At 51.4% G+C, this 140139-nt stretch overlaps 6 protein-coding genes across 7 annotated transcripts; 2 read left to right on the plus strand and 4 right to left on the minus strand.

The window, feature by feature from the left end:
* Nucleotides 1-3334: 3334 nt before the first annotated feature.
* Nucleotides 3335-8720, plus strand: GPATCH3 (G-patch domain containing 3). Its single transcript, XM_074162164.1, has 7 exons — nt 3335-3708; nt 4532-4950; nt 6294-6468; nt 6836-6895; nt 7169-7290; nt 7480-7607; nt 8199-8720. Exons 1-7 carry the CDS (start codon nt 3354-3356, stop codon nt 8416-8418), a joined length of 1479 nt encoding a protein of 492 aa, XP_074018265.1. The 5' UTR covers nt 3335-3353; the 3' UTR covers nt 8419-8720.
* A 1833-nt stretch (nt 8721-10553) lies between these two features.
* Nucleotides 10554-15002, plus strand: GPN2 (GPN-loop GTPase 2). The gene is made up of 5 exons (XM_074162182.1): nt 10554-10992; nt 12503-12659; nt 12828-12988; nt 13656-13786; nt 14293-15002. The coding sequence occupies exons 1-5, from the start codon at nt 10576-10578 to the stop codon at nt 14363-14365; spliced, it is 939 nt and encodes a 312-aa protein (XP_074018283.1). The 5' UTR covers nt 10554-10575; the 3' UTR covers nt 14366-15002.
* A 5659-nt stretch (nt 15003-20661) lies between these two features.
* On the minus strand, nt 20662-21402 carry SFN (stratifin). Its single transcript, XM_074162186.1, has one exon. The coding sequence runs from the start codon at nt 21400-21402 to the stop codon at nt 20662-20664; it is 741 nt and encodes a 246-aa protein (XP_074018287.1).
* A 5864-nt stretch (nt 21403-27266) lies between these two features.
* ZDHHC18 (zDHHC palmitoyltransferase 18) lies at nt 27267-41689 on the minus strand. The gene is made up of 8 exons (XM_074162177.1): nt 41409-41689; nt 38305-38465; nt 35846-35995; nt 34303-34440; nt 33771-33819; nt 33184-33286; nt 31558-31667; nt 27267-29345 (listed from the first exon to the last, which is right to left on the minus strand). The coding sequence occupies exons 1-8, from the start codon at nt 41663-41665 to the stop codon at nt 29228-29230; spliced, it is 1086 nt and encodes a 361-aa protein (XP_074018278.1). The 5' UTR covers nt 41666-41689; the 3' UTR covers nt 27267-29227.
* Nucleotides 41690-42572: 883 nt separating this feature from the next.
* Nucleotides 42573-47058, minus strand: PIGV (phosphatidylinositol glycan anchor biosynthesis class V). Its single transcript, XM_074162180.1, has 3 exons — nt 46912-47058; nt 43770-44927; nt 42573-43026 (listed from the first exon to the last, which is right to left on the minus strand). The coding sequence occupies exons 1-3, from the start codon at nt 46996-46998 to the stop codon at nt 42718-42720; spliced, it is 1554 nt and encodes a 517-aa protein (XP_074018281.1). The 5' UTR covers nt 46999-47058; the 3' UTR covers nt 42573-42717.
* A 6865-nt stretch (nt 47059-53923) lies between these two features.
* On the minus strand, nt 53924-118053 carry ARID1A (AT-rich interaction domain 1A). Of its 2 annotated transcripts, none has more exons than XM_074162145.1 (20): nt 116896-118053; nt 93914-94126; nt 92747-93208; nt 91194-91307; nt 74214-74454; nt 73747-73836; nt 72858-73025; nt 71940-72255; nt 70131-70276; nt 69934-70043; nt 67161-67370; nt 66407-66614; nt 61234-61366; nt 60694-60866; nt 60389-60539; nt 60094-60225; nt 59887-59983; nt 57525-58398; nt 57101-57231; nt 53924-56296 (listed from the first exon to the last, which is right to left on the minus strand). In XM_074162145.1, the coding sequence occupies exons 1-20, from the start codon at nt 118051-118053 to the stop codon at nt 54572-54574; spliced, it is 6852 nt and encodes a 2283-aa protein (XP_074018246.1). In that variant the 3' UTR covers nt 53924-54571. The 2 variants fall into 2 exon arrangements, with proteins under 2 accessions (XP_074018246.1, XP_074018247.1); XM_074162146.1 differs by having other exon boundaries at nt 53930-56296; nt 57525-57765.
* Nucleotides 118054-140139: the final 22086 nt, after the last annotated feature.

Here is a 140139-nt window from a genome sequence, read left to right on the forward strand (position 1 = left end):
CCAGGAAGAGGGGACGAGGGATGTAAAACATAGTGGTAAAAGCCAGAGACCTTTGCCTGCCCTGCAGACAATAAAGAATCCCAGGATTTACTTTGTAAAGGATTTGTTTGCCCAGTTAACTAGTATTCCTCCCCCAAATGGCAGCCCTGGAATAACTACATCTCGGTAGTGCTGCGTGTATCTCGTTAGCATGGCCTCAGAGATCCCTTCTGAGAAATGGGGAAGGGGAAGGATGGGAATGGGAGAAACCTGGGGCTGTTTTCCAGCCTCTCTCATTGACGCCTTTTCCTCCTCTCCCTCGGCAGACGTCCCCGGGCTGAGAGCCTCCCTGTACATCGAGAGCCTCCAGCGGGAAGCCCAGAGAGCGCTTCAGGAGGTCCTGCAGCCTCTGCACCCTGAAGACCAGGGCCGCTTTGCCTGCATTTTGCTGATCTCCTCCACCTTAAAATCGATCCCTCCCACCCTCATCACGGATCTCTTCTTCCGACCCATCATCGGCGACGCAGACATCATGGAGCTCATCGCGGAAATGCTGTATGAGATAACCGGCAGGCAGCTGGCTCCGGCGGCACGCGTGGCCTGCTGAGCAGCCGCGCTGTGCCACCAGCCCCGTGGGTGCTCCCCACGCTTTGCCGGGCGGCAGAGCAAATCTGGGAGCGGGGATTTAGCCAGACAGATGTCCTGGACTCCGCAGGGAACTGCACGATTCAGCCAAGAGAAAGGGCTCCGGTTCAGCAGATGTTTACAGCAGCTCCTGCTCCTCCTGTGCCGGTCTCCGTTTCAGGAGTGTGTGGGTGAGGGATTTCTTTTCCCGTTCACAGCCAGAGTGGCTCAGTCATCTGCAACCAGGCCCCAGAGCAGGTCAGGTTAGATCCTGGTCCTGGGTTTTACTCAATGAATCCTTGGTCCCATTTAAATCAATGTGCATTTTGCTGTTAACTCCAAGAGACAAGGTTTGTCCTCAGCTAACAGCTTGATTCCACGGTGTTTTGGGCACGGCGAGTAGCGCGTCTTCAGTGGGATCGCTCTCCCGATGCCAACGTTATGGAATTAGCTCCGGGTGAAGTCTTGCTTTGTTCTATTGTGCTTGAAATCTCTAGAAATATTGATGAAGGATCTTCCTCAGGCACCAAGTGGGGAAAAAGCCAGAGTATGAAATCTTACAGGGGGTGTGCAGATTCATCCCTCCTACCTTTCCTCAGATTGTGTCTTTTCTCTGTAATTCCATGAAATACAACAACAGAACTGCTCACAGGGCAGAGCCCCTCAGAGCCCCTAAACCTCTTGCACATCACCTCGGGCTGGGGGCTTATCTCATTTGCATTAGGATAATTGAAACCCCTGAGCTGTGAACGCTGCAGAAACGAGGGGTTTAGTGGTAGAATCAAACATCCCTCCCTCGAGTGACAGCCTGGAAAGCTTGCTCCTCCTGCCCACAGCTTCTGCCACAAGTTAAATGTCAGTATTTTATAAGGGAATGTTCTTGCAGTTTGTATATAAGATGCAGTAAGTTATTTTTTTAATAAACTGTTTTACATTTTGAAACGTTGTGGTGGCTTTTTAGAGGTGGTGGTAACTCGGGGGGGGGTTAGAAAAACCAGCTGCAGGCCCAGGGTGGGAAGGATGCTCGAAGGAAAAGGGGCTTTCCATAAAAATCCGTCTGCCCCACCGTGGGGAGGGAGCATTGGGATGTTGGAGGTGTCTGATGAACAGCCCCACGGCACAACCCCCCCCGGGTGCGTCCAGCAGATAGAAATTTCCAGAGGCAGCGGGATCGCAGCCCCTCCTGGTGCCTTCCTCCGGGCGCTGAGCCTCGCCCCAGGGCAATGTCAGAGGTGGGTGCTCTGACTCACCTGGACATGCACAAAGCCACTGACAGGCAACAACAGCGTCCCATTTGCCGTGCCCGACCCAGCCGAGGTGTCGGGTAAAGCCACACAAAGCCTCCCTGTGCCCCGTCACCCTTCTACCCAGGGAAACGCCTCAAATTTTAGCCAGCAGCGCGGCGGGAGCAAGGACTGCTTTGTCAGTCTGTCCCTCCGCCTCTCACCGGAGCTGCCGAATGGCGACAGGCGGCGTCCAAGGTGATCTCAGCCCTGTGACAGCCATTTTCCACGGGGAGGGAGCGCGTTGAGTCATGGGATGATCTCCACAGGCCCACGCCAGCCACGGGCAGCCCCGAGCCACGCAGCGTGGTGACGCACGCCTGAGTCATGGCACACGGGGTGCCAAACAGCCCCGCTGCCAGTTACCCCCTGTCTCCATCCTGCCCCCAGTCCCACCAGCCCCTGGGGACACTGTGGGGCTCCCCTGTCCGACATGGCACCCACCTGTGGCGCTGCCCATGAGGCGGGTCTGTCACCGCAGGGCCACCCCTCCACAGTGGGGGACACAGCGCTGGGACTTTACCACGAGGGCAAGGCCAGGACACCTCACACAGGGCAGCACTGAACAGCACAGGGGGGGCCCTGGACACCCACAGTGCCCTGAGACTCCTCCAGGGCCTGTGACACACCCTGGGGCCTGGCTGTCCCCAAGGCTTGTTACCTCTATTGGGTCTGGCCACCTCCAGGGCCTGTCACCTCCACTGGGACCTGGCCACTCCCAAGAACCGTGATCTCCATCAGTGCCTGGCCACCTCCAGGGCTTGTTACCTCCATTGGGCCTGGCCACCTCCTGGCCTGGCCACTCCCAAGACCTGTCACCTCCATTGGGGCCTGGCCACCCCCAGGGTCTGTCACCTCCACTGGGACCTGGGCACTTCCAGGGCCTGTTTGCTCCATTGGGGCCTGGCCACCCCCAGGGTCTGTCACCTCCACTGGGACCTGGGCACTTCCAGGGCCTGTTTGCTCCATTGGGGCCTGGCCGCCTCCAGGGCCTGTCACCTCTATTGGGCCTGGCCACCTCCTGGCCTGGCCACTCCCAAGACCTGTCACCTCCATTGAGGCCTGGCCACCCTCAGGGCCTGTCACCTCCACTGGGACCCGGCCACCTCTAGGGCCTGTCACCTCCATTGGGGCCTGGCCACTCCCAAGACTTGTGACCTCTATTGGGCCTGGCCACCTCCAGGGCCTGTCACCTCCACTGAGGACTGGCCACCCTCAGGGCCTGTCACCTCCATTGGGGCCTGGCCACCTCCTACCATTGTCAAGGCCTATGACCCCCCGGCCCGAGGCTTGGCCTTCCCCAGAGCCTGTGACCCCCTGGGGCCTGGCCACCTCCGTCCCCTCGTGCGCCCGGCCCGCCCGCAGCGCGCTCCCCCGCCACCAGGCGGCGCCCACTCCGCGCGTCGGGAGCTGACGTCATCAAGGCGCGCCCGCGCTGCCTGTGACGCGGCGCCCCGCTGAGGCAAGATGGCGGCGCCCAGCTGTAGCGTCGATAATGGCGGCGTCGCCCCCGCTCGTTACTGCCTGGTGAGCGGCATCCCGGCCGTCCTGCGCTCCGCGCAGCTCCGCGCCTACTTCAGCCAGTTCCTAGAAGGCGGCGGCTTCCTCTGCTTCCACTACCGCCACCGCCCCGAGCGCCCGCCGGCGGGGGGTGGCGAGGAGGCCGCGGCGCCGCGCACTTGTTCCTGCCTGGTGGCCGTGAAGCCCGGCCGCGCTCGCCGCTTCGTCCGCATGTACTCGGGCAAACGCTGGGTCGGACCCGGGGGCGCCTCGCTGCCCGGCCGCTGCTTCATCCGCAGAGTTCGCCTCAGCGCCGGGACAGGTATGAGCGGGTACCGGGGGGGGTCCAGGCCCGGCCTCCCCTCATGGGCCTGGAAGGGTTCGGAGGACGCGTTGGGTACCGGATCCCGGTCCTGCGGGTCCCAGCAGGCAACCTGAGGGCACCGGGTGGTTAAATCCTCTCACGGAATTTACTTAATGCCTTAATTCCATGCCCCTCTACTCTGTTCTGGTGAGACCCCCTTGTAGTGGCTGCCTTCAGCTGAGAGGCCACCAACATCAGAAGGACATGGACGTGTTGGAGCGGGGCCAGAGGAGGCCACGGAGATGCTGGGGGGGCTGGAGCCCCTCTGCTGTGAGGACAGGCTGAGAGAGTTGGGGGGGTTCAGCCTGGAGAAGAGAAGGCTTCGGGGAGACCTTAGAGCCCCTTTCAGTCCCTAAAGGGGCTCCAGAAGAGATGGGGAGGGACTTTTTAGTAAGGCCTGTAGCGATAGGGCAAAGGGTAATGGTTTTAAACTAAAAGAAGAAAGATTTAGAGTAGATATAAGGAAGAATTTTTTTACTGTGAGGGCAGTGAGACACTGGCCCAGGTTACCCAGAGAGGTGGTTAGTGCCCCATCCCTGGAAACGTTCAGGGTCAGGTTGGACGGGCTCTGAGCAACCAGGTCTAATTGCAGATGTCCCTCCTCATAGTAGGAGTTTGGACTACATGTCCTTCAAAGGTCCCTTCCAACCCAAACCATACTGTGGTTCTGTAAGAATGGGTCTGGGGCCTGCTCATCCCCCTCCTGCCTGGGAGGACCCTGATTTACCCTTCTCTCTTTGAGTGTGTGTTCACCTACAAAACTATTCCTTCTTTCCTCCAGGCACGGAGACGTTTCCCTGCAGCGAGGACAAGACAGCTGCAGGCGAATCTGTCACGGAATCAGACTTGAAGCGGCTGCCTGAGTTCAACCCCCCTTCCTTCATGCCTTACGGGAACGTGGGCACCCCCCTGAAAGTTTTTCTGGAGCTGATCCGGGCCTGCAGGCTGCCTCCCCGGATTATCAAGAAATTGCAGCTGGATTTTCCAAAGACAGGCTCATCCCGTAGGTATGGGAATGTGCCTTTTGAATACCAGGACACTGAGACAGTTATAGAAGAAGAAAGAGTTTACACTGCTACGGGGGATGAGATCACAGAGGAAGAGGGGCCTGTGGCAACATCTGAGGTGACTCACCCAGCCAGCGCTGAGGAAGATGAGGAGGGGCAGGAGAAGGAGGCAGAGGAGTCGCACTCGGATGATGTAAGTGGATTTTTCTAGCACCATCCAAGCTTAGCTATTGTAGCTGCAAAGCTGGGAGAGCCGATATAATTCTCTTAGAGCTTATTTTTAATCTTTTAATTGTATTGCATTAATTGCTTGTCCAAAATTGGTGTTAAAATATGGTTGATAATGCCTTTGTGCACTGAGCCTCTTGGCGCATGAAGAGCGTGGGCATTAATGCCTCCAAAACTGCTGGTCTAAATCAAGCTGGTTGTAGGGGGTCAAGCACAAAGGATTTGGTTGGGGTCAAGCCCAAAGGATTTGGTCCAGAGGACTGAGCCCAGGCAGAGAGTGGTGCTGTGGGAGCAGATCTCTGCCCTGCTGCACGGCAGATCAGCCTGGCTCTGATGTTGCTTGTAAATGAGGCGACCGGAGACTGGGGAGCAGTTTGTATGCTGGAAATGACAGGCAGAGCTCTACGAATGGTTGACCTTGAATGCTCCTGCGATTGAAGTTAGTCATTCTGAGAAAAATGGCTTTCGTGACAAAGACTTCTAGAAAACTGGGCTGGACAGGCTCTCTGGAGACTATCTTGCTCCCTCCACCTGACAGACGCCTGTCTAGCCTGTTCTCACCATCCTCTGTCATTACAGAGGCAGCACAGTCCCGAGGCAAGCCATTCCCGTTCTTTGCTCTACCAGAATGAACTTAGATGCCAAATCTTTGCTGCAATTTTATCCCATTAGGTTCTCCTAGCAACAGCGGACACAGAGAAGGCTTTGTTCCCTCCTTGACAAACTTTTTATTCAGTCTTTTCTTCTCCAGACTAAACAGACTCCTCTAGCCGTTTCTCACAGGCTGTTTCCTGGATCTTTTGGCTGTTCCTTAGTCGGTTAATGTCTTCCTTGGAGGGCGCTGCCCAGAACCGGGCAGGCAGCAGTAAAGCTGTCAGCCTGATCTGTGTCTGTGCCAGCAAACTGCTTCAGTGGAACCGCCACAATCTCTTTAGGGATCAACTCCAGTGGAATTAATTTGTTGCTAGTGCTGACTTTACGTACAACACACCTGCTCCTTAAATGGGCATCTTTGCGTTCCAGATGGGGTACGCCGCTGAAAGCATGCCGTGAAGTGGGTGTGATGTGGTATTTTTTTATTATTTTTTTTTCACCACTTCTGTCTGCTGACTCTGGAGATGGCGTTAGTCAGGGGAATGAGGTCATCGGTGCCGGTCGTGTTAGTGCCTGAAAACAGCAGGCTGAGACGAGCCCTGTCGACAAAGCTGTTTCGCAGGGAAGGTGTTGCGATGGGCCGTGAGGGTCAGGGAAACGGGGAGGAGGCCGTGCCCGCTTGGTGTCACCCACCTTTCACTGGCTCCTTTGCAGGACAATGATACCTGCGAGGAGTGGGAGCGCCACGAGGCTCTGCACGAGGATGTGACCAAGCAGGACCGTGTGGAGGAGCGGCTCTTTGAAGAGGAGATTGAGCTGAAGTGGGAGAAAGGCGGCTCTGGCCTTGTCTTCTACACGGACGCTCAGTACTGGCAGGAGCAGAATGGAGGTAACGTTGACGTTTGTGTCCCTGAGCCACAAACTAACCACCACGAGCTGGGGGGCCCAGCCTTGCAGGTAAATCGGGTATAACCCCGTATGAGCATTCCAGATCAGCTACAGATGCAGGCATCTTGCCATCGCTTTTTTAAACCTTCCCTTGATCACAAAACCTGCAGTGGTTCAATCCAGATGCCAGAGACCCTGGTGGTCCTGCTGGCGGCCTGTTGTGTAAGCGCTGTGGTTTGCAGAGTCTTTAATACCGTTTCCTTCCCATTTTATTAGAGAAAACAGGGAACTGGGCCACCTGCAAACAGCTCTTGTGTGTCAGACTTCCACAACCATCACCAAAACTGGTGCTTTCCTTCTCTTGGCAGACTTCGATGAGCAGACTGCGGATGACTGGGATGTGGACATGAGCATCTACTATGACAAAGGTATCTTGAGCTGAAACCCCCTCCAGGAAACTGGGGAGGTTGGGAAATTCTGACCCTGCAGAATTTCTGCAGATGGGGAACTCTTTAGCTCTCTCATCCTTTGAAAGCATCTGAGACGTCAGTGTACTTTAAACGACGTTTTTCTTGTCTGGCAGAGAGAGTTGCCAAAAAGAACAGGTTCTGCCTCCTTGTTGCGTGGTGCTTTGGGGGAAATGATGGCAGCGAGCAGTTTCCTGAGCTGTGCTGCTCTGACTCTTGCTGCTGTCTCCCTAGATGGAGGTGATAAGGATGCTCGGGACTCGGTCCAGATGTGGCTGGAACAGCGACTCCGGGACGGATTGGAGGATGGATCTGTTTCAGGGCAACAGATTGGCACCTTCGAGAGATACACCAAGGTGAGCTCTGGGTACGTGCTCGGGAGGGGATGGGGCAGGACAGGAAGGGCTGTGGTGGGGATGCTGAGAGGCTGCGGGTTGGGGGGAGGGAGAGGTCTTGGATGTGAGGAGAGGGTAAGAGGGTTTGGGGAAGATGAGGATGGGCTTTGTCCAGCAACTCTGTGACCTTTTTTTTTTCCCCTCTCCCAGGGCTTTGGCAGGAAGGTGCTGGAGCGGCAGGGCTGGACGGAGGGGCTGGGGCTGGGCAGCAGCAACTCTGGAATGGCCGAAGCTTTGGACAACGAGGGTCAGAACCCCAGATGCAAGAGGGGGCTGGGGTAAGTACCCAACCCTGCCTTGCCAGCCTGTGTTCAGGGCCTCTGCCCAGGCTCTCTGGGCTGACGCAGCAGCTAACTGGCCACACAAGGAGCAGGTTGTGAACTAGAACTGGAAGTCTGTCCCAGGGATCTGCCTTTCTCTGCACACAGCCAGTGGCAGGGCCTCTCACAGCGCTCCAGAGCCAGATCCGTTGCTCTTCCTGACGATCTGGTGCTCCTTGGAGGAGCTTGTGGCATTAGAGTGGGACTGGGACCATATGAAGGTTCATGCAACACACAAACACAGAGGAAGAGCTGTGCTTGAGGATTGAAGGTCACCTCTGCTACAGTATTCTGGTGGGGAAAGCCCAAGTGAGCTGAGCTGTGGCTGTGCACCTCACCCCTACCTTCTCTGGGGGGTTTCTGGGGGCTTTGTGCGGTGCTGTATTTCCCTGTGAGGGCTGGCTCTTCTTCTGGAGCAATCTCACAGCCAGGAATAGGACAAGAATCCTTATTGTTCTGTATCCGTCCACTTTTCCTCATGAAGGAAACGAGCTGGGATGTCCCACTGCTACCGCAATGTTTGACCAAACGTTTCCCGTGTCCCTCTAGGTACCACGGGGAGAAACTGCCAACTTTCAACAAGGTGAAGAAGCCCCGGCGGGACTCTCCCATCCTCATCTCCACCGTCTACGATGACCCTGACCCAAAAGACAGCGGTGACCATCTGCTCAGGCGCCAGCCACCCACTGCCATGAAGTACAGGCAGGACATGACGTTCGTCCGGGGGTCACAGGGGGCTCTGGAGAGTGCCAGGGCCCAGTCACGCTGAGCAGGGACTGTCACCCACCCTTTGTACCGGTTCTGCTCCCGTCGAGCACAGGCTGGCTCCTGGTCTCGAGTGTGGAGCGGGGGTGTTCATATATTTATTTTTGGAAGAAATAGAGACTTGTAACAAAAATTGCCACTGAGTTTTTGGTTTTTGGTTGGTTTTTTTACCCGAATTGAACCATTCAAACTTTCTGGTCCTGTTTTGTTCAGTGGGGAGAGGGAAGGGTGTTGCGTTTCCCCACTGGTTGTTTAAAGCCCGTACAACTGCCTGAATCAACCAAGCCGGTGTGCTGGGTCAGCCTTAAAAAAAAAAAATAAATAAAAAATCCCAACTTGTACTTTATGGCTGCCTGAGAGCCAGGGGAAGGACAAGTATAGACAGGGCCGGCTGTGGCAGGGGTAACTGTCCCCGCAGAAAGCTCGCTGCTGGCCCGCAGCTTCGCCCTCGCTTGGGCGTGACGATCCCACGCTCCTGGGAGAAACTCGTCGGGATGAAACGACTCAATCCTGGCAGGCCTCCGGAGGAATTCTGCGGGGAGGCGTTTTCCCTGCGGTCGGGTGTAGCGGGTTGCTTCCTTCCACGGCTTCTCCGACGTGCTCTGCTCCGTTTTCCTGACGTAGGCACTCTTTTTTTTTTTTTTTTTTTTTTTTTTTGAGGGGACAGAGCCTTTGTCCCAGTGACCCAGTACTGGAGGGTTGAATGTGAACTGGTGAATGTTCTGCTGGGAGGTTCCAGCTTGGCCCCGTGCACCTTCCTTAAGGCAGGGAGGGGATCTAGGGAATAATTTCGCCTTCTTTGGGAGATGGATCAGGGGGTGGGGTTGCTCTGGAGGGGCAAGGGCCGGCGCCGGGATTCGAACCCGCGACCCCGGAATCGGGGTTTGGGGTCCCGGGTTCGAGTCCCGGCGATGGAAGGAGCGGTGCGTTCCTCCGAGCCGCCAGGGGGCGCTGTGGCGAAGGCGGCCGTTCCTCACCCGGAACGCGGCGCTCGGGGCCCGCGGCGACCCGGACCCAACGCCGGGGGCACCAACGGCGGCGGCTGGCGGTGAGAGGCCTAACGGAACCGGGGAGAGGCCTAGCGGGGCCTGGAGGGAGGGGATGAGGGATGAAGGCACCTGCGCAAGGAGCGGGGGATGTTGGGGGGAAGGGGGAGACGGGGATCGTAGGGGAAAAGGGAGGACATGGAGGAAAGGGAAGCCTGAGGGGAAGGGGGATGCGGAGGGGGGCAGGGTGTCATGGGGGAGAAGACGGGATATGAGGGGGAAAGAGGGGATATGGGGGTGCAGGCCAAGGGGGGGATATGGGGGAACAGGGTGTCATGAAGAAGAAGAAGGGATATGAGGGGATACGGGTGAAAAGAGGGGTTATGGGGGTGCAGGCAAAGGGGGGCTGTGGGGGGGAAAGGGTGTCGTGGGGGAGAAGGGACATGGGAGGGGATATGGGGAGCAAGGGGGGATAGGGGGAGAAGAGGGGATGTAGGCAAACAGGGACATGGGGAAGAAGAGGGGACATGGCGGGGAAGGGGGATGTGGGGGAGAAAAGGAGATGCAGGCAAAGAGGGGAGATGGGGGAAGAGGGGATATAGAACATGAAGGCACAGGGGACATAGCACGGGAGACGTGGGATGTGTGGGGAGAAGGGATATGGGGAAGGAGCCGGTGGGAGAGGGGACATAGGCCGGCATGGGGAGAAGGGAGGATATGTGACAAGTGGGTATGGGGTTACATGGGGAGGAGAGGGGACATAAAGGAGAAGAGGGATGTGGGGATATGGAGAAATGGAGGGGAGGACATGGGGACGTGCTGGGGCAAGGGAGGGAATGTGTTGGTGCTGCCACATCAGGAGGAACCCAACTAGGGTGAAACTCACTCCACACACAGGCAGGAGTAGGGACCTGCGTCCTGTGGGTCTGGGTGGGGGTTTGCCCCCGTTTCCAGCCACGGCAGCACCAGCTCGGGGGTAACAGGGTCACATCTGCCCTGACACGGGGCTCACTGGGCAAGGAGGAAGAGGAGGCAGCACAATGGTGCTTTCCCTTCCTCTCCACCCGCTCCCCGGGTGTGAATTCCAGCCCATCGCATTCGTATAAACGCAAATAAAATGGTAAACGGGAGCTTTTCCTTTCTCAATCAACAGAAGGGGAAGGAAATGAGCCGACATGTCTGAGGGCAGCAAAGGGAGCTCGCTGGCCTTTGGCCAGGTGGTAATCGGGCCTCCGGGCTCCGGGAAGACGACCTACTGCCATGGCATGCAGGAGTTCATGGGCAGGATTGGGCGCAAGGTGACGGTGGTGAACCTGGACCCTGCCAACGAGGCCATGCCCTACCAGTGTGCTGTGGACATCGCTGAGCTCATCACCCTGCCCGACGTGATGGAGAACCTGAAGCTGGGGCCCAACGGGGGACTGATCTACTGCATGGAATACCTGGAGGCCAACTTCGACTGGCTGCAGGAGAAACTGGCTGCGTTCAGGGGTCACTACTACTTGTTTGACTGCCCAGGGCAGGTGGAGCTCTACACCCACCACGACGCCCTCAAGAACGTCTTCGCGCAGTTGGCCAAGTGGAATTTCAGGGTAGGTTTGGGCTCTTCAGGGAGCTGTGATCATGGACCCTGTGCCAGGGAGCAGCGCCTGGCACCCCACGTGCTTGTGCAAGGGGCTCAGAAGCTTTATGCCACTTGGTCGGAGCTTTCTATTGTGGCACAAATGACTTCATTGGGGAAGGAGGGGAATTTTGCCTCATTTTATTCTTGGAGGGACTGGCAAAAGAGTGGCTTGTTCAGGGGATTTAGTGCAGTGGGATTATCCTGAGCAGAAACATGGATTCCTTCCTCTCGCTGTGCTCCAGGGTCCTGTCCATAGACCTTGTGTGTTTTATCCGAGCGGGTGCTGTGTTTTCGAGCGGGGAGGTAGATCCATGTGCTGGGCGAGCGAGGACCCTTTGCAGTGCTGCGTGAGAAACTCAAGCCTCATCTCAGGCCCTGCCTTGCTCTCCCACGGCCAGACCGAATCGCCCTGCACGTTGTAGTACGTGCTCTGTGCTTTCTTGCACAATGGAAGATGCAAATGAGGAAGCGCAGGTGAGAAGAGTCCCGTAACCAAGTGAACTCGCTGACGTTGCATTCGTTTTGCATTTGGGCCAAACCATGAATGTGCAAACCCTGGATGGTGTGAGCGAGAAGGGCAGGTTCATTTGCTTGAAAATTCCAATGTGCAGATTCCCAGTGACAATTCTTTTTATTCAAATAAAGGCAGGTGAAACTGTAGTTACTAAAAAAAGATGGTTACACGGCTGTTTTGTTGCTCACCCAAGTGCTTACACCTGCCCGTGAGCTTTAAACTTGCTTTTTTTCTTGCTGCAGAAGCGTCGCTGTGACTCAGCCACACTCTGACTTTGAGTAACGTTGCGTTGCAGGCAGCAACTTAACAGAGGTCTCGGACCACAGGGTTACAGCTGCACAAAACACAGGGAGTCAAACTGCTCGTTAATTTAATTATTAATTATTATTTCAAACCACGTGGTAATTGGCTCTCCCGGCCGAGCCTGGTGTGCTACAGTTACTGCTCATGAGCATACGCTGTGCGGGAGCATTCCTGTGGGGAAGGTGGGGAATCTGGAGACGTGTCGTTCAGAAGGAGAGTTTAACCCCAGCTCCCACCTTCAAGAAAAAAAAAACAAAAACCTACAGACTGCAGATGAACTTCATCTGCAAAGAAACAAATCCTGAGAAAAGGGGGAGCAGTTGCAGGTTTAAGTGTCTGGTGGAGCTCAGCACCCCTGTAAGTCTCCCCACGGCCTTTTCTGTGCACCAGCATCCTGGGGCCTGGATCCCCCAGGTGGTCCATGGCTGTGAATGTGATGATAAATACTTCTCTTTGTGTAAGTGCTCTCACATATGAGGATGTTTTAGATGCAGGAGCTAGAAAGTAGGTGGTAACTTGCCCTTTGGGGGGGTGTCTGTGTGGTTATAGCCAGGTTCGAACAGATTGTCCTACAGCCACTTTTCAGACTGTCCCAAAAGCGAGTGGATGGACCTGTCGCAGCTCTGACCTTGTGCTGTCCCTTTGTCCCTTTGCTGTCCAGCTGGCTGCGGTGCATCTGGTGGATTCACACTACTGCACGGACCCTGGCAAGTTCATCTCTGTTCTCTGCACCTCGCTCTCCACCATGCTGCACGTGGAACTGCCCCACGTCAACATCCTCTCCAAGATGGACCTGATCGAGCAATACGGCAAGTTGGGTAAGAGCCTTTGCGAGGGGAAGACGTGGAATTGGGCTGCATCAGGTGGAAATTAGCTGTTTGAGTACAGGGATGGCTTGCCAGGAGATGGTCAGGGAGCTGGTGTAAATCTCACTGGGTTCTTCAATTTACAAGTTGCCTTCAGAGCTTCTTGGTGTTTCCCCACAGCCTTCAACCTGGATTATTACACAGAGGTCCTGGACCTCTCTTACTTGGTTGACCATTTGGCTTCGGACCCCTTCTTCAGAAATTACCGCCGCCTCAACGAGAAGCTGGTGGAGGTGATTGAAGACTACAGCCTGGTGTCCTTCGTTCCGCTCAACGTCCAGGTGATGCAGCAGGAGGAGCGGGGCAGGGAGAGCAAAGAGTGTTGGATACGTAGCAGCTGGTTACGTCTTTTTAGAGCCATGAGGGCTGAAAAACCTCAGCTGTGAAGAGACTCAGGGATGGAGGAAGACAGGGAAGACACCCAGACTTGTAAATGATCTGTGGCAGCCAAAGGAAAAGAAAAGGCTAACGAGCTTGGGGCTATGTGGGCCTTGTGTCCCGGGGTGGGGAATTAAGACTCCCCCTTCATTCAACTCTTCTGTGCCTGCATTTCAAACCTGGGCAAAGTATCAACTAGAGCGTTGTTAAATTAAGGGGCACAAAAATAATTAGAAGATCGGGAGGAATACATTTGGGAGCAAGGGCTGAAAATGTTAATCTGGTAGTTGGCAGAAGTGTCAACAAAGGCAAATGGGCTGAGGCAAGAGGCGATGAAAGGGAGCGAGAGGGTGGAGGGTGTCAGCCCATCGTGTATTCGGGCTCCTCGGCGGGTGCCCCTGCTTGTCCTGTGGCCCCTCTGGGCTCAGGCAGGCCGGCAGCGTCCTCGGGGCGTTGGGTGCTGCGTGGGTGGCCCAGAGCCTCGGAGAAAATCCACAGTAAAGCCCAGCGTGAGCTCCTGCCTCCGGGGAAGGACGGGATTTCCCTGTGTGTCATCTCCCTCCCTTTCAGGATAAGGAGAGCATGCGGCAGGTGATGCAGGCAGTGGACAAAGCCAACGGCTATTCCTTCGGAGACCAGGAGCAGAGGAGCCTGGAAGCTCTGATGTCGGCAGCAGTGGGAGCCGATTTCCACTTCACCTCGTATCCTTCTCCGCCGATCCTCTGTTATATTGAGTTTAAATTCCTCCTTCCGTAGGGAAGAGAGGCTGAAGGTGAGGCGGGCAGTTTGCGGGCCCGGGTTGTTACTAACATCATCTGATGCTGTTTGGTGATATCCATGTGGGGAGAAGGGCTCAGCCCAGACCTTAGCAGACAGTTGTCCACACCAAAGCCACCACATTTGTTGCTAATTGATACTGTGAATGTGGGAAGAATCTTTTGACGACTTTCCTTGCTCTCACACTCACTTGGACTGGTTTGTTCCACCTCGTCCAAACCATACAATTGGTTCTCCTGTACTTGTCCAGTCTGGGATCAGCCAGAGCCAGGAATAACTCGGGTGATCCGTGCTGCTGCCAGTGCTGCCATCTTCCTGCCAGCCTTCAGGCTAATGTGGGGCTGGATCCTCGCTGAGAACGTTTAGAGCTCCTTGCAGAAGGGAGTGTTTGAGCCCAGCCCCTTGTTTTCCTTAATTACTGCGTTATCAGCACGCTTGCCGTGCAGGAGAAGTATGTGCAATCTCAGGAGAAAGCCGTGGAGGACGAAGTGATGGATCTGTAACACACCCACCTCTTCCACCGCCGGCTCTCGGTTTTGACACCTCTCCTTTTCCTACCGGGAGCTTAAGGGATCTCCGCGTCCTGTGACTCAGACCAAGTGAAAGCCTTTCCAGGCAGAGCTCTGGCTGCTGGACCCTCTCCCTGTGAGGGTTTGACCTCTTCCTTCAGCACAGAGCAGCGTTTTTGCAGAAAGACGATGGCTGAGAGCAAGACAGGCCAGGTCTTTCCTTAGGAACAAGGGTAAAGGACACGGGTAGCGAGAGAAGAGAAGCAAGGTAAAGGAGACTGACTTCTTGCCAAGTCTCCTTCTCCCCATCATGAGCAAGATAGATCCAGAGAAAGAAAAAGGAGTTCGAGCTGTCTCATCTGCAGTGAGACCTGAGACAAAAGTTCTGGGTTTACTGCGTGGGAGGAGCGTGCGGGGGCCTCCTGGTGCTCAGAGGAGTATCCAGCCTGAGAAGCCTCCAATCTTTCTCGAGGAGAACAGAAACATGATTGTTTTTCTTTTTTTTTTCTTTTCTTTTTTTTTTTTTTTTTTTAAAAAATAATGATGGACTCTTTCTTAATAAAACGCTCCTTCGTCTCGCTTTCATCTTGTGTGTTTGCTGAACCTGAATAAATAAAACCGAGAGTGCTACAAAGCCCCGGGGCTAAAAAGCCTCTGGTGGGAACGTCACCGGAGCTGCTGCGTCGTGTGCTTTGCAGGAAAGGCTCCGCGTTTGCCGTGTCCTGTCCCTCTATGATCTACCTGAGAACAGAGACGGCGTTTGCTGGAGGGAGCGAGGCCCAGCGACTGCGGGACGGGAAAGCAGGTCACACTCCTCGTGTGTCCTTACCGGGGGCCGAGCGCGGGCGGTTTGGGGAGCACCCAGCGAGCACCCAAACTGCAAGCTCGGCTTTTGTAGGCTTTTTGATTAAGAAAGACCCTGTGTGACTCAGTGGGAGGTTGGAGCATGTCGTTTGCGTGTAGGGCTTTTCCCAGCAGCTTGTTTGCCCTCGTCCACCTTTCTGGTTTTTCTCCAGATCCCAAATCCTGGGGCTTCTTTCCCGTGTTATTCCCTCTCACCGTCCCACTGCAGCTCCCGATGGTGACGGCAGCTCAGGTGCCACCTCCTCTGCAGCCCCACCACCTGCAACAGCTCAGGACCATCAGCGTGATGAATGGGGAAGGTCGGGGGGATGAAAAGCGAGGTGGACGATAAAAAACGAGGCGTCCGCACCGAGCACCCTCCGAGGGCCTTCCAGCGGCTCCAGCGGCCGCACGTAGGATGGGAGCGGGAGAGAATCCCGGTTCCCAGCTCCCTGTGCAGACTCAGCATCGCCTCTTGCCCAAGACCTGGCGTAAAATAAGGCAGCTCGTTCTCTCGGGCCGCTCTGTCCCTCAGCGCAGCGGTGGCAGACCACCCACCCCGTGAATCTAAACGCGAGCGGGGTCTTGCTTGGCAGGGACCGCAGCCTGGCAGGGAATGAAAGCAAAATTTTCCTGTATCTCACGGTGGCCTGGCTTTGTGGCCAGAGTTTGGAGACAAGGAGGAGCTCGGGGAGGGGGGGAGAAGGCACACGCTTCCATGTGCACACACACACGCGCTTGTGCTTTAACCAGATCAGTTCCTGATGAAAGGCTACAGTGACGTTTCAAATATAGAAGTCAAACTCCTCTCTGCTGGCAGTGCCTGGGTTCTTTTCCGGAGAATCCAAGGGCTTCCCTGGGTATTCCTGGCTGAAACCCCGCGGCCACGTTTCAGTGCTCTCTGGGGCTGAAGGTCTGGGAGCTGATCTAACCGTAACCGGAGCCGAGACTCCATCCTTGCCTCGTGGGCTTGTCCCGGTCGGCTTTGAGCCCTGCCCTTCCCGTATGGGGATGGTCATAGAAATGTGAATTTTATGGTGGCTTTTTTCATGGCTTTGTGCGATTTGGTGGCTTAAGAGGGTATTGTCAGGTCAAACTGGAGCCGTCAAAGCTTTTGTGGCTGTTTGGCTTTTTTCTTTTATTTTATTTTAATGCCCAGGCGGTATCTTGCTGCGCTGAGAAGATGGAAATCGAAGGTGATAGGGACCTCTGAAGCTCGGGGAACCTCTGCCCTGGCCGAGCCAAGAAATGCCGAGGGCTAAAAGAGCTGCAGCCTGAGAAGTGCAGCATTTTCACACCAAGGAGCTCTTCTCATCCCAGATTTGGAAAGGAGGAGCTGAACTGGGACCTGCAGCTCAGCAGGGACGATACTGGTTGCTGCTCCTGGTCAGGACGAAGCAGAAAATGGCTCTGCAACGGGCAGGGATGACCGGGAACCCGGGGTGCGAGATCCAGCCGGCTCCTGCACCCACATGTCCCCACGTTGGGAGGGGACGGCCTCGCCAAGGCTCCCGGGGCTGAGGGAGGTGACACTCTGGCTCCTGTCGCTCCCGTTGAGCAATCAACCCGGGGCGAAGGGCCAGGATTAGTCACCCCAATTGAGGCACATCCCTCCGGGGGGGGAGGAACAAGGGGGGGACGACACATAGGCTTTCTGCCGAGCTGGTCCTACCTGCCCCGGCCCCTCCAAGCCCAGCGCCGGGAGAGGCTGAGCCCACCCTGGCCACGCGTGGGACCTCCTGGGGCCAGAGTGAACGTGGCAGGTCATGTTTTTTCCGGGATGGAGGGGTTTGGGCTTTGGTGGCAGCCACTGAGCCGGGGTTTGCTGTGTCCCCTCCATCAATTCCAGCCCCAACCCCTGCTTTGTGGCCAGCCCACCGTGCCGGAGCCATGGTTCACATCCCACCCAGCAAAGTGGCACCTCAGTGGCTTGCTGGGTTACCCCATGGCAACTGCGGGGTGCCTCTCCATAGCCCAAAACATCAGGCCAGGTCAGCCAGGTGCATGCAAGTGTGGGTACTGGGATGAAATGGTGTGAGTTTTCAGTAGCCTCCAGCCCCCAGTCAGGGCTTTTTGGTAGCCCCCAACCCCTAGTCAGTACTTGTTCCCATCCTGGGTCTCGCCAGGGCTGTGGGACAGACAAGATGGACCCAAATCCAGAGGACGGAGCTCGTGTGACCCTTCCAGGAGAGGGTGGGGGGGGCTGCTGGCTTCATCATGGGGCTCCTGCTCCGAGTTTCCCCATCAAGTGGTGCCTTCTGTGGGGGTATGAAAAACCTCTCCAAAAAAATAACACACACACACACACACCCCCACACGACCCCCCCCCCAAGATGAGGCACCCAGGAGAAGCCTGGCAGCACCCCAAGGTGCCTGCCTGGTGACAGCCAGTGAGCCCTGTCTCCCTTGGGTGCCGCGGCAGCGGGGAGGGAGGTGCTGGTGGTGGCTCATCCTCAGCTGGCCCTGCCAGGCAACCAGGAGCCAGCCAGCCCTGGCCCCGGGCACGAAGCCCCACTGGGAGGTTGTGAGAGCTGGGGACAAGGGACAAAGCCCGGCTGTGGGTCCCACAGCCCTCCAGCCCCACTTGGGATGGGCAGAGCCTTTTGCAGGCAGCGTGGCTAGGGGCAACAGCCCCCACTTGCCCACAGAGACCTATTTTAGCAGCCTTAACCCCACAGCTGCTAGCCAGGGTGGGGGCAGCCGGGACCCTGCTCCTGGCGCCTGGCTGGAATGGTGACTCTGGGACGGGGGACACTCCCTGGCCCTGGGACACCCACGTCCCTTTGTTAATGACACTAAAACACATATATTTGAGAGCTCTGCTGTGCAGCCCCTCCTGCGTGGCATCAGGGATGCTGAGAGCATCCTCCAGCGTGTCCCAGCCACGGACCACGGATGAAGATGGGGGGGGTTGTCCCAACGTCTTCCCTCCATCTGGATCCCACCACCCTACGTGAAACAGGGGGCCAGGGAGGACCCCAGGGAACACCCCGTGCTCCCCAGCAGCACATCCCTCTCCACAGGAGGTGTTGTGGGGGCCCGGGGGCCTCCCTCCCAGCCCCAAAAAGCTGCTGGACCGGCTGGGAGGCCGGGGAGCATCGTCCTCCTACACGGCCCAGCCACGCTGCAATTTTGGGTGCTGTTGAAATCGGTTAACTCCTGGGAGACCGGCGGGAGCCCCATCGTCCTCCCGCCACCCATGGGCCCCAGGAAGCAGCAGGGACAAACGGGTACTGTCACCCCCCCCCCCTCCAGGTCCCCCCTCATCCCCACCCCCAGTTTAACCAGCCTGGGCTGCTTATGTCCCCAAACCGCCGGGTCAAGGGCCAGTGAGAGCCCTCGGCTTGTTTTTCACGTCGGCCAGCCCCGGTTTGGCTAATTACAGGTCTGGGGCTGGTTCCCAGGCTGGGAGCGCTCGGGGCCAGGCGGTGGCCAAGCGTCGGGGCCCCTCGCTGGCCTCCCCCCGGGGAACCGGCTGGGCTTCCCAACATTGCCGGGGGCCCCCCCCAGCTCAGCCGGGACCTGCCGAGCAAATTGCAACCTGCCGGGGCCGCTGGCCCGGTCCTCAGTGGGGCCAAGGCAGCACCCACTTTTGCTTCTACAAGATACCATGATGGGCATGGGGAGGGGGCTGAGGGATGGGTGAGGGGCTGGGGGGGGGGGGGGCTGGCAGGGGTTAATCCCCTCGGCTGGGCTCTGTACCAGGCTCTGCTCCGGGTGACGTGTCCTGGGCAAACAGGTTCTGGTTCACGCAGCCCAACCTCCCACAGCAGCCAGCGCTTTCCCACGGCAGAGCCCTTGCAAACCTCGTTACATCCCAGGCTGGTCCCTGCAACCCCCTGAGCTTTGCACCGGCTGCCCCACAAACCCACCATGCAATGGTGGGGGGGGTTTGCTGCCCCAGCCGTGCCTCAGTTTCCCCAAACGTAGCAGCTCTTGGCACCCCGGGAGCCGGATTTTGGCCATGCCGGGGCTCGGGGCTGGCATGTCCCCCACGTCCCCAGTTGGGGACCCCGCTGAACCGGGGTGGCACGTCCTGAGTCACGGCGCATTTCCTCCCGGCATCCCGGTGTTTCCCATCAAAGGCCGGCTCCTGCCCAGCCCTGCTGCTCTGGATCTGATGAGCTCATAGCCCAGGGTGCCATGACTGTATTTTATTGTAATTATTTTTCATGTCGAAACTCGCGCTGGTGGGGTGCGGGGTTGAGGGGGGGGGACCCTGCTCCGTGAGCTGCACCCTTCGCCATGGCTGGGCGCCAGGGCCAGAAGTGCTGAGCTTTCGCCTGCTCCGGCGTGTCTGGACCTCGACAGGGATGTCCCCACCCCGATGACACCCCAGGGCTGTCCCCATATCGCTGCTGATGCTGGTTTAGGAGACTTGCCCCCCACCCCAGCCCCCCCCTCCTCGGTTTGTATGTATTCCAGGTTTGGAATGTAGAGAAGAGCCACACAAGGGCCTCGGTGATGGGTTTTGGGGCACTTTTTGGTTTTGTACCAAGGAGGTGGGACACCCCACTGTGGGGTTGGGGACCTCGGCGCACCCCACAGAGCAGCCAGTCCCATGGGGGGGCTGCCGAAACCCTGGCCCCCACAGAGGCAGAGCCCACCCCACGAGCCCTTCCACGGGCTGCGGTTTTGCAGATGCCGAGGGACGAGGGGCTCGTTGGGCACCCCAAGACCCCATCGTGGGGCTGGGGGGTGGATCAGGAGCAACTGAGATGCTGCTGCAGCTCCCGGGGGACCCGACCGTCCCCCCCACCCCCGGCTGGTGGGGGGGGAGGCAAAGAGGGTGCCCGGTGGCGGTGGGAGCTGCCCAGACATGTGCGCGGGGGAGAGACGAGGCAGAGCAGAGGCAGGCGTGCAGGAGACGGTTTATTGGAGACGCACAGAGGCTTTGGAGATACGTGACACCCCCCTCCCGCCCCCCCGCTTTTCTTGGGATGGAGGGGGGGGGCTGCCCAGAACCCCCCTCACCCCAGCCCGACCCCTCACCTCCTCCCGTCGCAGCTCCAGCCCTCCAGGACAAGGGGTTTGGAGCCGGCACGCTGCCCTCCCCGCCCCCCTCAAAAATGTTAAATAGTGGGGGGCTGGCAGCCCTCCAGGATGGAGGAACCCCCTCTCCCTCCTTTCCCCCTCCCCAGAGAAGAGGATGGGGGAGAGGGAAGGCGGGGGGGGATATGCCAAAGCCGCCCAGCAACCACCACACACAGCCCCCCCCCACCCCTTACTCCTGGCATCCAGGTTGGAAGGGGAGGGGGGGGGAGGGGGTGAGCCATGGGGGAGCCAAGACACCTTCCCCCCCCCCCCCCCCCCCCCCCCCCCCGAAAAAGACAACAAAAAAAAGACCAAAACAAAAATTAAACCACGAAGAGATGCCGAAGGGACTGGAGGCGGGGGGGGGGGGGGGAGGGCAGGTGGGGGCCGGTCCCCGGCTCCGCGGGGGCCGTTCAGTTCTTGGGCTCTTCGCCAGCCTCGCCGCCGTCTTCTCCGGCGCACTCGGCTGTCCATAGCGTGAGGTTGTCCCTGAGCAGCTGCATGATGAGGGTGCTGTCCTTGTAGGAGTCTTCGCTGAGCGTGTGCAGGTCCCCCATGGCCTCGTCGAAGGTGGTCTTGGCCAGGGAGATGGCCTGCTCGGGGGCGTTGGCGATCTCGTAGTGGAAGACGGAGAAGTTGAGGGCCAGCCCCAGGCGGATGGGGTTCGTGGGCTGCATCTCCTTTTTGCTGATGTCCATGGCCTCTTGGTAGGCTTCCTGGGCGCTGTCTATCGTCTTCTTGCGGTCGTCCCCGGTGGCCACCTCGGCCAGGTATCGGAAGTAGTCACCCTTCATCTTCAGGTAGAAGACCTTGCTCTCGGGATCGCTCGCCTTCTTGATGAGATACTTGTCCAGCAAGGCCAGGACGTTCTTGCAGACGCCATTGAGCTCCCTTTCCACCTTCTCCCGATACTCGTTCACCAGCTGCGCTTTGTCGTCCCCCTCTTCGGTTTTGTGCTCGATGCTGGAGATGACCCTCCACGCCGAGCGCTGGCACCCCACCACGTTCTTGTAGGCGACGGAGAGGAGGTTGCGCTCCTCGTTGGACAGCTCGTCCCCGTGTTCCACCACCGCCTTCATGAAGTCCGCCATGTCCTCGTAGCGCTCAGCCTGCTCGGCCAGCTTGGCCTTCTGCACTTGGTGGTTTCTTGCCATGGCTGGGACGCAGGGCGCAGGGCAGACGCTTGGGCGAGGAGCGGGGCCGGGAGCCGTCGGAGCCTCTGCCGAGCCCCGTCGCCGGGATTCGTTTTTGGCTGAGCGTCGGAGCCTCGAGCGAGAGCGGGAGGAGCCAACGAGGCCGAAGGAGTGTCCTCCTCCTCCTCCTCCTCCTCTGCTTCCTCCCCACCGAGCCCAGCCTTAAAAGGAAAATTGCCGTGATTCATCACCCGCGGGCGGCTGGGGAAGGGGCGAGTTGGGGGGGGGGGGGCAACGCCCTGCCCTCCCCATGGGTCCCCAGGGAGGGCTCGGTGGTGGGTGCAGCACCCATGGATGCCCTGGGCAGGGGGGGGGTGGGGGGGGTTTCTCCCCAATGCCAACACCCACCCCAGGACCAAGAGGACGCCCATCCTGCTGCTAAAAGCACTTGGCTGGGGGGGTGTGTGGGGGGGTGTGGGGTGGGGTGGTATCATTTTGGGGGGGTGGGGGTACACAGGGATGTGGCAGCATTCAGCTCTTCCCACCCTCCCCTCGGAGAAACGGGCCATGGGGTGTGTCTGGTCGTAAAAGAGGTTTCCTCCCCCCACCCCCTACTCCCCTGAAATCATATCACTGTCGTTTTTTTATATGGTGATTAACTTCGCTGGTAATTGCGAGGGCTTGACGGGCAGGTATTTATTCCCACAGGTGGGGAAACCGAGGCAGAGAAGCTCAGCAACTCGCCCCAGCGCCGCGGGAGGGACCGCCCCAAAGCTGGGGTGCCATCGCCCCGTGCCTTTGAGCGCCGCGTGGTGGGACCGGTCCTGACACCCCCCACCCCCCCAAAAAAAAAACCCCTCCCAGAGCGGAGAATCCACCATTGGTGCCAGCCTGATCCGGCCAATGGCAGGGAAACCCCCCCCCCCCGGCCCACTGAACTTGGGGGGGGGGGGGGGGGGGGGGGGGGGGGGGGGGTGGGCTCCCACCGCTCACCTCCAGCCCAGTGCTGCGTTTCCCCACCCCAGCATCTCACCAGGGGCTTATCCCTTCATTGAAGAGCTTTGGGGTGGGGATGGTGGTTGTTTTTTTCTTTTTTTTCTTTTTTAAATTTTTCTTTTTTTAATTTTCTTTTTTTTTTTTTTTTGACGTGAACTCGCTGGTGGAAATGCGCCGCCGCCCCCCCACCCCCCCCAACCACCACCACCCCAAGCCCGATTAGGATCTGTGCTTCGTGTTGCGCTGCAGTTTCACTCTCGACCTGCTCCAGCTTGTTGCCACACGCCGGCGGCTGCTGGCCGGGCTGGCGAAGCCTTGGCCTGGTAGCCGGTGCCAACTCCCGGCACTATCTGCCGTGCGGGAGCCGTGCGGGAAGGGCAGGGTGGGGCGGGCGCCCGGCGGCATGGGGCCAAGGCAAAAAAGAAAAGGGATTGGTGGTAGTTGGGGTGGTGTTTTTGGGGGGTTTTTGGGTTTTTTTTTTTTAATCGGTGTGACTCGCTGCTTTACTCATCCCGGCAAACAGCCCTCGGTGCCACCCCAGCCGGCAGCCCCCTGTCCCCATCAGCACCCCCCCCCACTCCCCGGCCTCGCTCGGATCCCCTGGGATGGGGCGATGGAGGATGCTGGGGATGGTGGACGTGAGGAAAACCCTGTGGATGCTTTTTCCAACCGAGTGCAGCCCAGAAAAAGACACTCCCCACCCCCCCACCCTGCCCAACCTCCCCACCTTGGCAAGGGGGATTCGGGGCTGCTCGCCCCCTCTCTGGCCAAGCCCCTGGGTGCGTGGTGGGGCTGGGGTGCCCCTGCCCGTTGTGGGGTTCACACACAGTGGCAGCATAGAATCATAGAATGGTCAGAGTTGGAAGGGACCTTAAAGATCATCGAGTTCCAACCCCCCTGCCCTGGGCAGGGACACCTCCACTAGAGCAGGTTGCTCAAAGCCCCATCCAGCCTGGCCTTGAACCCCTCCAGGGATGGGGCAGCCACAACTTCCCTGGGCAACCTGTTCCAGCGCTTCACCACCCTCACAGGAAAGAATTTCCTCCTAATATCTAATCGAAATCTCCCCTCTTCCAGTTTAAAACCGTTACCCCTTGTCCTGTCACTACATCTCCTGACAAAGAGTCCCTCTCCGGCTCTCCTGTAGGCTCCCTTCAGATATCGGAAGGCTGCTATGAGGTCTCCCCGGAGCCTTCTCTTCTCCAGGCTGAACAACCCCAGCTCTCTCAGCCTGTCTTCAGCATGAAGGTGTCTGGCTCCACCTGCCCTCCCTTTCCCACCCCCCCTGCCGGAGCACCTCCATGTCCCCCCCACATCCAGAGCTGTGCCACGTGTGGTGCCTCACCGGCAATTAGAGCTCCTTCCCCAGAGGAGCGTGATCCACCCTGGGAGGAGATAACGCCCTGCTGAGTCGGGAAAAAGGCATTTTCCGAAGGAAAAGCCACATGGGAGACCACTGCCCATCTCCCACCTCTGCCCGGGAAGTGGGGGCAGACCCCTAGAGACCCTTCAACCAAGCACAAAAGCCCCCACAGAGGGGTTGGGGGGGGAGGGGGGGGGCAAACGGGCAGCCCGAGGTACCCAGCCCTCTAAAAACCACCTTGCAAAAACATGAGGTGGCAATTCCCGGTGGGAATTAGGCTGCAGCTCCCATCCCCCTCGAGCAGCAAAGCTGTACATGGTCAGGGTCTGCAGCCCCCCCCCCAACCCCAGTGAAGGACTCACCACCAGCCCCAGTTCAAAACCTCGGGTTGATTCCACAATATCCCAGCTGTTTCATCCTACCCCAGAGGGTTCTGTGGGGAGACCCACTCCCCCCCCCGGCCCCTGGCAGGACCCCCCTCCCCAAGTGGGATGGGTGGCTCGGATGGGGTGTGAGATGCCTCAGGCTCGGCTCAGGCGTCTGCCGGCAGCTCCTGCCAAAGGGGGCTGAGCTGCTGCCAGATTTTGGGTTGCAATGGGCTGAGAGGAGGCTGCAAAAACCTTCTGCTCCACCGGTTTCCTGAAAATCACCGGGTGGGTGAAAGGAAAAGTCCCAGGTCCCTGCGTAGGGGCTGCAGCATCTCCCCCACCCACCCCGCAGAGCACCCCTGGGTGCCCCGAATGATGAAGAGCAACCCCAGAAGGTGCGTCGCCCCCGAGAGGGGGACACCCAGTTCAGCCCCAGTCCCGGGGGACACTGCCCGGGCCAGCACTCTGTCTCCTGTCCCGTGAGCCGAGCTGGCGATGCTGCAGGGCTGGGCGCTCCAGCGGCTCCGTGATGGCAGGCAGGAGGCAGAGGATGCTCGTGGCCGTTCCTGGCAGCGCTGGAAGGATGCCGACAGCCCACCCGGCCACCCCCTCCTCACCCATCCAGCCCTGCCGCTCCCCGGGCTTCGGGGACGCTGCCGGCATGTGAGCGGGGGGACAAATTTTGCCAAATTTTTCTGCCTCCCAGGTCCCGCAGGCGCTGCCCATCGCTCCTTCCCCAGCCCCTGTAGAGGAGGGTGCAGAGCCGCAGAAGGGCTGGGACTTGCCTCAAGGCCACGGCTGGTGCCACAGCTGAGTTTTAGGGAACTCCTGGCTCCCTGCCCCGTGGCCGGCCCGGCTGACGGCAGAGGGGTGCAGCCCTCCTCGGCCCCCCACCCCGCCCCATGCAGCACCGACGTGCCCGGGCACGAGCTGCAGGGACCAACTCCCTTCTTCCGCCGGCAGAGCAGCAGCCAGATGCTGGAATACAGTAAATAGGAGAAATTTTTATTTCTTACAAAAGTAAAAGGCATAAAGAGATGGTGAATGGTGCTGGGCTGGGCTGGGTGGGGTGTGTCAGATCTGGCTGTGCAGCCCCCCTACCCCCCCCCCCCCCCCCCCCCCCAAGCCTGGCCACAGTGGCTGCAAGGGGCTGGTCAAGGTCCTGAGGGGCTTCAACCCCTTTTCCTAAAACTAGAGCCACGCTAAGATGGGGAGAAGGGGCCAGGAAGGGGGTTGCAAGGGTTAAATTGCGACCAGGGGACTAACTCCTATCCACAGAGGAGAGTCCTGCGGCACACAGACACGGCTGGTGGGGTCGGGTGGGTGATGTCCCCGGCTGTAAACGCACTGGCATGAAGCCGGCTCGTTGCGCCAGCCCGTTGGAACGCTCACCGCTATCTTCCAGCATCTGCGGGAGGGGAGACACCGTCACCGGGGGTAAGGCTGGTGGTCACGGGGAGCCACGGTGGCTCGGTTGCTCGAGTCCATCCAGCGGCAAGAGACAGCAGGAACTCCAGTTATTGCACTCGGGGGGTGGGGACGGATGGCGGTATGGCTTTGAGCTCTGAACCCGCGGGACGGCCGTCCCGATTCCCGGAGAGGGGTTGGAAAAGCTTTTCCTTGTGCACGGCCACTTTCCCCCCGCTCTCTCTCACGGTGGGAAGGAGGGAAGGCGCAGCCCCGGCGAGCGGAGGCACTGGTGGTGGTCATGGCTGTAATCCCGGGGACTGCCCGCGGTGTCTTGGCTCCCGGCAGGATGCTCCACAAGGGGCAGAGGGCTGCGGGCCACCAGGGCTCTTGATACTGGGTCGAGCCGGAGGGAGGGAGAGGAGAGGGGAAGAAGAGAAAGAGAGAATTAGTGCCAGAAATAAACAAGTGAGAGACAGCAGGGAGCACCCAGGCTCGGTGGCAGAAAGGGGAGACAGTCTGGGATGGAGGAGAGAGCTGGAAGCCTTCATCCATCACTCCCAGCGAGGCTCGAGCAGGCAGGAGCCCATGGGGTGCTGGAGGGAGAGAGAAGGCAGGGGTGCTGGAGGGAGGGAAAGGGGCAGCTCCACAACCCACAAGTGAAGCAGGACTTCATTGCAACCTGCTGTGGAAGGAACTTACCATGGCCATGGAAGAACCTGGTGTGAAAAATAGAGCGGGGAGGGAGGGGAGGAATTATTTGAACCACAGAGCAGGTCAGAGCTGGGATTAGAAATCCATTCCAGGCTCCCACTCCTCTGTTTGAGCCACAGCTCGCTCCAAACACTAAATCTCTGCATCATCTGGGGGCTTCCTCATGGCAGCTCCAAGCAGGAACCGTCACGACGGCGTTGCCATCCAGCAAGCCCTGGGCTTCACAAACCCTCTGCCCGGAGCCACACCGTCTTCCGTGCACCACCACGTGGGCTGGGCAGCTCCATCTCGTGCCAAACCCCAGCACAAAGCCGGGGGACACCGTCCCTCTCTTCTCGCCACGGCTGCGGGCAACCCCTCTGTCACGAAGCCCCGCACCGAGACCCAGGGCTGACAGCACCTCGCACCAGTGGGATGCTGGTGGGATGGATGGGACACAGGGCACGCAGATGTCCGCACAACTGGAGGGTGATGGGCTCCGTGGACAGAGCTGGTCATGCAGTGGGAGATGAGATGGGTGGCTCGAGTGGATGGTGGGGAAGAAGGAAGCGCTTTCTTACCAGCTAACCCTCAGAAAGCAGGGCTAACGTCCGAGGAGGGGGCAAATCCCGTCAGGCTGTGCAGGAAATGGCAAAGTCCTGGCAGGCATCCTCCTGGGGAAGACACCAGAGATTACGCACCTCAGTACCCAGCGGTGCTGGGTTAGACACGGGGACCACGGATCCTGGCACAGCCCTGGGCCGAGCGAGGTGAGCGGGGAAAGGATGCTGAGGTGACCGAGGCTTCTGCAGGAAGGGGACCAGCAAGTGGGCGAGACCCTGCCCAGCCCGAGGACAGGGGACAGAAAAATCCCTTCCACTGGCAAGAGTCACGGCAGCACCGATTGCTCTGAGCATCCCTCGTAGCCCCATCCTGCAGGAGGTTTTAAGAGCTTCCAGGTAGGTCCTGGGCCTAATAAAAAGTCCAACTGCCACATTAAACACTGAGACACCTGCCCTCTTCTGTCTTAAAGGAGTAAAATAATAATCCAAGCAATTAACTCTTTAAAAATATAATTTTATTATGTTGAGTAACAAAGGAAACTGGTTTAAATAAAAACAGGAAGGAGTTTGGCCCCTGATAACAGCCCCCCCCACTGCTCCTCAGTCCCCAGCACCAGTCCCTCTCGGCACAGCTCGGCCCCACGCCTGCCCCGAGGCTCCTCCAAGGCAGGGACAAGCCCTTCTGGGGACATCCCTGCAGGAGAAGCGGGGAGGGAAGGGCAGCGTGGCCACTCCGGATGCACCACGGGCAACGTGCTAAAGGGCCTGGCCCATGAGATGGCACGAAGCAAGGGCCATCTGCCGGGATCCAGGAGGAATTCAGCAACCTCTGCTGCCCTGCTCTCACCTCGGCTCTTTGCGGAGGGGAAGGTAGAGCTGGTGGCCACAGCAAACAAGCACTAGCCCTGTGCTAGTCACCCAGCCACGTGAGGCCAGGGGAACCTTGTGCCCCTGCCGTCCCCCAGCGCGCCCCAAAGCTGCGTGCGGGCTGGCACCGTCACTCAGTGTGCAAAGCACAACGCTGGTGAGTTCACGGGGGACGGGCTGCCCCCCCCAGAAACGAGCTGCCTCTGCCTGAGGTTAAAATACACGCGTCTGATCCAGGTAAACCTCACCAGGGAGCTCGACACGAAACACTGCAAGCCTCTGCCCTGGTGCTAACATGCACAACGCTACCTGCACCAAATATAAAACACTCTACATAGAAAAAAAAAAAAATATCTACAAATTGTGCAAAAATATCCAGCAGCTTTTAATAACATGATTCAAGTATTGCTAACAAGGTCTGTGACTCTCCTCTGCGCACACTCCAGTGTCAGTCTGGCTCTCCCGTGCCTCTGCGGGCACAGAGTGATGCTCGGGGACGCATCCAGGCACACGGGAATCGCTCCGGAGGCGCTTGGGGACAGCCCTGCTCTCATCTGCCGGCCAGAAACCCAACCCAAGAGCACAACATGAGGTTATCAGAGACCAGCACTCACCAACTGCTTCCTCTGGGAAACTCCACCTGGGGATTTCCTGTTGCCTTTTGGTCTCCTGGAGATGGGACATAACCAGGCTTTCCTGGCACAGCAAAGGTTCCCGAATCTTACAACCGTAGCCTGGCCAAACAGCATCTCGTGATGAGAGCCACAGGACACTGCGTGTTTCTTCTTCCCCATTAAAAGGAGGGTCATCCTAATTTGTATCCTTGCTGCAAAACCTTGTCTTACTGACTGGCAGGGCCAAAACACAAAGAGGTTTTCAGCACCCTCCCAGTGACCAGCCAGAAAATAGGACCAACAGCAGCTGGGACAAGCTGCCACGTCTGCTGGGAGCCAGAGCCCTCCCAGCTGAACAGCCCCAACTTACCAAGGCACAGCAGCTTCTGGAAAAGAAAAGCCGCTCCAGCGGCGGCCGAGGTGACAACCCAGCCATTTAGGGACAGAACAGCCCTTCCACGTCGGCACAGGGGAGTGGAACGTGATCATGGAGGTGACAGGGACAGCCAGAGGGAACGGACGCCTCCGCCAGCCCAGAAGACGAGGTGTGACAGCCCAGCTCAGAGTGGAAACCAGTCCCCACCTCCCACCTCAGTATTCCCGGCAGGAAACACAGTGAAACCCCTGGAGCAGACGCTCTGGGCTCAGAGCTCTGGTGGCTCCCCAGACCCATTCACTTCCCAGATGCAGCAGGAACTCCCCGCTTTCTGCACGAGTCTGTGGGTCTCGCGTGCTGTTGGGCTCTATCAGTCCAAAGTCCAGACAGGCCACATCACAGTGAAACAAATAAACAAACAAAAATAATAAATAAATTTAAAAAAAAAAAAAAAAAAGGCAACGTATGGCTCGACTGAGTCTTTGGCAGCTCTGCATCACAGGGCTGTCCCGCCTGAGGCTGGGGAGATGGCATGAGGGGAAGGTACCGGCTGGAGCGAGGTGCAGACACAGCAGGCACTGGGCTACATCACAGCACTGCTAGGGGATGCCTCCTACCATGCTGGTGTCAGCTTTGGCTCCGAAGGAAGGGATTTCGCTCTTAGGACTGGAGGGGGTCCCGACATCTGGCTGGATAAATCCTCTTCTGTCTATCAAGCTGGAAAAGAGAAGGGAAAGGAGTTAAGGAAAAGAAGAGTCGGGGAAGACGGGAAGAGCTCAGAAGCCGCAGAGAGGGCTGTCCTCGTGGGAACCGCCAAGCAAAGCATGGGCAGGAGCTGCCCATTAGACAAACCACAAACTTATCACACAAGCCACCAAACAGCCTTTGGGCTGTTAAAGCTTTGGGTCACCACAAACCCAAAACGGGAACTGGCGCGAGGTCTTTACAACAGGAAAACACCGCGAGCGAGGGAAGAACGGCCGTAAAACGCTGCTCTCCCCACAACCTCCCAGCAAACGGCTGGGCTCCATCCAAAGTGGCAGATTTATCACCTCCGAGTGGCAGCACTGGCATTTCGGCACCCCTGAATCCAACAAAAAGCTTGGGGGTACTTCAGAGAGCAGGGCCACATATATATATAAGTATAAAACACACTTGGACTCCAGCTGCAGGGCCTGACACCCTCCCCTGCTGCTGCGTTACACAGAATCATAGAATGGTTGGAGTTGGAAGGGACCTTAATTTCATCGAGTTCCAACCCCCCTGCCCTGGGCAGGGACACCTCCACTAGAGCAGGTTGCTCCAAGCCCCATCCAGCCTGGCCTTAAACACTTCCAGGGATGGGGCAACCACAACTTCCCCGGGCAACCTGTTCCAGCGCTTCACCACCCTCACAGGAAAGAATTTCCTCCTAATATCTAATCTCAATCTCCCCTCTTCTAATTTAAAACCATTACCCCTTGTCCTGTCACTACACTCCCTGACAGAGAGTCCCTCTCCGGCTCTCCTGTAGCTCCCTTCAGATATTGGAAGGCTGCTATGAGGTCTCCCCGGAGCCTCCTCTTCTCCAGGCTGAACAACCCCAGCTCTCTCAGTCTGTCTTCATAGGGGAGGTGCTCCAGCCCTCTGATCATCTTCGTGGCCCTCCGCTGGACCCGTTCCCATTACAAGGAGTTAGCATCTCTGAGATGCTCCACACAAACCCAAATAGGATCCAGGGAAAAAAAAACCCTTGTCTCCAGGGTCCCCACATGCCCTGGGACAGGCTGAGAGCTCCACACCAGGGTGCAGGACCTGAACCCCTGCAGCACAGCGCAAGGGGACACGGGTCTGTCCCTGCCCAATGGCACCCTCTTGTGACAAGAGCAGCGATAATCCTGCTTCGGGTCCGAAAGCTTCCTTTCACCTGCAGCAAATTTCATCAGCCTTTGCCCTTGCTTTAACACGGGTGCTGATTAAGCCACCGGTAAGAGCACTTGGTGGGATGTTACTAAGCATTTCGGGTCATCTCAGCGTCGGTAAAAGGCGGGGGTTCCCACTGCCTTGTGCAGGTCTCTGCTGGCCACATGCCACGGTGCTCGATCCGCAGAGCCCAGGAGGAAAAACATGTGCTAAGAAATACTGCCACGGTGTTTACCAGCGGCTGCCAAGCTCTTCCGTGCTGTTACTCTCCCCTTACTGAATCTCAGAATCGCCTAGGTTGGAAGGGACCTTTAAGATCATCTAGTCCAACCTTGAAAAAAAAAAAAAAAAAACCAAAAAAAACCAAACAAACAACAAAAAAAAAACCCACCACCAACACTAAACCATATTCCCGAGCACCATGTCAACTCGTCTTTTGAGTATTTCCAGGGATGGTGCCTCAACCACTTCCCTGGGCAGCCCATTCCAAGGCTTAAGAACCCTTTCGGTGAAGAATTTTTTCCTAATATCCAATCTAAACCTCCCCTGGCGCAACTTGAGGCCGTTTCCTCTTGTCCCATCGCCTGTTCCTTGGGAGAAGAGACCGACCCCCCCCGGCTACACCTGCCTTTCAGGGAGTTGGAGAGAGCGAGAAGGTCTCCCCTCAGCCTCCTTTTCTCCAGGCTGAACACCCCCAGCTCCCTCAGCCTCTCCTCACAAGACTTGTGCTCCAGACCCCTCACCAGCTCCGTTGCCCTTCTTCGTTGTCCTTCAGGACATGTCTTATCTGCAAACTCCATGAAACTATTACCAGTGACCCAAACTCGTCGCTCAAACACTTACATCTCTTAAACATTTCTCCAGCCACTCTCTGCGGAGACTGGGAAACTCTTTCCTCACCATCATGGGAGCAGAGGTGTTTGTGCTGACACAGTCTCCCCCAAACCCTGATAAATCTGTCCTTTCCAAGGCCCCTCTCACCGAGCAGGATGCAATTCCCAAGGCCGTGGAGGTCTAAGGCTCTTACCTGGGATGGAATGGTCCACACAGCACCGCACAGCAGTTCGTGAGGATACTTTTATGGCTGTAGGGATTGGCAAACTCTGAGCCCCTCTTATTTGACCAGGACCCTTTGATCTGAAAGGGAAAGCACAGATGCAGGTTAAGATACGATAGCAGATAATTCATTACACAAGAACGGACTCGGTTCCAATCCTTGCTCAAGAGGTGGAAGGTTTGTCTTACTGCAAACATCCTCCCTCTCTTTGCTTTAAAAGCAGGACAAGCCGCAGAAAGGCAGCCAGAGGAGACCGCAATATGCTGCTCCTGCCTCTGCCAACGTTCAACCTTGCGGCTACAAACCTCCGAAGCTGTGCCCTCCCCGTGCTGCACGGCAGCTTGTCCGTGTCCCCATCCTCAACGCCAGCCTCCTCCTCCTCCTCCTCCTCCCCCCCTAGGAGGCTGAAAGCTCCTCAGAGCAGGGCTCAGGGTCCCTCCTGGGCTCCTGAGGGCAAACAAAGAGCGAGGGGATTCCCAGGAGGGAGGAAACAACCTCGTCTCCCCCCACCCTGAGCAGCTGCCACCGGGACTCTGATTTCGAAACCCCGGTCACATCAAGCGTAGGCACAGCCGAGTGGGCAGATGCTATACCTGGCCTCCGGCCCCCGGCTGCAGCCGACCATTTACCATTACATTTCCTCCTCTCGTTGCTTTTTTTTTTGTTGTTTTTTTTTTTTTACTTCCTCTCCCCAATGGGAGCTTAAGGCTGGCAACGTGGGCAACGCAGCCAGAGAGGCAACGGGCCACGTGCTTCGGACCTGGTGCTCTCACAAGCAGGGTGCAACCCCCTCCTCCCCCCTAATTAGCTTCACTTACACGGCCTTGAGCATCTCTGCCAACACCTCTCAACGGAACAGAAAGGTGGGAGGAAAAGGGAGGGGAAAAAAAAGTTAAAAAAAAGGGGATGCAAACCCGCCTTCTGCAGCGCTGGAAGCCTCCAGCAAGGATTACAGGTCCTTCTGGCCAGGAGGGTGAATTTTGATCCCCAGGATCAGACAGATCCTGCTTTTCCATACAATCTGCCCTGCTCAAGGTACTCATTTGGCCCTCGGAGCCTGCCTGCACCCCAGACTTGGAGGCACATCTCGTCAGGAGGTGTCTGTACATTATTAGACATGAGGAACCGATAGAGACAAAGGGACTTGCCCAGGGTCTCGGAGGAAACCCGTGGTTATGCAGGACGCTGAATTAAGATCACCCAGGCCAACACCCAAACGGGTCTCTGGGGACAGCCTTCCTTTTTCAGTCTCCTAATTTGAAGCCAGGCCGCACGCGGACTGGAAAAAACACACATGTGATCTTTCTAACATCTCAGCCTGACACTGCCGAGCGACACGGCTTGCACGGTCCCCCCGGCTGCTGCTGGGTGCCGCTTCTCCCCCACTCAGCTACCTGAAACTACAGCCTAAATAAATGCCTTGGGAAAGGCTGTTTGCTTTGGAGTAGATTATTATTATTATTATTATTATTAAGGCAGCCTCCCGTACCGAGGTTCTGCACTGAGGCTGGCAGCCGAGGACGCCCCAAAAGCCTCAACTCTGCTTAGGAAGGGCCGGGGCCAGCCCCGCAGAAGGACAAGCATCCAGGTACTTACGTCTTCGTTCGTCGTCAGGTTGGAGGCGACTAAATAAGTGTGAAAACCTGAGAGGCCCAAAATAGACCAGACGGAGAAAAAACAAATCACCAGCTCCAGCACAGTGGGGATAAAAAAAAAAAAAAAAAAAAAAAAAAAACACACACAACAAAAAACAACCGAACAAAAAACAGTCAAGGAAGCCTCGGGGAACAAAATCATCCTGCAAGGAGAGGCAGAGGACTGATGTGGGAGGTACGCGCTGCGACTACACACACACTGGGCCACAAGAGCATCCCCACTCCCCGCACCATTCCGCAGGCGTCCGCCAAGGCACAGCCTGTTCCCGTTTCCACGTAAACTCGCAAACTGGGAAACAAGTTTGCCACCCGCTCTCGGTCCCCGGTGGTGAACTAAATAAGGAATTAAAGGTCTTCCCGGTTTGTTATCAGTCTACAGATGCCCGTCTGCCCCCACCAGGTAGCTCGGGGACTAAATTAAGTTGTGGAAAGCACACGAAGGTGACCCTACAAAGAGCTCGTTGTGCTTCCGTTACACAATTAGCGTTGCTGCACCAGCCTGAGCAGCCGATGGCATCGGAAGGATATCTGGCCGGTGTCGTCTTCAGAGTGGTGAGGAATCCGTCTCTCTGAGAGCCTGCAAAGGGAAACGGGAGAAAGAACGCCATCCCATCAGGCAGCCTTGCATCTCCAGCCAACACGTCACCCCCCAGCAAGCAGCCAGCCCCCTGTGGGCCATATGGACCTGCCTGAGGAACATCTGCAGTCTGTAACTTTGCAGAAACATCAACGCACAGACACAGCTCCGGGAGATTCGGGGCTGACGGGCAAAGTCACCTTCCCCACCAGGTTAAGGGCAGATGCACCCACCAGCTCCTTCGCTCTGGAGGGGACACCACCAGCTCCCCGGGGCTCTCTACTGCGAGGGGGACCTGTGGGTCCCGGCGATCTGAGACCCCATTTATTCAGGCCGTAAGCACCGAAAAGCCTGGTGTAACCCATCCAGCCCCTTCCCACGCTGTGTCCGACAGGAACAGTGACCCCAGCGCTGCCTCAAGCTGCTGGTGGCCGGGAGTTGATGGCCCACAGGGCTGCTCACCCCCTTAAACGTCGTACTTACGCAGGGTGAGGTGGGTGACGACGCAAGCGAAGATGAAGGCTGTCAGGAAGGAGAGGGAGAGGATGAAGGCATAGAAGTAGCGATAGTTGCGCTTCCCCACGCAGTTGCCCACCCAGGGGCAGTGGTGATCAAACCTCTCTGAAACCAAAAAGGGACACGGTGAAGACTCCTGCCACCTCGCACCCCGGGACAGAGCGAACTCTGCTGATTCTCCAAAAACCAGGGGCTACAAACCGAGCTTCCCCCCACCACCCCGAGACCGGCACCCCTCTGCCGCAGTTCGTTAGCAAGAAGTTTCAATGCTGATTGCTCACATGCCCTTTTTTTTTTTTTTTTAATCATCAAAGGCCAAACCTTCGCTCTCAGCAAACCCTGCAGAAACACAAGCCTTGTGACTGGTAATATCTACCATTACTAAAACCGAAAGAGAAGAGGGAAAGTGCGGCAGTTTTTCCAGTACTTCACAGCAGTGGGGGGGGGATGTGGGCAGCATCTCTGCTCCCTTTCTGCCTGTCAGCTTCCCGCCCCCCCACCCCCCCGCCTTCTTCGGGGCGGAAAATAGCTTTCAAAGTAATAAAGATACGCCTCTAAAAACCACAGAAAGTGCCTGGGAACCCAGGGCAGGTGCAGTATATCTGGAAAGACTCCCCTTCTAATGAAAGGGCTGCATTTCAGACTAACAGGACGGCGGTGACAATTCTGCAGGGGACACCAGCGCAAACAAAACCCCTCGCACACAAAGCAGGCACGTGCCCGTACCCCCAGACTCTGCTCCAGCCACCGCTGCTTTCCAGTGAGCTGTGCCAGCGTGAGGAGGAGTCACGGCCACCCACCGCCGTCCCCAAACACCTAACGCTTGCCAACTCCCAAACTCCTTCCCTTAAGCAGAGCCTTGGGGTCCTGCAACGGGTCGGTCGCTCCCCAGGCTGCCCCGGCAGACAGCGTAAAGCACAGCCTCCGCATCCACGAGGTGCAGGACCAGCAGCAGGCACATGAGGATTAAAATATCTATTAAAATGTCCCTAAATCACACACCACCCTGCTGCCAGTTCAAGTCGCTCCAGTGCGGCCTGGGAACCCACCCCCCTGCAGCTGCCCCACGCCTCTGCCTGCCCCCGTGGAGCCACCAGAGGCTTGTCTTCAGGTCTTTGTTCATCCCCTCCTGCCCCACCGCACTCTGAAGGCACAGGGAGAGGACATAAAAGAGCTCAACCAGCATCTACGGCGGTGTCTCTACCAGCCTGGCACCAGCACGGCCACAGACAACAAGGAGCCTGCAGCAAACCTTGTGTTTGGTGGGGGCCTTTACTGCATTTCATGGTACAGACCTCCCAGAACCAGGGAAAGCAGAGGCACGGAGTCCTGAACGTGCTGTCCCCTCGCCCTGAGCCACTGCACCGGCGTTGCTTTCATTTGAAGCGGGAAGAAGAAAGACCACTCAGTATCTCGCTTTATAATCCTTTACGAGAAAGCAAAAGCGATGTCTCCAGGGACATAAAACACACACGAGAGACAGCAGCCCCTTTCTACTCTCTGGACTTACCGACGCAGTTGTCGCAGACGCTGCAGTGAGAGGTGCGTGGAGGGCGGAACATTTTGCAGGTGTAGCAGTACTTGAGCTTCACCACGTACTTGTTTATCACCACTTCCATGGTGCGGGCCGGCGGGCGGTAGGTGGAGGTGCCCATGCTGTCTGCAAGGACAAGGAGGGACAGTCAAACCCCTGCAGGTAAAACCCCAGCCCCCACACCCCCGTATCACCCCAAGCCGCTTCCCAGCAGGGGAAGGGACCGGCACGCGCTCTGCTGGTTTTGATTAAAAGCCGAGAGGCAGCTCAGCCAACAGGATTTGTTGCAGGGTGGGCAGCCAGGAACTCCTCGCAGCATTATTTATGTCCTCTCCTTGTCCGTTCACTGGCAGCGCTGCAGGGATGCCAGGAGGAAGTAATATCTGCCCAACAGTTTGAGAACGTAGAGCAATTTATAAATAGCGAGCAGAAAAGCGGCAGCGTTAAGGTGCCCGGTAACACCGACTCATCCCCGCGCGTCTCACGGATCACGACACAAGGAGACAGCATCATCTGCTATCGCACGGGTGGTCCCTCCTCTGCTCTAAGCAGCCGAGTTACAGAAATCAGGGTAAACCTCCCTGCAGAAGCATCCCCGGCCGCCGCCAGCACACAACCTGCCAACCCGCGGCTGGAGCCGGCGGCACCCCTGGTCTCCAGAGACTCATTGCCACCACAGCAGGGGAGGACAGAGAGCAGGTCTTAAGAACTCCGGGCAGATTTCATCAAAATTTGACGTGTATCTGTTTAGTAAGATTCCTCCTCTTCCAAGGTCGAGACCGAGGATTTTGAGAGACGCCACGAGTTACATCTGTCTGTGCTGGCACCTCATGATTCACCGGGGACCCGCAGCTGGAGGCTCTTTCTCTGCTCAGCAAAAGCTGGAAAAACCTCTGTGTTATCACGTTTGCAGCTTTGGGAGGTTATTCCCTTATTTCAGTCACTCTTTTAAGAGCACCTTTCCAACTCTGAGAAAGTCTTTGAAAACAGAGATGTAGCAGTGAGCAGGGTAAGAGGATAATAAGTGGATTATATTAAGGGTAACAGCTGGCACATCAGGCAACATCTGCAGCCAGATTACTGCTTTAGGCACTTTATATATAGAAACATGGATTTAAAACCATATTTTTTTAAGTCCGATGTAGAATTACTGCCTTGCAGCCGTCTTCCGTGGGGCAGGTTCAAGCCGTCTCACATCAGCTTTGCTAAAGCGTTTGTTCCTACGGGGTCACATCACCAAGGTCCACAGATCCTGGACGCGCACACACCTCCTTGGCCGCCACCAAAAACAGCGTGACGTGGCGGTTTTCAGATGGGGACAGACATAAGCGTACTGTCGGAAAGCATTACAGTAAAGAAAACGTTGCAGCGCGGCGGGCCGGATGGCAAATCATAAGCTTAAAAAAGCATTCGTGCCTAAATTAATTACCCTCCGTCCTCACCGCCCGTATTTCGCGGAAGGCGGCAGAGGGTCGGCTTCCTCCGAGTTTGGACGACGTTCAGGGTAACCAACACACCGTTACAGAGCGGCACACACTCTCGATTTGACTTCAAGAGCCCGGCAGCATGACTCTGAAGAGGATTTCATGCTCCCCAGCCGCTGGTACACAGTCCCTAACGCATTTCACTGAATTTTTTTTAGAGTTGGAAGGGACCGTATAGATCATCTAGTCCAACTCCCCTGCTGAAGCAGGATTGCTTAGAGAATGCTACTCAGGACAGCATCCAGGCGGGTCTTGAAAATCTCCAGAGAAGGGGACTCCACAACCTCCCTGGGCAGCCTGTTCCAGGGCTCTGGCACCCTCACCGGGAAGAAATTCTTTCTCATATTCGAGTGGAACCTCTTATGTTCCAACTTGTGCCCGTTGCCCCTCGTCCTGTCACTGGGAACCACTGAAAAGAGTCTGGCTCCCTCCTCCTTCAACCCACCCTTGAGATACTTATAGGCATTGATAAGGTCTCCCCTCAGCCTTCTCTTCTCCAGACTAAAGAGTCCCAGCTCTCTCAGCCTTTCCTCATAAGGGAGATGCTCCAATCTCGGACACCAGTTGTCCCTTCCCCGGGCTCTGCACAGGGACACTGCCCGCTCAGGTGTTGTCCCAAGGGCAGGAACAGGTACAGCCACGACCCACCGTACAAGGCTTTGCCTCTGAAAGTGATGGGACTGGACAGAAACACAACCCACCTCTGCTTCTCTGAAGATCCCCTTCTCTGAAGTGCTGCCTCCTGTGCTCGTCACACCTCTCTTACCGGGGTCCCCAAGACACTGCCAAGCTCCATGACCTGATATTCTGGGCTTTTTTCCCCCCCGCCAGAGACTCACTGAGCTTGAAATATGTGTGACACACACAGACACAGACACACACACAGACACACACACAGACACACACAAGCAAGCACTGGACCAAACACAGGAGAGGGAACAGGAGTCTCACCGATCCGCTTTTCCAGGTCCGCGGCCTCGCTTGGGGTGGCTCTGGGCAGGATACCCGGGTCTCGGAAGCTTGTCTGGAGCAGGCAGCTGATGACAAAGAAGAAGAGGACGGCTGCGATGATGGGGATGGCCAAGGTGAGGTGACTGGCAAGGAAGGGGCAGCTGTTAAAAGAAAAGGAACAAATGCATCGTTACCAACCATCGCCACAGAACCGGCTGTCGGCGGTGACGTTACACACTACGGACTATCACGGGGTGGCACCTCTGCTTTGCAGAGACCCCCTGGAACAGCAAGAGCCAGCCCAGAAAACACTGGAAAGCGCTGGGAAGACAGGGTCTCTGGCACAAAGGTGGCAGCACAAGCCCCTCTACACAAGCTCCTTGCCCTTCTGAAGTCCCAGAACCCTGTTTTAAAAACCTCTCAGCTGGGTCACCTTCTGGGCATCAAAAACACGTGGAGAAACACCCCGAGCTAAGCAGGAGCCAGCATCGGCGTGAACGCCATCCCATTCGGTCCGCACACGGGAAGCTGAGAGGGAATTTGGCTTGGATTCAACACAGCTTTGATGTCTCCGGATGACTCCTGTGCCCTTCGTGGTGGGCCAGATGTTTGGACGGCGATGCCTTCCAGCACCGACGCTGCCGTGATGAGCCACCAGGCACCTCGGCCGACGGGCACCCGCTCCAGGGCTCACCGTACCATGGCCTGGGGCTGCTTTATCCCGGACGGGGACCGGGCCGATGGCATTCCGCATCAGGCCAGCTCCATTACTTCACGACGAGGGAAGGCAGCCGAGGAAGACGGCTCTTCGCACGGCGCGGCCCCCTCGCTCCATGGGGGATTTGCTATTATAAGCAGGGATAAGTCCCCGGAGCGGAGCACGGAGAGGGAAGCTGCTTGAGCCCCGATGCCTGCGGGCAGCGCTAAGTCTGGGTAACGCCGCGAGGCGGTTTGAGAGGATTAAGCAACTTCTGTTTCAAACTCCCAAGCTCAGCCGGCCAGGACAAAGCAGCCACCGAGCAACAAAACCCCTTCAGCCCGGGACCAAGGCTGCCGCCCAGCCCCTCGGTCGGACAGAAAGGTCTCTGAAGCGAGAGATGTGAGCTCGTTGCTACCCCCTTTCCTGGGAGAATCCCCGGACCCCGCTTTTCCCTCTGTCAGGCAACAAGAAACGACATTAAAAAAAAAAACAAAAAAAAACAAAAACCAAAACCGTGAAGTGCGGACACAGGCAAGAAGTATTTGCTCCGTGTCTAGCAAACCCTAACCCGTGCAAGAGGGGCACGGGGCTAAAATAACAACTCGGAAAGCCCCAGGGCATCTTCAACCAAGAAAAGAGTGACTGGGCGAGAAGGGAGGGGGGAGCAGATGTCCTCTGCTTGGCCGGGTACAAAGCAGTTACTGTGCTGGCGCTGCCCGTTGGCTTCAGAGGCAGCAGAGAAAGCTGTCAGAGGGGCACAGATGACACTAAGAAAGGCGTTTTTTTCGCATGGGGATGCCGTTCCTGCCTCCCACGGCTGCCTGCCTGCCTGCCTGCCCCTTTCGGCTCATCTGACTTCTCAGAACCTCTAATCCCATCAAATACCTTCATCTCCCCGCCTGCAGGCTCGGGCAGCTTTACTCGGAGACTCGCAGAGATAACGCCGTGATCCGAAGGCAGGCCTGACCCCCCCCCCCCCCGCCCCCCCCCCCCCTCCAGCCCCGCTTCGTACAGCGGCAGGAAAAACAAGCCCCTGTCCCTCCCGAGACAGAATCGGGGGAGCCAGGACAGCAGAAGCCCTCAAAGGTGGCGATAACCAAGGATGATCCCTCCTCAGATCCTCCAGGCAGCGTATCGGGGTGCTCCCGGCTCCATCCCCAGCTCCTTTGGGCAGCCCAGGGGATAACGGGGTGCTCCTGACTCCATCCCCAGTTCCTTTGGGCAGCCCAGGGGATAATGAGGTGCTCCCAGCTCCATCCCCGGCTCCTTTGGGCAGCCCAGGGGATAACGGGGTGCTCCTGACTCCATCCCCGGCTCCTTTGGGCAATGCAGGGGATAACAGAGTGCTCCTGGTTCCTTTGGGCAGCCCAGGGAATAACAGGGTGCTCCCAGCTCCATCCCCGGCTCCTTTGGGCAGCCCAGGGAATAACGGGGTGCTCCGGACTCTCCGCTCCCTTGGGGCGCAGGAGTGGGACAGTTTTCCTAAAGCAAAGGGGACGGGGGGGAGATGCAGCCCCCTCTTCCCCAGGCCCCACAGCACAATGGGGACAGGGCTCCACTGCAGACCCCCCCCCCCCAAGGCGGGACCCCAAATGATTTTCACCATTTCTCAAGCACCTTTCACAGAAACACTGTTCCTGCTGCCTCCGCTCTGACCCACCAGTCCTGGGGGGGGGTCTCCTGGCTGCCATCCTGGACCAGGATCCTGGAGACTGGGGGGGGGGGGGGGAGGGTGAGGGTAGGGGTGTCTTTAGAGACCGGGATGGGATCCTGGGGGGATGCTAAACCCCTTCCCAGGGCCAGGCTGAGCAAACAAGGTCCAGGGCCATCCCTGCGCCCCCCCCCCCTTTCCTGACCCCACAGGGACACGGCTGGGGACAGGCCATGGGGCAGCAGTGACTGCCTGCAATGTGGGTCTGGGGGCTGTGCAGGGGAGGAACGGCTTGGGGGGGGGGGGGGGGGGGGGGCAGTGGGGAGAAGAAAAGGATATTGGGGCTCCCGGGGGGGGGGGGGGGCGGGGAGAGAAAGGTGCCCCCCCGCCCCCCCCCCTTCCCACCACGAGGGTGTGGGTGGGTAACAGCTAACCCACGGGCCCCCCCAAAAAGCTCAATGGGGGGTGGGTAAGGAAGAGCTGCTCAGAGACCCCACAGGTCACCCCAGCAGGGAAAGGGGCCCGATCCCGGGGGGGGGACACACGACCCGATCCCGGGAAGCGGGGGTGGGGGGACGAGACGGGACGGACGGGACGGGACGGGACGGACGGGACATCGGCGGGACCCGCCGGGAGAGGGAGGGAGGAAGGGAGGGAGGGAGGGAGGGAGGGGACGACGACGACCCCGCAAACCCCCCCCCCCCACGCCCCGGGGCGGTAGCGGGAGCCCCCCTCCCCACAGCTCGGACTCACTCGAAGGCGAAGAAGAGCCCGCTGGTCGCCAGGATGAGGCCGAGGGTGAGGGCGAAGACTCCGCTGTGCCGGGCCAGCATGAGGCGGCCGCCGCAGTAGAAGCGATTGCGACCGGGGAAAACCTCCCACTTCCGCCGGGGCCGGCGGCTCGTCCCGGGCCTCTCCAGACCGGCGGTTGGCGGGGTCGAGGAAGAGACGGTACCCGGTGCCGGCCCCGCTATCCCCGGCGGGATCTGCCGGTACTCGCACTCCTTCATGGCGCCGCAGCGCCCGCCCCGCCCCGCCCCGCCCCGCCCCGCAGCGCCCCCTGGCGGCCGCGCCGGGAGCAGCCCCGCCCCGCCACCGGGAGGGACCGGGAGGGACGGACCGACCGACCGGGAAACTCCCCGTGGTTACCGGATCGGACACCGCGCGCCCCACCACCACCACCACCCGGGCACCGGAGGAGCGACCAGAGCCCGCCCCGTGGTGTCCCGGCTGGCCCCGAGGCGTGGGGAGAGAAGGAACCGGGGAGGTTCCGGCGGCACCGGAGGGGGGTCCCAGCAACACCGGCGGGGTCTGAGCGGCACCGGAGGGGGGGTCCCAGCAGCACCGGCGGGGTCTGAGCAACACCGGGGGGGTCCCAGCCGCACCTGGGGGGGTCTGAGCCGCACCGGGGGGGGGGGTCCCAGCAGCACCGGCGGGGTCTGAGCAACACCGGGGGGGTCCCAGTGGCCAGAGCCAGCCCCGTGGTGTCCCGGCTGGCTCCGAGGCGTGGGGAGAGAAGGAACCGGGGAGGTTCCGGCGGCACCGGAGGGGGGTCCCAGCAGCACCGGCGGGGTCTGAGCAACACCGGGGGGGGTCTGAGCAACACCGGGGGGGGGGCCCAGTCACACCTGGGGGGGTCCCAGCCGCACCCGGGGGGGTCCCAGCGGCTCAAGCAAAGCAGCAGGAGCCTCCCTGCCCCATCAAGGGCACTTCCCAGAGGTTTCCGGGATGCTGATCCGTGCCATAAACACCATCTCGGTGGCAGCACATTCCCAGAGGACGGAGGAACCTGGAGGAATTCCCCATCCCGGGAAGCTTATGGGAATTTTGGCCCAGCAGTGAGAGCAGAGAGGGGCAGGATGCTGCAGCATGACAGCAAAGAGGACACGGCCACGGCCAGGCGGTGACAGCTCGGTACGTAACTGAGGAGCGACGCTTTCATTACACCCAACAGCATCCTTACAGATACATCAGGCTCTTTAGCAGAAGTGAGTGTCAGTTCTGAGCAGCGCTGCTGCCCCGCGACCCGTCTGCACCAGAAACGTCCTGTCCCCCCCCCCGGCTATGTCCACGGCAAGAAGTTGCAGTGCAGGATCAGTCCCAGCAGCCAGTAGGTCACGAAGAATCCCAGGAGGCATTTGCCGAGGGGGGTGATTGATCCGCAGTTCAGCAGCAGCCTCACCAGGGGGTTTTCCGAAGGCCCCTTCCCGCAGGAACCCGGAGATCTACCTCGAAGAGGTTTCTCGGAGCGAGGTGCCGAGGTTTGACGACCGGTCCCTTCGCTCCAGAGCAGAGGTTCGTGTTCTTGAAGGAGGTGAGCGGAAAACCAGTACAGGACGGGAGAGGAGGAGCCGAGGAAGCGGGTCAGCACCTGAAGACAACAAGCAGAGCAAGAATCACACAAACTGCAGGTCTCCGACTGTCACCAACCCTGGTCCCGAGGACGGAAGGAGCCATCCATCCACCTCAGACTGAACGCTGAGAAAGGGGACTGAAATACGGCCCCAATTCCCGGTGCTAGGATTTACTTATGGGAATGAAACACCTCGCAGCTCAACCTGCTTCCTCCATTAAGAGGTTTGTGTAAGCGATCGAGTGGTCCCCAGGTTTTGGACAAACACGGTAAATAATTGTCACCATCTCCACGGAATCCTTGTCACCGTCCAGCTCAGGGGCTGGGCAGGGGCTGCAGCTTCAGGGGAGATTCGAATCTCACCCTTCAATTATTTTTCCACTGGAACCCCCAACCTTTAGTGCCACTTGCTGTGTCCTAAACAGACCTTCACACACTTTGTAGGGGCTGGTGACAGGCTCTGAATCCTCTAATTGTCATCCATTAAGCTCAGCCCAACACGACAATGACCCGGTACCCTCGTCCCCCGACAGCCGACTCGCAGGGCTTGGCAAACCTGGCCTCAAGCCCACGTCAAACACCACCAAGACCAGGCAGAGCCTTTGATCCCCGTCCCCATGTCCTCATCACACCGAGTCCCTGGGATGATCCCTTTGGGAACTCTCCGGCAGAGAAGAATTAACTGGGTTTGGAAACTCTCTTAGGAAATCGTAGAAACTCTCTTAAAAAATGGCTCCTGCGTGTCGCTGTGAAGGTCCCACCTGCACGTGCATGCAGAAGAATCCAAAGGCCAGCAGGACCGTGGCATGGACCACGTAGACGAAGACAGCCGGGCAGCAAAATCCAGCTCTTGGTTTACCCTCTTCTTTGCTCTTTCTTCTCTCTAGACCAAGAGTTAGGCAGTGCCGGGGGTTTGCAACGACGTAGGTCCAGGCAGCCCACGAGCCCAGGAGTGTGACAGGCAAAGCAAGCAAGAAATTTGGGATCTGTTTGAACTCAAAATACCTTAGGAAGCCCACATTCCAGTAAACGTCTTGAATATAGGAATAGACCACGGGGAATCGCTGGGAGCACCAAGGGGGCTTACCCCCATCGGTGGCCACCAGACGATAGCCCTTGTCCAGAGCCAGCTGCAGCAGTGGCTTGGGGACAGCTGGCTCCAGGCCGGTGCCAGCACCGCAGAACCTCACGTAGGCATAATACTGAAATAAAGCAAAAGGCAGAAAAATCCCGGCGCACATCAGGACCGCTGAAAATGCCACGCTCAGGAGTTGCTTCCACAACGGAGGGAGCTTCCTTACCGACCCCGAGCCCCCCTGGAGCTGGAGGGCAAAGCATTTAGCGCGGGAGTAGAGAAAGAAACCAGCATTAATAAGCCCGTTGGCACGCACCCCAGAAGCAAGGGAGAAGAGCAGTCCACTGAGCCAGCTCTGCCCCTTCTCCAGTTGCCACATGGCACTGAACGCCAGGAAGGCAAACATGCTCTCCGAGTAAGCAGCTGCCATAAAGACGTTGGCAGGGCTGAGAGAGAAGAGAACGGCAGCGAGGAAAGCCACCCTGCGACACCGCAGCACGACGCAGCCCAGCTGATACAGGGCAGCGGCTGCCAGGAGGGAAAAAAGAGAATTAAGAAGTACGGCCGAAAGCAGGAGGCGGCTCCGCAACAGCAGCAGCCGCTGGAAGGGCCAGAAAGCTCCCTCGGCCAGGGCACGCACGGCCAGGGGGTAGAGCGGGAAGAAGGCGCAGTTGTGCTCGTAGAGGTAGCCCCGCTCGGCGATGAAGAGGAAATGCTCCGCATCCCAGCGCGAGAGGCCGCCCAGCAGCCGCTCCACGAGCAGGTCCCACGGGCCAGGCTCCGGCAGGCGAGGGGGAGAGAAGGCGTCCGCGACGTGATCCGGGATCAGGAGGTTAAACAGAGCCTGGAAAGAGAAAAAGAGGATTGAAGGGCAGCAGGGATCCTCTTGTACCCTACTAAAAGCACTGAGCAGGAGGAAGACTCCCGGGTTTCAAAGAAGGGGACAAGAGCAGCACGGAAGCCAGGCTGAGGGGCTGTGCATCAAGGACACCCGTAAGACTGCGAAAGGGTGCAAATAACAGTCTTTTGGGGTATTTCCACCTGAACTGAATAAAGCTCTGGAACTCGGGTAACAGTTTTAAACTGAAAGAGGGGAGATTTAGATGAGATATTAGGAAGAAATCCTTTGCTGTGAGGGTGGTGAGGGAAGGGAACGACGGACTGTAGTAGTCAAACGCAGGCAGGGCCCATCGGTTCATGTCTCTCTGAGGAAATGCAGGTCAGGGGAAGGGGAAATTCTCAGATTTTTCACCTTGAATAATAAGGTGGATAAGGAATGGGCTGGGCGGCCGCACTCAGAGAGTTGCCGTTAACAGCTTGATGTCCAAGTGGTGACCAGTGTCGAGCGGCGTTCCTCAGGGGTCGGTACTGGGACCGGTGCTGTTTAACATCTCTGTCGGTGACACGGAGAGTGGGACTGAGTGCACCCTCGGCAAGTTTGCTGAGAAATCCTTTGCCGTGAGGGTGGTGAGAGCCTGGCCCAGGTTGCCAGAGAAGCTGTGGCTGCCCCATCCCTGGAGGGGTTCAAGGCCAGGTTGGAGGGGGCTTGGAGCGACCTGGTCCGGTGGGAGGTGTCCCTGCCCAGGGCGGGGAGGTTGGAACTCAGTGACCTTTAAGGTTGCTTCCAACTTGAATCATTCTGTGATTCTATGATTCTATATCCAGCAGGAATCCCCATGGAACCCGGGCAGATCTAACTGCGTACGCAGCACTGGGTACCTCAGCAGCACGGCTCAGCCTCCCGTTCCGCTCAGATTGCCATTATTGTCCCAGCTGATGTACAAGGGAGAGGAAACAGAACCAGGGAAAAGGATTTTCCCAGAGCTGCAGAAGACAGCAGCAGCTCCCCAAGGCCCCTCTCTAGTCTCTAGATCACTCCATCACCTCTGCAACCCCTCGAACACTGAGGGGTTCGCTTTCTGGAGAGGGGTCAAGCAGAACGCACGCACCTCTCTCTGCGGGAGCTTGCGGTGCTGGCCACGTTTTAAAAGGTGAGAGAAAAACCCAGAGAGCTCCTGAGATAAGAGGTAAGCAACTTAATACGTCGTAACGTAATTCCAAATGAAAACATGTTTAAAAAAACCCTAAAATGAAAGAAACCCAGATGGTAAATTGTGTGGCTTAACTACATGTGGCTTGGGATGAGTCCCCTGCAATACTTTCAGCGTTGGCAGGGAAAAGGGAAAAGGCCACACTGAACAAATCGGGACTAAAAGACACACAAAGCCGCCGTTTTGCCATGAAGCACACATCTGGTCTAACCGGGGCCCTGGCATCCGTAACACGGAGTCTTTCATCTCAGCGGATGGTTCCACTCAGCCTTACCCAGCGGTGACCGGGGCTGCCGCGATCTGCCAGCTGGCTGGTGGCCCGCGGCTGAAGAGCTTTCTCAGGCTGATTTTGTTTCGGGAGGGCCGTGGCTACGGCTCGCTCGCCCGCCTTCCCTGGCTCTCTCGGTACGCGCAGGTAGGACGGAACGAGCAACCCCACGCTCAGAGAAGGACGTCTCTGGACATGAGACTGGGGAGGAATGTGGAGGAGGAAGTTATTGTTCCCTTTCTGTGGATAAACAGAGACTTCAGCCTCTCGTGCTGCCAAACCTCTTGCAACAGCGGCACAAAAACACAGCGAGTTACAAGGAAATTCGTGTGATTTTACTTTACAGCAACCTGCCTCCCTGGATGCAGCTGGTTCTCCAAAGGAGAAGACTATTTCCCGCTCCAGCAGAACCAGCTCGCTCACGGTGCAGGAGGCAGGACCGAAGAGAGAGGCCTCGGAGCAGCGAACGAGATGTCGCGGCGTCTTCGGCTGAGGAAGAGGGGACTTGCCTGCAGCAGAAGTGTCAGGGCTCTGCTGCACACCGCAAACCACACGACCTCTCGCAGGCGGGGGTCCTGCCTGCTCACCAGCTCCATGCTGAGCTCGAGAGTTGCCTCAGTAGGTCACCGATGCCAGGGAAATTCTCCCTCCGTTTTTGGAAACCTGAATTGATAAACAGAGAGGACAGACACAGAAAGGTATTTCTGGCTTCAGCCATGTCGGTAAATTATGTGCTTTTATTTACTATCAGGCACTTCAAAGGGCTGTGAACAAGAAAGTCACTTCTGAAAGAGATCGCGGATTGGGGAGATGACGCAGAAGACCTCTTTGATATTGTTCCTATTAAAAAAAAATAATATTTCCCTGACTTCTTAACCTTGGCCAGGATGCAGAGGGAGAGAGGTTATAACGTGTGTGCTCTCAGCCCGTTTCTTACCGGGCCAGTGTAAATACCAGAAGCAGACGGGCTCAGCGGCCGCCTCAGCAGAAACACCAGCGGCTCCGCCAAGCACCTCCACGCACATTCCAGTTCCGACTGAATGGAATTTAAACCTTTTTTTTTTTTTTTTTTTTTTTTTTGGAACAGAGCCAGAATGAAAGTATGGGCTCTGAGGGTAACATCCGTGTAAGCAGTTTGCTGACCGGGTCCCGCAGCCGGCTGGACGCTCCCAGGCACGTTCCCTCCTCTCTCCTGCTCCCTGCCCCGCGTTTGCCCCTGGGAAGCCGAGGCTGGGCTGCCTCCACGGCACCGACCCCACAAGCTCCACCAGAGCAAGGCTGAGGTGCCTTCTCAGACACACAGGCGTCCCCCCCACCCCTCCCACCGATCAGAGGGAGAATCTCCAGGACGTGACACTCACACCATTTCCCCTTCCATCGCCACCGGCAATTTTCCAATATTTTGGCCGGGGTCCCGGCCTCCGGAGGGAGGGCATCCCTGCAAATTGCACACGCTGAGGTGGCTCTCGTCCACCTCTTCCCTGCAAACCTCACCGGCGAGACTTAAAAACCCTCTGGGGGAGTCTTGCCGCTTTCCCCGCCGCATATTCTGGGCTGAGGCTGTGGGAGCCAGCGATGAGAAGGCCTGGCCCGGCGCCACGAACGGCGGGTGGCATCGGTTACGCCGCTTTTTTCCGATAACGCCTTCCTTCCGTCGGTTCCCCCACCACCAACCGCTTGTCAGTTTGCGAAACAAGAGGACCCGCAGCTCTCGCCGGGTTCCGACGACACCGCATCCTGCCCCGCTCCCCACCTGCCAGCTTTCTCATCCAGCCCTTTAGGGAATCACGGAATTCTCAGAGTTGGAAGGGACCTCTAGAGATCATCCGGTCCAACTCCCCTGCCGAAGCAGGGTTGCCCAGAGCACATCACTCAGGACGGTATCCAGGGGGGGCTTGAAGATCTTCAGAGAAGGGGACTCCACCACCTCCCTGGGCAGCCTGTTCCAGGGCTCCATCACCCTCACCAGAAAGAAGTTTCTCCTCATATTTAAATGGAACTTCCCATGTTCCAGCTTGTGCCCGTTGCCCCTCGTCCTGTCACTGGGAACCACTGAAAAGAGTCCGGCTCCATCCTCCTTCAACCCACCCTTTAGGTACTTACAAGCATTAATAAGTGCGTAAAGACTCCCCAAACCCATCCCTTAACGATCTCAAAACACGCTGAGGTTTTCCTATTCCCGTTTTACCGATGGAGATAAAAACCCGGCAGATTAAAACCGAGAGCAGAAAGCAAATCGCCAGCAAAGCAAAAAAAAAAACCAAAACACAAACAAGATCCGAATGCGCTCCTTTACAGCTCCAGTCCCCAAACACGGGATCACGCTTCCTATTTAACCGCGTAGAAAAGTTTGGGGTTGGCTCGTGTCCTCCCCTCCCGCTCCGGAGCGTTCACAGCTACAGACAAAGCGACTCGTGGGAGGCACGTTCTCCCCAATCACGAAGCTGCGATGGTTATTTTAAGAGAGGGGCTCCTTCAGCCCAGCTGTAAATTCTATTAAAGCTCCTTCACAGCTGCAAACCCTACTAAAGCACAGCCGCAAAAAAAACAAAAAAAAACCAAAAAAAAAACCCAAAATGGCCCCAACGCTTTAAATATTTGAGAAAAAGGTGAGAAAAAGCCTCGCACGAATGTGCCGAGGAGGCTCAAAGGGCTTTAAAAAGCCCGTTCCTGTCACGACGCAGCACACCTTGTCGCGGAAAGCAGCCAGGGCTACAAAAAAGCTGCAGCCCGCACCCCCGCCGCCCCCTCCGGCGGAGAACACGGCGTCGGAGCTGGGAAGGAGCACCTGCACCAAGGGGAAAAAAAAAAAAAACCAAATAAAAAAAAACAACCAAAAAAAAAAGACACGAAGAACAAAGAAGGAAAAAAAAAACAAAGAAAAGACACGGGTTAAAAATACTTCAGTAGAAAAAGATGCAACGTCTTAAATTCATCTTAATTAAATTAATCTGCCTTTCTGCTTTTCTCTCCGCTCTCAGACACGAAGCGCGTTTTGCTCGCGCTGGAAACCCCGCTAAAAACAAACAAACAAAAATATTTAAAAAATTATAAATAAATAAAAGGAGGCGAATACGAACAAAATAGACGCCGGGTAAATTATCAGGTAAATGAAAACCCGGACTCGGGAAGGTCCGCGCTGCTGCAGTGGGGACCGAGGGCCACCCGGTGGCAGCAGCCACTCGCCACAAAAACTCCCGGCAACCGGCTCCCGGCTGGGGCACAGGATTCCTATTGGGAAACCTCCTCCGATCCGCACCCCGGGAACGCTCGGAGAGGGGTTTGGGCACCTCTGGATACTTCTCCAACCTGCTCTTAAGAGTCGGGAGATCCTCCGGAACGATTCAAACCCTCTCTTCTACCAAAGAAATAAAGAGGGAATTTTGGCAACCCCCTTCTCCCAGCCCTGTTTCCCTGGGCCCCGGGGGAAACTCTCGGCCTCCCGGCTGCTTTCGCTCCTGCTTGCGGCCCCGGTGTCCCGATGGAAACGGGGGACGTTCCTACCCCTGACGCCTTTTGTGGGAAGGAAACCCGGCCCAGGCTGTAGGAACGAAACCCGGCCCGGCCGTCGGCTCGGGACCAGGGGGCCGAGGCGGGAGCTTGCAGGTGTCCGGGATGGGGCAGGGAGGGATGATGGATGGTCAACGGTGGGGATCCCGCTCCACCGGGAGCATCCTCCCGGCTCCCTACGAGGGACCGAGGCCTCGGGCTGCGTTTCTGCCCCGTCCTTCGGCTGCCGGCGGGGAGTCGGCGGCCGGAGGGAACCGAGGGAACCGAACAGGCCTGCGGGACCCAGGTGGGGGTTGAAGAGCTCAATACGGATATTTCCAAGATTAGGGACATTTCCAAGATTAGGGATATTATTTCCAAGATTAGGGATATTTCCAAGACTAGGGATATTTCCAAGGTTAGGGACATTTCCAAGATTAGGGATGTTATTTCCAAGATTAGGGACATTTCCAAGGTTAGGGACAATTATGGCTTGTGCCTTCATTAACAGGTCGATGCCCGAGGCCGCACGGACCAGGCCGCACGGGGGGGGGGGGGGGGGCCCGGCCCCCGCTTGGTGTCACCAGGCCTCGGCCCCGCGGTACCGGCCCGCCCTCCCCGCTCCCCCCTTCCCGCCACCGGGCCCGAGCCTCTGAGGACCGGCCCGTCCCCACCGGGGCCACCGCCGCCACCCGTGTCCTCTGCCCGGCTGGGACGCCCCCCCGCCCCCCGGTCTCACGGCGGGGGGACACCGGGGCCTACCCAGGCCTCCGCCTCGCCCCGTCCCCTCAGGGCCGCCGAGGGATGGGGGGGGGGGGGGGGCGGATTTTGGGGGGTGTCTCTGAGGGGGGGTGCGGGGCCCCCACCCGTGCAAAAAGGGGGGGGGGGGGGAGAGAAGGGGCGTGTCGCCGCCCCTCCCCCACCCCCCCGCGGCGCGCGCGCGCGGCCCGGCCCCGCCCCTTTCTCTCCCCTCCTTCCCGCCCCCCCCCCCCCCCTTCCTCCTCCCTCCCAACCTGAGCGCTCGGCGCGCGGCTCCCGCGCCGGCTCCATCCCGCCGTCAGCGCTTCCGGCCCCGCCCCTTCCGGGGCTGCGCGCGCCGCCGCGTCACGTGTCTGGTTGTTGGGGGGGAGGGAGGAAGGGTCGGGCGGCGCCATCTTTGTTAAGGGCGGGCGGAGGCGCGGGTGGACCCGCGGCCCGTGGGCCTCGCTCGCCACAGCCCCCGGCCACTAGCCCGTGCCGGCGGTCAGCCAGCGGGCAGGCAGGGCCGGAGGGGATGGGTGGGTGCAGGCGGGGCCCTGCTCCAGCCGAGGCGGCACCGACACCCACCTCAAAGGGAGCCGCCACACGGCAGGGAGGGCAGGGCCCCGCCACGGCTCCTGCCAAAACACATTAAGCAACATCGCATAATAATAGCCGGGTAATAAGCACGTGTTATTATATTAATTACTCTTACAAGAAGGGGGGGGGGGATGTGTGTGTAGGTTTCCCTCAAGATCTCGTCCACATGATGACAGAGCTGTTGGGTTTTGCTGTGACCCCAGCCCTCAGGGCTCCCTCCTGCTGCTGGCAGGGCCCCAGCAGCAACTCTTTGGGCTTAAAACCAATGGGCACGAATCAAGTCAAAGCATTGAGGAGAGGCTAACGGTTTTTAAACCTAAAGAGGGGAGATTGAGATGAGATCTCAGGAGGAAATTCTTTGCTGTGAGGGTGGTGAGAGCCTGGCCCAGGTTGCCCAGAGAAGCTGTGGCTGCCCCATCCCTGGAGGGGTTCAAGGTCAGGTTGGAAGGGGCTTGGAGCAACCTGGTGTGGTGGGAGGTGTCCCTGCCCAGGGCAGGGGGTTGGAACTCAATGATCTCTAAGGTCTCTTCCCACCCAAACCATTCTGCGACTCCGTAATTTGCATTCTGGGCAGTCAAGTTTGAGTTTGAGGTCAGGTGTGGCTCTCAAAATAGTCCCGTATTACAAACTGTGAACACTGCTTGTTCTCATTTTACTAATTTCTCATCTATGTTTTTTTTTTTCTTTTAACCATTTTAGAAGTGCGAGAGGTGTATGTGTCTGCGTGCAAGCAACCGCTGGGGGAGCGGAATTACTCCCCTCAGATCAATTGGTTGTATAAACACCAGTGAAATGGGTAGTTGGTACCTCTTGTGACTATTCTTTCCAGCCCAAATGTAGCATTTCCTTATGATTAAATTCACCGTTAACATGAACACAGAGGCTGTGCAAAACCTGCTCACGTCACCTTCTTCAGCCTCGCTGGCTGAGTTCTTTGTCTGTTTAGAAAAAGAAGTGAAATTTTTACATTAATCAGATTAAACAAATGCTCCCGGAATACAGAACTAAATTATCAGAGAAGTTGGTTTTAAATGAACAACATTGTCACAGAACGGCGAAGTCCAGCAGAATTCTTATCTCACACCTCGGTTTCCATTCGGTATTTTTTAAAGCCAAGGAAGCTCAGCACCATTCCCATCTCTTACGAAAGCCATTTTAAGGACTTTCCTTCTGCCGGGCAAAGAGCTCCCGCAATTATTGCTGATAAACAGACTTTTTCAGAAAAGAGTCAGTTTGATTCCGGCACAATTACTTCCAGGAATCTGAAGTTTAAGAAATACAGCTAAGGGAGGGCTCTGGCAACCGAGAGCCTTCCAGGAGAGGACTACGGGGGAGAAAATGAGGCGATTTCTTCAACAAATATTACATTCGCCTTTTAAAAAGCTGCTCCTTTCACTAGCTCTTTTGCTTAAATGAGCCCAGTGCAGTTCTAGCTGGCCTGCTTCTGTTGGCAAATGAGGATAAAGCTTCAGGCTAAATAAAATCCCCATTTACTAACCCACGAAAACGTGCAGATTTTCATAGGAAGAGCCTGAACTCTGGCCGTTTGCTGAAGGGCAGCAGCGCTCTGTCCGCTGGAAAACCCCGTCCTCCAAAGCAAGTCAAGAGTCCACACGGCGGTTCCAAGAAAATGTGAAAAATGCGAGGGGAAGGAAAATTTTCCATTTTAACAGAGCTGAAAGGGAACTGCCTCCCCTTCCCAGCAACTGCCCTTTCTCACCCTGCCAACCGCCTCTCTGCCGGAGCTGCACCTCACGCTGCAAAATCCGCTCCTACCCGAGCCTCAGCCAAAAACTCCGTCGCTGAAACGAGCCAAAACGAGAGAAAAACAAAGCTACAGACACGGAATTAGGGTCTCCAGAGCCGGACGGGACTTTGGCATCACCGGACACCGCCACAAGACGCGGAACCTTTGGGGTCTCTGTGCTGCATGGGGAGGAGGGGCTGCCCTACAACGTCACCTCTGCAAGGCCCGGCAGCACCAAAGTGACCTCCCCATCCTGGTAAGAAATAATAATTTAAAAAAAAAAAAAAAACCCTTACAAACATCTTACCAAGATTTAATGTACATTTATTCTTAACACGTGGAACATATAGTATAAAGATTTCATACTGAATAAATGATATTCATTAAGCCAAAAAAGGAAAAAAGGGAGGAATTTACATCAAGTTTTTAGCTACATCGTCTGAAATACAAATATGCAGAATTCATCACTGAAAAATCTCAATTGTGTTTCTTCATCAGGAACTTCAACTGAACCTAGAACTTTTTCACACCTCGATTAGAAAGAAAACAAAAACAGGAAAAAATAAACTATAAGTTGATTGGCTGCTGAGACAGCAATGACTTTATACACAGAGACCTGTACAGCATCCTCCAGGGAGGGATGTCTGGCAAGAGATTAAATAATTGTGTCTCGCTTTTGCAGGTCATCAACTCGTTAACTCGTCATACTATAAAGGGGTGGAGAGAAGGGGGACAAAACTGCAAGGGATCTTAGGGTATGTGCAATGTACAACGTCATATATATATACACACGTGGCAGCGGTTCAGGCTGCAGCTAAAGGTTAAAACCAGTTCTAAGAGGTGATCTCAGGGTTATTCATACAATCAAGGAGGAAGAGAGAAAGAGGTCAGGGTGTTGTAGGTTCACACATGATACTTTGGGGGAAAAGCCTTTTTTTTTTTTTTTTCTCCTCAACATTAACTAAAAACATTTTTAAAAACTACAGCTTGCTGCTGATCCAGCGTTTTTTTTTCTTTTTCTTTTTTTTTTTTTTTCTTTTTCTTCCATGTGAGACGTTATTACAGTATGTTTACAGTTTAAGGTGTACAGTACATGAAGTTCTACACGCTACTGCACAGGCCTCCCTCGGACAAGGGCTGTTCACAACAACCGGTAACTTCTTGGTTCCTGCAAGATTGTGAATGTACAACGATAAAACCACACGAGAGTTTCAGCAGTCACTTTTTGTCCTTCAGAGTTTTACCATTTTAAAAACAGTTAGGAAAGTGGTGCCTGTCAATGTGATAACGCGGCAAGTCGTTTTCCCCAAACTCACTGTAAACGACAGTAACTTTGGTTAAAATAAAAAAAAAAAAAAAAAAAAAAGTCTTCTATGTAGACAGAACTTTTGTCTCCTTTAATAAGGGATTCAGGACAAATTTTGAAGGGCAGGGGAAGGGGAGAGGGAACGGGGACATCTTTCCCCGAGGGAGAAGCAGGACAGCGCAGGGCAGACAGTGGATTCTGAGGTGGTTTTGCATAAATAAAGGGCAACAGTCAGTTTCTAAGTTCTCCACTCACGCACACGCACACAGGGGCTCGGATCCCACAGCTGTCATGACTGGCCAATTAAAAACAGTACATCACAAATAACTTGTGAAACCAAAGAGTTCATCAAAGGCGACACGGAGATGTCCAACAGCCGCGATTCGTATAACGTGAACTCCGAGTGGTTCTCGTCCACCTTGGCCAGGGCCAGCAGCGCCCGAGCGGCTCGGCGCATCATGTCCACGCTGGTCGACTCGAAGGGCGGGTTCTGCATGTGCATCAAGCCGGCCTGGCTCTGCTGGAACTGCGTGGCGGCCAGGCTGTCCTCCAAGAAGCCCAGCAAGTTGCCAATGCTGCCCTTCTGCACAGCGATGGCTCTTGCTGCCAGGCTGTCCCCCTGTGCCAAGTTGGCCAGTAGTACCACAGCCATCTCTCGACACACCGGGTTCTTTCTGTCACTAAGGAACCGCACCATGGTGCTGTACAGCTTCTCCAAGCGACTGAAAGGAGGAGTTGCAAGAATCAAATCCACGTTGTTGTCCTGGATGCTGAGTTTGCTGAGTGTTTCCAAAACCAGTCTCTGAGGGGAGAGGACCGCGTTGGGCCCCAGTGTCGGAAAGGGATCCTGGGCCTCTGCTGACGGACATACCGCCCAGTGGAGGAGTCCATCCAGGATAGGCAAACAGATGCTTTCCGGGTAAGGGGAGAGGTCCAGCTGGCCAGAAATGTTGGCCAACGTGACCAGTGTATTTTCACGCAGCATCTCCAAGCAGTCCCACCACCACTCCACCTTGTTGCAGCTCACCCCTTGGTCCTGCTCCTCCTCTTTCTCGTAGGTCAGGGGCGCCTGTTTGCGTTCTGGATGCTTGTGGTGTAAGAGAATCAGTTTCCCTAGAATCAGCAGCAGCCCGGGGTGTTTAGACATTTCAAAGTCATTGCCCGGCACAAACGATAAACTCCTGATGATGTTGGAGACGCAGATGCAGCGCTTCGCCAGAGAGTCCTGCCAGTCCAGGAGGGTGCAGAGGGGCGTCTCGTCTTTACTGTGAGGTTCGTCCTCCAGAATTTTTATATTTCTGTGGCTCTGAGCTGGACTAATGCCAAAGGGAAACTTGCTGCTCTCTTTCGCCGTTTCCGAAGCTTTGACCTCTTCCTCCTCCCCTGCCAGGGAGCCCGGACGCGCCGAAAGCATGTCGTCCATGGTGGCAGTTATCCTTTTCTCCGAGGAGCTGTCGGATGGAGGGGTCTCTCCTTCCCTGGTGCTGGGATTGCTCTCAGCCGCCGAACGTTTCCTCAAGACGGAGTTGCAGGAAGCTCGTTTATGAGTCAAAGGGAGCTCCGTCTTGCTCTCAAAGTGGGTCTGGATGTGCTCGGTGGTGTCTCCGCCGCCGATCCGCCAGTGCAGCAGCCCGCTTTCGAACTCCTGCACTCGCCCCAGCTTGTCGGAATAATCTACCACAAACGGGTCGTTTTTCTGCACGACCTTGACCGGAAGCTTGTCAAATTTACTAACTAGTTTTTCCTCGCTGCTCTCTAGAGGTGCTTTGTCCTTGCTGGAAAACGCAGCCTCCTCCTCTTCCTCGTCCTCTTCTTCCTCCTCACAGTTTAGGCTCCGTGGTTCATCATCCTCCTCCCCTTCTTCATGAGAGGAAGCTGAAGATTTGCAGAACCTTTCGGGATCTAATAGTGTTCTTTGCCCTGGGTCTCCCACCTCGTATTCCTTCAGGATTCCAAAGATCTCGATCAGGCAGCGCCGGAAATACTCCACCAAGAGTTCCAGCAAGCCTGGCAGCTACAAGGGAGGAGAAAAACAGGAGGGGAAGGAAGGAAGGGAACAGCGATCAGAGAACAACTTAGGCCAACACGAGCAACTGGGAAAGCAGGGCGTAAAGGGCTAAGAATTTAAGCAGGGCTGTTAATTAATGGCTTCTCTTCATGCTGGCAATAAATTGTTTGGAGCTTTCCGTCCTCTGAGAAAAGGAACAAAGGCAAAAGCAGATACTGACTGTCCCTAGACACACACTCACCTGTGCAAATGCGCACGGGCTCTTGGTTTTCTCTCCTGGTTTTCTCTCCCCTCTGGTTAATACACAGGGAGGCGAAGGGCAAAACGGCTTTCAGGGTATTGCCCGTTAGTTTTGACAACGGCCACAGAGGTACAGGGCAACTAACTGAGAGAGGCTGGCCCCTCCGGACCAACATCCCGGCCTCACTGCGCCCTGTCCCAGGGCAAAGACGGAGCCCAGAGGTGAATAAACACCATCACCACCCAAAAATGCAAGCGGCCTCCAGCCTTCCATAGCGCTCACACTGCAAAGTCCACCATTATTCCCTTTCTCTGCTACAGAGGCAACGCATCTCACCAGAGAGGAGAGAACACACGCTTGCACACCAATTAACACATCAATTAACGGGCCAGGGAGTCACCAGCGCGCAGAGACCCAGACTCTCTGCAGACCTGGCGTGTTGCGCAGGTACAGGGACATTTGGGAGTCCTACAAGGGCAGGAGCTGCCTGTTGCTGTCTCGCTGACAGAAAACCCTACAAAATTAGCACTTCAAAGACCTCCTGCATCAGAGAGAGCATCTGCACCCACCTGGCTGAGGTTGAAGGTCATTATGCTGTTGTCATCGTAGAGCAGGATGTTTATGGTATCTAAGGCCCACGTACTTTCAGCCAGCAGCCCGGACTTCAGAGACATCATCACTCTCCAGGCTTCAGGAGTTCCTGTAACATAAACACATGATACTTCCAACTCCTGGAGTTTCAAAACAAAAAGGAGATACTCGATACCGCTTTTTGGACCCAAGGAAGAGCAGAGCCCGTTTAAGATGACGTACAGACTGTATGTACCAGCAATCTCGTTGCAAAATGATGTCTAAAAACACAACTAAGCGGCAAAAATATAATTATTTCCAAGCCAGCAGAGCCCTTCCACTTGGCAGTCCTGTACCAAAGGGTGATGGCAGCACCCATCCCCTCGGCAGGCACAAGGAGAGAAGCAGGAGCCTTCCTCTTACCAATATCTTTCGCTGTCAGCCGTCTCCTCTGCTTCAACACAGGTTGCGTAGCTTCTACCGATCCCGGAGGGAAGGTGATGTCTCGTCGGATCATGGGCGGCTGTACAGCTGCTGGTGTTATATGCGAGGCGGGGACGGGGGGTCCTGCCTTCTGCATTTTCATCCCCGAGTGCAGGAATGGAGATTTACTAGGAGAAGTGCGATTCTCCAGAGGTCTGGGCAGAGGTGCTGGGCTGGATACCTGAGGAATGTGATTCTGCATGCTAGGGGGGGTCTGGTAGTTAGACTGGGGGGGCCTAGTCATTGGGGGCACGGGGGCAGAGGGACCATAAGCAGGTTGCCGGTTCCCGTGGGAAGGCCATGGTCCCTCGTGGTTGACCCTCTGGTCTGAATGCAGAATTTCATCTGTTCGAGTCACTCCGTGATAAGCGGGGCCCTGGGGCGCGGAGCCGGTGCTCTGCCGATTCGGATAGCTGTACCCTATTTCGTTGCGCCCTTGCCACATGGCACCTTGCTGCGGGCCCTCTGGAGCGGACTGTATGGGCCCACCCATCATTTGAGGTGGCATGTTCTGCTGAGCGTTGGAGCCTGGGGGAGCCGAGACCCTGTCTCTGCCAAATTGGAAGGGGAACTGGTTCTGCGGCCCTCCGGCAGATCGGCGGTCGGCAGCAGGGTATGTACCGCCGTACTGGTTATACAGGTCCTGCTGGGGAGAGGGCTGTGCCGTTTGCTGCTGGCTGGGTTGCTGGGTCTGCGCTGGAGGCAGCTGCTGCTGCGTCTGCCCCTGCCCGGCGCTGTACGGGACGTTGTACATCTCCCCTTCGTGTCGCTTAGCGGGAGGGCCGTAGCTGCCATCCATCGGTCGCTTGTAATTCTACAGGGAAAATAAAGGCACGGACAACGTGAGATTATCTACTTAGAAACAAGCAACCCCAAACCTCAGCGGGGAGAGCGACTCCGAGCCAGAGGATATGCCCCACGGCACGGGCTGTGAGAGGGCAAGGCTTGTCTCGTTGTTAGCCATATCCCATGTGAAGTTGGATCAGTCTTTCGGTTTCACAAGCCAAGAGCAATTCCTTGCGGCTGCCCGGGTAGTTTCCTTGTGGATTCTACAAGGATGCCTCGGGGGCAGAAGTCTGCCCACAGAAAGGACTTCCCTGGAGAAAAAAACTCAGCTCTGCTATACATTCACCACTAACCAAACTCTGCCCAGGTACTCGCTTCCTTTCACATCCAGGAATTTTATCAGACCCTATTTCTCTTGTATTTCCCAGAACACAGAGGTTTCTGCTGAAGCATCACACAAGGTGCATTAAAACCTGTTGTTACTTCCCACTTCTTCCTTTCCTGTAGATTTCAAAACACATCAGGAGCAAGGAGCGAGCACTGAAAGGAGCAAGACCTATTCTCCCTCCCTACTTCTTTTGAGTGCAAATGCAGAAAACAGTCAATTACCGAGACAAAATTAAAATCCAAGATCTCTCTTGCCTCCAAGGGTCTACGCTCTAGCTGCTCTACAGTTTCTTCAGAAGCTCCACAGTCACGACTGGCTTCAGATGGAGCTCTAGGGCTTCAAAGATGACAAGTACCAGAGTAACTCGAACTCTTGGCTCGGAGCCCTGTGGCTCTGGTTGCAGAGCCAAACTGCAGAGCAGTTGGAATTATTCTTAGCACAGCTCAGCGAATGCCCTCTCTATACTCTCCTAAACCAGAGGACTCAAAATTATCAGGAAAACATTACGGGTCCTGGCACCGATACAAAGAGCAAGTCATATATAAGGATTACGGAAAGAGATAGATGTTCATTCAAACTCTGTCCTAAAACAAACCTGATGTTTCTGAGATCATGGAGTAGGAGGCACTGGGGCAGAGGAGGACCGGAGGCAGGTCTGAAGCCTTTATCTGCAGGCTCAGTGAGGCAAAGACAAGAAAAAAGCCCTGGGTTGTGCAGAATGACCCACCTGAAACAACGCCCCAGGGATTTGCCCCGAACAAACTCATCTGATCACTTGGACCAAAAGTGTTACAGAAACACAACGGGATTCAGAAAATTCCACAGGGGCAGAGAAGCCCAATAAAGCTTCCTGATCTCCTGCTACCCGAGCAGAGCGTGCGCATCTGCAAACCGCACAACCACAACACTGTTTTTCCCAACACAACACTGGAAATGCTAACTATAACTTACCTAAACTGGGGGAAAGCTGGGGGGGGGAAGCCTCCTGTATAGAGTATTTAGTTCTATACATTCATAAAAAGCAAACACACAGCCCAAGGAGTTTTTATCCTCCTCTTTTCACAAATTTCACAGATAACACTCTTTCCAGATCTCAGCTAAGAAAACAGAACCTTCCTGATACTTTACCTGCTGTTGCTGTTGGTACATGGTAGTTTGCTGGCTAGGGAAGGGGCTGCCCGAGGATGTGCCTTGAGTGGAGAATTGATTGCCATAGGAATCATGTCTGGAGAAGAAACAGACGCGTTACTTGTCTGACCCGACGCACACTTCGCTTTCACACTCTCAGGGCTCTCTCACTGGGAAGAGCCGTTTGTGGCAAGACCCCGCACAGACCTTTGCTGCTGCTGCTGCTGCTGAGGGTAGCGGCTGGGAGAGTACATCCCCGACTCAGGGGTGGAAGGCATGATGTTTGGCTGCGGAGTTCCGGTTGCTAAGTTGCCCTCAGGTCCCATGCCGGGCTCCGTCCTACGTTGAAACAACGGGAAAAAACAAAAAATCCAAACGTCCACTTAAATTCACCCTTGCTCCTCAAATGGACAGAGGAGCAGCAAAGTCACGGCAGTGAAGAGAAGAATGATCACTTCACACCAGTCAAGCAAACTGGGATCTCACCACGTTCCGTACCCACCTCACTCTGTCGTAAGGACCTCCGTAGGAGTAGTGTTGCCGCTGTCCCATGGCCATGTTACCCATCCCTGGACCTGCAGCACGATTGTAAGGGTCACCCATACCACTGTTGGGGCCCTGCCCTGAGGACATGAAGGGATCGCTTCCTGGAGCTGAAATATTGAAATAAAGACCAATAAACATGTCTACCTCTGCATTAAAAAGATACATCCCATCTTCTGGGCAAGCATGTGGTCTCCTAGAGCAAATTCCAGAGTACAGCCAGGTACAGAGAAAAGGGAGAGGATCACAGAAGGAGTTCCTCACCTTTCCTCATACTGCTGTAAGGATCTTTATTTGGCTCGTAAGACATGCGACCCATCATGTCAGAGGTATTCATGCTGGGCTGGTACCCTGGATTTGGAGTCATGGAGTTCCGTTTCTGGAACGTAGGATCACTACCATCTGGAAAGGCATCCTGTAGGCCCACTGAGTTACTCCTGATTCAAAAAAAAAAGACACAAATGCAGGATTAGAGAGGTCCATGATGTTCCTCTGGATACTTTCCCCCCATCACGTTCCCTCTGAGGTGTTGCTGCCCCCTAGAATGACCATAGCCATCTCTTCCAACCGAGGCAAGAAGAACTGCCCTTCTACAATACTGTCCTCAAACTCAATCCCAAAAGTAATGATTATTTACACAACAGTCAACAATGTTGCTGTGAGCCATTAGCAGAGGAGCAAAGCCATGGAGCCCCACCAAACCAGGTACTCAAGTCCCCAGCCACCTGCAGGAATGACTTAGAAGCGACCTCCCGTTCACAGCTCGCATCCAGCACAGAGGAAGAGGGTGCGATGGTTTCATACCTGATGCCTGGCAAAGGGGGCATCTGACTGTGTGGCGTCGACGCTGGAGTTGGCGGCTTCAAGTCTCCTCCTTCTGCCATGGAGCTGCTGGTGGACTGAGGTGTCTGAGGACCCTGCATTGAGCCTGAACCCGCTGCAAGAACAGAAACGTGGTGTGAGCAGCTTTGCACCTGACAGATGCAACCCAGAACTTCCCAGAACATCAGCCTCAAGAACAGAGTTCAAGAAAGAGAGACATGAAACATCACCAGAAAAGTATGAGGAGCTCCACACTGCAAGGATGTACTGGGCCAGACTTCCCAGAAGAACCATGTACAGTCATGTAAAGCTGAGAAGACACGTTCATTTTCATCACGCCTTCGTTATTAACTACATTCCCTTTTACACACCGTGCCGCCACTGTGGCACTGTGTCTTGTTGCCTGGGCTATCTGGCTTCAAAGGTTGATGCTCTACAGCGCATCATGCGGCACGGAAAATGGTCCTTCTTGCCAAGTGACAATCACTGACTCATCACCTTCACTTTCTGCCCAGAAAGAAGGTGGGTTGGAGCCCTCTCCTGGAAATCTCAGTCTTTCTAGTGATGGAAACTCCAGGACGTCAGCTGAAGTCACCGAGTGACTCTGAACAAGGCTCCTCTGTCTGCTCTGCCCTTCGAGAGGGGTTAATTCATGCAGGTTAATTCAAGCACCACTCCCAAGAATTCCTGGAACAGGGAATGCTGGAGAGGCCGGATCTTTTACTGAACGACAAAACCCGTCCAGCAAGTTCCCCGGCTCTGTATGGGTTGCTTTATGCTACGGTAAGCTTTCATCAAAAATCCCAGGCTGTCATGTGTAATCCAGCTGTGCCGTGAGCTCCAGGAGCTCTCCTCTGCCCAGGGATCGCTGTGACACTGTCAGCTCTCAGGTTCATACGCTCCTCGCAGCTGGCAAGAGCTGAACTCTTAATTAATGTTTCCATTAGTTACCATCCCCAGCACCCGATATCCCTCAGCTTCAGCCCTGCTGGTTGATGAGTCATTTCAGCTATTCATTAAAATCCTCCAGGGTCACGTCCAGGGCATGTTTGTTTACACCCCACCTTCCTGGCACCCTGTCCTCTTCCCCGCGACTCCCTCCCAGCCCGGGGAGGTCTCGGGAGAAGGAAGGGCAGAGACAAGCTCAGCGGGGAGTTTCATTCATGGGCCCTCCCCGCCGTTCTCCTTCCCTCTGTCAGCAGCGGTTGGGCTCCAACTCACTTCCCCCCAGGAATTCACCGCTCTGTCTCCGTTTGTAAGGCTGGCATCGGCAGGAAAGGGCCTCGAGACATTCCCCGCGTCGCTGCCATTTGGTGTTTGTCCCCACCCCCTGCCGTCCCTCCCACTCACAAATTTACACACAGTTGGAGCCGGGCCAGTTCCACGCTCTGGGAATTAAAACCCAAAGGCAGAGTTGATTACGCCTCCCCAGGGACAGGCTGGAGTTTGCCAGCAGGAACCCAAGGTGGTTTTGCAGGAAACCCACGGCAAGTGCCCAGGAGGCAGCACCCGCTCCACGCCACGAGGGCTTTCCGTGAACGCTTTTGGGTTCTGAGGGTTCCACTGCATGGAAAACAGCTCCAGCACCAAGAGCTCTGCCCTAGATGATTGTCCTGCAAGGCCTTTAGATGCTCTGCAGCCTCCAAAAGCGGTTAATGGAGAATCACAAAGTGCGATCCTCCTCATCCACAAAGCTAGGCAGAAGTTCATTTGACAGAACGGGCTGAAACGCAGCGTGAGCCAACGCCAACAGGTTAAAGTCTGCAAGGAGAGCAAAGCACGTGTGTGTGTGGCTTCACAGCCCTTTCATCCACATGACAGGACTTCAACATAGCCCCACTGTTGTCCGCTTGGCTTTCAAACAGGGAAGTTATTCTCCATGAGGGTGATTCATTGGAAGACAGGCAAATGTCTGGAGGACGTTGCTTCAGCGGGGCCTCAGCAACCCCCTGGAACAGGAGCGGTAACACCCACTGGGACTCAACGCTCCTCTAAGGCTCCCAAGTCTGGAGCTGAGGTTGAGGAAAGAGATTTGTGTTGTGTCCTACAACCTCAGGTCCTGCCGATCACGGAATCACGGAATTGTCAGAGTTGGAAGGGACCTCTAGAGATCATCTGGTCCAACTCCCCTGCCAAAGCAGGGTTGCCCAGAGCACATCACTCAGGACAGCATCCAGGCGGGGCTTGAAGATCTCCAGAGAAGGGGACTCCACACCCTCCCTGGGCAGCCTGTTCCAGGGCTCCGGCACCCTCACCTTAAAGAAGTTTCTCCTCATATTTGAATGGAACTTCCCATGTTCCAGCTTGTACCCGTTGCCCCTTGTCCTGTCACTGGGAACCACTGAAAAGAGTCTGGCTCCATCCTCCTTCAACCCAGCCTTCAGATACGTGGAAGCAATAATAAGGTCTCCCCTCAGCCTTCTCTTCTCCAGGCTGAAGAGCCCCAGCTCTCTCAGCCTTTCCTCATCAGGGAGATGCTCCAATCCCTCAATCATCTTAGTTGCCCTACACTGGACTCTCTCCAGTAGTTCCCCGTCTCTCTTGAACTGGGGAGCCCAGAACTGGACACAATATTCCACTTGTGGCCTCACCAGTGCAGAGCAGAGGGGGAGAATGACCTCCCTCAACCTACTGGCTACACTCTTCCCTACGCAGCCCAGGATCCCATTGGCCCTCTTGGCAACAAGGGCACATTGCTGGCTCATGGAAAGTTTGCTATCCACCAGGACCCCCAGATCCTTCTCCTCAGTAGTGCTTTCCAGAAGATCCACCCCTAACCTATATTGGTGCCTGGGGTTCTTCCTCCCCAGGTGCAGGACCCTACATTTACCGATCCAGGAGAACAAGAGAGAGGAAGAAAAGGAAAGTGAAAGGGGAGCACGAACACGCGGAACGACACAGCGCAAAGGATCTGAGCAACCAACCATGCCGCAGCGCTGCCTCTGCACAGTCTTACTTGCAGGAGTCTGGAGTGAGACAAGCAGAGAGAAGAGTTCAGATAGGAAACAGCACCTCGTAGCAGGAATCGAACCCGCCGAGTAAGTCAACAGAGCTGCACAAACGCGTGGAGTTTGGGAAAACCGCCCTGCAAACTCCTGCTTCTGGCGTGCTGAAGCGAGAGGTGGCCTGTACCACAGCCCGGAGGACAAACTCGTCACCTCCACGTACCGCCGTATTAGCTAAAATAAAATAGAAATTGATGCCCCGTCTAATCCATTCTGACAGGCACCTAGTGCTACAAGGAGTTTTAAGTGGCTTCCTAAAAGTCTCAGCCCTCTCCAAATAAACTCCGAACGTCTTTGTTCGGCTGCCCGGTATCTCGGGGGGGGCAAGAAAGAGGTTTCTGGAAAGAAAGCGGGGATGGATTTGTGGTCTAGTTTAAGCCGAACTCAGACACCACTTTAGACAGAAGTTTAGTCTAAAGACACAAAAGTGGCTTTATCTTGCAGAATGCACCAAGGTTGAAGCTACGCTGGGAGAGGTTTCCTGACCAGTGAAAAGACGTGATTTAGATCTTTAAAAAAACACCCCGCTGTAACTGAGAAGACAGATAAATGTAGTTGCCAACAGAATATTCGGACGAGCACGCTGTCGATCAAGGGCTTAGCAGGGCTGGGACACAACTACAGTACAATCAAAAAAGGGTTCATTATTCCATTCCTCAGGAGCTAGACAAAGATGATGCCAGGTTTCAGAACCAAAAAGGCATTTTTTTTTTGCAAACACTACAGGAACTTCAAAGCAGACCAAGTTTTTATTTCACCTACGTGAACAGGCTCCTGACCAGAAAAAGCATCTGAAGGTTTTACTTTATAAGACAAACTGGAAAACTGAAGCTTAGAGGGTTGGCAAGTTCAGCAGCAATTCAAGCAACGAACTCAATGTAAATGAGACAGAAACAATCAGACTTTCTGAAGACTAAAGAGTACAACATGCACCGCTTGCCTGGACGTTTTCCCCCTTTCCCCCCCCCCCCCGAATTGAACACTAGGCTTAAATATTCAGAAACTGGAGCACCCCATCAAATTTGAAACAACCGTAGAATTTCATTTTAAAGGGCTTGAATTCTAGAGCATCCAACTTGTACTAGGCTTATGAAGCTCTCTGGGCACAAAGGCTCAGAAAGTCCTTGCTGTCTTCTGCTGAAGACGGAAAGAAGCAACTCATGAGGAAGATGAGGGCACATCCACGTGAAGCATCTACTTCCAGAAGGCAGCACTTGCATAGTCAAAACAAGCACAACTTTTCTAGCAAGTTCCCAAAGCTCAGCAGTAACAAGAGGGGCTGCTGGTAGAACATGCAGAGATCACCTTGAAGGGGTAACTCCAGAATCACAGAATGCTATGGGGTTGGAAGGGACCTCTGGAGATCATCTAGTCCAACCCCCTGCCAAAGCAGGTCGCACAGGAATGTGTCCAGGCGGGGTTTGAACGTCTCCAGAGACGGAGACTCCACCACCTCTCTGGGCAGCCTGTTCAGGGCTCTGCCACCCCCAAAGTAAAGAAGTTCCTCTTCATGTTTAGATGGAACTTCTTATGTTCAAGTTTGTGCCCGTTCCCTCTTGTCCTGTCACTGGGCACCACTGAAAAAAGACTGGCCCCATCCTCCTGACACCCACCCTTTAAGTATTTATAGGCGTTGATCAGATCCCCCCTCAGTCTTCTCTTCTCCAGACTAAAAAGACCCAAGTCCCTCAGCCTTTCCTTGTAAGAGAGATGTTCTAGGTCCCTCATCATCTTTGTAGCCCTTTGCTGTACCCTCTCCACCAGTTCCCTGTCCTTGGACTTGGGAGCCCAGACCTCTCTCTCCACCAGAGCCTCATCAGGCAGGGATGCACTGGTAAGCACAGAGGTGCGGGTATATACTTATGTATATCTTTTTACATTTTCCTTTCTCTTAAACTTAGTACAGGGGTGGGACACACAAGAACTGAACTATCCCAAGAGGCTTGACTTATTCCCAGTATCATTCACTCCCATGTTACAAAAGTATTTAATCTACACAACCAGAGAACATCTAATTAGAAACAGACACGGGGGCTTTGTGGAAGTTTGGAGCCTGCCTGGCCCCACAGCACGTGGAGTGGGGCGTTCAGTGCCAGAGATCCTCTGGTTCAAACATTCATCGTGCACCTTAAACCGGTGTCTGAACTCACCTGGAGACGGAGGCTGTATCTTAGTCTGAGACTTCTTTGAATCGGCAGCTGCAAAGATATCGGGAGGGGGGTCTTCACCTCGCTCAATCTTGCACTCGAAGGCGTAGAGACACTGGATGTACTGCTTCTTCAAAGAACTAGCTGCGCTGCTGGACGTGCCCACGTTGAGATTTGTGGCCAACTCGCGCCATTTCTTGTTTTTGTTGACCTGCACAACCAAACAAGAGGCTCTACACTCAAAATCCCAGCGACTTCTCCTCCAAGGAATTTTCTGGGGAGAAATCAACACTTTCCAGCTAAAGGATGCACTAAGGGCTGAGCAGAGCAGATGCCGTTGGGTTCAAAACCCAAAACTAGTGCCCACTCTTCCTCACCTACAGAAAACTTTTCAAGCAGGGACAGACTGCAAATCAAATTAGCCATGAGGCCAGTTGACGGCCAGATGCAAAGACAAAGACAGCGTCACCAACCTTTGCACTGGGCAACACGGGGGAAAAAAAGAGCACTTTAATTGAATCTCACCACAGACTGTTCTCACCCAGACAAGGGGAGAGCAGACATTTGGCTCACTTAAAGGATGCTGGGGTTTATAAGCATTGTTTAAAACACTAAAAATAAAGGAATACAGCTAAACAAAGTCATGGCTTACACGTAGCTACAAAACTATCTTTGAATTGTGTTGCCCGTTGGCTTGTGACCGCCAGAGAGTGGGCAGCTCTGACCACCGCCACCATGCTGGCTGCTGGCCACTCACCTGAGTCAATCCTCCAATCTCCTTCACGGAGACGTAGAGCCGGTAAAGGTCCAAGGGTTTCCTGCCTACCGCTGGGAGATTTGTCATGCCCATGGCCTTCTCCTCGGTAAAGGCCAGGTAACGATCTACCCAGATCTTCCTCTCGGGCTCCCCACCCAGCTCATAGAGTTTGGTGATCTTCTCATTGGTTGTAGTAGAAGAACTGGACTTCTAGGAGAAGGAAAGAGGTACCAGGACTGAGCGACACAAAAGCAGCTCGTTCACATCCAACATGGTTTCAAAAAAGAGGTCAGATAAGAGTTCAGAGTTCTGCTATTATATCAAGAACGGCTTTATATTAGGCCTACACTTGTCTCAGATCAACATCAGGCAAGTATTACTCAACAAAGGTGTCACAAAACCAGCCACTACTCATGGAATTCACAGAACGTGTATTTTTAAACAGGGAAAGGTTTCAGGAGTGCTACAGGAATCAAACAAACTTCAAGGAGACTTTGCAGAGGCATCCTTTGTGGGCTCATTTGCTAAATATGTGAGAAAACATTAATTCAACTGCAACTGAGGTTAGAGGCAGCTGTTGGACCAATGTGCGCAAGGGGTTCCCCACAAAGACCATCACCCTTCCCTCGCAGTTCAGTGACAGAAGCGCAGAAATCTCCCATTACCCGGATAACCCAGAATCAAAGAATGATATGGGGTCAGAAGGGACCTCTGGAGATCATCCAGGTCCAAGCCCCCGGCCAAAGCGGGTCCTCCTAGACCAGGTTACACAGGAACTTGTCCAGGTGGGTTTTGAATGTCTTCAGAGACAGAGACTCCACCACCTCTCTGGGCAGCCTGTTCCAGGGCTCTGCCACTGTCAAAGTAAAGGAAGTTCCTCCTCATGTTTAGCTGGAACTTCTTATGTTCAAGTTTGTGCCCGTTTCCTCTTGTCCTGTCACTGGGCACCAAATTGGTTTGCTATTGCTGGTGCATCAACATCCAGTAAAACCGATACGGAGAGGCATCACAGGAATTTGGAATCCGAGTTTGCAGCTATGAAGTACGAGTATCACACGCTAGTTCCTACACAATCAATTCACCGAACTGTTCAAGTGTCTATTTAGAGGTAAAACCTGAGATCCTGCACTTTGCCTTCCTTTGCCCAAGACTTTTGATGTCGTGCATGAGCTTTTATTTTGTTTTTCTCCACCTGGATCACACACACTTGGAGTAAAGGCAGAAATGGTTTTGGCATTCGAAAACGAACTTCCAAAATGGAAGTGAACTTCAAATCTGATGATGTTCTATATGAAGCCCTACACCTCAGACTTGAGTGCTTCCATTATCACACAAGATAATCCTTGAGCAGCACAGACCAGGAGGAGAGAACAACCCTTATCTGTAGCTTCTGGCATCCAAGAGCGTTCAAGTCCTTGTTTGTCGTTAAGAAGAAAGGCAGATGCCGGAACACACGAGCAGAAATGAGGGATCTTCTGAATCTCCTGGGAGGCTGCTGGAGGTACAGGTTATCAAACTTGCAGAGCGTGTAATTTTCCTTCAGGTAGCAGAAGAGAAGACTTCAGGCTCAGAAACTGCTTTTTTTGGTGGTTCTTTTGAAACTGGTAGCAGTAATGCAAAGAAAAATACTCCCTGAAGAACTTGTTTGCCTCCCTCTTCTGGCTTTAATACAGGATTAGTAAGAGGTTTGTTTGTGAAACAACTGTAAGACTTTTTAGTGTACCACCTCCCAGCGGAGAGGCGGTAACTGAGGAGCTCCAGTCCAACACCAGAAACTAACTCAGCTTTATTTACACTTCTTTTGGCAATTTCACTGTGGCAGGTGATAACTCCTAATACTGAAGTGTTTTGCAAGTGAAATCGATGACTCCCAAAGGACTAGGGAATGCTCCCATTCATTTTTTGAAGAGTTTGTAATTCCCAGAAGTAAAACTCTCTATTGTTTGAATTTTCCTGATGAATCCTGAAGAACGCCTTGGAACCAGTGGCACAGTTCAAGAACAGCCAGGGCTGGACACATGGAGTTTTATTTCATGTTGAATCTCCTTACACCGAGCAATTCCACTACGTGGTCTTTATGCTTCTGATTCAAGCAACAGTCTAATCAGCTGTTCATGGGATGTGGGGAGTGGGACGAAGCTGACCCAAAGGTGCATCTGTTCAGGTACCTTCTCCCCAGTTAATTAAGGCAAGACTAGCCCACAAGTGAAATGAGACCATAGCAATAAGGTGTGCCAGGCATCTGTTAGAAATTCTAGATAGAGGCTTGAACTTGAGAGTCGTAAGTAGGGGAGGACGTGAATTCTGATAGAAAAGTCCCTTTCCTGGCCTTCCGGAGGACTAAAGGGTCTCTGTAGGGGATGGCAGAGTTCAGGCTCCTCAAGGGTACCGTTATTAACGTATGTGGGCATTCAGTTTATTGCAAACATAGCCAGAGCCTACTCCACAACACGTATATACGTTTCAAAACACTTATTTCTCTAATTACGGTCCAAAACATAACACATCCCACGAGAGGATATCCCACTCACTCACCACACGAGTTAGAACCATGGTCACAAGTAACAGCCAGATCACACGCTACCAGGACAACCGTGCTAACGAGAACTCTGTTCAGGGTGAGGAGGACGAACCTCATTAGGCCTCTCTCAGGAACCACACTCGCTACTAGATGGATGCAACTGTTCAATCCAAGCTAACATGCAACTGTTTTATTTCCCTGGATGCTGAAGAGGATGGGAGTTCATTAAAAACAAAAACCAAAACATTTTACCTTTGACTTGGATTCTGCTTTTGGCGTCCCATCTGCCTTATTGTTCATTTTAGTTGCAGGTGTTAATTTGACGTCCCCAAGACCCATCATCTCAGGGCTTGCTGCCATCCCTAGGAAGTTAAAAGAACCTTTAACACTGATTTTCAGTCCGGTACAATGAAATCAATGCCACGTCTCGCAGCCAGCACTGACTTTACCTGCAGAGTTGTTAGCCATGTTCCCCCCCATAGGGTAGGGGGGGCCCTGGGGGTTTATCATGCCAGCCATGCTGTTAATTCCCTGGCCATAAGGAGGTCCAGTGCCCATCATTCCCCCTTGGTTCATGTTGGGATAACCAGGAGGCCTAGAAAAGGAAAGAAAGAAATCCACGCTTACTCTAAATACTAAGCATTAAGATCTTATTTTCTAAGGAAGCGGGTTTGCCAAAAGAAACCTTCTACAAAGGAAGTGGAGAAGTGACTTTCTCCAGCTCACTTTTCCAGGAAAAGAGCAAAGATCGGGTGCTCTTTTAAAGCTTAGCTACCCTAGAGCTTAAGTCTGACTCTCAAAAGAAAAGGGGATGTAAACCATTCTAAAAGAGGGCGGTTCTGTACACTCTCACCCTTAATCTTGTTCTACTACATCCCCAAACTGAACTTCATTTCAGGGGTTAAGCCACCCTTACAGGGCAGAACAGATCTGCAAATATCACAGCCCTACGCATTTAAGTGAGAATATGTTATTTGTATAGACAGACACAGCACCCCAGCTACATGTAATGGCTTTCCTTTATTTCCTTCCTTCTTGTTACCCCTACAAGCTACGTTATTTTACATGAAAACCTCATACACAACTGTTGCTCAGACTCGTTCCTCAAAGGGACAGGGCTTTGACGCCTTCATTGGCGTTTGGGAACTTGACCTATTGGCATTTATAGGTAACATCAGAGAGCAGATCGCAGATTGCAGCCCTTAAATCAGGATAAAGAGCACAATGCCCGGCCAGAAAACAAATATATCTAACGGCTTGACCGGTGGAACCCCATTTATAAGCAAATCCATGGCTCGCAAGGCATTCTGGTGGGCCACATACACCTACTCTGAAACGTGCAGTGCAAAAAAAAAAAAAAAAACCCAGAAACAAAACCAAGAAAGACACATGCACAGAAAATAGCTGCAAAGTTCAGTGCTGAATTCCAGCTCCCTTTCCCACAGCTGCTCATCAAGGCCCTAAAAGGAAGAAGTTCATTACACTGGTCAAGTAATGCCTTGGTTCAGACAGATGCAGCTGGACGGCTGTTTGCTGGATTTATGGGCTCTACCACACACGGAGCGTCTCTAAGTCACTCGTGTGACAAAGACGACCAGAAAGTGAAAACAACTGAAGGGATCTCAGAGTTAAGCAGATTTCACCTATGAATATTAAAAATTCCCTCTGCACATCATTAATCATAGAACGGTTAGAGTTGGAAGGGACCTTAAAGATCATCGAGTTCCAACCCCACCTCCCACCACACCAGGTCACTCCAAGCCCCCTCCAACCTGGCCTTGAACCCTTCCAGGGATGGGGCAGCCACAGCTTCTCTGGGCAACCTGGGCCAGGCTCTCACCACCCTCACAGCAAAGAATTTCTTCCTGATATTTAATCTAAATCTCCCCTCTTTCAGTTTAAAACCATTACCCCTCGTCCTATGGCTCCCCTCCCTGATCAAGAGTCCCTCCCCATCTCTCCTGTAGCCCCTTCAGGTACTGGAAGGCCATTATAAGGTCTCTCTGGAGCCTTCTCTTCTCCAGGTTGAACAACCCCAATTCTCTCAGCCTGTATTCCAACACACTGCTTGTCCAAGCTTTATGCTCTTCCTTTTTTAACACTTAAGATTGATGAAAAAGTCTCCAAGAAGCACAAACTTTCAAGGAAGAGTACGTTCAGCGTCACCCCCAAATTGGGGTTATTCCATCCACAGCTCCAAAACCTAGATGTGACATAGGGAAGGGACTTCAGAGACCAGTGGGCGTCTCATTCCGTACCTGTTCTGGATGGAGTTGGCAGCAGCGTGCATGGCGGCGGCGGCGGCTTCTTGTGCTTTGCGATTCATGCCGCCTGGTGGGGGGCACATCCCTGTCCCCACCTGAGGTGGCATATTCGCCATGTTGGGTCCATAAGGTCTGTTCCCCATGGTGGCGTGGCTCATCCTCCCCGGAGGAAGGCCACTGTACGGTGGCACACCGGTCTGCCCATGCATCTGGCTCCCTGCTCCCATGGGATTCATGCTTCCTCCCATTCCCGGACTGGGGTAGTTGGCATTGGACATAGCGTTGTAGTTTGGCTGCCGGGGATAACCTCCTAAGGAGATATAAAAAGAGGGGAAGACAACATCATTCAACGAGTTAGTTTATGAATCACCATAAAAATCTTCTATCAGCAAATATTTAAAGATCACTAACAGAGATGAGGGGGAGTGTTAACACCTCAACAAAAAGTCAAAGTACTTGGATATAAGCCACAGAAAATGTGTTTTGACAAAGCCAAGTAACAACATCGAATCAAAAGCTGCCTGAAACTCTCCCAAACCTCAACCGAGCCGAGAGCACTTAAATGGTCCAGGGCAGGATGCAAAAAACTCATGTAACCCTTTCCAAAACATATAACACACAGTTTTCTTCCTCTCCAAAAAGAGCTGTCCCTTCTTCTCTATTACACTGGATGCACAACCTACGTCTTTCTAAACGAGGAGGAAGGATCCTACATTTAGAAGTACAACTACCCCAGAAAGCAACATATTTCATCAATCTCAACACGAACAAAGCACAGCTCCTTCCAGCTCATAAGGAGCACACTGTTTTGTATTGCTCATATATTAAGAGGAGACAAATAAAAACAGTTTAGAAAGGCCTTCTGTATTTGCTGAGCTCCGTTCCCACCTTGAGGAGCTGCCCGTGCCTCACCTTGAGGTCCGTACTGCCCACCCTGGGGTCCGTAGCTTCCCATGGAGTTCTGCTGGTACGGCCCCATCCCGGCGTGCATCTGTCCTCCAGAAGACTGCCGAGGAGATAAGGCTGAGCCGGGCTGGGGTGAGCTGTACTGGGGCATCTGAGGGTTCCTCTGCATGTAACCTGGTCACCCAGCAAGCAGAGCAGACAGTTAGTATGAAAAGGACCAAGATGGGCCACTGGACACACGTGTTCTACGGTAACAGCAACCCCCGGGGACCCACTAACAAAATCCTTTCAGCAACAGCCTGGACAGACTTTACAGGGGTTGCTATTAAGGAGCCAGTGTTATCTACTAAGATAACAGATCCAATTTCCTGTTTTAACCAGAAAAAAACCAACTAACTCAGTGTTGCAGGAGTAGACAGTGCCACTCTGCAAATCCTACAGGCTTCTCATTGGTGTTTTTTGCTTGCTTGTTTGTTTTCTCAGGGTGACAACTATACAGCTTTTGCCACAAGAGCTGAATTTTAAATGCATTTTCACCCACGTTGATTTTATTCTCTTAGGGGGAAAAGGCACACAATATTGTTGCGAGCACCCCCCTCATTTTGAAGCTTAAGGTCATGAACCTTGGACAAGAAACATTCACATGTCAAAAGCCGGAGAAAACACCTCACAAGCCAAACCCCTGGCTTGGATGGAACATTGACGGCCCAAACAACCAGCAACAGTTGAAGTTACTGCAAGATGCCTAAACACTTGCAGCTTATAAACCTGGGGCAGCTTTTAAATGCTGTCTCAACATAGAATCCACGTCGTCAGGCCAGGGAATTTTCAGCTACGCATCTTAAGAGTTACAAAAATATCCATACAATTAAATCTTTTAACTCATGTCACACACCTCGATCTTGCGCTATGCTGGACTGGTTCATGGAAGGATGCATGATACTGTCCGACTGGCCACTGGGCGGTCGGGGTGGCATCTGATTGCCTACGCCACAAAAAGGAAAGCGGTTTAATCACCAAAACTGCGCACACCACAAACCCCAGGATGCAAGAGTATTAAATACCAGAAGTACAAACAACTGCAGGAGAAGGGTACGTTTACCCACAGTGAAGAAAAACAAGAGGAAGGATCAGTGACATTAAGCCAGGGAAACGATGCTGCTGGTTTACCAGCCATCCCACCCGTCCTACTGCATCCTTTACGAGTTACAGACATTTTAAAGCAAACAAATGAGATCGCAAGACCTCAATAACCACATCGTACTGACACTGGCCAATTCCTCCCCACTAGCCTTTTTAATTTGCCCTCCAGCTGCACGAGGCAGCCCCACCGTAAGGTGAACGCGTTCCGAGTTGCGGTACCTGGTACTGCAGCAGGTGAAAGTGGACCAGAGCGGGACTGAGCAACACTAGCTGGAGATCCAACTGGGGATGGGGAGGGTCCTCTGATGCCTGGCAGGTGAGGAGAGGTATGTGGAGAGAAAGGAGACTGAGCTGGGTTACTCTGCTCTCCTTGACTGCTGGAAATCCCTGATGTGCTTACTCCAGGACTCAGGGCTCCTTCTGTACCCATGGGGAGATCATCTATGGAACCGGAAAGGTCCTGCAACACACAGAGAAAGACATCAGGCAACAGTAAAGAGACACGGGACTGTTCTCTCACATACCACTAAGAAAAGAGTGCATTTCTCCCTCAGGCACACTCCAAATAGAAATCAATGAACTCGGTTCACGTTATCGCCAGTAACGAAGGCTGCTGCAGACCAAGGTAACTGCCAAATGTGTCTTATCCTCCCCGTCTCTGAACCCAAAGGATCCCTAGCTGGTTTGCCAAGGGCTCACTGATGGTCCAAACAACCGGCTCATTCTCCTACTTGCTTCTTTTAATTCAGTTTAGAGGCAAGAAATTAAAGAACGCACCAACACCACACGTAAAACTGCGAATAGAGGAAACAGTCCATGCGATCACGGCTTGGAAGAGAAATGTGGCTCAGCTTCTGAAAGACAGAAAACTCCTGCCTCACCATAATTAATTCATAAACCTCATATGAGCTGGGAAACTACTCACTTGAGATGGATAAAAACAAACCAAACAGAGATTTAAAAGAAAACCATAAAATACTCTTCAGGGTTCCCACTTCCCTTTCTTCACAGATAGCAAAAATTATCAGTTACAATGTCACCCTGTGAAGTTCAGCTTTTCTTGAAGGCGAGGGGAGAAAATACCCTTCCTACTGTACGTATCCACCAGGAAGAAGAAAAGCACAAAAAGCCCAAGAAAGTTGAAACCTCCAGTTGCCACAGTGGCGACTGCAAAGGGACAGCACTGAAAATCAGCTGGGAAGCCTGAAAAAACGGGGATGCTTCCAAGAAGCTGATGATGTGCAGATCCACCACGGACAATTGTAGTGTCTGTTTGATGTAAGATGCATCAGGAGTAAATGAGTAACGGTCCACAATGGAGTAAGTGGTGGCACATTTGAACCGGGAAGTTAGAGCTGGGAAGTTATTCCAGCGATTAGATAAAAACTCTGCCAGGGATTCGAAGGATCACAGCAGGTGAAGAAGTGGCAGATCAAAGCTTACCGGGACTTCACCCCATCCTCTGTAAGTCACGGAATCACAGAATTTTCAGAGTTGGAAGGGACCTTTAGAGATCATCCAGTCCAACTCCCCTGCCAAAGCAGGGTTGCCCAGAGCACATCACTCAGGACGGCATCCAGGCGGGGCTTGAAGATCTCCAGAGTAAGGGGCTCCACGACCTCCCTGGGCAGCCTGTTCCAGGGCTCTCTCACCCTCAGCCTAAAGAAGTTTCTCCTCATATTTAAATGGAACTTCCCATGTTCCAGCTTGTGCCCGTTGCCCCTCATCCCATCACTGGGAACCACTGAAAAGAGTCCGGCTCCATCCTCCTTCAACCCACCCTTTAGGTACTTGTAAACATAGATGAGGTCTCCCCTCAGCCTTCCCTTCTCCAGGCTGAAGAGCCCCAGCTCTCTCAGCCTTTCCTCATCAGGGAGATGCTCCAATCCCTTAATCATCTTAGCTGCCCTACGCTGGACTCTCTCCAGTAGGCCCCCGTCTCTCTTGAGCTGGGGAGCCCAGAACTGGACACAATATTCCACTTGTGGCCTCACCAGTGCAGAGCAGAGGGGGAGAATGACCTCCCTCCACCTACTGGCTACACTCTTCCCTACGCAGCCCAGGATCCCATGGGCCTCTTGGCAACAAGGGCACATTGCTGGCTCATGGATAGCTTGCTATCCACCAGGACCCCCAGATCCTTCTCCTCAGTAGTGCTTTCCAGAAGACCCATTCCTAACCTCTATTGGTGCCTGGGGTTCTTCCTCCCCAGGTGCAGGACCCTACACTTGCCCTTGGTGAACCTCACGAGGTTCTTCTCTGCCCAGCTCTCCAGCCTGTCCAGGTCACACTGGATGGCGGCACAGCCCTCTGGAGTGTCGGCCAGCCCTCCCAGTTTGGTATCATCAGCGAACTTGCTGAGGGTACACTCTGTCCCCTCGTCCAGGTCATTGACGAATATGTTGAACAGGACTGGGCCAAAGTCTTTCAAAGGAATCAGCCCCACATCAGAAGTGTTCTGGACTGAGATTTGGCATTTCAGACCAACTCCCGCTGCACAGAACTCAGCTGACCAGCACGAACGGAGCCAGCCTCGTATAAGACACCACGCAGAAAGGCCGAGCCAACTGATAACTAACTTGGACACCCTGGTCTCATTTACACTGCCTGAGTTATGCCTCGTTTAGCAGCAGTCCTTCCCAGCTCTGCACAGAGCAGAAGGACCTCGGACACAAGATACTGCAAACTTATCAGGAGTGAGCAAGAGCCCCATCGCTCTTGTTTGCCAGGTGATGTGTGAAAAGGCTCCGACAGCATCTCCCCGTCATCTAAACTGGGGAACGGAAAAAGGGCACCGCATCCTAAGAAGTGGAAAATGGGAGGTAGGGAAGAATAAAAAACGACTCGGGAGACATCCAACCACCTCATCACGCTTGTGGGACAGACAGGGACATCCAGGAGGCCGAAGGGGAGAGCTGGGCATCAGCTGCGTTGCGCTCAGTTGTCTGCTGCAGCAGGGCAATCTCGTCTAGTTTAAACAGCAGAATTTGATCAAAAGGCTTCTAACAAATGCTGGCAAATGAAAACACCAGTCATTCGGTGGGATGACTTAGCGCAGAGAATGTCCTTCCTCCCCTTCCATTACTGCCTCTGTTTGAGGGACCATTTCCTGCACAACAGTCTCAGAGGTATATTTGCTTACTGCTGAAGTATTATCTTCCTCAGAAAAAAAAAAAGAAAAAAAAAAAGAGAGAGCTTTGTTTTATTTCAATGAAAGCTAAAAAACTGCAGGAAAAGCCTAAAAATAGTGTCTAAGAGCTCTTGCAATTTTCACTACCTTCCTATTGTAACATCAAAAGCATTGCTCCTTTATGCAGCTACTTGGACAACTTTTGACAAACCCCACATTCCTACTGCGGAAACCAACTGAAGTGGGAGTAAAAGAGACAGTATTTCCAACGTTTTGCATTAAAAAGCATCAACCAACACAAACAATCATGAGCAAAACGCTCCTCTCCCTGAGACTCGCTGCATCTAACTTCAGGCACCAGCATAAGATACACAACCAGACTCCCCTCCCAGTCAACGAAGGGATCAGAACGGTCCAGAAACCAATTCAGTACAACCTAAAACTGGATGGAAATAGTGGTATTTCCATTAAATGGATTAAGATACTTCTAGTCTGAATCACCAAACCCTGTTTTCATTGTCATTGAGGTGAAGTTGGAGGCCAAAACCCTTTGCAGCTTTCAAATCCCCACCACCACAAGCTCATGAGGATTTGGCATTTCCGAGCAGTTAAACCTTCAGACCAGAGGGGCAGAACCTACAGCTAACTTCAAGGAGAGATTTTTTTTTTTTTAGGCTCAAAGGGAAAAAAGACATTCTAAATGTACATCTGAGACAGAAATACCGGCATGAAAGGACAGACACAGAGCAAGGGTGCAAGGTGAAATGCAAAAGTTTCCCTCTTGTTATCAGGGGTGTATGTGACACGTCTCTCCGAGAGGCAGAGGAGAAGCTTTGCCTCCAGGATCCCAGGTCACTCTCTGCTACGCGGTAGGAGCAATATTCATACAAGAACCGGGCAGCCTAAGAGGATGCGACTTGGTAATGCCAGGCACGAAAATATCTGCAAGACATAAAACGCAGCGACGTTAAAAGCTGTTTGAAAATTAACTCCTAAGTAACCAGATAATGATCTTTTAAAGCTGATGTCTTCGGCCTTGTCTACGCATCAAAGCTTAACCTAAGTACTGCAAGTCATTTAAAAACATTCAGTTTTAATTAAGCAGGTTAATACAGGGTTGCTTCAGACATGCGAGCGAGGGCCCCTCTGCATTGCTAACATACCGGCACGGACCTCACATATAGGGAGAGCCGGCCCAGCTACAAGGCTGCGGATCAGACTCCGGAGATCATCAGTTCCAAGTTAAAGTGAATTACACGTCAACCTTTCTGGGATGTTAGGACAGGAATTCCAAAAAGACCATAAAAATCAAGTTAACTCGTAAAGTGACTTTCACCTCTAAGTTTCTCCAAAGGGAGACTCCTGCCAGGGGAAGGATGGAAGCGAGGACTAGGATGCCCAAGTACAAGCAGCTCATCGGTAAGGAACTGATTTCCACCTATTAAGTTATTTCCTCAGGATGCCAACCATCAAGGCACAGAGTTTTGGATTTTTTTTAACTAAAGGACACCCTCCCCAGCTCTGATATTCCATTTACTCAAGCGCACCACAAACTTGGGGAAAAAAAAAAAAAAAAAATCTCTCAATCGCTCCACAGACTGTTTTAAGGACGGCCGTAGCAGAGAATCCTCTTAAAAAAAAGAAAACCTCATTGAAATAACGGAGACCCGCTGCCGTCGGGGGGGTTCTGGACGAAGCCCAAGAGGAGAAGGGACCAGGGAGGTTGTATTTGCCTCCCACGGAGCATCAGGAGGAGACCTGGAAAGACCCAGCAGCACCAGGAGAAGGGCTCTCCTCGTCCCTCCTCCCGCCAGCGCAGCCAGTCGAGCCCAGACGGGAGGTGAGGCTCGACAGCAGTAACTCTGCCAACTTGAAGGAAACGTCAGGGTCTGGAGAATTTCCTCACGTGTTTCCAACGTGGGTTGGTTTTTTTTTTTTTTTTTTTTTGTGTGTGTGTGTGGTGGTTTTTTTTTTTTTTATGCATTTTATTGCTCATCTGCCATGCAGATCAAAAACGCTGGAGGGATTCCAACTATTTCACACAGAATCTCACACTCCAGGCTGGCTGCAGCCCCAAAGCCTGAGTTTCTTCACTTGAAATACTGCCCAGTGTTATTTTGGGATGTGACCTGATAGCGGAAGCCCACGGGGACCCTGAAACGATAACCGGTTCCAGCTGCGATTGGTTGCCCAGCCCTCGCCGGTGCCAGCATGGGTTTGTCAGTGCTGCTGACAAACGAGGACTCAGCAGCTAACACCTCCTTTTCACACCACAACAAAACCCATGCCTGAAATCACACAATCTGGTACCCAAAGGAGGGGACAGGGGAGTTCATCCGTCTCAGGGAAAGGGTTGCAAGTCCTGGCACGACCAACGCAAGGTGAGTTTACGCTGGAAACAGCAAGGTTTCTTTTAGATTAAAAAAAAAACAAAAAAACCCCAAAAAAAACCCCAACAACCAAACACCAAAAGGAACCACCATCTCGCTATCTGATACGAAGCTCATTTGTTAAACAAACATAAAGATGAAACAAGAAGAAATACTTAAGATCAAGGTAACAAAAACCCCAGAGGAGAAGAGATTCCGAGGCTCCGCTCCGGGCCCATCCCACCGATCTGGAAGAGCAGAAGGACTGACCAGAAAGCAAATTGATCTCCTGCCTGGGGACTGCAGCCTTCCCCCTCCATCTCTCCAGCCCAAGAGCCTATGGAAGGCGCGGGGGAGAGGGCAGGGGGGCGGCCAGGCTGTAACGATCGCAGGCACTATCAGATCACTAGATAGCACTCAAGGAAATTATGAGCTGGAGACGAGCGTGTGGTGGAGCTTATAAATTCTGGAAGGCCAGTTTGTTTCCGTAAAGACGCTTACAAGCAAGAGCAGAGAACAATGGCTAAATTTATTCCCCGAATTCTTTCTCAAAGAGAAAAAGTCTCTTCATTGCTTCTGACTAATTGGAATACCTACTTTCTATTACAAATCTCAATTTTCTCTGCAGTTTCTTCTCCACTCATTCAAGAACTATCAACACTTAAAAAAAATCACAAGCTTGTCCTTTCCTTCCTCTTTTATTTCCACACCCAAAATACCTCAATCCTCTATCATAGAAATTACCCAGCTGACTGGCAAGCCAGGATCTCCCTGCTATTTAAGGCCAGGCTGGATGAGGCTTTGAGCAACCTGCTCTAGTGGAGGTGTCCCTGCCCAGGGCAGGGGGGTTGGAACTACATGGTCTTTAAGGTCCCTTCCAACTCTTTAAGGTCCCTTCCATTCTATGATTCTATGATTTTGGGGAAATGGAGAGACTCAATCCTCCTTTTACAGTCCAGACAACAGAATCTTGCATCTTATGCTTCACAAAGCACTCTGTCTCCTAGCACAAAGCAGCCCGGAGAACCCACCGTACTGCATTTACACCAGACTTACAGATTCACATCCCATCCAAAGAGACTTGAGATTTCCCCAGATCCAACGGGAGGGTCTGGAGAGGGCTCCACGGCCCTGTCACCACCCTCCTGCTTTCTGTCTGCCTCTTCCAGGTCACTTCCCTGGTAGAAACTAGAAGTTGGAACTGGGAAGCAAAACTTCAGCTACAGCAGAAATCCAGTTGATACTTTTCATCTAGAGAGAGTCATAATCTACCGTATCCAAAGTGTTTTCTTGCCAACGTATCGAAGAGTCAGAATGGAGTTTTTCAGTCTCCACGCTGGTCCAGTTCACTGGGGTCCCACTGGGAAGGGTCCATGCTCCTGCAAGCCCTCCATCACCACCAGCTCGATTCCAACCGCCGTGCTCTAAAATTCTGACAAAACCCATCAGCACGTACCACCCCAAACACGGAACCCGCTGGGCACGGGCTCTCAGCATTAGGGAGGCAGCTGCAGGCTCGCTCAACAGCCCGGCTGGGAACGTGAAGAACTACCATCACCACAAGAAGAAAGTGAACTATTCCAAAGCCAAAGCAGATTTCCAAGCCCTATCCTATCCCCAAAATATACAAGTTTTGCCAGGGAAGGCCACCATCTCCTTACTCTGCTCTTTTTACCATCGGTTATTGTGCAGAAGATAACGAGTCCATCTTTACAGCACCAAAAGCACCTTCTAGATGATTATTGTTCTTGTGTTTATGGGCTGGAGAAGAGACAAAGGGGAGGAGGAAGAAGGCTGAGTGCAGGATGTCTCTCCAATAAAAACTCTTGCCACATCTAGAACATTTCTGGAATTTAAAGTGAAGTGAAAGATCCTGTTAACACTCTGTTCCCATGCACCTTGTCAGACTTTGGGAGAAGTGGGGCAGAAAAAAAAAAAAATACGGATTTTCAAGCTGCCAGTTTACCTGTTATTGATTTTGTGTTTATTACACGTGTGGGAAGCGTGTTCAGCCACATTCCCAAGCTACCCAACGTGCTTAAAGACTAATCAAAGATAACCAGAGCCCAGCAACACAAGCTGGTGTCCCCCTGACCAAACACAGCTTGGCCGGTGCCTCATAGCTCTTACCTCTTACTCTCCGAGATGCTGAAAAGTTTGCTTTTAGTTCAACATGGAAAGATGGCGTTCTCCTGGCATAAGAAGCAGAGAATGCCCAAAAAGAAGATCCTGCAACACTAGCGCAAGCTGCACAGTACACTTGTGTTCTATGAAAGCTTTCTAAATTCATGGCCTTGCCTCTATTTCTTATATCCCCCTTCAAAATGGGACAAGATCAGCAATCGGAAGGAACAAAGGGATTTAATTATTCAATGAAATCACTGGTTTTGGCCCCCCAGATACGTCCCTGGAAGCTCAACCTCGGATCTGAGCAGGACCACATGTGAGCAACCAGAAACCAGACAGTTTTCAGGTTCTGCAGCAAGCTCTGCAGGAGAAAAAACCAAGATCCTTGTTATAAAACCAAGCATGCGTAAAAACATTTGAGTCCTATTACGTGCCACTTACTCACCCAAGCAGCCCTTAGGTAAAGGAAATAAGTGCTGGACTTTTACTACTTCAAGGGAAAAACACCTGCCCACTAAAACAAATATCAGGAAGGCAACGCTATCAAGGCTTCAGCCTCTGCTAGATGGGAGTCCATATTCCCTTCCCTTCCCAGGAGTTTAAGCTCCTCTCAGGCATCAGCGCTGACAATTACAAACCTAAGATGGGGACTAGAACGTGCAAGAGAGATTCGTGCAGTTTCCTCGCTCAAAAAAAAGAAGCTGAAAAGCTCATTCTTCCAGGCTGGCTTGAGACAAACTGGGAGAAGCTGCTGGCTCTAGCTGCACTGCAGGGAAAAAAAAAGAGCGTTTGGAAAGGAGGCTGTCGGGAGGAGGGGCTCGGTGTCACGCAAGAAATTTTACTCTGATTGCAAAAATAAGCTGCCGTTCTAATCCACCTCAGTAAATCTAGGTGAGTCCGGGCGTTTTGGCAGAAAGCAGGTAGAGAATAAAATAAAGGGAGGACGACAGACGGAAGCGCTGCTGGCTTTACTACATTCCTGCAACGGGAGACCTTGCAGAGCAGCCAGCGCTGCTACCGCAGCAGCCATTGATTTTTCAGAGGTCGATACTCCACTCCCACAGATCTACTCGGCAGGAGCTTTAATCACATCTACCGCTCCCACCCTGTGCCACCCTTCCTTCTCTTCCCCCTCCAAATAAAATTAAATAAATAAAAAAATAAAATAAAAAAAAAGGGGGGTGGGTGGGTGTTTCCTCCCCCCTCCCAACGCCGAGCAGACTTAACAGATTTCATCTCCTCGGTCTTTGGAGAGGAGAGATTCAAAAAGCTGTAGTTGCAGCGCAAAGTGTAGAAGGAGTAACGTGATTCATCCCCAGAACAAGATGTCGCTGAAGGGAAAACGCGGCGCGTGGAAGGCCACCGTCCCCTCTCAGGGCCCAGCTCTTCTGCAGGACACTGGGAAAGGCAGCAGCAAAACTTCTCCAGAAGAAGAAAAAAAAAAAAAAAAGAAAAAAAAAAAAAAAAAGACTTTCCATTTAACCCTTTGAAAGCCCCTCAGCTTCTAAAAAGTGCTCCCAGGTTTTTCTAAACATTGATACGACGTGAAGCATTCCAAGAGCTGAAGTTCTGCTGGACAGAGTGGTGTCGCTTTGGCTGACGCCGGACTTGGCCCGGCCACCCAGCAGCAGCGTGGCCAAATCGGAGGATAAAACCTCCAGCTGAGCAGTAACACCGACCCTAGAACAAGTTGCAGGACAAAAGGAGGAGCCCATGGAGGACACCCCCTCACCCCCAGGCGCAATGAGCTGCAACGTGGCAGCAGCACCTGAGGATGCTCTGGGCGACACTGGTTTTTTGGAGGGTGTTGGGGATGCAGGAGGAGCGAGACCGACGCGTCGGTCACATCAGTCAGAAAGGCCAGTCTGACACCAGGGAAGGAAAGTGCAAGTGAGAAACCAGTGCAGGTCTCAGATGACAGACCACAACCCGTTTATTTAAAGAGCTTTTGGGTTTCTTCCAGAGCTTTTTAAGTATTTTAACTTCAGTCTGAAGACAAACCCCAGATCATATAAAAAGCTAAATCACATAAGAGGCAGGAAGCTACCCCTCTGATTGCCAGCCGTAAGGATATTCCAATTCCCCAGCAGTGCTTCCTCTGGAAGGCACTTTCCAGTCCCCGATGTGTTCAATTTAGACTCCGAAGCATTTAGTCATCTCAGCACGTGGTTGTGCCACCATGCCAACCACACGAGCTAGGGTGGGCAAAGAAACGCAGCAAAAGCAGGAGTCTCAAATAATTTAAACAATTAAAAAGGCCAACACTTTGGATTTTAAGACAACTCCGCTTTTAGTCTTGCTATCAGCCTCTTTGAAAACAATTAAGAGCGACAGAATCCATTTCTAAAAAAGCAGAAGGAAGATTTTTAGAAGAAAACAACATTACTACGGCATCAGGTATTTTTCCAGTCCTCTGGCTGGAAAAAGCCGCTGAAGAGGCAGCTGAAAGCTGCTTCCCAAAGCCCCTGGTACCCGTGGGGAGGCAGCGACGGAGCGAGGAGGGGCTACGGCAGAGCCCCCTGACACCACCAGCTCTAGAGAAACCACTTCCAGCAGAGAACCCGTCCGCGATACAGCACCCGCAGGCAGGTACCGCTGATCCGGATGGGACAGAGAAACCGAAGACACATTTGGAAAGACTGGAGGAAATTCTCCTCTCGCCCTGGCTCAGAGCATGCACGGGGAGAGGTACATAACCATGGAAACCTGGCCCATGCCAGATGCTGACGTACACCCGGTGCTACCCTCGGGGTCAGGGTGCCAGCACAGTCAATTCCTAGAGATGTCACTTCTTGTCATTTCAGGAAATTCAACCGGTTTTGGGTTATGTTTTGTTTTGGTTTTTTTTTTTTTTCCTATCAAAGTTTCTACTTTCCTGGGTAAGACCTGATTCAAAATTAGAACAAAAAACATAACACAATTCCTCCTACAATTACCAGGATTTGTTTGAAATCACGGTGCAAACCTTGTAGCCGTAAGGGTGTGGGCACAAGCCCATCCGAGCAGCGTGGCCGAGCCTTGGCCCCCCCCCATCATGCCCCGCATTCCAGCCCCCCAGTTTTCTCCAAACATTTATGACCGTGCACATCTTCCGAGACAAGTCCCTCCAGCACGGCAAAAGGACGTTAACAGGAAAATGATTCCCGTGAACTGAAAGCTCAGGTGTGGCAGCATTTAAAACGCGTGCAGCGCTGTCAGCCGGAGTTAAACACCTTCATTTATCCCGGCAACCGCTCCACGCGGCAGATGAAGGTCACGCCAACACGGACTCTCCCTCCCTCGCATCCTCTGGGACCTCAGGCAGGGTTTAAGTTTGGATGGAAAGGGAAGAGGATGAGGTCTGCGTGTCCGACATCAGACTGACAAGAAGCTGCCGCACGTTTAAAGGGTCTCCGATGACACCGAGTCAGCAGCAAAAAGGAAGAGAAAAAACTGATTTCCCTGCCCTACAACTTCTTGAGAGCGTGTTGAAAAGCGGAGGGTCACCCGGCTCCAGCAGTGATGGGGCAAGGAGCAGCTCTTTATTTCCAGGCGTGTGACAGGGCACGGACTATTGTTCGGCATCCAGGACCAGAACTGGTCATCCTACAGCAATTTCCTGATTAAACACCGTCCCACCTAATCGCTCCGGCCGGAGCCCGTCCTCTCCCGAGCGAGCCACCGGCCCGTCCCTGCCGGCCACCTCCTCGCAGGGCTCTCCTCCTTCAGCTGGGTCCGTAACCGAAATACTCCCTAAAAACCCCAAGAGGCTGGGGGTTCGGGGAATCTGTGCGAGGCGTGCGGGGCAGGAAGCAGAGCCGAGCAGCTCGAGACCAGAATAGAAACAGGAAACCAGCCCGGCATCGAGCACGGCGCAGCCCCGCGAAGCTGCATCGTCCTCCCAAGGGAGGTTTTATCGCCGGCAAAGGGCTCCGGCGTAGCCCAGATCGGGCCCGGCGATGCTCTGCGGGGTGGGGAGTTTCCTCTCGAGCAGCAGGATTCAGGATTCGCTGGGTCGGAAGCCGGAGGAAGGGGTGGGAGGAGAGAAAATTGCCACATGGACAAATAGCTGAGCAACCCCCAGGAGCAGGTCACAGGCGTGAAAAACGTGTCACTGGAGAGGCTGGGAGATTAGGGTGGCTTGGGGAGCAGCACTCTGTGCTCTCCACTGTTAACAGAATAAAAAATAAGTTAAAAAAGAAAAAGAAAAAAAAAGGCATAGCCTTCTGTTGTGGTTTAGGCCATGATCGGCCCATGACAGGCATCAGATGCTCCCCCCCCCACCTCTCACTCCAAGGAGAGGAGGAGGAAGGATAAAGAGATTTACAAGTTTAGAAGGAACTAAACTACTTTAATGAAATATTAATAATAAAAAGAAAAATAATGAAATAGATACAACACATACAAAACCCTATTAAACATATCTCAAAGAGTTAGAGGAGGCTCAGCTGAGAAGTAAAATTACTGGATCTATTTTACCTCAAAACCACAGAAATAATGGCCACAATCACACAAGGAGAAAAGGTCAGGCAGAGAAGCCTTGGTCAGGGAAAAAAAAACACAACAAAAACATTTTTCAACTCCCTGCGTCGCCGTAACTTGGGATAGAAACCTTCCTATCAGCATGAAGTGGAATGCAAGCGATCTCTCCGATAGCAGCGTTCCAGGTATCGCGCTCCTCGGGGCCAGCCCGGGGTGCTGCCCTGTTTATCGGCGCATCCACCGGGATGCCCAGACCCCGCTTTGAAATGCATACAGCCCTAATCCCTCTCTCAAGACAAGCTCAAAAGGCCAAAGAGAAACCAAAGAGAAGCAGGAAGTCCCATATGGAAAGAGAAAGAGAAAAGAAAAAAAAAAAAGAAAAAAGAGCCTGAAGTGACCAGCAAATTAAACTATAAAAGGTTCTTTTCCCCTTCCCCCCCCCAAAAAATTGTCAAAATGATTCATTTTGAGCTCAAAGAATTTTTAAGAAAACACTCATTTCCTGGGCTGCACCTCCCTCCCCGTCCACGGCGGCTTTGCGAGAGTTTTTTTTTGCTGCATTTCAGCCTGTTGCGTTGATTATTTCCAGGTCAGGGGACGCAGCTGACAGAGCTCAACTTCATTCCACTTCAAGCGGCTACAGAGAACAAGCTGAAATCACCGCTTTTGTGAGAACGGAAAATCCAAACGGTGCTTCCGTGACAACCTCCAGTGTCCAAATTCAGAAACTACTTGACTTAAGAAAGGAAGAGGTAATCAAACAGTAAAAAAAAAAAAAAAAAACAAAAAAAACCCCAACCCACAACTGCTGGGGATGTTCACAGAACAGTTCTTTCTGCACAAGCCAAAGCTCTGCAGCCTCATTCCCCTCCCCTTCCCACAAAAAAGCCCTAATTTTGCTAAATTCATACCGCAAAGGTCCGAGACCAGAATGCACATTCCAAAATTAAACGTGGATTTTTGGTTTCGGTTGGTTTTATTCCTTTCTGCCATTGTAGAGGCACTTTTCAAGCCTGAAGTCAGAGCGGAACCAAAGTGAAACGCAACTGAGTAAGAGAACAGTTTTCCAACAGTGCAAAATACTGAGATTAAAACGATTCCCACTCCACGTCAAGATGGAAGTTGCCCAGAAGAGGGACAGGGTTTCTCCTTCAGGCTAACTCAGCGCAATGATCAAAACAAACCATGGACATTCTAGGGTGGGAATTCTGGAATTTCTGTTCAAGCTGCCCCCAGTTTGCTTCATTCCGTATTTCCTACAACGGAAACTCAAACACAAACTTGCTGTTTCAGGACCTCCCAAACCTTGCCAGTATCTCTCCTCCTGGTTTGGCCAGAAGTCCCACCCCATGGAGAGCCTTTCCCATAGAAGCACTGCTGAAAACACCACCTCTCACAAAAGTTTTGGTTTCCACAGATAGGAAAGCTTCACTGCAAATACAGCTAGTATATACTGGTATCAAATCAATTTTGCTCCATAAACGGCTTTTGGGGCTGACCTGGAAGTTCTAACACCACAACTATCACCTTCTGTGGTCAGGAAGGTATAAACAGCCTGAGGTGGCAACCGCTGTCTGGATGCTCTGCTCCTCACCCATCCCAAAGACATCAGGACCTTGATCTCCACTCCTTCAAGGCAGGAGACCGGGGCAAGACAATGATCTGTTGTGTGTTTCATAATGAGATAGAAAATTCCTCCCAACAAATCTAAAACTCTGGAGAACTTTGCAGCAGAACTGATTTGCAACCCAAACCCAAACAGACGTCCCAGCACCCTATTTTGCTTCCCCTGCACTTGCTACCAGCATCTTCCATGTCTAAGGAGAAGGTAATTAATAGCTGGAAATATTTGACTCCTACAGACTCAGAATCCAAGCCTCAAAAGGTAAAGACACCAAATAAACTGGATACGACTTGCCAGGAAGAATTCTTTGCTAAAGGGAAGAGACTGGGGAATCTCCTGGGAGAAACAGATTTATACCGAGGATTACTATTCCTCTCTTACACCCAGACACAAAAGAGTACACTTCACTTCTCCCATACACAATAGCAATCTAAGTTTAGTTTAGCTGCAATCCTGACAGAGACTCCCCAGGGAAGCAGCAAATTCGTCAGAGAAATTGTTCACCCGGGCTGCCGGAGGAAAACAGCACCAGCCAGGACCCTCGCAAGGCTGCATTACTCTTTAAAAGGCACCAGTGAGATCCAGTTAGCAGCGGCATTCTCCCCCAAAACACAGCAAGTATGATCTTCAGAAAGGGAACAACAAACCAGGAAATACTGAAACCAGAACAGCCCATAACGCAAGCAGAAAGGGAAGACCAGACATTTTGCTACTTACACATGAGCAGACAAAGCATCAGAGAAATCAGTAATGCGGCTCTTCTGCTGTTAAATGTCTGAACATGGGAACACCCTCAGGAAAAAGTTTAGTTAGTGACACAAAAACCATTACGGGGAAGATCTCTTGAAGACCCTCACCCAGAACGGTCGCCGTGGCATTTCTCAAGCAGATCCTAACAAAGGCAGAAGAGCTCACAGGGGTTGGACAACTTGGCAATGTCACCATCCAGGAGATACCACCTCCTGAAACAGCGATGGGATCAGCCAAAGGAACATTCCCCCCCTTTATTGCGTAAAATTCCAACATTAACATTGATGTACAATATTAATGTGCAAAGGCCAATACTCATAAAGGCACTGGGTACATATATCGAACACTTCTTAAGTACCTAAAAAGCAGCAGCCTCCTTTTCCTGCTGGGGCTGGTCTATGTTTAATTAAAGATGATGCCTGGCACGATCTGCCCCGATTCCAAGATACCCAGTGAGCTATTCCCTGGCGCCCACTGAGGCTTGGAAAAGGGCTCACAACTCCACCAAAAATTAAAAGCCCACAAACTAACAATGCTTCTGTAAGTCATACATAATGGCAAAAGAGGGATCCAGGAATCCTCCCGAGTAGGATAAAACTTTCTAAAACAGACAGACTGAGCAATACAAGGAAGATAAAAAGAAATTGATAGCACCCTTCCACGTAGCTCTTTTGTTTCAAAGCATCCCCAGGCCAAACTTTGAGCAAGAGATTGATCACCGAAATGGAACGTTGGCTTCCACACACCTCCGAGATCCTCCCTTTAAACCACTCCACAGCATCACTGTCTGCTGCATTTCTCAGTTACAGACAGGGGTGCTGGTCTTGTCCTAAAAGATCCTAACGAGAAGACAAGGAATTATGAAACATGTACAAGAATTAGGGTGAGTTTCTGCAGGGGGTCTCCTATTTTTAATTTTTGCTTCCCAAGGAAGAAAAGGCCCAAAATTACACCGGGGTTGGGTGAGCTAAAGACTGCTCACCTTCTTAAATGCAAATTATTTGGTGATAAAGTCAGGAAAACAACTATAAAGTCTGTTTAAAGCAGAAGTGAGCTTTACAGCCAGCCGATTCTAAAAGCTGAGCCCATTTTTTTTGCACTCTGGATTTCTCTTCAGCAAACCTCTGAAGTACCTGATCAGAAAATCGGTGGACATTTAAAAAACTTTGAAACCGGATCAAATTCCCTGGTTTCTAGGTTCCTTCACTCTTCCAGCAGAGACAGATCTCTTTCCTTAAACTGCTTGGGAAAAGGGAAAACTTGAAAGGGGGCAAATACATTTAACCACGAGGTATAAAACAAACTCCCACTTGGTGCTGAGAAGGAGCCACTTCTGCAAAGCAGAGCAATAATTCCTATAATCTGAGTCAGAGGGCGCTGATTGGTAGGATTCATGAAGGCTCTATCAACAATGCCACTGAACAGGACTTCCCACCGTTCCGAGCTAGAGCAATTTCTTCAATTACTTCAGTGGCTTCACTTTTCCTACATTCTTCGCCAGAAGATGGGTCACATGGAAGAACTTGTGGAGAGGCAGAGTGGAAAGAAACATGCTATTTAAAAAGGATTTTTTTTTTTTTTTCCCCTAGGCCTCAGAACAAATTAAATCTTTGTAATCAGGGTCCAAAAGGCAAAGAAAAAAAAAAAAAAGGAAAGAAAGGAAAAAGAAACAACCCACAACTACTCCCATTAGGTGGTCAGAACTAGAATCACTTTGTATTTTGGGTGACAATTTGTACCCACAATCCAAAGGAATTATTTCAAGGGGCTCCCAACAAAGCCGTTCTCATTGCTGAGAGCAAAAAATAACTTTGCTGTATATACAGCTCGCTCTCCCCTGACCAATCCAGCTGCAGCTCAGAAAACTGATTTAGCCAGTGGCTAAATGAAAAAAAAAAAAAAAAAAAAAAAAAAAAAAAAAAAAAAAAGCTCACTCACTTCCTACTGGTCGCTATGAAAGTAACCAGCAAAATCAGAACTCAGCAGCTCAAAACTCTTCCTCCAAGTCAGACGCACAGACCGGTTTGTGCAAACTACATCTAAACTTTTAACCCTTCTCCATTTTCTTGGTGAAGTTTTAACCCAAAGTTTAACTATTCTGGTCCAAAAACGCACTGGAACACCAGGCACTAATCTCATGCCCAACTGGTCACTGTACATACAGCAAGCGGATTTAGAATGCAAAAGAAAATATAATTCTCCATCTGTCAAGGAAGGAGCTATCTGTGACTGATCTTCCTCGCTCCAGGTACTAATAAACTTGTCTTTTTCACCAACTGTTCAGTCAGATTGGCCCAAAGAAGCTTAAATCAGCAGTATAAGGATCCGATGCCACTGAAAGGGAACTGCGCTGCCCGGCTGCTGCCCACCACGTCACCAGTGGGCTGAAGGAACAAGAACATCAAATAAAAATGAGACACCTTCCCCTAAAGGTCAGGGTCTGCTCCACCAGCAGCCAGGGGCTTCAGACACTGCGAACGAACGGAAAGCTCAAAACAAATCTTTTAGCTGGAATACACAGACCAGAGTATTTAGGGTTAAACTTTACTCTCAAATCCATTACTTTTGTAAATTACATTTAATCTCCAGCGGGAAGCCAGAAGCTAATGACTTAGTAAAAAGCACAGGCAGCCTCCATCATTCCCCATTTCCACGTGGAATACTACCAGTGCTAATTTATCCTGCTGTGCTTCTGATTGCCCTCGCCCCATTCGCTTCTCCGTCAGCTCAGCACTCACCGGCAGGCTAGAAGGTCTGGACTGAAGGTTCAAGTTCATGTCTTCTTGCCCTTTACTGGAAGCCATTGAGGGAGCAGATGATGCCTGGGACCCAAACGAGTCTTGAGATAACTCCTGAAACATCAAGAAACACCAAAAAAACCCCACAAATGGGAATAAAATAAAGGCTCTGCTGGAATCACGCTGGTATATTCTCACATTGTTGGAAGAATTATGTGCCCTCGGTGACACTTGCCCAAAACAGGAACTAAGAGAGCAAAGAGTTGAAGCCAACACGGCTACTGCTCCGCACAAACACTGCCCCCCTGCCACAGAGAGAGCTGGGAGCAGAGGTCTAAAACATGACCAAACAGTGATAATTCTCCAGCTTTCCCTTACTGCAGATCCTGAAGAACAGAGACTGTCCTGGGAGACTGCCCATTTAGCTTCTTGCTCTTCTAACACCTTACCACAGCTCAAAGTACTTCATTACACAAACAAGGCAAGTCAATTAAAATCAACTTTTCAAAGGCCAGCTTTGATGCACTACAATTTTTGCTGAAAGGTCCTAGCCAGCTTTTAAAAAAAGAAAAAAAGTCTGCTTCATGATTTTACCCTCAATCCCATTGTTTGCTGCTTTATTTCTCCTCCCTAAAGCCAAGTTTTACATTGAAGAGCAAACTCCTCCATCACCATCTACGTGTCCCTCTGCAAACTGTGCTCTGCTGTTGTGCTAAACCAAGTAGCTCTGGAGAGCACCTGGAGAACTTCTGTGAAAACCATTCCAGTACAGCATCCTTTAGACTGGTATTGCATTTACTCCACGCTAGGCTTTGAAGCCGCGGTTTTAGCGCGGCTGAGCCTGCTCCCAACCACAGCATCTCTCTGTAAGAGATACAGATCATAGAATCATCTAGGTTGGAGAAGACCCTTGGGATCATCGAGTCCAACCATCTACCCTACTCTACAAAGTTCTTCCCTACACCATATCCCCCAACACCACATCTAAGTGACTCTTAAACTCATCCAAGGATGGTGACTCAACCACCTCCCTGGGCAGCCTGTTCCAATGTCTGATCACTCTCACTGTGAAGAATTTCTGCCTAATGTCCAGTCTAAACCTACCCTGTCGCAGCTTGAAGCCATTCCCTCTTGTTCTATCGCTATTTGCTTGTGAGAAGAGACCGGCACCAACCTCTCTACAATGTCCTTTCAAGTAGTTATAGAGAGTGATGAGGTCACTCCTCAGTCTCCTCTTCCTCAAACTAAACAGTCCCAGCTCCCTCAATCGTTCTTCCTATGATTTATTCTCCAGGACCTTCACCAGCTCCGTTGCCCTCCTCTGCACCCGCTCCAGCACCTCGATATCTCTCTTGGATTGAGGTGCCCAAAACTGGACACAATACTCCAGATCTAGACACAACGGAGAAGGCAGCGCATCTATCCCCGCCATCATCCCGGCCAACTTGCCGCTGTGGAGTTCAATGGACTTCCCCACACAAAGAAAACTATTTGCTCAAGTTTCTTTAAAAACCAATGCTTTGGAAGGAAACAAAGGAGGGGACGGCGCCTACCTGAGGAGGGGGGAAGCGTTGCTGGGAGTAGGCAGACTGCTGCTGCTGCGGCTGCGAGGGAGGGTATGAAGATGACTGCTGAGAAAGAGCCGCGGAAGCCGTCTGCTGAGTCTGTGGCTGCTGCTGGTAGGGGGACTGCGACTGCTGCTGGGAGTAGGGAGGCTGACTCTGTTGGTGCTGCTGGGCCGAGGACTGCTGCTGAGGATACGGAGTCGGAGACTGCTGATGGGGAGGCTGGGACTGCTGCTGGGAATAGGCCGGCTGCGACGTCTGAAGTTGCGGAGGTTGAGACTGGGGCTGTTGCTGCTGCTGATACGAAGGCTGAGAGTGAGGGGTCTGGGATGGAGGCTGCTGCGAATACGGAGGCTGCTGCTGTTGGGGATGAGGGCTTTGCTGGTTGTAATAGGGAGTCTGGCTTTGCTGCCCATATGCACTGGGGCCCTGCTGTCCATAAGGAGGAATCTACAGAAGAAGAGGGTAGAGTTACATCAGTTACAAAGTTCTTTTACATACACATGCAAAGCAAGATTATGCTCAAGAAGAAAAACGTTCATGGATCCGAGCAGAGCAGTTAACTGGGAATGTACTGGAAATGCCACTACCAATATAAGCGAACCTCCCTGACAACAGCAAAAGTCACTTGTGTATGACATTATCCGTGGCAGTAACAAAATTTTAATTGGCACCCTAACTAAGTTTAACTAAGGATCCCTATCTGACCATCCTTCAATGACAGTAACATCGAAAGGAAAAACTGCTTGCTCAAAAAAAGGGTGGCCTTTTGAATCCTGCAGAGTCCAGCAGGAGCCACTTGGGTCATACAATGAGCCAACACTGACCTGAAGTCATTTCTTCTGTAAAGAACAACTGTGTCTTTAACAGAACACAGCACAAAGAACATCTTACTCCCCTCGCTATTTATTTTTCCCTTGTTTGATTCACTGCTCTGCCGCTGACTCTCTTGGAAGCGAGGACTCCACAGGTCCTTGTACATTGATCCCACCTGGATCCAGGTGTGGTATAACACGTAGCCTAAAGAAATGCCATTTTACCCAAGCAACTGATTCCCACCCGGCTGAAGGTAGTCCCATCAGAGGACACAGCGCTTTGCTGCTCTTCTGCCCACCCCTGCTGTAACCAGAGACCACAGAAGCTTGGGTGCTCTACCTGCTGTGCATATGAGATGCTGCCCATTGTACTTTGCGTCCTGCTTTGCATTCCCATGGGATATCTCTGGGGAGTTTGTGGCCCATAGGGCTGTCCTGGGTAGCCATGTCCTTGCTGTGGCCCCGCTTGAGGTCCCTGCTGTTGTGTATAAGGGTTGTTTCCTCCGTACGGCTGAGGCCTCATCTTCCCCATCTGATCCATTGGGCTTGAAGGCTGCAAAGCAAGTTGTGACACACCATGTACATCCAGCTACATACAGGAATGGTTCACAACTTCCAAAAAAACCCCCAAAGAAAACTTCAACAGGTTGGCGCAGAGAAGCAGAAGCTCGGCTGCCTCTTCTCGGGTGCTAAACCTCCCAGTTGCACCCTGAATTACAGCAGGATTCCTCCTGCCCTTTCAAACCTACAGACGTTTCACAAAGAACAAACCCAATGAGAAGAAGTCATTTGACACTGACATATCTCCCGCGGCCAGAGGGGAGGAGAGGAGGAGGGAAGGATCACTAAGAAAGATGAATTATCAGTCTAAGTGGCTTTTCCCCATAGTAGGTAGTAGTTCAATGTCCAGATATTCCACAACAAGGTGAATTTAGGCCGAAAATTTAAATATTCACAAGAAACACTGCTTCCTTCACATATAACAAGGTCTCCCAAAACACTACAGGCTGTTAATTTACACTTACGCATTTCAATTAATCCATATTGATGGGCAGCGCTACCCACATTCACAGCGTTCGAGCCGGCAGTTCCGTTTTTGCATTTTTATTTTTTAACACGTGCCTTGTGTCTGGCTGCCTTTTGTAGGATAAAGGTTTCTCAATCAAATTTCTTCGGATTCACGAGAAAAATGTGAGCCTTGAAAGTCAGCTCCCCAAGTTTTAGAGCAGATACGATTGAGACGAGTGAATAAATGCAACTTTCTTATGACTTCCTGATCTCTACTACCCCTGCCTGGAGCCAAGACGTAAGAACGGTCAATAAAATTTCCTGAAAACACTATAAACCTCAAAACAGAGTCTTTCTACCTTGGCAGGGATGTTCCCACACTAAAGCAAGGGCTGTTTTGGAGTAGTGACCTCTAAATGAATCCCAGGCGCAGTCTTTAACCTCCATCACTCGGACTGAATAAGAATTGTTCGCTGATCTCCTGATGACCTAACTAATACCAATTAGATGTTTTCCACCAGATCACCATGACAATGGACTCTCTATTACACCATTCCTTCCTGCAACTAGCCCTAGGGTGGTATTTGTACAGATCCACCCTCTCTTTGCTGAGATCAGGTGCTTGAGGAGTGGCACTACAGGTCTGCACAAGCAAATATCGCACAAAGCCAGCTCCTGCTGGAAACCTGAAAGAATCCCAGAGACCCGAACAGCATTCCGGTTATGTTTGCAGAATCCACCCTCCCAGGGAAAAAAAAAAAAAAAAGAATAAAAAAAAAAATAATAGAAGTTCCTGCAGTATGTTACACTTCAGAAAATCCTACCCCAAGAGCCAGCACAGCTTGAAGTCCCAACGCGCAGACCCTGAGAACATTTGTTTGACCAGCTGGCTGCTCCGTCTCGCTGCCAGGCAAACCCCACCGCGCCGAGCCCACGCCAAACACCAGTAAGGAAGGGCACGACGGGGATTTAATGGTTCTCTTGTGGGGCAACAGGAGCTGGGCCACGGGAGGGAATTTAATGGACCGGCAGGAAAAGCACCCCGGTTTTGGTAAAAGGGAGGTGCTACCCACTCAAGTGGAATCGGGCTCCCTTAGACAAATTTGCACCAGGACGGGCCAAATCAATTAAGAACCGGGTCCAAATCCCTTCCTCCGCTCCAGTTCAGCGCTGGACACCCCTGCAAATACAGCAGGAAGCTGTTCACAGACGACCACGTGCATGGAACCAATGAGAGTCTCTCTGTCGAGACAGATTTTAGATGCGCTGCCAGGCTCAGTTGGGCTGGATGTTCCCATTTCCATCCACACGGATGCTACAACAGTTCTGAAAGTTATGTCTCGTGTTTTATGTTCAAGTTATGGCAGATGCTACTGCTGAGGAGTAACATGGACAGGGGCTGCAGGACCTCCTGCAGAGGAGGAAGCCTGGAGAAGCCCTGGATCCCTGGCACTCCCGAACGGCCAGGCCCCACGGACCCCACCATGCACCCAGTCGGGGCTTTGGACCATGCTCTGGAAAGGAGCTTCCACCGGGAGGGGTCAGGAAAAAAAAAAACTAGAGGTCTTTGATGGCTGGACTCTGAATCCTCAGAGCCTGTTTTCTTCTGACCCTCTGAATGGAAGCTCCTTTTCAGAGCACGGTATAAAACCCCGTGTGGAGCTCCCATACACCCTAAGGGATGCAAATTGTGTTTACATCTTCCCAGCCATTGTCCCTAAGCTTCCCCAGCCTTGCCTTGTGGGTATAGCCTTCCATTACTGACATCTTTTCCCTCCCCACATTATCTTCTTTGGTATGTAAAATCAGTGCCACCAGGAGAGCTTCCCAGCTTTTGACCAGTCAACCTTCTCCTCCACCACCCCCCAAACACGCACCTCCTCACTACTTCTACCTGAACAAGTGCAACTTTGGGGTTAGTGTGACCAAACGTTTCAGCATCTTTTCCGTTTGTTACTTGCTTCCTTCTGGTTGTTACCTCACCGTCGCAGCTCGCTAGCAAGGGCAGCTTCTCAAATACGTTCTTGCTCGGGGATTTTTTTTAATTTTTTTTTTTTTTTTTTTTTTTAAAAATAGCACACACCACACGCTGCCTCCTCTGCACAGATTTTCTTGTCTGTGGTCACCCACAAAGCTAACCATATCTTCAGGAAGGATAGAAACAAGGTGAAGATCCACTTTTCCATGACTCCTACAGGAAGCATGACGACTGTAAAAAAACGTCAAGAAACATTTGGAAATGTTTATGCAGCCATTAAAAAAAAAAAAAAAAAACACACCAAAAAAAAACCCAACCCAAAAGACAAAACCCAAACATATTTCCAGGATGTGACCAAGTCGTCACCTTGATTGCTCAGCGTAGGAGTACACAACGTGCTTCCAAACTGCGCTGCTTTGAACTGCCACTCTTCCACAAGGCCCTAGCGCACAGAGGATGCTAAAAACAAACACGAAGAGCATCACTCTAAATTACAGCCTTTATAGATAATATTCTATAAACAGAAGAAACGTAAACGCCAATTAATCTCTTAATGAAGGAACACGCACACGTTCCTGACTCGCTGCAAACCAAGAGGCCAACTCTGGCTCCCCGGTGCTGCCGTGTACATCTCAAATGCTGCAACGGGTTGTTTCTTCCTTCAAAATCTCCCAGAAAAGACAGACGTCTCCTTCGCCGACAGCGCTTTAACCGCTCTCCTCTTAGCGGTGTTGCTCTGGCTTGCATCAGGAAATCTACGTGAATTTCCTACCTCAATAAAAGGCGATTTAACTACACGCGCCTTGAGAAAATATCAGCCCAAGTCGAAGCGCGGATGGACCCAAGAGCTCGTGCGAAGGCTTTTTGGGGGGAGCGGAGGTGCCGCGGGGCTCCTCTGTACACCCCGTGTTACAGGAGAGGGGGAAGCCCAGAGGAAGCGACGCCCGCTCGCTCGCAAGAACGCTTCAGGATAAATAAGGAAATACCAAACTCCCGACTGCAAAAGGCTGGAGATTCTTCTCTGGGCTGATACATGGGAAATCCTTTCAATAGGAAACCACAGGAGTAGATTACTGTGATTACACTTCAAAAGCAAAGGCCCTGCCACAGAGAGACATAATTGAGAGAAAGCGTTGCTCCTTGATCACTGAAGTCCAGACCCCCTGCTTACACCTCCTTGCATTCATAGAAATTGCTTCCATTCTCCCTTCAATCTCGCTATCTCTGCTGTTTTATAACACTGTGAAGTACCAAAACTTGGAAAAAAAGCGCTCCTCTTCGCCAGCTAAAACTTTCAAAAGCCAACTTGCTTTTGGTAGGGTGCGTAATGAAAGGGACCGTAAGCCGGCGCTCCAGAGAAACTGCTGAGCTTTCGAGAAAATTTAAGATATTTCTAGACTAAGAGCTTCTAACAGCGAGCCCAAAGCGAGTTTAAATCGCCAGGTTCAAAAGCTCTCCGAATCAGTACGTGGAACGTTAAAGATGTCAGACCCCTAAAATGAAACGGTACCGTGAAAACCAGCTATTCTTCAAAAACAACACCGGAGTTTTCCTTAAAAAAAAAAAAAATAATAATAATAAAGCTTCTAAGCAGACGAGAGGATGCCACAAACAACGCTTTTCAGATTTCATCCGGTTGAAGAGAAATTTGGCCTCATGAAAGAACAGTTTGGTTAAATTGGAGGGGACTTGCTTAACGGCCCCAGCAGGAAAACAAGTAACGGGAAGAGGCAAATCCCACTTTGGAAGCAAGAGCCAAACCCCTCCACAGCTGTAGAGAAAAAAAATGTAATTCTGAATTTCCCCGATTACCTTATTACGTATTTGTATTTTATTATGCCAGAGGAAGAAAAGGAAGGAGAGTCATTTACTGAACTCTCCAGTTTCAAATCAGCGTCATTCCATTATTGGCAAACGCGGGTATTGGCCACAACTGGCTTCCTCAGCTGCCCCCAAAAAAATAGAAAGGCCAAAAAAAAAAAAATATCATAAAAAAGCCCCAAGCTCTCACCTTGCCCTTGAAATCTTTTCCTGACCAGATTTGTTGTCCGTTTTTTGTGATAAAAAAATAATAAAAAGCATTACTGGCTGTTTAACCGAGAGAAGCCCTAATTGATTCCCACAGTAATTAACCTGCATTTTACCTCGGAGAGTGGTAGTTAAGGAAGTCGGCACTGCTATTTATAACTCATCTCAAATTGAGGGCAGACTGCCTAAAATCTAACACATCCCAGCTGTACTCCTGTTTGAACTGGGGCCAAGGGAATTTTTTAAAGCAATCTTGGCACTGAATGAATGACACCAACAGTACGAGCGCGCGTGTGGTTGTGTTGTGGTGACGTAGCAGTGGAGGTGGAAGGGGAAGGGGGGGCCGCACGCCGTAATCCCTCTCCCGAGCCCGCTCCCAGGCTCAACCCCGGCCGGTAAAACGTGCCGGAGCCGCCCACCGGAGAACCAAACACAGGAAACGGTCTTTTTCCTGTGGAACGCCTTGAAGTGAGAAGCACATGGCTAATCTGCATAAAAAGCAAAAGCCACACACCACTCCTGCCAGGAAGGTTAGTGCTCGTAATCTCTGGCCGTGGAGCTGGCTGCCTGCGAGGACTTGGACCAGCGCCTGATAACCCAGAAAGAGCCGAGAACAGATGGGCAAGGACCCCGGCAGAAACGGCACCACCGCACGTGACCGGCCACATGGCCCCGGCCAGCACAAACTATTGTTCGGCTGCTCAGCGCCGGTACAAAGACCGGCCCGAGCCCGAGCGAGAGGTGGCAGCTGCTCCCCTACCGTGGTCAGGCCGGTCGGAAGACGGGGACCACCAAACCCCGGAGGCCTGGAAGTCACCAAGCTGAGAAGATGACGAGAAGATGCCGACCAACGCTGGTTAACACCGTCCCACAGGCTCCAACAAACCACTCGCCTCCCCGAGGCTGAATCCGGATGGGATCGTACCGAAGTGAAGAAACTAGGTCTCAGTAGAAGAGAATGTTCCTTCCTCGTGTCTCCAACCCCTTGTTACCCAACGGCAAGGGTAAGTTGTCTCTGCAGCCACCGAAGTTACAAAGCAGACTGCCATGTTGGCTATAAAAATGGTATTAGTGATGGACAGTGCTGGGAAAGAGGAGTCATTTTCCCTAAGAATTAGTCAGCTGGGATCACGGTCATATTGGATTTAATCATTGAAACCAGGCAAGAGAATAAAGCCACCAACCTTTCGCTGCCATTTCTTTCAAAATCTACAAGCTGTATGAAGCAGAAAGTCAGTGACAGCAGCATCAGCTTAACGACCTGGTAACACCTACCATGAAAAAGGCCTGGGTTCAAAATAGCAGCTTTCCCTGCCCGTTTTCCAGTGCCTTCCACCAGAAAACCAACCAGAAACACCCACCATGCCAAGGGGAACCTCCACTTGACAGTCTCGATCACAAGGCTGCCAAGAGGCCTTCTGAACCAAGCATGAACGTTTCGGAAAAGCAACCTTAATCAATCGAACTGACCTTTGATATTTCTAGTGCATTCCACATCCTCTGGAGCTACCAAGAGCTCAGGCTGCCATGAGACACCAAGGTCAGGTCCTGGAGGTCCCAACATCCAACACAACCTCCAGGGTTGAGGGCTTGGACCTCCCACCTCCAAGCCCTTCCCCTAGACCAAACTTCTGCTGTATTTTCAAGTTCAAAGGGCACTATGGAGTTATGCTGCCCACAGCATCAATACAACGGTGTCTTGGGTCAAGACAAACCCAGTTTTCCCTGTACTCACCAGTATTAAGCTACATGAGGTGTGATGGTCCCCGCAGATAAAACACAGGTACTCGCGGACAAACATGAAAGGCAGAGGAGGGATTGCCCCAAGATGGCCCGAAGCCTCACAAACCCACCAAAACCAGCCAGGCTGCGACGATACACACCAGCTGAAGGACTGGTCCAAAGAAGACAGTTACTCCCTCGCGCCACCATCCAACCACGGCAACGCCATGGCGTCACCATGAAAACAGAACTAACGGGGCGGGGGGCACACAACAGCACCCAATGGGCAACACAAGATGCTTCAGCAAACCCTACTTCCAGCCGGTCACCCTCAGTTTGCACTTCAGACACTTCCATCCCTGTCCCCATCTCCCAAAACTCCACGCACAAGCGACTCCAACTCCTCCATAACCCGTCTAGAGGGTTCAAGCTGAGAAACGAGCACAAACTAACAACCGTCCTCATTCGTGAGCAAACACGCTTCGTCTTCCAGCGAGGAACACTTTCATCTGATCTATTTAAGGTGCAACTGGCTGCGCTAAGGTCAATATCCCGGCCTGAACTCCCTGCCTTTTATAGCCTTCTGAAGGACCAGCGCGCTGGGTCATGCTTCATGGCCTCTCCTCCCGTGGTGGGCTGCTTCTAAAGAGAGACAAAAAAGGCTCGGGAGAAGTTAAAGTTATGATAAAAAGAGAGATCTTCCTGTAGTAGGTGAAGATGCCCCCGAAAGACAAAATACCTAGAAAACCCCATGGCAAACACTACACCGAGGTGTACGAAGTCTCTCACCAGGACAGTTTAAGGGACAAGGGTATTTTACTGAGAACACCATCACAGAAATGGGCACTTCCTTTATTTATTTTTTTTTTTCCTTCTTTTCCTCTCCCTTTTTTAAACTTGAGAAATGCTTCAGCTTCCTTCAGTCCCCCAGCCAAGCCCACGCCGGCACCCGTCAGTCGCTCTCCTCGCCGGGGCAGCACCCACCACTTCGGGAAACGAGCACCCCGGTTCCTGGAGGAGGCTGGGTCGTTCTGCCTTGCGCCCATAACCTTCGGACACCAAAACACATGACTTTTGGAACACAGCACAGGATTGGTTTCAGGGTTACAAACACCTTTCAGGAAACATGCAGGACAAATCAATTTTTCTGTAAGCTAAAGAAAAATGAAACTCCCCATCTCATCCCCACAAATCCTCGAATCCAACTTAGATTTTAATACATAACCAAGAGGCGATGTATCATCATCATCTCATTATCAACAGCCGATGCAGATTAAATTATTGGTTGCCAAAGTGCTCAGATAACTGACCTCTGCTCGATGGTTTCAGTTCTGCAAGTAGAGGGAGCCTGGTTTTTCTTCTGACTTTTTCCAGTAGGTCAGAGTTTGACCAAAGATACTTTCTATTCCTCTAATCTTTTGCTAACACACAGCCCTCAGAATAAGCTAATGCTACAGACGAAAAGAAAACAGGACGTTTTCTAAGTTACTGCAGTCACCTGCTTCTAACCACGAGTTATTTGGAGCTCCTGTAAACTTAAGATCAGCCCTGTTAAATATCGCTCCTTTCCTTGACTATACATTTATTACACCAGCTCCTTTGGGGAGATTTTCTGTAAATCCAGGATACCGAGTCTTACCAGTGGGGAAAAAAAAAAAAAAAAAAAAAAAAAGAGATGAGTAAGTTTTCTCCAAGCAGCTATAACGTGAACTGTATCTTCCCAGCTAAACACAATTCAGTAATTACCCCATTAACATTTCTCAGCAAGAGGCCAGTCCACACATCTCGGAGGACTTTCCTAAGCACCACTCTTACTAATACTCTTCAAATTGATTAAAACTGACCAGAGTTTTGCTTACAGGATGTATCGTTACCGAACGGTTTATTCGTGAAAGAAGTCCATCAGAAGAAGGTGAGCTGGTGGGGAAGTGAAATGAGAGCCCCACCTCAAACCCTCCCTGGAAATAACCCGACAGGGGTACAACGTCCGTGTCCAAAAACAAGCGGGGTTCTTGGGGGGGGGGGTTCTATTAGTTTTTAGAAGTTGGAGGGCGAGAAGGTGCCACGCCTGCCTGTGTTTAAAGTGCGTTTGTTGATCTCATCTTTCCTTCCCAGCCTGACTTTAAGCCCTCCTTAACAAATTCAACAAATCCAGCTTATCGAGCCACTAGATTTCAGTTCCTTCCTTCAGTCAGTCTTTCTCTGTGACACACGGTCACGCCGCTTATCACACCACATTATTTAGGTATCTCTCGGGACCCTCGATATAATATTTCAACCACTATCACATCTAAAGACGACACACGACTGGGTTTCTGCAATCTTCAGCATCTACTCGAAGGCGGGCGCACGCTCGCCTTAACAGGATGTTTTTCTGGACTTGTGAAAAGCTGTGGTGTAAAAAGGAGCTGAAGAAAGATTTACGCTGAAAACACTGAGGTGGGTCGGCCCGGGAGAGGGGGAAACTCTTGCTTCGTTCTCCGACAGCCCAGACTCAATCTGGGCAACGGGTTCCTTCTTGATCAACCAGACACTGAAGTGGATGGAAGCAGGAGCTGACAGGTTATTTTTAAGGTGGCAGGAGGTCCTGACAAACACTATTTACTGAATTAAATGCAGTAAAAATTAACAAAGGGTTACGATTCTTTTGCAACAGCCGGAGACTCAGGAAATTTTTGGCCATTTCAGAGCCAAATTACGCAGTTTGCTATTTAGACGGGCCATGTGGTCTCTAACCTCTCCACTAATTCCAACTTATATTTAAGCATGAAAATATCATTTCCTTCTAGCCAAATAATTAGGTAACTAGCTATCCCATCCCCATGCTCTCCGACTTCAATTCTCTTTATTCAGCCAACTCGCCCCAGGATTTCCAAAGTGCCCCTGTCGACTCCTCCCAAAATCCAAGCGACACCAAGATGCAAAGAAAGCTGCGTCTCAGCTCCACGGGAGAGGATCCCAAGGAACATGTGATAGTCGTAATGAGGTGGTGTTCCTTTTGAGATGGAAAGGAACTTCCTTCCTGAATATTAAATCAGGCTTTAAGTTTAGCCAACCTCCTACGTCTGCTCTAATGAACTGGAGGCAAGTCAACAAAAAGACGGTTAAGTGTCTCATTACAGCATTTTCGTTCCAGGCCTACTGACACACTACAGCAGGCTCATGTTGTACCACAGAAATGGGACCGGGCCAAGAGCAAGCCATTAAAAAAAAAAAAAAAAAAAAAAAAAAAAAAAGTGAGAGGAGGAAGGGCTAGGATGGAAGAGCAAAATTATTCTAAGCGTCACCACTACTTATGTGATCTAATTCCGATCAGCGAGAGAGCAGCTGCTCCAGATCGCTAGCAAGATGTAAAATATTTGCGCTAAGCACCACTGAAAACCTGAAAAGGCTCCAGAAACCCCGTAAATACACGCAGACAACTGCGACCCGTAGCAAATTTCAGTCATCCAGCTCATTCTCAATTTCAAATCCAGCAAATTTCAGTCATCTGAAAGGAACCCCGGTTCCTTTCAAACAGGCAACACCAATCTCACCGACAGATCTTTCCCCACTGAACACAGCGGATGCGGCAGGGGGGTTGGAACTCGATGATCTTCAAGGTCCCTTCCAACCCAAACCATTCTAGGATTCTATGTTTTCCAAACCATCAGGCCTGAAGGAAGACCCAACGCGAGAGGCTCACCAGAGTTTACTTTCCAGAACAAAGTTAGTTTTATCAATTCATTAAAAGCCCTTTCTGCACAGAAATCCGACGGGTGCTGGTACACATCCAGGAGTGGATAAAGCACCTCCAGCACAGCCTCCTAGCTTTCTAAAAACAATTTCTCCCTAGCTCTTCAGCCATAAAATGCAGCATTGCAGGTTTCTGCCCACTTGTGTCTGTCTGAAAGCTCAACCCGGATTTGAATATCTCATCACTTTGCAAATTTGTCTCATTTTACACCAGAACAAATGGTGGCTGAACAGACTCAACTGGACAGGCAAATTTCCACGACCTCTTTCCATGCTGGGTTGGTAAGGGCATACCCCAGACGCATCTCAGGATCGGGCCAGGGCTCCAAAACATCACAGATCTCCATGGTCCTACCTCTCCCACCACACACAACGCCAAGATGGAGGAGGAGGACGCAGCTACGCTCGCCAAAAGAGAGGTCCAGCTGTCGGAGGCTGCCTCGTCCCAGCACACAGAGCTCCATCCCGTCCACAGCAGCTGCCTGCGCTAATAGGAGCTGCGTGTCGGGGCCTGCAGTTTCTCCAAGCCACGTTTCAGCATTACGCAGGCTCTCCCTTCTCCCACAGAATAACCGAACCTATTTAAAAGCATGTATAAGATCAAAACAATCCAAGAAATCCAAGTTTTGGAATAAATCTGTGGAAGAGGACGAGGGGTAATGGTTTTAAACTGAAAGAGGGGAGATTGAGATGAGATCTGGGGAAGAAATTGTTTGCTGTGAGGGTGGTGAGAGCCTGGCCCAGGTTGCCCAGAGAAGCTGTGGCTGCCCCATCCCTGGAGGGGTTCAAGGCCAGGTTGGAGGGGGCTTGGAGCAACCTGGTCTGGTGGGAGGTGTCCCTGCCCAGGGCAGGGGGTGGCACTGGATGATCTTTAAGGTCCCTTCCAACCCAAACCATTCTGTGATTCTACAAGACAGGCAACCTCAGTTTAAATTAACGCAAAACTCCCTGCTCCATCACCCTCATCTCCCAGACCTTGAATCCAAACTCACAACTCAGTGGTGGACACGGTGGTGGAGGTGGACATCACCTCTGCTTTGTGATGGGGTAACACGGGTCAGCCAGCTCTAATTGCCCAAAGGCACACCCTATTCTCAGCCAGGAGCTGGGGTAATCACCTGCTAATTACTTCAAGAGCGTATCAAGGGTAACCGTTTTTTATCGCGTTGGCATCAGCCCTGGTGTCACCTCAGGAGGAAGCAAGGTAGCACATCTCCAGCCTGTCCATCCCTCCTGACCCCGCAGTATTTTACAGGAGGGATCCCACACGACGCAAGGTAACAAAGCTCGGTTTTGCTAATAGGAAGAAGAAAAGTTATTTCCCTTCTCATTACAGCGGCTGACAAATTCGGACGCTATTTTTATGGATTTTATTGAGCCTTCTCTTAATTTAGCCTTAAAATTCAGCTTCCAAGACTCCACTTCAGTTCCACGGAACCAAAAATATTTAAAATTGCGGTAATGACAAGTTACCATCTGCATTTACCAAGGATGCACTCGGTAACTTCGTAGCAAGCAACAACCAGATCTCCAGTATTTATACCCAAATGATCTATTTGCATCCCGAAAGCGGAGCCACCGTCACGCTTTGGGAAGAGAGGAGGAGGAGGAGGAGGAGGAGGATGGGGGAGATGAAAAGACAAGAAACCTGGAGCTGCAGCCAAGCTGGCTCCCAGACAGCAGTGAGGACACGCTACCAGAGCCTTCGTCAAGCCAAAGTGGTCGTGATTCAGGTTGGTTACACTTGGCAAACCCAGCACGAATCCCAGCCCCGCAGTGACACACGGTCATAGGCACTTAAATTTTTCTTTAAAAAAAATAAAATAAAATAAAAGCCCACCAGCCCTGGGTTCTAGTGATGTATGAAGCCTGGATCCGCAGCCCCACGCTCACGTCTGTCCTTGGGCTTTTTATTAAAAAAAAAATTAAAAATTAAAAAAAAAAAAAAATCCAGCTTTCTTTTATAAAGCAAAATGAACAACGTGGGGAGTTGCTCAGCGAGTTAAAAGGAGTGCGTGCTGGCAGCCGGTGAGAAGGTACAAAAAATTCATAACCGTGCCAATGCCATGGGGGGAGGAGGAACAGCCAACGCTGCAAAGTCTTCCCTGGTTTCAGGAACAGGTATAACAAGAAACTGTTAAGACAACTCATATGAGAAAAGGGAGATGAGACATGACTGTACCTTGACAGCGGTGACAACTCCCGAACAGTTTATTGCCATTTACCGAGTGATCAGATTTAAAGCTAACCTTAATACACGGTTCCCCGTTCGGGCACAAGTGTCGCTGCTGCCTTGACACGGCGCGCTTTCAGCACACCCCCCATTCATCATTAAAGCCGGTAAATCCACGCTCTGAAGCCCGGCGGCAAATTATAGCCCCGTCTCCCGATACAATACGCCTAATGAGTTATTCGCCAAGCGTGCGGACAACAGATTGAGCACCTCGCTCCGGAGGAGGAGAGGGGAGGCGAGGGTTAAGGGCCAAAAACGCAGTTGAAAGCCGAGGAACGCTCTCAATTGCTCTGGGATATTTCATAGAACACTAATCACTTCATCTGATTTTAATTCCCGACACCGAATCAGCATATAGCTTTTCAAAGAAAATCTTGTCCTAGATTGCAAGGTAATCAATCACAATTAACGTGGAAACAAGCGGTTGCAACGCTGTCACGCCTTGTGAACCAAACAGGAAGGCCGGAGAAGGCGCTTTAGAAGTATCTTTAAAAGTACAGGCAGGCGGGATAATTTGGGATAGGTCCGACGGCCTCTTCTGCACATCCAAGAGCAGACAGCAGAGCACCAGGCATTTTGCTTCTCCTCCAGAGCACGAGCTGAAGAAGAGTGCGCTTTTTTTATGCCACTTCCATTAGGAACCATCATCCGGGATAAAGCATCACCTCAAAGTCCTGCTTCGGCAGGGGAGTTGGACTAGATGATCTTTATGGTCCCTTCCAACTCTAAAAAATTCAGTGAAATTCAGTGAAAAGTCCCTTCCCCACCAACGTGCCCTGTTCCAGGGGAGCCACATTCCACCCCGAAACCGCATCTCCAACAACATGATTCTTTTTTTTTTTTGGCGAAACCAAAGAAAACTGTTCCAGGTGTAACCCCAATTCCAGAAAGTACAACCCAGCAGTTACAGCATTAACCCCGATTTTGAGAGAACAGGGCTTTGAAAGCACCTACCCTTGGAGATTTCCCATGCACCCAGCCGCAGGGCGCAGAGGCAAGGAAAGGCTTCCGAGACGCGGAGAACTGCTCGTACGAGCCTCGCTGGTATACCAACGGTAAGCTGAAAGACTAGGAGATACTTTCATACTTTAATGCTTCCTATCACGATACTGTCCAACCAGCCAAAAAAAGAGTAAGTGTTCAAACCTGTTACAACCAGCGGCTGCCCCGAATCCCTTCCAGGGGACCCAAAGCACTACAATTAGCACAAGGCCCCCACGCAACAAGTTTGGGTTGCAAGCAAATGAGTTTGGGTTGTTTTTTTTTTAATAAAAAAATACATGCCACCCACCCAGACGGCTACCCCAGCCCCAGGGGCAGGACTCCAATATTTCCTGGACCCTCAACACAACACATGCAGCCACAGCCCAACAAGAAGGCAGTTCCTGGGAAGACGGGATCACGCTCATAAACTGGCCTTGAATGGGAAGCCTTTTCCTTGACTAGCTCCAAATTCAGAAATATATTAAAAAACATATATATATAATCAAGCTTTAACTAATTCCAGCACTTCTACCATTTCAACGTATCTTCTGCACAGAGGTAGGAACGTTTCTTCAAATCATTTCACAAGGAGTTACGTCTGAGGAAAGACCACTTCTAGTCTTGCACCGGTTTAATTATTTACATCCAGTTAATGAATACCAGATTCTCCTCCTAAACTTGTACAGGGTGCATAGTCCTACAGTCATTTGGACTTTAAATCCATCACCAGACTGTTATGAAGTACAAAACTCCAAACAAGCCTACGGGAAGGATCCCACACAGAGAGGTACAGGGTGAGCCCGGCCAGGTCCGGGCCCCTGGAAGAAGTTCAGGTGGCAAAGGGGGACAGCGCGATCCCCTCCACGCCACCCCCAGCGAGCAGAGCCACCTGGAAATAAAGGGAGACATTTTGCAATTTAACCAGCAAGTTTATCTCAAGGAAATAGGGGACAGGCAGAAAGCCACACTTTTAAAAGCAGGTTACCATAACACTTTAGCCTCTGTTCTCCACACCTAGAGAGACCAGGACAACAAGAGGTACTCAATTAACGTGATTTGGAGTATTTTTCCTCATGTCCGAATCTAAGGGTAGCAAAACAAAGCGGCAGCTCCATGGCGTTCCTCGCTGGCGTCTGCCCTGGTCTCAGGTAAGGCTGATCCCGCCCTGGAGCAGGACAGCGGGACAGGCGACCTTTCCAATTCACACCCAGACCTCCGTTCAACAAGAAAACTCCAGTCACCTACAAAGACCAACCAACACCAGGATTTCGCAGGCACCTCCTCACCAGAAAGATCAAATTCTGTGCCGCAAACCCAAAAGAGATGGCCATTTTCGGAGGGGGCGCCCTCCCTCTCCCGCGCCTCGTGCTTCTCAGACCGTATTAAAATTGCTGAAACTATGGCTCGGGACACTAACAGCGTTAAGAAAAGTACAAAGCCACCGTCGATAACTTGAGCTGGCCACGGTGTGAGCGTACGCCGGGGGGGCAGAGCGGGGTTCCCGGCACGGCGTCCGGAGGTGCAGGTTTTAAAGCATTCCTCTTCTGTTATTCGCAGGCAGGGTGCCAGCCACCGTGCTGACATCAGAAGGGAAATGGTAATTTTCAGGGTTTCTCTTAGTCAAACCTGAATGAAATTTCACAAGTGAGTGGAGGAGGGGGGGGAAAGTACTTGCTTAACCCAGTAATTCTCCCCCCCCGGGGCAGGGGGGGAAATTCCAGAGTCCGCCGAACTTGAAGAATTTCTCTTTGAGAAGAGTCGCGGAATCTCTCAGGACAGAAAGTCACGGCTACCTCAGGCCACGCTCTGACATCGGTGACCACCGAAAGGCTCTCTGCTCCCAGCCACATCCAGGATGTCACCATCCCATCCCACCAAAACCATCAGAGTGCTCTTCGGTCCCCTCTGGATCACCTCACGGCCAAAGGCACCCACAGGACACAGGGCAAGCCCACAGCCGGGGGGGGTCTGCGTCAGGGTCGTCCCCCCCAGATTCGCTAAAAACCACTCCCCACGTCTAACTTGCAGCTTCTTGGGACACTTTGGGCATAATATGAATTATCCAGGAGGAAGAGAAGTTACTCAAGTTGAAGAAGAGGGAGAACAAAGAAAATAAAAAGTTAGTAGCAACTGAATTTGTCCTTGAAAGAGTTTCAATAGCTCTAAGAAATAACGACGTGCTGGTTATCCCATGAAATGCCAGTAACTGCAATGGAACAGTAGCTTTTTCAGACTTAATTTACACAAACTGATTTTTCATGAGAATTTCATAGAAATTCACACACACACACACACTTTATCTCCACCCTCTCACCCTCCCATAAAGAAATTCCCTGTATTGACGGAACGAACTGAGCCCCACCTCTTTATTTGCTCCTACCCACTTCTGTCCCTTTTTTCTCCCATAAAAGAGAACATACTTAGAAATTAGATTCTAGCTACAGTTCTCATTTTACTCAGAATATATAAAGCAAAAAAAAAAACCCAAAAAAACTATTTGCTGAGAAATTCCGAAGTAGCTTTTATTAAGTTTACCTATCATTATGTAGCATCCTTTACATTTCACCGCAGAAAGCTCATGCTCACATTGTGTAAATACTTACTGAGCTGTCACTTTAACTCAGAAATACTCCAGAAAGAACACGGCGGCAAACCTGGAAATGCTCTTCTCGATGTAGTCCAAAAAAAACCTCAAAAACGCTCAAGTTGCACCACTGAACTGCTGAGTTCTAACTCTGGGAGCGCAGGTGCACAGGAGAGGAGTAAGGAATGGGAACCCCTCCCTCATCCATACGTTAATACAGATTATCATCTGATTAAAACACTTCAGGAACTGGTAAAATATGTTCATGAGCTCAGCCCCGAGAGAGGCAGCTCCTCCTGTTCCAGCCCTGCTTCTTTCGTTCTACGAGCCTCCGAGGGCAGGCTTGGGTGCTGCTTCTTTAAGCATAAAACTCCAATAAAAGGGTCTTAACGATATATTCAGCTAAAACCTCAGTAGGGAGGAAAGCTGGTCTCACACTGACAGCACAGGATGAGACTCAGAAGACCTATATCCCGCTCTCCGCCCCGTCCCAGCCTTCGTGCCTCACCTTGGCAAGTTCCCACATCAGCATCTCGGCTGCTTCCGCTGAAAAACACTCACTGGAAGAATTCAAGACCTCACGTTCCTCCTCTATGAACCAGGGAGAAAAAAAAAAGATTGCCCGGAACCTCAGAAAATTCCAGCCTTAAGAATGATAAGCGTAGGCTCAATCCAGCAGGGATGACATGAAATTTATAACTGGAATTTTACTGGGATCGATTTCTAAATACAGCCTGGTCTCCCTGAGCCCACAGAAAGTACACACGGTCCCCTCTTTCTCAACTTCTCTGCTTTTCCAGCTACTGAAGTGAAGAACAAAAAAAAAGGCATCAGCTCCTCTGTGTCACCCAGGAGCAGGTGGACAGCAGGACCCAGACAGAACACGCGGCCGTTTTGGTCCGTGCCAAAGAAAACGGCTTTTTTTCCTCCAATCCCTCCTGTCATTCACTGGTAGCTGGAGATTTATGGCTTTGGCTAACAGACCTCTAGGATAGTTTTACCACTGCACATGCATAACCTCCGGATAAATTAAAGGCTGAACTCCTTGAAATCAGCACACGACAGAAAAACTTTTGCAGGACTTCTCCTCGCAAACATTTTTTTCTTTTTTCCCCCAGGAAAAACGTTGGTTTTTTTTTTTCCACCAGAACAAAAGGGGAGGTATTATTATTTTGCATTCTTGCTGATGCTTTAAGGACCCTTCCAGAAAAAGCAAGGAGCCGTAACAGCAATGCTAAATACAGACAAGCTTATCTTTTTTTCTTTTTTCCTTCATTTTTTCCCCCCCAATTACGCTCGCCTGCCTCGGGTTTCTGCTTTGCTACTCTGCTACTCGAGAGTTTCCAACATTCTTGGCAGGAACCGGGCAATGGCATGCTGATGAGCTTTTCCCCAGAGCAATCCATCACACAGGAGTTGCAATTCAAAAAAGAAATCAAACTGACTAGACAAAGAATTTCAAATACCCCGAGTAAAAACTGGAAAGGGCATCTTTCTCCTCTAATATTTTAATTACCGAGATCACAGATTCGTAGGGTAAAAAACTGGATTTCCAAGTTGGTGGCATTCCTTTGAAAAGAGTAGGAAGAAAAATGGTGGAAAAGGCACATATGAGGTAACAGATGAAATGAACAGCTGCACTATTTTACCTAATTTTAGACATTAGTTTCTCTCTGAAGGAAAGCTCTGGGTTTTTTAATACGGTCTTCATGTAAGACCCTTAATGGGGTCTCGTGTAAGGTTTCTGTAATGTAGTACTCATCGACCAGTTTTCTCAAGTAAGACTACAGAAAAAAACCAAATTATTATGAAGACACCAAGCTTAGGAGAACAGTAAGAGACAGCTATCTAAGAACATTTGATTCCCACGTTACCCCTAAACCCAGCTTCTAATATTATTTAAGAACAGGGAAGAGGTTCTGCCTGTCTGTTGAGCAGCCACTTTCAGGAAAACAGAAGTTGTAGCAGCTAAAAGGAATTAAACCGGGCAGACGGTTTTAGGAAACCAGTAAGTACCCCAGCCATAAAACGAAAAGCCTGAAAGTCAAACACACGACCTCCCAGAAATCACATTTCTGCCTTGCAACCCACAACACGACTACAAGAGACACCGTATGTAGAAACCTTCCCCTACTCCGGGTAATAAATAGGGATTGACAGAGCATTTCATTTACACTTTGTAAAAAGGCAGGTGGGCAAGCCCTGCTAACCCTGTTCCACCCAGAGAAAAAAAATACTACAGGACAATCCTGCGGTTTGTCCCAGGTTTCCCAGTATAACCAGTGGCGATAAGGGCAGGGAAAACAACCTCCAGCTGCGAGTCAGAACTGAGGTTTTCCATCCTGTATCCTACACATATCCTGCCTGCAAACACTGGTCACCTCGAAACCAAGCATCAGGAAGATGGTATTTCAGAAAACAAGAGATTTTTAGAGAGTCAGGCAAGCCCTAGGTTAGTTCAGACCAGCACAGGCTATTGGAAAAGGGAAGCCAGCAAAACCTTCAGCATCCACACCAGAATTGACTAGACCTTAACAACAAAATCAAACGGGCAGAATTTTTCTACTTTTTCTAAAACCATTCATTCGGAGGCCAACCCTACCCCAGAAAAGGAAGATGTACCACTCTCCTTTCCGTTGGAAAGATCTCAGGCATCCTACACCTCGCGAGGGACGCGAGGGCTCCCACCATTACAATGCTAAGCAAGGAAAAACCCCGCGACACGAGCCAACGGGAGCCAGGTCTCAATTTCCCATTCCAAGATATCACAGCTCATTGGCAGCACAGAGCCATTTGGTGCCAATTTAGTTTAAAAAAAAAAAAAAAAACATATTTTCAACAACATTTTTCATGCCTCGCTTGCTACTGAAGTTGAGATCTAAGTCAACAAAAAATAGCTATTGTATGGCAATGGGCCCAAAAGCATTTTTTTTTTTTATTAACATACAGTTTTTAAACTGCCTTCACTGAACTTATAAGAGAGGCCTGGAGATGTCCAAGCACCTCCGGGGAGTTTATCCAACATGTCAATGTTTAATGCGGTCCAAAGACATCTCCCGTTACAGGAGACATCCTTTGCTGTAGCAAAAGTGTGTTACCACAAGAAATGCCCGTCTATTAAAGGGAGGGAAGTCTTTTCTCTTAAGCAGTTTCCTTTAAGTCCCAAGACACCGGGAAAGCAGCGTATTAATAAGAACTGCTACACGCTCCGAGGGGAAGGGGGGTGGAAACAAATACATGATAGAGCTGGAAAAATTGAAAACTAAGATCCCTGGCCTGGTTTCTTCCAAGCCATTCCCACAGAAAAAAAAAAAACAAAAAAACAAACACAGATTTCTCATCCCACACACTGTAAAACGGCCATTCCGATCTCTTGATCCCACTCTCTGCGTTTCCCAGCTACAAAGGTCATCAGAAAATAAAGACATACGAAGTTATATATCGCAGTCCCGACACACACGAAGCGCATCCGCCTTCACAGCACCAGCGTCCCGGGACCGGCCGGTGTCCGTGAGGGCCACAGACCAGAGTCTGCCCCTGCGCGAGTGACTACACCCCTCTTATTACAGGAAATATTCCACCCAAACAACTTTCACGCCAGAGATTACTTTGCCTTCCTTGACGAGCAATGTGATGAAACTCTGGCATCACTCATACATCCTAAAAAGCGCGGAGAATTAAAGGCCGCTTCTCTTTTCTGCATCATCCTGCTTCCCGTCCCCAAAAACCTCGGGTTTGCTATCCCAAGGACTCCCGAACGGAGGAACCCCACGCTCTTCCCACACCATCTTCTGCACCAAGAGATGCTTCTCCTGCCAGTGTTGGGTCAGATGAATTACATCCTCCTCCCGCTCTCCCAGAGTCTCTCAGAAGTTAGGTGGTAAGTACCCACTCTGTTCATCACTGCACAAGACAAAGAAGAAACACAAAGCTTTAAACTCTTCCAATCTAGGGAACTTCACGCGAGCACACAGCAAAAGGAGGCTGTAATTTAGGACTGGAGTATTATTATTAATCAACCATTTCTTGTGGGCAGCAGAGATGACATGTGGAAGCTTTTTTCATCAAGCTTAGAGAAGTCTGTTCTTTTCTTTTTCCAGTAGAAAAAAAAATTAAAAGAAAAAAAAGGAATTGTTGTCAGTTTGAGTCCAATAATCCTTGGCACAAAAAGCATTTTGGGGGAGTTGTTTGGTTTCTGGGATGGGGGAGTTGCTGGTTTACTTTTTATATGCACTATTTGTATTACCTAAAGTTCACCTAATTCTCAAAACAACTATTCACTAATAATTCCAGTTGATGGGACCAGTTACTCCGATATTACTAATACAACAGCTCACGGAATCAAATTAAATTCATTTTCCAAGACAAAATAAGCTTCTTTTACAAATTCCTGACAGAAGCACACTTTTGTGGGCTACGTGCTGTAGTAAAACACCTGCTTGAAGAGTTCAAGCCGACACCGTATTTTAGCACGCGTTTTGTCTAAAATGAAATTTTTCAGGATACAAAAAGTACCTTCGAGTAAACACCCTCGTGTTCCTGCCGTTTGTCCCAATGTTTTGCGGGTGTATGTGACCGTATCCCTGCGGAGCTGAACCCTCCCTGATAATGGTACACTCGCTACCAGTTACCGCCGGACGGTTTGACGACCACAGGAGAGATAAGATCCTCTCTCTTAGAGAGCGCGACTTCAATCCGACAGAAAAGAGAATTAAAGTGATTCGAGAGGCCGAAGGGGACCGTCACCTTCCGATAATCAAGGAACAAAAAAAATGAAGCGGCTTTTCAGATCGGCACAAGAGAAGCCCCGAAAAGAGGGAGAAGGGAAACTCTGGAGGCCGCATGTCACACTGCGCCCTATCAACCCTCTGCGGCCCCGAAGTTAGAGCAAAGTACAGAGAAGGAAAAGGGAAGTCTGTCAGTCCCGCTCGAGGCGGCGACAGGCCTCGGAGATGCACGTCTAAACATGGTTTTAATGGAGGTTTCTAAATATTAGACGCCGGCAACCTCTTGCCCCCTGTAACCTAAAATGCCTGATGAGTACGCTGTACCTTTTGTGGCCATCCCTATTTCCAGCCAACAGGTAACTCTTACACATACAACAATAAACATAATTCTCAGGCTCGAGGTTTGTTTGTTTGTTTTTTCCCCCCCCTATTTGCACTATTCTAAGGTTTTGGTTTTTTTCTTATTTGCACTCCTCTGAAAAGCAAAGAGTTGTGACACCGTTGAGCCTGACCTGATGGTCAGGCTCAACGGTGTCACAACTCTTTGCTTTTCGCAGCATCCGATTGTCTGCCCTAAGTCCCTTTACTGATGGGGGAGACGGTGACACACCAGTAATTACTCAAAGCCAGTCAAAACGCACCCCAAGAAACAGACCCAGAGGCTCAGACCTGTCCTATATTAAAGCTCTACTGAACATAAATTGATAATTCACCATTTTCAGTGCTTCAGCCGTAAGTTTGGGATTGATTTGTTGTTTGGGTGTTGTGTTTTTGGTTTTTTGTTTGTTTGGTTTTTTTCCTTCTTCAGGCTGTAACACACCCCAGAAACACAACACACACCCCCCCCCCAACATTCTCCATCTAATAAAGAAACCAAACATCCCCGGTTTTGAAAAAAAAAAAAAAAAAAGAAAAAAAGAAAAAATTAGCTGGGAACAAACGCATCCTCAGCTCCATCAAAGAAATCATTTATACCAAAGGGAAAGTCACATAACCCAAATAAACAGCAAGCCCATTGTGCCCCGGCCACTGTTCCGACAACACAGACTCTTATTTCCAGGCTGCCTAAAAACATCACCGATGCAAAAATAAACCCAAGGTACAAACAAAAATGCCCATCGCCTCCCCTTTTGTTTTTGGGGGTTTTTTTTGTTCTTTTTTTTGTTGTTGTTGTTCCAGGCACAATGCGACCAGGGCAGGCTGTCTGGGGGCTCGGGGTGGGAGGTTTGGGGGTGTCCCCACCCCGGGGAGAGGTGACGGGGCAGGGGGGGGACACACCGCCACCCCAACCAGCCCCAAGGTCACGGGGATGAAAGAGGGAGGAGGAGGAGGTGGGGGGGGGGGGGGGGGAACACATCACACACCAGGGGTGCGAGGGCTGGTAGGATTAAGAAAAAAGGGAAGAAGAAAAAAAAAAAAAAGAAAAAAAAAAGAAAAAGAAAAAGGAAGAAAACGGAGTGTAAAAGTTTATGAGCTCATCAGGATTGTTGTACCATTACATCAGAGGCAATTATAAATGGCCAAGAGCAGGAGATGGGGAGCCAATCAGATCACAGATAGGATGTCAACCTAAGACCAACTGTCTCCTGGCTTTGACAGAAGGATTTTACCTCCATAATTCAAATCCCAAACCAAAGCGATCCGCACTCGCTGCTCCCATCGCCCGGCTCCTCCACCGCCGCTCCCCGGCCGCAGGCCCCGGCCCACACCGGGGAAGATGGCCCCCACCCGCCCGGCCCTGCCGACCCCGCCGCCGCCCCGGGCGGACCCCGACGGGCCCCGACGAGGGGTGCGGACCCCCCCACACACACACACAACACACACACACCGGGGGGAAGGGGGGGGGGTGGGGGTGGGGGGGGGAACCGGGCGGCGGGGGCCGGGGAGGCGGATGGCGGCCAGGCCACGCGTTGGGCCGGGCGGGCCCGCCCGCAAGCCCCGGGCCCGGCCTCCCCTTACCCCCCTCGCCGCCCTCCGCCGGGGGCGACCGACCCGCTTCCCCCGCCGGAGCCCCCACCCCTAACCCCAAGCCCGGAGCGGGCCGGGACGGCGGAGGCCGTTCGCCGGGAGCCTCGCACAAAGGCCTGGGGAGGGAGGAAGGGAAGGCGGCGAGGCAGCCATTTTAGAGCGAGCGAGCAGGCACAGACAATGGCAGCTCCCCGGCAGCGCCGGCCCGGCGGGGGGAACCCGCGGGAGAGGCACCGGCCCACACCCCCCCACCCGCCACACACACACACACCCCGCGCCCCTCACCGTCCGGCCACCCCCACCCCCCGCTCCCGGTCCCGTTCCCCACCACCACCACACGCCGCCCCGCCGTTACCTGCTGGCTCCTGCCGAGGGACTGTCCTCCGCCGCCGCTGCTCCCGGGGCTCATGGGCGCATGGTGGCTCCTCGGCGGGGCCCCGCCGGCCGCCGCGGCCCAGCCCTGGCTGTTGCCCCCGCCGTACTGCGAGACCATCTCCGCTGCGGCCGGCCCCTTGGCGGCGGCTCCCCCGTCCTGCGGCCCGCCGCTATAGTCGCCCCCGGGGTACCCTTGGTAGCCGCGGGCGGAGCTGGGGGAGGTGAGGAGCTGGTTGAGGGTGGGGGTGGCGGTGGGCTGGGGGGTGGCGCCCCCTCCTCCTGCGCCGCCGGCGGCCGAGGGCCCCATGACCCCGAAGCGCTGCTGCTGGAAGGCGGCGGCGGCCGGGGACTTGGCGCCGGCGGCCGGCGGAGCGGAGCTCTGCCCGCTGCCCCGGGGGGAGCTCAGGGCGTAGGCCTGGGGGGGAGGCGGGTAGGAACCGGCGCTGCGGCCGGCGCCGGCCGCGTAGTAGGAGTTGTACTGGTGGTTGGGGAAGCCGTGCTCGGCCCCGCCGTGCGAGTTCTGGGGAGGGGGCGGCCCCGCGGGGGCTCCCGCCGGCCCCGGGTAGGACTGCTCCAGGCCCCCGCTCTGCAGCGCTGCCATGCCAGGGCTTTGTTGTCCGCCATGTTGGTGGAAGGCAGCGGCGGCGGCGGCCGCAGCGGCGGCGGCGGCGGCAGCGGCCTGGGCTCCCCGGCCGTAGGGCTGCCCGAAGCCGTAGGCTGGCGGGGGCAAGGCGGCCGGGTGGGAAGGGGGAGGCTGCTGCGGCGGCGGCGGCTGCTGCTGCTGCGGCGCCCCCACCCCGTCGCTGCTGCCGCCGCCGCCGCCGCCACCGGGCGGCTCCGGGAGGTTATTGTTCAGGGTGGCGGCGGCAGCGGCGGGCCTGGGGCCCGGGTTCCCGTTCGAGCTCTTCAGGTCGGACTCGGCCCCTGCGCCCCCTCCGTTGCTCTCGGCCCCGTCCTGCAGCTCCTTCCCCGTGGGGCCCTCGCTCTCCGCCTGCTTCTCGCCGCCGCGCTCCGCCGCCGCCTCACCCCCCGCCTCCTCCGGGGGACAATCCCGCTGCTGCGCCTCCGCTTTCTTCAGCTCGGATGGAGCCGGGGCGCCCAGGCTGCTGGCGGCGGCGGGGGCGACCTGAGCAGCCATGATCCCCCCCCCCCCCCTCCCCACCCAGCCACCCCCCCCGGACCGGTCCCCCCCCCCCCCCCCCCCGAGCTGCTCCCTGCCTGGCCGGCCGGCGTGAGGCCTCGCTGCTCTGCTGCTCCCCGCTCAGGCGGCGGCGGGCTCTTCAGGGCAGCGGGGGCTCATTCCCCCCCGGCCTGGTTTGGCGAGGCGGGGAGGGCTCCGCTGGGCTGGGCTTCCCGGGGCCTGGCCCCGCTGTACCTCCTCGGTTGCAGCCGGCGGAGAAAGGGGGAGGAGGAGGGAGTGGGGGGGAAGGAGGAGGAGGAGGGGGGGGGGGGGGGGCGGGGGGGGGGGGACCCGGGACGGGGCTCCCGGTGCGGGAGAGGCGGGAGGGAGGGAAGGGGGGGGGGGGGGGGGGGGACACGGCGGGCGGGCGGGCGCCGTCCCCCGGAGCCGGGCCGGGCTGGGCTGAGCCGAGCGGCAGCTCCCGACTCTGGTCCGCCGAGTGGGGCTCACTCCGACACGAGGCTCAGCACTGCCATTTTACCCAGCGCCGCGGCCGCCTGCCAAACCCGGAGCGGAGCGGAGGGCGGCCCGGACGGGAGCCTTCCCCCCCGTCACAAAGGAGGAGCGGGGCCGGCCCCGGCCGCTGGCGGCTCGGCGCGGCGGAGGCTGCCGCACGCAAAACCCGCAGCGGATCGGCCGGGGCACGGGGCTGGGAAGCCGGGAGAACGGCGTGTTGGGGTGGGGTGGGGGAAGCTGGCGGGGAGGGGAGGGGGGGGGGGGGGGGAACGGGACAGCGGCCACCCTTACCGTGCCGGGGCGCTTCCCGAGCGACGTCCTGCAGCCGGAGTCCTCCGGGAGAGCGGGCGGGGAACGGGGCCGCCTGGCCGGCTGCGGGGTTTCGGCCCGTGGGTTAAGGAAGCGCCTCTTCTTTGTCCCTAGAAATTCCATTTAGAATTAGCCCGTGCAAAACTCTTAGCGGTTGTCATTTCCTCTCCGCCCGGTTGTGTCCCTCTGGAAGAGGCCTTGGCGGCGGGCCAGGACTGTCACTGCACGCACGGACATCCAAGAAAAGTCGGGCTCCCCGCTCCTGCCAAGGCGAGGGCAGCGGGAGCGGGACCAGGAACTCCCTCGGGGCGGCTGGATGGGGAGAACCAAAAACCACCTGAACGTGTCTAGACACAACACGTTGAGCAAGGGGGACGGGACGCCACGGCGATGGCAAGAGGGTAACGCGGTGCTGAAGCTCCCCGGACTCTCAAGAGATGAACAGGGAATTAAGGCCAGGCTCTTCCGCAACCGGTTCAGACTCAGATTCCCACCTCCTCCATCCCCGCGGCCTTTCCCAGAGCAGGAAAAGGGAGGAGAAAAACATACCTGGAACTCCGTCCCGGACACGGCCCGTTCCGGGCCAGTAGGGTCTGTAGCTGCAGATGTCACTTCATACGGGCCGGGTCTGCGGCAGAGGGTGGAAAGATATAAAAATATGAGTTATTTGGATTATAAAAACCAAATTCTCAGAAATTAGGACACAGGACATGGTAAAAATGGCAGCCACGATACGGTTTAGATTTGGGTCCCATGTACTGGGACCTCCCCTGGAATATTTGGAAAAGTGAAGCTGAAGTAAATACAACTTTAAAGGGAGAGAAAACATCCGAAAACAATGGGTTTTCGGCTCGAAAGAGTTCTGAGGTTGCCATTTTAGAAGGGGGCAGAAGGAACCCCGGTTACCAGCTGTACAGCGAACAAAGCACAGGGCTCGGCCCCAGTCTAACCATCAGCGGGACGCACGGCAAGAAATCCCATTTTAACGACACCGATGACGGTGGGGAAACTTGAGTCCGGAGCAAGAGGCAAGGCGAGGCGCAGAGGGACCGGGTCACGGCCAGCCCTGCTTGCCTGGTAGGGATGAACTGAAGATTTCGGTGTCTGCTGCTGTCAACTCAACCCTCACGCTCATTATAAAACTTCTAATATAAAAACATTTATCATCTAGAATGCAGGTGGCGGAACAAAGGGGTTTATTCCAAAGCTGGAAAGTGGGAAGGGAGGCGGGACGGGGCAATAAATAGCAAAATTTGAAACGTATTCCAGAGCGATAAACCGCCCCGCAGGCTCCCGGACAAAGCCAGCGGTGCCATTTTACAGTCTTTACAGTTGACCCCGCAACGCGGAGCAGGCTCCATCTCAGCAAATTGGTCAATCGGTCTTTCTCCACTGCTGGAAATAAACTATGAGAAAGAAAGAAAAGGGCAAGAAATGATGACGCGGGTATTGTGGTGGTACTCGAAAGCCTTCACGAAGACTAGTCATGCTAGACTCTCACAGCGGAGGCTCTGTGGCTTTACTGATACCGGTGTGGGCCACGGAGCAGCAAAACTGCCAAGGTGTTCTTCTTCGGAAGAGTCTGGAAACTGTGGAACATGCTAGAACAAAAAGTTGATCTACGTGCCGTCTTGAGAGGAGCCTTTGTTGTTTGATGAAACCCTGGGTTCTAGAAAGACAAAGGAGCAGAGGGAGAAACTCCTTCAACACATCGGGCTACGCTCTCACAAGTGAGGCCCCGTGGCTGCACTAATGTTTGTGACGGGCTGTAGAGCACCACAGCACCGAAACGCTCTTCTTCAGATCTTTCCTTTACGCTAAACTTCAAAAAAAAAAAAAAAAATTTAAAAAATAACAAACTGGAGAGAATTCTGCCATTTAATCCCAGAACCATCTCGAGCAACCACCTTCCCAACTCCAAAGCTACAGTCTGCTCGAGGAAGCCAAGCCCCGCCATCCAACTGAGCCCCACCAAAAGTTTAACGACTACAGTTCCCGATGCTCAGGTGCATCCAGATGAAGAGTCCGCGCTCCCAACCTCTCTACGTGTGTCAGTCTTTTGGAATCCTCTTCAAAGAGCGCTATGGCAGACTATGAAACCTGGTGTTGATTGTAATGTGAAAAGCAGACTGGATTTCCCCAGCCACCCACGCAATGAGGAGACACTCACTTTACCAAATGTTTGTGAAAGCTGAAGCAGATTTTGGAATATGCCTCATCAATGAGGCCCTGGCACTTTACTAAATACTAAGGCATCCGATGAATTTCCAGCCATGGGGTTTGGGAAGCGGATGAGGGTACATTCGAAAAGCAACATTTCCGCCTAAGAGCTGAAAAAAAAAAAAAAATCCTCCTCGCCACTCATGTCATCCCGTGGTGTTAACAACCATCTTTCCCGCTCCGTGGAACCGGAGGAGACTTTTCACTGCGGCGCGTCAACGTTTCTCAGCCCGAGCCATCCCTGCTAAGTCGCATGCGGCCGTCCTCTCTCTCTCTCTCTCTCTCTCTCCCTCTCCCCCCTCCTCAACCATCTCCCTAAGTGCTGAGCACGCTTTCCTCCACAACAGGCTCAGCCCCTGCCTCCTCAGATAGGCTGGGGGACCAGCTCTCACATGGCACTGCGGGCCACCACCACTAGGCTGGCTCCTCCTGAGTGGAAGTCTCCTTCAGGAAGGTGGCCATGCCATTTAACCCAGCGCTCAGGCGGTTTAGGAAACCTGGTCTAGATTAGAGTACTAGAAACAGGAGTAGAGTGAGTGTGTGTCTGTGTGTGTGTGTGTGCGTGTCCCCCCCCACCCTGAAAATTAGGAAGGAAAAAAAAAAAAAAAAGGCTCTGCCAACTGTGTGATGGCAAATATGGACTGAATCGTTGACATGGAAACCGGACTAAAGTCAGCGGCGCTCCCGCACGCTCGCGCGCACACACACACACACAAGTTATCATTATCCCCAGCCTTTTCAACTCGCTACAAACACGGACTGGATTATTGCTGCGGGATTTGGGTAGAGTTTCCGTAATAAAGTATTAACTGGCGCAACTAAACTAGAAGGAAAAGAGCCGAGAAGCGATTAGGACAGTTGGGTGAAGAAGGATGCTCTTCCATTTTACTGAAAGGCAGAGTATGCTGAGACATGCAGACTGGACCCGAGAACAAGAGACCCATCTATTATAATTCATGGAGCACGCTGCAAAATATGGGATGGAGTAAAGGAAAGGTTATCTGCCGTACCTCCGCTTTTCTGAGAGTAGTTTTTACTAAAGAAAATTACATTTCCTGTAAAAAGGTTTGTATGTGCCCGGCCCCGTGTTAGCCACTGTCATATCTAGGTTAAGCGCCCTCATTGCGGCTTCACGACCGCTGAGATTAATATTATTTGAATTATTTGTTTGCTGCGAGTGGCTAATGTGCTGGGCGTTGTGGGAGACGATGCTTATTTATCCTCTTTAAAAAAATAATCATCATCATCATCATAATGTCAAAATATCGTATGATCTGCCTCTCCAGGGCTGGCACGATGGCAGAGGGACAGCGCTGGAGTTTGAGCCAGGAGAGGACTCTGTCCCTTGGCTGAAGGCAGGAGCAGCGCAATTCCAAAGGCGAGAGAGGGTTCTACAGGGGATTTTCCTGCTTCCCACCTCGGGAAGGCACGGAACCCCTGCCCCAGCCTTGCCGGTCACATCCCAGCTGCAAAACTTTGGATGCATATTCAGGGAGGAGAGTGGGCTCAGCCTGACTCAAGGAAAGGCATGATTTGAGCAGCCCTCGCTAGGAGGAGTAAAAGACGAAGCGGAGTTGGGAAGGGACGGGGAGCGAACACCCCCACCACCACCACACACACACATACACACACACACATACACACACCCCCCCGTGGGGTTCGGGGCTGGTGCCACCCTCAGCGTGGTCAGATTGGGACAAGGCGGGGAGTTTTGGGGCACACGTGTGCGGATTCGGGGCTAAGCGAGGAGAGCAGCTCTCACCCATGGAGGAGAGAGAAATAAATAAATAAATAAATAAAAAGGCTGGAGCTGGAATTCCAGAGAAAAAGCAGGAGATGTTGGGAAAGGGGACGGCTCAGAAAACAGGAATAAAGTGGAGAGAAAGAGCGAACAGCGTTTATTTTGTACAGGCGGGGGGGGGGGGGGATGTGGGGGGGTGCACGCCGGGCTCCCAGCCGCCCTCAAACCCCCGGCTCTGGTGCTGAGCGCTCGGGAGAAGGAAGAGTAAATCTACTTAAAAAAAAAAAGGAAAAAAAAAAAAAATTCAAACAAAACGCGGACCGGAGTTTCCAAAAATCCCTGCACTGGATCAGGAGCCAACCGTCTAATTTCCTATTGAATCCCAGCAGATTTGGGACCCGTCGGGTGGGCTCGCAGAGCAACCCAGTTAGACTGCGATCCCCACTGGCAAGAGTTAAAAGAAAAAAAAAAAATAGAGGAAAAGGAAGGAAAAAAAAAAAAAAAAGCTTTTAAAGCTGCGAAAAGAGAAAGACCTCAACTCTGGGCCTGGATTTTCCCACTGAAGCAAAACTATTCTTGCGTTTCAAGGAGTTGGGAAGCGGCGATGCAGGGAGCTGGAAGCAGTAGCAGGCTCCCAGCGAGCTGTCCCTGCCTTTCTCCCACCCCTCGGCTGCTCTTTTCAGTGGAGCGTTAAAAGAAAAAACACACACACACACACACAGACACACAAGAAAACACCACAAAACATGCACTCCCGTGAAATTCTGCCCTCCTAAAGTGTATTTTTAGAGAAGTTTGAGTTCAAGCGTCACGACTGGGGCGGGGAGGGGGTTGCTGCGGGAGAGGCAGGCGCCGAGAAAGGTGTTTTTTTTTTTCCCCCCCCTTTATTTTTTTTTTTTAATTTTTTTTTCATCCAGCACTGCCATTTTCCCCAGGCAGGGAGGGAGGAGAGAGCGGAGCGACAGGCAGCGCTCGCAGGGAAGTTTCTCACGGCAACTGCGGGCTGGATCGGGAACGGAGCCTTTTGTTCCCGGCAAGTTCAGAAGGGGGGGATGGGGGGGGGGGGGGGGAAGAGGAGGGAGAGAGTTGGAGTCAACCGAAAAGAGGGATAAAAAAACCCAACAACAACAACAACAACAACAAAAAACCAAAAAACCCAAACAAACCAAAGCAGCGGAGAAATAAAATGGAGGGAAGTAGGAAGAGAGGAGAGAGAGAGCGTGCTGAGCTGAGATTAACCACCAAAGCGACGAGCTCGGGTGTTCTCCGCAGCACGGCCTTTATTTCATTTCTTTAGGAAGTTGGTGTGGGAGCCGCAGGCAGAAATCCCTCGTTAAGGGCATGGGAATGAGGGAGAGACCCGAGGACAGGCGTTGCTGGGCAGGAAGTGGAATTTTCCGAGGGGTTCACATCCTTCGGTGCTCTTTTTGCCAAGATTTTTATCTCCTCGCTCGCTGAAGGGTGCCTCCTAGAGACACCGGGAAAAAGGCCTTAAAGATGAGGCGTGCTCTAGGGGCTGTTTAAACTAAATAATTAAAGATAGGGGACAGATTCCCTTTGAAATTACAGCGAGGTCTGAAGACCAGCCGCAACTTTGCGTACTCCCCTCTCTTTCCCTTTCTCCCCCAAAAACGTGTCGAAAACACCACACACGATGACCGTGATCTCTGAATGGGGTGAAGACAACTACTAAAAAAAAAAAAAAAAAAAGCCCCTCACCCCCCCCGATTTAATGCTTATACCCATATCCAATATATTCTATATTCACGCAAACAATTGGGGTTTGCCTCCTGGTACACACTGCTAATGCTTCACACCAAAACCACACACGCTTTTTGCATGTACACAGCCCCAGAACACCAAATTCTATAAACTTGGCCGAATTAACCCTCAAATCGCTGACAAAAAAAAAAAAAAAAAAATCAGATAAAACCCAGGCATTCACGGAAGGTGGAGTAGAACTTTAATCCCCTCTTTATTTGGACCACTTGGTGGTGGATTCCAAAAGCAAGAGCCTGCTGGTGAGGAGAGGGAGCTTTTCGCACAAGTTCGGGTTTCAGCGCGGTGTCCTGAAAACACCGCTTGATTAAAAAAAAAAAAAAAAAAAAAAAAAGATGATGTTAATCATCTTCTGAGTTCTGAGGAAGGGAGGCGGGAGGGAAGCGCCTTCACCCTCTGCCAAGTGGCTGTGACAGCAGCTCAACGGGACACCCACGTGGGAAATCCCAGTGCGGGATTTAAACGTGCTTTTCCACCCCGGCCATGAGGGACTGAGAGTGGGGGAAAGAAAAAAAAAAATAAATAAAACCTTTTTTTTTTTTTTTTTTTTTTTCGTGGTGCTCAGAAGCGACCTCTGTGGCTGCTCGGGGAGTGGAGTTCGGCAGCTCCGAGCCCGGGAGCGCAGGGCAGATGCGGCGGGGTCCCGCCGGCTCCGGGAAAATCAAACAGCAAAATAAAAAAACACATGGGAAGGGAAAATAGAGGGGGGGGTGGAGGGGGGAGACACCCCCCAGGGAAGCGCAATTGGCTGAAAAGCGTTATTCTGGGCTTTGTAATGAGGAGTCACACCCCAGCGATCGGAACTGGCTCTGAAGCGGCTGTTTTAACGTGTGGCCAAACACAATGATCCGCGGCGGGGTGCGCAATTAGAGAGTCATCTGCGCGGGCTCCAGGTGCTGGAGACATCTAGCGCCAGATTTTCAAAGGCTCCCGGTGCCCAAAAGCTCTGAAAATATCCCAGGAGTTGGCAGGAGGAGCCCCACCACCACCACCACCCCCCCCGGGGGCTTCACCGACCTGACCGGCGGCTCCGGGCTGGTGGCATCGGGGCGGGATGGCTAGCGAGGAGGGAGCATCAGTAGTCACGGGCTGGGGCGGCCACAATCGCATCTTCTTCCTGACTTTCTGCTGGGGTATCTAAGAAAATCGCCTGGCCATCGGGGAGCTCTAAAAGGCCTGTAAAAGTTTAATAGGGAAATGGCATAAAGCATCGCACAGGACTTTTCGGTTTGTCACTTTTTTTTTTAATGGTGGCATTAACTTTTACATATTTGCGAGTAATTAACAGCGTGGCCGTTAAAATAAGATTCAAAGGCAAACCCCCTTCTCCTTTCTCTCCTTTTCTAAAACGGTGTAAATCCGGTTTTCCCCCTGACACGAGACCCACGAGGACAGAGGTGAGGCTAAAAGTACAAACACCAGGGTTTGCCCGTGTGTGCAGGAAAACATCTTAAAATTCATATTAATGAAGGTGTCCATTAATATAAATGTATAAAAATATTCTTTTGCTGTGGTTATTTTCGGTTGTTTTCTCTCCCCCCCCCCCCCCAACTTTGTTTTACTGAAGCAGGGAAACATATACAGAAACCTTGCCTGCAGTAGATGCTTTTTTCTTTTTTTTTTTTTCCTCTTTTTTTTTTTTTTTTTTTTTTTTTTAAACGGAGCCCAGATGCTGCTCAGGATTAAGGTTACACCAAACACATTCTACATTGCCATTTTCCAAACAGAATGAAGCAGATGGAAAAGCTGGAAGAGGATGCAGCAGGAACGGAGCGGGGCTGAAAACCGCAAGCCCTGCACTAAGGGGATGCCAGGAGAGACAGAAAGAACCCAGGCGTATCCACTCTGCGCCTTCCTTTCCTCACATTTAAATTAAGTATACGTATATTTTATTTTTTTTTTACTTAAACGGCTGTCAGAATCTGTACTTTAAACCTCATATTTAAAACAGGGGAAAGAAAATTCAGCTGCAGCCCTTCACTGTAGTCTCCTTAGGGCTCGGACCTAGAAGATGCAAAAGCCACTGGCCTCAGGCCATCAGAGTACTTAAGTATATGTATATATATATATATAATTTTAAACATCAGCAGTCCCCATGATTTTAAGCATATACTCCCTTAAAGTTAACCATGTACTCAGCACTTTGCAGGATCCGCCCAGAATACTCATACCAGGTCCTAGCTAAAAAAAAAAAAAATATAAGTATCTGTACCTCTGAGAAAACAAAGAAAATCTTCTTCTGGAAAGGGTCGAAGATTTTTTTTGATTTCTAAAAGACACCGGTTCATCAGTTCTGGGAACTCAGACCGCACTGAAATAAAATCTCTAGGGGAAGTTAGCTGAATCCATGCTCATTTGTAAAATACCACCTTTTGGCAAATTAATTCTAGTATTTTAGGTGAAATTCTACAATAGCTTCGTTTACTCAGCACTGTAATTCAATCATATGATGCGCTTTGAAAATCTCTTTTTAAATTTATATTAAGAGATTTTGCTAATATTATATAGGTGCACACACACAACCCAGAGAAAGAACGCACAAACTATTAAATATTCATGCCATGGGGAGAACACTTCGTAACGTCCCTTCGTTTCAGATGTACAAAGGCAGGCACAAATAACTGCTAGAAAATTTACCAAAAACAAACCAATTGCACTATTCCACATAAACAAGGTGTGGACCAGCTTTGAAACATTGGACCGCGAAAGGGTCAGACAGAAATTCTGCTGATGTACCTTTCAACAGTCACCCCTAAATGTGTATTTCAAAATCTTAATTCTGTAAATCTAAGCCACATGGGGAGCTTTAGGACTTTACACACCCGCGCACAGAAGTCTGCGTGAGGGGATGGGACCCATTTTCTGCTTTTAAGGCCTCCACCCTGAAATCTTGCTCCGATGTCCGTGGTCTAAAAATAAGATTCTTACCAAGTCTGGACCTCAGTGAAATTTACCTGCATTAGAAACAAAAATTTAAGAGAGCTTCACTGGAACTTTTAGAATTCGGTACTGGAACCGTGAAATAAGGTCATTTTTATCTAATGGTTATCTCTGGCTTTAAAGAGGCCCCCAATCAAACCTTAGCGATATTACTGCTTTATAGAGCCTGATACTATCAGACACACTCTCAGTAAAACAAAGGCATTGGTCAGAACCGTTCACTTTCTCTGTAAAACAGAAGCCTGAGCCCCAGACATACCAAAGAATAACAAAAAGACATAGTTTTCAAATATTTAGAAAAATATTGAGTATATTTGACAAAAGAACCCCAAAACAACAACAAAAAACCCACCCAGATCCAAACATTTAATGGTTGTTGCTTACATTCCTCGCTTATAATTAGGTACCCAAGCGAAACATGCTCAGAAAGATCCATATTCGTTGTATGTATTGGGAAGGGGTGTAACCATACACATCATGAAACAAAGTATTTAAAAAACATTGTTTTTTTCCTACCTTCAGGAAACATAGTTAATGACCCGGGTTTTCCAGTGGCAGGGGGTCAGGCAATCACTGGGAGCACTGCAACCCCAACCCTCTGGACTCACCACCTTCCTATTGTAGTGGTTTACTTATTTTGTCTGTTCTTAGACCATATTTTCTTAAGGACCACCTTATAGACACGTGCAGAGCAGCCAGCACACTTCGCTTCCCATTTAAACACAGGAATGATATCACTAAATAGTGCCAAAGCAGCACAAGGAACAAAACTCCTGGATGTCAGTGCTCAGTGTCACCAAGGGCTGCCACGATCCGCTGGTAGTTATCAACAGCTACGCAGGATTATGGAGTCCTGCATTCAACTATCATTAATTAAGAAGCTCCTCATTATTGTTTTTTTTTAAAGGACTTCTCAATACTTCAAAATTCATTACTTTTTTCCTGTATCGATGGCCATGACATAGCATCTTTCTTCAAAAATACCAAAAAAAAAAAAAAACAACCCAAAAAACAAACCAAGAAAAGACCACCACCAAACAAAAAATGAAACACTAAAGTTGAGTTGTGATACAAATCAGTGAATTTTTTTCTGCCACCTCTAGGGGTACAAAATAATCTAGAATTGACATCCTACTATGTGGAGAAAGAAAAAAAAAAAAAAAACCAAGCCCCAAATCAAGCCAAAGACTTGGAAAGTAATGTCCAGACGACCAGAGGCTAATTAGCCCGACCTCAGCGAGATGTAAAACTTAAGCTATTTTTCCCTTAGAGAGGGAAAAGATGTGGAGGAAAATAAACAGCTAAAATGCAACATGGGTTTAAGAATGGCAATCATGCCAGACAGATCTGATCTCTCTCTTTGATAAGAAAGCAGATTTTTCTTGGTAAAGGAAAACACAGTTGATCTCACCCACATAAAATTCAGTAAAGCATTTGATCTGGTGCCACATACGAAAATAATAGTTCAACTGGAAAATATGAAGAAGAGCGCAAGAAAAGTTTTGTGGGTAAAAAAATGGCTAAAAACCCCCATGCTGAATTATGTTAAAATGGGAAATTTTGGGCTGGAGAGTGAGAGGTTTAAAAGCTCCTCCAGCACTGCTCTCCGAACTGGTGCTATTTATTGCTTTTAACCGACATGAGCAGACGGAATTGAAAGAAGAGCGTTAATATAGCTAGTTACTGACAAAATTAAAAAGCATCAATAGAGAAGAGCGGAATATCCTACATGAAGAACAGGATGAGGTTCTGGAACAGCACAGGAATCCTGAGGAATGGGCTGGTGGAATGCAGTAATAAGATTAATGCAAAGCACAAGGCGGTTCACACAGGGACTACCAGCCAAAATGCTTGTAAAGTGGGAATTCATCACGGTTATTAGAGAAGGATAAAGACTCAGAAGCATTATTTAGTCACAGAAATGATGAAACATCCAAAAAAATGAAGATAACAAAGGTAATTTAAAGACCAGGTAAGGCACGTCCAGATGTTATGGCAACAGAGCTCTTGCAGAATTTTGGGTTATGGTTTATATTCAAGAATGATATGTGAAAACTACCACAGTCATAGAAAAGACTTCCTAAAATGGTTATAAGAGTAAAGATTCTATCATGAGAAAAGGCTAAAGTTTTATATCAGCTAACTCCAACAAAAGAAAGGCTGAGATAGGACAGGGTTAGTTCATATCCATAGATTGTGACTTGAACACAGGCATTTAAACTAAAGGGTTACGTTGGCACTAAATATCTATAAAGGCCTAAGTACATTTAAGATGACAGCTGGAATAGAATGTCTTACTACTAGAAAAATTAGATTTAAAAAAAATCCTTCTAGTGGGGCTACCAAAGGGACTAACAGTTTTTATGTTGGAGCTTGATGTTCTTATGGCCAAAATGAGATACGATTATCTCAAGGCAGGTAAGGGAGGCTCCTTGCGCCCCACACAGAGGGGGTAACCAGTACCAGCAGCCCCCTTTGAAAGCTCACCCGCAACCTGGTGGGTGACTCATTAAGATAATACTTACAATTAGTTTACTGGGACAAGCTGGAAATTTGTTTATTGTCACCGTGGAACATACAGTGGAGAATTTTGGTAGCTTTGCCATTAATTTCCCAGCTTTGCATCAGTGAAATGAGAGGAAAATCTCTTTGCAATATTGTGAAGGTACATTTATGCTGGTTAAAAAGTATTCAGATACTATAGCGTAAAGCGTAACGAAAATCCATTACAATTAGTAATTCTGTATTTACTGCAGCACTTGAATTATACGCAATAAATAAAATATGTAAGCAAACATCAAATAACAAGGATAAAAGAAAAATCTGCAAAAAAACGCTCACTGGATGAGACGGGAGTTTGAGGTGGCAGGTTGTATGATTTGATTTATAATTAGAGGCTGCATCGTGGTGCAAAGAACTGGATTAAGATGGGCAAAAGTGTAAGAACCGCACACAGGAAAACCGAACGCTCTGCTCAGCTCCCTGTTAAATTCATCCGGGTCACAGGAGCGTAAAGAGGCATGAAGCACAGAGTGAATAACACGTGGGCTGACCCAGCCCCGGAGTACACACAAGCTCAGCAAATTCTCTGTGTCAGACAGTGCTTGGAGAACCGAGCAGTGATCTTCGCTGGAGTCCAGCCTCCACACACGCTGTCACCCCAGCAGTGCCACTGTCCCCTAGTTCTGCAGAGAACTGTTGACAGAACAAGCTTTTCTAAGGGCCTTCCAAAAAGCCAGAGCATTGCACCTCTTCAGAAGACCATAAAAGGCTCACGCCGCATTTCTGGGTTTTGCTCATGGCTTTTTGTTTCCATCATAAATAACATCACCAGTTTACCAGTATCACCTATTTCTTTCCATCTCAGGTCTCTCACTCTCTCCATATTGTCTCTCTCTCTCATACCCGCTTTAGCAATACTTCTCTTCAGGAACCAAACCATGGCTGCCCTTCTTGGGATCTTCTCTTCTTAACTGTTTGACCACTGGAGATGTTCTTCATCATTTCAAAGGCACATTTCAGTCCATGCTGTCAAAGGCCCCTTCCTTCTACCTGCCACCTCTTCGTGTTTCTATAAACGGTAATAGGCAGGGGCATGGAGCCAAAAAGCATCTTCAGTCTTCATTTCTTTTTCTTTTTTTCAGAGTTCTGACCAGGTAACTGCACAAAAGACCAAGAGGACACCTCACATTCATCAAATGTATCTTCACATCATCAACGTTTTGGACAAAACCAGAATCCCATAACTTTTCTCTTGTTGTTTTCTCCTTTCTTCAAATACCTTTCAGATTTAACTTTGGTTCGTCACACCTCTAACAACTATGTCTACTATTTTTTAAGAGGGACATTAACAAAGTTATTCTGCTTATCTTGTGAATAGCAGGAGTGAAAATGCTTAGCAAGAAAATTATAATCTCAGACTCATGTACTAGAACTATGTTTTGTTCCCCATTTGCAAGCAACCATTCCTACTCCAGCTCATGTTAGAACGTTAAGGAAATTAACACTGAGTAATAATAAGTCAAAACATATTACAATTTCCATCTAATATTGAAAATTAATGTTATCTCACAATTCCTCTTCCATTGGCAGGCTGACCCACTTGGAGTTCAGAAGAATGTGCATTTGAAGGCTCTCCTCAGACCTTTTTCTCCTCCTTATTTTCAGACATGATACTTTCAGTAGAGTTTTTTTGTAGCCAAGGATCCAGACACAAGCGTGCCCAAGGAGGGCAGGAACTGGCTGGGCAGCGGTGCTGCGCTAACGAAGGCAGTGGTTATAATGGATCACAAACCGAATTTGAGTCAACACAATAAAGATAATACATCACAGAAATATTTAATAAGGCTGCTTTACGTAGGACACCCATGACAATTATCTTGCTCAAGTCAGTGTTGGTGAAATCTCAGCTGGAATATTGTATCCATTTTCAGGTACCACATAAAAAAATAAAAGGGAGCAACAAGAATGCTGTGAGGCTGAGGGAATCTAACCCTCAAGAACAAATGGAAATACCGGATTTGCTTAATAAAACAAAAAAAAAAAAAAAAAAGAGAGAGTGTTCATGTGAGAATTGAGAGGTGACAAAATACCAACAGTCCATTTTGTTACAGTAAAGGTCAGCAATCAAATTCTACTGGAGGTAGAATAAGTAATAAACTTAATTCACAGTAAGATCTGGTAAAGTAACAAAAGTGAAATGTAAACAATGAAAGCACTAGTTGTAGAATGCCCAGCATTTCAGATCTTTTTTTTAAGGACAGGATACAGCAACATCTGAATGGGATACAGATAAGCATCTCTCTCTTGTCTCAGAGTCAGGACAGGACCTAAGCACCTCCTGATGCCTCTATGACAGCTATACTTATTATTATAGCAAATACAGGGAGAAAAATACTGGTGGGAAAGGAATATTTCAATTAGAAAAGTGGATTTTTAGATGAAGAACACACCATTCTGGGCCACTGTCTTGGGCTACCAATTTCAGTAAGTTACTTGGAGGACTTTCTTGTAACTTCCAGCTCCAGAAGAGATGAGGGAGTGTGTCAATTGTATCACTTATCCAAATACACACACACTCTGGGTTTAAAGTTTACAAGGCATTTCAGATTAAATGTTTCTTCGTTTATTAATATTATTTTGCTAGGTCAAACTACTTTGATACACTTTTGCTGAAGATCTTCACCGAGCTCCACCTCAGCCCACAGCGGCATCACCTACAGTAGTTGTTAATAAAGTCAATCACTGTTTCTATGATTAATTTGCTCTGTTATCGCTTGTTAATAAAATCGTAGTGCAGTTTTCCTTATAAAATAGCTATTTTGAGGAAGCTTTTTCCCTGGACTTCCATAACACTGAAAGTATCTTTCCATTCCTTGCTTCTACCCACCCACTTTTCAGTATCTTCCCCTGACTCTTACACACGTTGTACAAATCAGGACAAGCTCAAGTTTCTAAAGTGTCTGTTCTGAAGAAGTTTCATAACGTCACGCTACACTCATTCTACATCCATTCAATCACCGACACTAATGAGCAAGGCCATATAAAACCATTAAGAAGTTGTTCTCTGTGTTCATAAATGCTTCCTCCTGGCTCGACAGACCATGTTTATTCCTGGAACCCCCATATCCCTTATTTGATTCACAGACTGTACCTGGAAAAAAAAACTTAGAAAATTCCTTATGCATTGCCGAGTTTTGTGACACAAAAGATCAGCACCTTCTCCAGATATAGACATTAAAAAAAATAATAATCCCATGACAATATCCCTGAGGCAAAATGTTTTCCATTGGAAGTCATCAGAAATGATGCTCTTCCACAAACGGCAATGGGCTTCTACATAGAATCAATAGAATTGTCTGGGTTGGAAGGGACCTTTAAGATCACCTAGCCCAACCTGATAAACTCCAACACCACTCTGATAAAAAAGTTGTCCACACCAACTCTGATAAAAAACATCACTAAGCCATGTCTCTAAGCACTATGTCAGCCCATCTTTTAAATACCTCCAGGGATGGTGCCTCAAGCACTTCCCTGGGCAGCCCATTCTGATGCTTAATAACCCTTTCCATGTCAAAATTTTTCCTAATATCCCATCAGAACCTCCCCTGGCGCAACTTGAGGCCATTTCCTCTTGTCCTATCACCTGTGACTTGGGAGAAGAGACCGACCCTGGCCTCTCTACAACCTCCTTGTATTCTGCCTCTGCAGCGAAGGTGTGCATGGGTTTCTAGGAATGCAGTTTTGTCATCCTGATGTTTGGCTGCCGCTACTTGCCATCCCAGTTCTGCACCAGCACCCCGTGCTACCATTCACCGCTACCTGACTACACCCAGAAACAGCACACCATTGAGCAAACTGCACCATAAATCCTGTACAGAAGTAACATGTTGATTAGATCCTACTGCTTCTCTTTGTGCATTTCTTCCGTTATCAAAGTAGCGAAGCCAGAGAACTAAATCCTTCCACCTGTGCAACCTCACAGCAATACGCGTTGTAATGGATTTACCAGTTTCTTCTTCAAGCAACCTCCCGGCATTTTGAAAAAGAAGTGGCATAGGCAAAAATCAACAGATGCCAAGAGAAAATGAATAGTAATTTGTCGGGTTGACCCACAGTATTCAAAAATTGCTGAGAACTCCCTGTCAGCACGCTGTGAAAGAAAACCACACAGCTGAGTAGCACAACAGCCCTCCATGGGATAACTGCCCACAATATTTCGAGATGTAAATTAATACGAGAAAGAACCATGCACCCCATTAACGGTGAAAATACCTTAAATCAGCATAACAAAGTGGGGTGAGTGTACTTGTGCTCAGTATAGTTAAATAGCTGTAATTAGATCAAACAAACGAGATTGATGTATCATCCCTTTGTAGACATGCCCTTCGAAGGTAGGTCAGGAGCTAAGTTCAGTAACACAGTTTTAGTACCGCAGCTTTTATCTAACAAGGCGCAGCCACACACTCACTCAAAAGTAAATACTGCTTAGAAGAATTGCTGAATTCCAAAGAAAAAGAGTTTACAGAGAAGATGGCACTCTTTAATAATAACCTTAACTTTTGTCAGTAATAAAACTCTCCTACTTAATTTGATAATATACCTTCTGCATCAACAAAGTACAAAATTTTAGTTACAAATTCATTTGTGTCAAGGCATTTGAAGGTCTTTATTGAGTTGTTCCCTCATCAGTTAAGGTGTCTACACAGAGAGGGTAAATTCTAATTGGCTTTGTTCTTTCAGAACCTTTTAATCAAATTTTAAGAAAATAATGCAGAACAACATTGCATGAAATCTGGTTGCTAAATTTCAGAGATGAACAAAACATAAGGTAGCAGATGGTATGAACAGGATATATGTGAAGAAATGTAAATAGTAGGGAAGCTCACAAAAATCAAAAACGTAAGGCAGAACTGAAAGCGCTTGCGAGACCCCTGGGAGAGCAGAGGAGATGAAGCAACAACTGAGCTGAAAGATATCAGACTTCCCTGACAAAGCACCGACAGGAAGCTCTAATCTCGCAGAAGGAAAGCCCCATCGTAACCAGGGGAGGTGAGATTGTTATGAAGGGTCCTTAAAGTAAAGATGGAAGGAGCGGAGGAAACAAGGACAGAGTTTGCAGGTCCCAGCAAGTATCTTCATCAAACACTCTTTGAATCAAAAAGAAACCCTTCAGCCCCCAACTATTCCAGAATTGTAATCAATAAGTAATGAAGACATTATAAAAGAGCTAATAGTAGAAAATAACCTTGTATTGAATAAAGACAAGATGAATTGTTTAAATTAGGCAGAAGACCAAACAAAGAGCAGTTGGTAACTAATCGGAAGAGTTTTGCAGCGTTACTAAGGGTTAGGAAGAGACGCAGCCTGAGCATTGGCATCACTCGGTACAGAACCTGCACTCCACATGAATTACAGTGGGCACAGACTGCTCTCTGGTAGCCCTGTCTTCTATGATATAGCCTGATTAATTGCGAGTAGATGATGAAGTATCTGCATATCATAGCAGAGTCTGGGTAAAGACCAGGAAGGTCTTTCTAATCTTTTGATAAAATGGTTATCAATAACAGACCAATACTGTTAAATGGGAGCCACCATATACTGCCTTAATGTAAAGGATATTTAAGGGTGAAGGGAGGCGCATTTGAGAAGTGGGGCTTAGTTGACGACTGCAATTCAGTTGGAAAGTCAGGAAATGGTAACTATCCTAAACATCTATATTTCAAAAAGTTAATAACTAGGAAAAAAAGCAGTTGCTTCCTCTTCCTACAGGATTTTTTCTAGCCAGTGACAGGCCTGTGAAATACCTGGGAAGCTGAAGAGTTGCTGATTTCTGAAGTGGCCCTTCCACGCAGCTGCAGAGAAGACGGCGTTGGCGTCAGGAAGTGACATACCTTGTTCCATGAAGCGAGAGAGCGTGCTGAGAAGACACCAAACTGCCCAACAACCTGTCTGCAGCTCGTGAGAAATATCATTGTATTCTGAGCATCAGAAAAAGCCTAGAGAGAAAACAGCGGTACTCTATGCAAACAACAGCATCAAAGTGTGGGACCATGATCTAAATACACGACGTGACTGCCAAACCCACCGAAGTCACCTCGTGGTGCTCCCTCCACCATGAAGATGCTTTTGGTGACAGGCGGCTCTCACTGTTTGTCTCATGCCACGCACATCTCTGCAGCAGGACACAGCCACAGAGTTCAGAGAGTCTGAATCGCAACTCCTCTCGTTTTGTGTCTTCTTCTGCCCCAAGTTCAATTTGTCCAGGTGATTTACGAGGTGAACCCTGGCTACGCAAGACTTCTCTCCTTCTGAATGGAGAAACAATTCAGATAAGAAAAAAAAAAAAATCTCTTCTGAGTTAATAGAGGAAACTGGACTTAATCACATTTACTAAGGTATTTATTATACATATAGGCCAGATGAAGCTTAGCACATTTAGTACATATAAAACTGCAGATAGCTGCTGGGAAGAGCAGAAAACAAACAAAACAGATTCACAAGTTTCTTAATAATTTAAATTAAGCCACTGAAGTAACAGAAAAAGTAGAGTTGCTGGCAATAGCAACTGATATCTATCAATTGCAGCTTGCTGCTTGTAGCAGTGCACACGAATTGAAAAGCAGTTGGCTCCACGTCCCCTTAGATACCCTCAGGCTGAGGGACCGCTAAATTGTAATCAATGTGACTACATAACCCCCAACAGGCACTGCATTACTTTCCTGGCTGTTGATTTCATAAATTGTCTTGAGGTTCTTTGTCATGAAAGACATTGTATAAAATTACAGAAAAAACAAGAAGACAGCAACTTACGGGCTTGGTCCTGTGAAAGATGCGTGTTCTTTGATGACTCAGCAAGTACATGGGGGATCATCACACTTTGTAGGTGGGAGCCCAACACTAAGAGATAATTTGCAAGGAATAAATCTCTACAGTATAACTTCAACTTATCAGTTTGGAAAAGACCATGAGCAGAATTCTTAAGACACAATGAAATCATAGAATTAAAAATTTTAAGCGCAAAACCCATTATTAAGTCATCCAAGTCCATTTACAATTATTGATGGTAAATCCATCTACTCCAGATGGGAAGAGGTCACTCTCTTCTTTTTCCAGGGCAAGCCTATGAATAATTTGAGTGATTAAAGCCCAAAGCAGGTGTGAAAATGAAAAACACCAGGAAAGCACATGGGAAAGAAACCACACTCACAGGAAGGTACTTAGCTTTTGTTCCGGAATCAAAAAAAAAAGGCACCCTCCTTTGGAGGGGGACTGGGAACCCCCAGTCCATACAGCCACAAAACACAGATGAGGTTTTTTTCCAAAAGAGTTGTTGCTTTTAAAGGCACACTGAAATCTTATTTTTACTTTTTAGGTCTTCCTTCCTCCATCTGAGATGACCTAAATTTTGAGCTGAAGCATTCACAGCATCCTCGCTTGGAATATAAAACAACAGCAAAAACATCAGGCTGCAAAAGAGGCAAAATAATAGGAGGGAAAATTACAGTGAAGACCTCCCTGAATAACAAGAGGTCACAAACGCTGCAGAACTAGATGCTGAAGTAGTACTATCCAGAGAGAGTGGACACAAAGTGATTGCATTTACAGAAACGCAGCAGAAGACAGGTGGGCAGGATGTGAATCTAAGCAAACGGCCACAGTTCTGGGAATACCCAACAGTTCTCAAAATTTCCCCTCACACATATCACTTGTATTCTCTGTGCAAAAAAATGTCAGAGACACCAAAACCCATGAGCCTCCTGTTACAAAAAAAAAAAAACAACACCCCAAAAAACAAAAAACACTTGCAAGCTTACTAGGAAAGTATTCAAATGGAATGAAACAGCTACAGAAAGGGCTAAAGGCTCTATTTTACATGCTAAAGAGAAAAATGTATGGAAAACACATATATGACCAGGTAACCAGCAGTATAGGCTACTGAACATTCATGCAGCTCATTATTAGAAAAAACCAAACTGTACCTGCAGATCCATTTATTTTGTTTTATCATCTTAAACAGTCAACAGAAACTAAGATTATAATCTGTGCCTTTTTAAAATTCCATTCAACAGATGTTCATAAACAGACTTGAGCCAAATTTCAGTTCCCCAAAAGGATATTCAGCCAGAGAACTTTTACAAATGGATGATAAAGTCCCGCTTTTTCCCTTGTAATGATTGCTTTTCTGAGACATTAAATCCTCTCTTAGCCTCATTACAAGTTCCCACCAGCATAAAACGTATTTTTCATTTCCATTTCCTATAGTATTGTTTTCCAAAAATGGCACTGATGTTCCCAGCACAAGACAACTCTCCTTCACTCCTTTTTTTTATGTCATCTCCTCAATACAGTATGAAGTGACTGTCTCGGTGACAAGGCTCTGTTCTTTTAAAAAGATGAAAAAAAAAAATCCAACTGGTACTAATAAATATTTACTTAATGTAAGGAAAAAGGAATTCAACAAATATGAAAATTACAGGAAAAAAAATACATGTTTGGAAAAGCAAAACTGTAAGAAGTTCAGTCCTTTTTACAAGAATGACTGCTCAACAGCTCCTTTTGGGACACAGGGAGATGTCTTCTTTAAAAGTATGGTCTAGAAATACCCCCAAATCACAGAAATTCTAAGCCACTTGAGGATTTAAGATGCAATACAAAATTAAGAAATATCAAGACACATAATGAAAATGGTGAGATGAAAACAGTCTTGCGCTTACTTATCTGGGGGGGGGGGGGCCTGAAGTGAAAGGTTTTATTTTTACTTAATTACTCTCAGTGTTCACTGGGGATTCCTTCCACAAAGTGTATCTTATATTTGGACCTAAATGCAGGCAGGATTCAGCCTTGATCTTATTCCTTATGACAATACGTTTCTTAAATTAGAAGTCCCACAACTAGAATGTTGACACCACTGGGAACGTTCCCCCAGCACCAGAGAGTCTCTTATGTGTTATCAATCTATTAATCCGGGAAGCAGTTAGCATAGGAAAAAAAAATTGTTTAAAATAAAAAAACAATCCAGAAATTAATACTTTGTAGGCTTCTAGCATCTTTCATCCAAGGATTTCAAAGTACTTTGAAATATGAAATCTCAAAACGCTTTAAAAAAAAAAAGAAACCCGCCCAACTTTAAGATATTTTTTAAATGATAATACATTAATTGAGTGAGCATCCACCTGTGATGCAATTACAAGAGGCTCCTACTGCAGCATTTCACACATATTCAATCCACCTTCTGGTTACAGCTTACAAGTTTGTGGTATGTAGAAGGAACAGCAGAGCTGGTTAAAGATTTTCTCTTGCTTCACATACTCTGCAAGCTTCTCATTAACTCATACATGACTTTAATCAGTGCTGAAGCACACACTTCTTTCAGCATGCATCAGGACTGGTCTGGAAAAAAAAAACCCTCACTCAATAAAATATTATAACCATGAATTAGTAAAGAAAAAGGCAACCTTTTTCTAAAGTGACTGCTGATTTTCACATATAAAGGGTTAAACCGACCTTCACTGATCCAGAAGAGGTAATAAAATAGAACTTTAAGGACAAAAATGGAGCACTTCAAGAGATTATTACCAAGAGCTACATTCAAGATGATAGAAGACAAAACCTTAAAGCACAGATGCTTCTAAAACAACAGATCACACGTTTTAAAAAAGCACACTATCAGCCCCTTATAATGAATAAGCAAAACGAAGGGAATCAGTTTTTTTTTTTTTTTTTTTTCCTTGCAGGGCTGTGGAGCTCAGAGGAAAGGGGGCATTCAGTCGATGTGCTAGCAGAGCCAGATGCATGCTTTGCACTTATGCAGGGCTGTGGAGCTGGTATTGGTTGGGGGGGGGGGGGGAGAGAGAGAAAACAGAGTAAGCCTGAGAAAAACCCATCAGAGCTCCTGTCCTCCCCTTTCAGCGTTAATGGGAGGGATACGAGTCTATGGGAGCTGCAGTGGGGGATGGGGCTGGCGGAGGGGGTGGGGAGAAGCAGAGCAAGGCCTTACAATCATCAGCAGCTCTTGTTCTCCTCTCGTTTCAGCGTTAGCAGGAGGATGTGAAGCTCGTGTAGCTGGGAATGGGATGGGGGAAGCAGAGCAGGATCAT

The sequence above is a fragment of the Numenius arquata genome, chromosome 21 (genome assembly GCF_964106895.1).
Source record: "Numenius arquata chromosome 21, bNumArq3.hap1.1, whole genome shotgun sequence".
Lineage (NCBI taxonomy): Eukaryota > Metazoa > Chordata > Aves > Charadriiformes > Scolopacidae > Numenius > Numenius arquata.

Coding starts and splice junctions, on each gene's coding strand:
- ZDHHC18 (XM_074162177.1), bottom strand. CDS start 41,665: ATGAAGGAGTGCGAGTACCGGCAGATCCCGCCGGGGATAGCGGGGCCG. Junction 35,996..38,304: donor GGACCTGGAAAAGCGGATCG/GTGAGACTCCTG, acceptor TTGTCCTTGCAG/ACAGCATGGGCACCTCCACC. Junction 31,668..33,183: donor ACCTGACGACGAACGAAGAC/GTAAGTACCTGG, acceptor TTTCCCTTTCAG/ATCAAAGGGTCCTGGTCAAA.
- GPN2 (XM_074162182.1), top strand. CDS start 10,576: ATGTCTGAGGGCAGCAAAGGGAGCTCGCTGGCCTTTGGCCAGGTGGTA. Junction 12,660..12,827: donor CGAGCAATACGGCAAGTTGG/GTAAGAGCCTTT, acceptor GTTTCCCCACAG/CCTTCAACCTGGATTATTAC. Junction 12,989..13,655: donor TCGTTCCGCTCAACGTCCAG/GTGATGCAGCAG, acceptor CCTCCCTTTCAG/GATAAGGAGAGCATGCGGCA.
- PIGV (XM_074162180.1), bottom strand. CDS start 46,998: ATGGAGCTGGTGAGCAGGCAGGACCCCCGCCTGCGAGAGGTCGTGTGG. Junction 44,928..46,911: donor CCCTGACACTTCTGCTGCAG/GCAAGTCCCCTC, acceptor TTCTCTTTCCAG/GCTCTGTTTAACCTCCTGAT. Junction 43,027..43,769: donor TCTTCTGCATGCACGTGCAG/GTGGGACCTTCA, acceptor TGTTGTCTTCAG/GTGCTGACCCGCTTCCTCGG.
- SFN (XM_074162186.1), bottom strand. CDS start 21,402: ATGGCAAGAAACCACCAAGTGCAGAAGGCCAAGCTGGCCGAGCAGGCT.
- GPATCH3 (XM_074162164.1), top strand. CDS start 3,354: ATGGCGGCGCCCAGCTGTAGCGTCGATAATGGCGGCGTCGCCCCCGCT. Junction 6,469..6,835: donor CTGGCAGGAGCAGAATGGAG/GTAACGTTGACG, acceptor TTCTCTTGGCAG/ACTTCGATGAGCAGACTGCG. Junction 7,608..8,198: donor AGATGCAAGAGGGGGCTGGG/GTAAGTACCCAA, acceptor GTGTCCCTCTAG/GTACCACGGGGAGAAACTGC.
- ARID1A (XM_074162145.1), bottom strand. CDS start 118,053: ATGGCTGCTCAGGTCGCCCCCGCCGCCGCCAGCAGCCTGGGCGCCCCG. Junction 70,044..70,130: donor CATGGCTAACAACTCTGCAG/GTAAAGTCAGTG, acceptor TTAACTTCCTAG/GGATGGCAGCAAGCCCTGAG. Junction 60,540..60,693: donor TTACAGCAGTATGAGGAAAG/GTGAGGAACTCC, acceptor TCAATATTTCAG/CTCCAGGAAGCGATCCCTTC.